This window comes from Hyperoodon ampullatus (genome assembly GCF_949752795.1).
Source record: "Hyperoodon ampullatus genome assembly, chromosome: 8".
In the NCBI taxonomy this organism is placed as follows: Eukaryota; Metazoa; Chordata; class Mammalia; order Artiodactyla; family Ziphiidae; genus Hyperoodon; species Hyperoodon ampullatus.
This window is the reverse complement of record NC_136921.1, coordinates 101,980,207-102,124,385: the sequence shown is the minus strand read 5'-3', so window position 1 is coordinate 102,124,385 and position 144,179 is coordinate 101,980,207. Positions and strand designations below refer to the sequence as shown.

The 144,179-nt window shown below is 43.1% G+C and overlaps 2 protein-coding genes and 1 long non-coding RNA gene across 3 annotated transcripts; 1 reads left to right on the top strand and 2 right to left on the bottom strand.

Annotated features, from left to right (window-relative positions):
- Positions 1–46,459: 46,459 nt before the first annotated feature.
- On the bottom strand, positions 46,460–66,964 carry CYP27C1 (cytochrome P450 family 27 subfamily C member 1; the record flags this gene model as incomplete). The annotated part of the gene is made up of 9 exons (XM_079710043.1): positions 66,689–66,964; positions 60,881–61,071; positions 59,924–60,123; positions 58,355–58,564; positions 57,512–57,675; positions 54,107–54,273; positions 52,109–52,187; positions 51,388–51,591; positions 46,460–46,576 (listed from the first exon to the last, which is right to left on the bottom strand). The coding sequence occupies exons 1-9, from the start codon at positions 66,947–66,949 to the stop codon at positions 46,460–46,462; spliced, it is 1,593 nt and encodes a 530-aa protein (XP_079566169.1). The 5' UTR covers positions 66,950–66,964.
- A 2,845-nt stretch (positions 66,965–69,809) lies between these two features.
- On the top strand, positions 69,810–93,916 carry LOC307057043. The gene is made up of 4 exons (XR_013811044.1): positions 69,810–69,984; positions 71,563–71,724; positions 72,423–72,526; positions 93,798–93,916. It is a non-coding gene; the product is annotated as an uncharacterized lncRNA (long non-coding RNA).
- Positions 93,917–94,304: 388 nt separating this feature from the next.
- Positions 94,305–126,710, bottom strand: ERCC3 (ERCC excision repair 3, TFIIH core complex helicase subunit; the record flags this gene model as incomplete). The annotated part of the gene is made up of 15 exons (XM_079710042.1): positions 94,305–94,790; positions 96,362–96,514; positions 98,683–98,801; positions 103,278–103,395; positions 104,846–104,942; positions 111,551–111,753; positions 114,756–114,940; positions 120,032–120,346; positions 121,622–121,826; positions 122,297–122,461; positions 122,638–122,773; positions 123,233–123,282; positions 125,201–125,437; positions 126,111–126,316; positions 126,683–126,710. The coding sequence occupies 15 exons, from the start codon at positions 126,708–126,710 to the stop codon at positions 94,659–94,661; spliced, it is 2,349 nt and encodes a 782-aa protein (XP_079566168.1). The 3' UTR covers positions 94,305–94,658.
- Between the last annotated feature and the right edge of the window lie 17,469 nt (positions 126,711–144,179).

Sequence of the window (144,179 nt, the reverse complement as noted above, 5' to 3'; positions counted from 1 at the left end):
GTAGCACTGAGTTTCTGGTTCCATCACCCCAGTTACTGCCCAAGTTTGGGCTGGGTTTCTGTCACTTACAATCAAAGAGTTATAACTGGGAATTCCCTGGCAGTCCAGTGATTAGGACTCTGTCCTTTCACTGCCGTGGCCCCGGTGCACTCCGTGGTCGGGGAGCTAAGATCTCAAAAGCTTCGAGGCATGGCCAAAAAAAAAAAAAAGAGTTATAACGAACATTCATGTTATACGTCAATTTGTCCAAAAAGAGGATAAATAGGCCCCAAAGGAGATGCTAGGGCCAGAGTCATCAGCCAAATTCATGTTCAGTCGTTTGAGACATTCAATCAGAGAGGTTTGGTAAATCAAGATATGCTTCCTGGAGGAGGGGAAGTTAAGGCTGAGTTTTGACAGGAGAGACCACAGGGCGTTCTCAAAGCAATACCACAGGCTGAAGATCTCTTATTCAAGGAAGGCCTGTGAATACTCCTGACTCCACGGCCAGATCTTCAGAGGCTCACATACTGTACTCTCGCTATTCTTAGCAGCCTGCCATGGTTCAGAAAGGGCCCAGGATCCCTGCGGCTACATGTCCTGGGGGAAAGATGAGCTGGCCCTCAGCTGTGCTGCCCACTTAGCCTGTGAGCTGAGCAGAGGGAACTTGATTCACATTGCAGGGGGATTACAGCCATGGGGCTCTGGGAGGCCTCTCTTGAGAGTGCCTGCATGGAAAGTGTGTCCAGCTGACAAGCCTCGCAAAGCGCAAGGGATCCTGCGTCCTGACAGCTTGGAGGGACCCCTGCCCCATGGGTCCATGAACACTAGCATCACACTAACCTTGCCTGGGATTCTGGACTCGTCTCTCTTCTGGCATGGGTTACAGGACCCACAAAGATTCTCAGAGGTCTAGGAGATATAGATTGAACCTATATTGAAAATATAGATTGAAATATAGATTGACAGACCATTACACAAGGGCACGGTTTCCTGGAGTCTCAAGTTTTCTCTTAAAGCATTCGTATGCATTTTTAACACCATACAATTTAATACCATACAATTTACCCAATACTTTTTATATAGTCACACGGTTGTGCAACCATCACCACAATCAATTTTAGAATATTTTCATCATCCCCCCCAAAGCAACCCCTCACCTTTTAAGCTATTACCCCCACCAGCTGCCCCATCCCTTGCAGCCCTGATTTATTTTCTGTCTCTATAGATTTGACTATTCTAGACATTTCATACAAATGGAATTAAACAATATGTTCCCTTTTGTGACTGACTTCTTTTACCAAGCATGTTTTCAAGGTTCATCCATGTTATAGCATGAATCAGTACATTTTTATGGCTGATATTGTTCCATTGTATGAATATACCACACTTTCTTTATCCATTCATCCACTGATGGATGTTTGGGTTGTTTCTACTTTTCAGCTATTATGCATCATGCTGTCCTGAACATTCATGTACAAGTCTTATCTGGATATATGTTTTCATTTCTCTTGGACATATGCCTAGGAATGAAATTGCTAGGTAAAATGGTTATCCAGTCAGCTATCCCAGGATTTATTATCACAAGCAGCTTCAGCATCAAAGAAGCCAGTAAGGTCCACAGAACGGACATCGTTTGTTTGTTTTTCTGCTCAGAGCTGCTCCCATTCCTCCAAGAAAGGCACCTTCTTCTTTGAAGGATTTGCCTCTCCCCTGACCCCTCTCAGGCCCAGTAATTAGTTCAGAGGGGAGCCCCTGAACTGCCAGGCTCTTTCACAGAGACTTCACCCTCTTACATTCCCACCAGCAGTGTATAAGGATTCCAACGTCTCCACATCCTCACCAGCACTTGGTATTATCTGTCTTTCTTATTATAACCATCCTAGTAGGTATGAAGTAATATCTCACTGTGGTTTTGATTTGCGTCTCCCTGATCACTGATAATGTGGAGTATCTTTTCATGTGCTTTTTGGCTATTTGAATATCCTCTTTGGAGAAATATTTATTCAGAGTTTTGCCCATTTTTAATTGGGTTATTTGTCTTTTTATTATTGAGTTGTAAGTCTTTATATATTCTAGATACAAGTCCCTTGTTCGATATATGACTTGCAAATATTTTCTCTCATTCTGTGGGTTGGATTTTACCTTCAAAGTGCCCGTTGAAGCACAAAAGGGTTTAATTGTGATGAAGTTCAGTTTATTTACTTTTATTTTGTTTCTTGTGCTTTTGACATCATACTTAATAAACCATTACCAAATCCAAAGTTATAAAAGTCACCCCTATATTTTCTCCTAAAATTTGTGTAACATTAATTCTTACTTTAATCTTTAATCCAGTATGAGTTAAATGTTATATATAGCTTGAGGTAGGGAATCAAACTTTTTTTTTTTTGACCCGTGGACATCCAGTTGTCCCAGCACCATTTATTGAAAGGACTATTTTTTTTTCTTTTAAACAGATTTATTTAGGTATAACTGATATACAAAAACCAAACATATTTAATGTATACAATTTGATGAGTTTGGATATACACATATACACTTGAAGCCATCACCACAATCAAGGTAGTAGACATATCCATCACCTCCAAAAGCATCTCTGTGTTCCTTTTCTTTTGTGGTAAGAACACATAACATGAGATCTACCCTCTTAACAAATTTCTAAGTGCCTAGTACTGTACTGGTAAGTATAAGCACCCTGTTGTACAGCAGATCTTTAGATCTCACTCTTCTTGCATGAAACTTTATACCATTTCAACAACTCCCTATTTCCCTCTCCCCCAGCCAAGGCAACCACCCTTCTATTTCCTGCTTACACAGATTAATGGATAAAGAAAGTGTGGTATATAAATATCCTGGAATATTATTCAGCCTTAAAAAAAGGAAATCCTGTCATTTGTAACAACATGGATGAACCTGGAGGACATTATGCTAAGTGAAATAAGACAGTCACAGAAGGACAAATACTGCAAGATTCCACATATATGAGGTATCTAACACAGTCAAACTCATAGGAAGGCATCAAAATACATCAAAATGGTATTTCAAAATATTACATTTTAAAACAAATATAAATTTTTGAGACGTTCATGTAAAATGATGGTGATAACCAGATGTTTTTCACCTCTGGGAAATGGGTATTAAACCTAAGTTAAGGATATTACAAACATAGTATGAGAAATTCCAACATGTAAATTGATGGTGCTTATTCTAGAATTCATATTATTGATGATCTTCACCACACATTCAAAAGTATCCTTTTGTTTGGGAGAAAAGAGAGCAGTAGCATATGGTATAAGTCTTTCTCCTAAATAATATCATATTGCTGAAACTGCCATCTGTAGAAATTAAACAGACTGGCATTCTGGCTGGTGTTGACGTAACAAGTAGTAGCAGTTCAGACTGGCATGAGCATAGCTGCTAACTAGCCTGGTCCTTCAATAGTCAAATAAATTTTATTTGACTGGATTTTTCACAAATAAAATCTCAAAGATTTTTTTTGAGAAAACTAATCTAGTGGCACAAGATTCTATCATTGGAATCCCTGAAACATTTTACTCTTAAGAAATTAAAATTAGCTTATTACCCCAATTTGGATATGAGGAAATTAAATGCCAGAAAGATCAAGAAGACAGAGGTACACAGGCAGAGGCAGAGTCCAGAATGCACATATGACCTGGTCCAGAATCCATGTTTCTAAATGCAAACTATACCAATAATGAAACCACTATCCATATAATAAGACCAAAGTAGGTGGAAAGGACTATTTTTTTGTCCATTGAATTGGTTTGACACCTTTGTCGATAATCAATTGACTGTAAATGTGAGAGTTTATTTCCAAATTCTCATCTATTCCATTACCTACATGTCTATCCTTATGCCAGTACCACACTGTCTTGATTACCGTAGCTTTGTAGTAAGTTTTGAAATTGGGAAGTGTGAGTACTCCGGCACTGTTTTTTTTTTTTTTCTTTTCTTTTTTTTTGCTTACACTTCATTTATCTGCTCTTCACAGTAACCTCTTTTGCTTTTTTTTTTTAACATCTTTATTGGAGTATAATTGCTTTACATTGTTGTGTTAGTTGGTGCTGTATAACAAAGTAAATCAGCTATACATATACATATATCCCCGTATTCCCTCCCTCTTGCATCTCCCTCCCACCCTCCCTATCCCACCCCTCTAGGTGGTCACAAAGCACAAGCTGATCTCTCTGTACTATGCAGCTGCTTCCCACTACCTATCTATTTTACATTTGGTAGTGTATACACATCAATGCTACTCTCTCACTTCATCCCAGCTTACCCTTCCCCCTCCCCATGTCCTCAAGTCCATTCTCTACATCTGTGTCTTAATTCCTGTCTTGCCCCTAGATTCTTCAGAACCTTTTTTTTTTTTTTTAGATTCCATATATATATGTGTGCATACGGTGTTTCTTTTTCTCTTTCTGACTTACTTCACTCTGTATGACAGACTCTAGGTCCCTCCACCTCACTACAAATAACTCAATTTCGTTTCTTTTTATGGCTGAGTAATATTCCATTGTATATATGTGCCACATCTTCTTTATCCATTCATCTGTTGATGGACACTTAGGGTGCTTCCATGTCTTGGCTATTGTAAATATTGGTTATTCTGGGTCCTGTGGGCTTCCATATGAATTTTAGGATCAGCTTATTAATTTCTACAAGGAAGCCAGCTCAGATTCCAATAGGGATTGTGTTGAATTTGTAGATCTATTTGGGGAGTATTGCCATCTTAACAATACTAAGTCTTCTGATCCACGAACAAGGCATGCCTTTTCATTTATTTAAGTTTTCTTTAATTTTTTCAGTGGTGTTTTGTAGTTTTCCATGTGCAAATCATATACATCTTTTGTTAAATTTATTCTAGAGTGTTTTATTCCCCTTAATGATATTATAAGTGGAATTGTTTTCTTAATTTCATTTTTGTATTTTTCATTCCTAAGGTATAGAAATACAACTGATTTTTGTGTATTGAGCTTGTACTTTGCTGAACTCATTTATTAGTTCTCATAATTTTTTGTGGAATCCCTAGGATTTTCTATCCAAAAGGCCATGTCATCTGTGAACTGAGAAAGTTTTACTTCTTTCTTTCCAGTCTGGGTTCCATTTATTTCCTCTTGCCCAATTGCCCTGGCTAGAACCTCCAGTACAATATTGAATAGAAGTAGTGAAAGCAGACATCCTTTTCTTGTTCCTGATCTTAGGGGAAATGTATCCAGTCTTTCACTATTAAGCATGGTGTTAACTGTAGGTTTGGGGTTTTTGTTTTAGTTTTGTTTTGTTTTTATAGATGCTCTTTATTGGATTGAGGAAGTTCCTTTTTTTTTTTTTTAGACTTTTTTTTTTGATGTGGACCATTTTTAAAGTGTTTATTGAATTTGTTACAATATTGCTTCTGTTTTATGGTTTTTGGTTTTTTGGCCCCAAGGCATATGGGATCTTAGCTCCCCAACCAAGTATCAAACCCACATCCCCTGCCCTGGAAGGCAAAGTCTTAACCACTGGACTGCCAGGGAAGTCCCAAGGAAGTTCCCTTCTATTCCTACTTTGTTGAGTGTCTTATCATGAAAGGGTGCTGGATTTTGTTAATGGTTTTTCTTATTGTCTGTTCTACTGAGATAACCATGTGGTTTTTGTTTTTAATCTATTGATATGGTGTATTACATTAATTATTTCAGGATATTAAACCAATCTTGCATTCTGGGGATAAATTTCACTTGTTTATAGTATATAAATCTATTCATGTGTTGCTTGATTTGGTTTGCTAGTATTTTGTTAAGGATTTTTGTATTCATATTCATAAAAAAAGATTGTCTGGCGTTTTCTTGTGATGTCATTGTCTTGTTTTGTTATTAGAGTAATATTGGCCTTCTAGAAAGATTTGGGAGGTCCTTCCTCTTCTATTTTTGGGGAAAGGTTTGTGAAGAATTGGTACTAATTTTTCTTTAGATGTTTTGTGAAATTTACCAATAAAGCCATCTAGGCCTGGGCTTTTCTTTGTGGGTAGTTTTTTGATGACTAATTCAGTCTCTTTTCTTATTTTAAGTCTATTCAGAGTTTCTATTTCTTTTGAAGTCAATTTTGATGGTTTGTGTCTTTCTAAAAATTTATCAATTTTATCTGCTATCTATTGTCATATATTATTTATAGTACTCCTTTTTAATCCTTTTGGTTTCTATAAAATCAGTAGTAATATCCCCTATTTCATTTATGATTTTAGTTATTGGAGTTTCCTCTCTTCTTTCTTTGTCGAAGTTGTTATAACTGTCCATCTTGAGGATCTTTTTAAAGGACTAACTGTTGGTTTTATTGATTTTTCTCTACTGTGTTTCTGTTCTCTATTTAACTTATATTCATTTTAATATTTATTATTTCCCTTCCTTTTGCTTGCTTTAGGTTTACTTTATTCTTTTTCTAGTGTCTTAAAGTGGAAGTTTAAGCTATTGATATCTTAGATTTTTCTGTTTTTTTAGCATAGGTGTTAACAGCTATCAGTTTCTCCTAAACTCTGCTTTAGCTGTATCCTGTAAGTTTGATATGCTGTATCTTCCATTTCACTTATCTCAAAGTATTTTCTAATTTCCTTTGTGATTTCTTCTTTGATCCATTGGGTATTTAGAAGTATGTTGTTTATTTCCACATATTTGTGAGTTTCTCAAAATTCTATCAGTTATTGATTTGCAATTTTATACCATTATGGTCAGAAGATATGCTTTGTATTATTTCAATCCTTTAAAATTTATTTAGGTTTGTTTTATGGCCTAGCAAATGGTCTATTCTTCAGAACATTGCAGGTACACTTGAGAAGAATGTATAGTCTACTCTTGTTGGGTGGAAAGTTCTATAGATGGCTGTTAGTTCTAGTTGGTTTATAGTGACATTCAAGTCTTCTATTTGTTGATTTTTTTTTGTCTAGTTCTATCCATTATTGAATATGGCATATGAAGTCTCCAGCTACTACTGTTGAATTGTCTATTTCTCCCTCTAAATATGTCATGCTTCATGTATTTTGGGGCTCTGCTGGTAGGTACATATATGTTTATAAGTGTTACATCTTGCTGATGAATTGACACTTCCATCATTATAAAATGTCCCTGTTTACTTAGAGTAACATTTTTAAAGTTTATTTTGTTCCATGTATAACCATTCCATCTTTCTTCTCTTTACTGTTTGCATCACATCTTTTTCCACTCTTTTATTTTAAATCAACTTGTATCTTTGAATCTAAAGCATGTCTCCAGTAGACAGCATATAGTTGGGTCTCGTTTTGTTTTGTTTTGTTTGTTTATTTTTTTAATCCAGTCTGATAATCTCTGCCTTTTGACTGGATTGCTTGATCCATTTACATTTAATGTTATCATTGATATGGTTGGAATTATATCTGCCCTTTTATTTTTTGTTTTCTATATTTCTTATATGTTTTTTGTTTCTCTATTCCTCCGCCTTCTTTTGTATTAAATAGATATTTCCTAATATAACATTTTTATTCTCTTAGTGTTTCTTTTACTATATATTTTCAAAGATTGTTTCTTAATGGTTACTCTGAGATTACAATTAACATCTTAATTTATATCAATCTAGTTCAGATTAATACCAATTTAGTTTCAATCATATACAAAACTTTCTTCCAATAAAACTCCATTCCTTCCTCTCTGAGTTATGATGCTACTTTCATACAAATTACATCTTTATACATTTTGTAACCATTAACACAGATTTCTAATTATTGCTTTATGCAGTTGTCTTTTAGTTCAGATGGGAAAAAAAGAGTTAATAACAATATACATTTATACTGTTTTTTATATTTAACTATGTAGTTACTTTACCAGTGTTTTTCATTCTTCACTGGCTTCAAGTTACTGTGCAGTGTTTCTTTTATTTTAGCCTGAAGGACCCCCCATTGATATTGCCTGTAAGACAGGTCTCCTAGTGATGAATTCTCTCAGTGTTTGCTTGTATGAATAAATTAAATATCTTAATTTATTCTTCATTTATGAAAGAGAGTTTTGCTAGATATAGAATTCTTGTTTGAGGGGTTTTTTTCCACCACTTTGAATTTATCATCCCACTGCTTCCTTCACTGTTTCTAATGGGATATCAGCTTTTAAACTTATTGAGGATCACTTATACCTGATGAATCATCTCTCTTACTGCTTTCAAGATTCTTTGTCTTTGTCTTTTGAGAATTTGATTATGATGTATCTAGGTGTGGATCTCTTTGAATTTACCCTACTTGAAGTTTTTTGAGCACTTGGAAGTTTGTTATGTATATATATATATGGAATATGAAATGATATCTTTCATCAAATTTTGGAAGTTTTCATCCAGTATACCTTAAATATTTTTTCTGACTCTTTCTCTCCTCTCCTTCTCAGACCCCCATTATGCATATGCTGGTATATTTCACAGTGTCCACAGGTCTCTGGGGCTCTGTTAATTTTTCTTCATTCTTTTTTCTTTCTGCTTAATCTGCTTCTCAGACTGGATAATCTCAATTGCTCTATCTTCAAATTCATTGACTTTTTTCTTCTGTCTGCTCAAATATACTGTTGAGCCCTTCTGGTGAAGTTTTCATATTAGTTATTGTACTTTTATTTTATATGTATATATATCCATATTATAGTAAAGGAAAGCATGAGAATGATGTCACAACAAATAGAGAACATCAATAAAGACATATAAATTATATGTCACTTATACATATGTTTTCTTGTAGTATGACATGGTTTTCTTTAGTTCTTTCAACATACTTAAAATAGCTAATTTAAAGTCTTTATCTAGTAAGTCCAACATCTAGGTTTCCTCAGGGACAGTTTTTATTGATTGCTTTTTTCCTGTGAATAGGTTGTACTTTGTATCTTTTCATGTCTCATAAATTTTTTTTTGACCACACCATGTAGCTTGCAGGATCTTAGTTCCCTGACCAGGGATCGAACCCGGACCCCAGCAGTGAAAGCACTGAGTCCTAACCACTGAATCAGCAGGAAATTCCCATGTCTCATAATTTTTTGAGGACATTTTTTGAAAAACTGAACATTTCAAGTAATGCGCTATGGCAATTCTGAAAAACAAGCTCTCCCTCTCCCCAGGGTTTGCTGTTTTTGCTGTTTGTTGTAGTTGAGTTTTTGTTTTGTTTATTTACTGCCTTTTTTGAACTAATTCTACATAGTAGGGTATTCTTTTTTATATGTGGTCTCTGAAGTTTCTTCTCAGTTAGCCTAGTGATCAGTTAATGATTGGATAGAGATTTCCTTAAACACCTGGAACCAGTATGTCTGCCAGTCTGTGCTGAGGGGCTGTGTGTGTGTGTGTGTGTGTGTGTGTGTGTGTGTTGGATGTGCCTTCACACTCAGCCAGGCAGTTTACAACTCCTACAGCCTTCACTTCCTGCTTTCACAGAGCCTCAAGACCAGCCAGAGGTGAGAATTTTGACCTTTCTCAGGTCTTTCTTGAGTCTTCATACAGCTCTGAGCATGCTCACAGCCCTACACATGAAGGTGGCCTTCTAGATCCTCAGGAATATTTTAGAGCTTTTCAACACCACTCTGGTCTGGACATCTCATTCTCCAACTTTTCCTATTAAGCTTTTTGATTAGTCTATTATTTAACCCAACTGTTATCAATTGCCTGTAATTGTTTTCAACAAATGTTTCCTGGGAAAAGGCTTTTCACACTGTGTGTGTTCAGAGTCTGGTCAGACACAGACAACCCTGTAAAAGGGGTCTTCCAGGGAACCACCAGCAGGTCAAACAATGACAGTTCTCTGGTAATGGGGTTTTGAAAGGGCTCCAGGCCAGTTCTGCTCCCTTAGGTGGCTGCCAGACTGCTGATGTTCATTGCAAATGGGGCTGTTATTTTTCAAAACTATCATGGTGGATAGGACTAGGACTGAATAAAATGCCACAAAGCCCACCATTTTTACCAAGATTCTGCCATTTTTCTTGAATAAGTATTTCCCAGATTTCTGCAAGCCTGTGGTTAATTTCCAGAGTTCTAAAAAAGTTGATTCTGACCTTTTTTGCCAACTTTCTCATTGCTCTTTCAGAGAGAAATTTCAGAAGTCCTTACTCCACAATTTTCACCAATATCCACTTCATATTTTACATTCTACTCCACAATATATCCAAGTGGGTTTTGTTCCCAACTGTTGTTATTATAACATTATTTGATTTTAAATTATTTCCTGTAGAATGGAATCAACTCTCCAGAAAGATACCCTGAGTCTATTCTGGGACTTCACAGCCACCAACATACTCTTTTTTTTTTGGCTGCGTTGGGTCTTTGTTGCTGCATGCAGGCTTTCTCTAGTTGTGGCAAGCGGGGGTTACTCTTCATTGCAGTGCACAAGCTTCTCATTGAGGTGACTTCTCTGGTTGTGGAGCATGGGCTATAGGTGCACGGGCTTCACTAGTTGTGGCACGTGGGCTTCAGTAGTTGTGGCTCACTGGCTCAGTAGTCATACTCTTAAGAAGTATAGGTCATTATAACATTCTAATTATGTGTTGTCTCTTCCACCAGACTGTAACCTCTATTTCTGTCAACTGTGCTTGGCACAGACCTTAAAATAGAGTGATTGTAAGTGTGGGGGGCAAAATGAATGGTCTGTGTTCTTATTTATCTGACTGTCCCAATGTTGGACAGGATAGCCCAACCATAACCCCACCAGACTGGGTTCAGTACTTATTCCAAGCTCTGACATAAACCTTGGTCATTCCCAAACTGTATGTTTTCTGCCATGGGCTCTTAGAGGTTTCCTGGTGGGAATCACCATCTTGAAAACCAACGTCAGAAGCCTCTGATGCCACCAGAAGAGACATGTCTTTCAAAATGAATAAAACCAAGTAGATTAGAGAATGACTGTTTCCACGGGCATTTCTACCACAGCTTCTTTCTTCTGAACTCAAATAACAACAGCTCAAAAGAACAATATAAACAGTGAGCTCCAATGGCTTACCACAATCCAGCCAGTGCTTGTATACATGTTTTTGTAAGATTGGAAAAAGAACAAGAATGATCTGTTATGTTCAGCTCTGATGCTTTTGTTGAACAGTATATATATGTTATCTACTATGTTGTATATAATTGTAACCTGTGTATTAAATGTATTCTATATGATATATATAGAATAATCAACAACATATATACATAAACATACAGAATTCTTTTACCAGGCATTTCAAATGCATGGTTAAAATAGCACAGGTTCTTGGCCACTGTGGAGACACCTGATATTTGGTGTTACCAGCCAAGGGAGCTCGCTCCCTATCTGTCTGGTGGGAGCCACGCCTTGCCTCCCATTATGTGGCAGGAGAAAGCTAAGCCCTCTCCCTCCTCACTCCCTGCTGGCCAAGGGAAGTTACACGACTCAGTCTCTGTTCAGGCTTGGCTGACTCCATATTTCTGCCAGTCACCAAGCTGGTGAGATCATTTTTCCCAGCATAGGAACTGAGGACCCAGGGAGGGTGGCAGTGGGTGTCCCCTGACAGAGGTGCCAGGGGCGGTGCCCTCTCCAGATGGGCTCTGGACAGGGCCTGGGTGGAGATCGGGCCACACTTTGTTCCTGCCCATCTCTGCTCGCGGCCTCCCAGTGCGCCCCTGCAGTCTGCGATGCTCTCCAAACACACCCCTGCTGCGTTTCAGCAGCCATGGCCATCTGCACTGCATCCCCCTCTCAGACCTTTGGCTATTCCCCATTTTTATTATAAACAGTCTGGTATATTTTCTTAATGACTGGAATCAAGAACCCACTGGTGTAGGATTTGTGACCTGAAGTTTAAGCAGTAGTTTTTCGAGCCTTTGGCGAACGTGGCCTCCAATGACACATGTATCCTCTAGTTCCAAAAGCTTTTCTCAGGAGCCCCACATGCTGGCATGACCAGTCTGTGCTTGTGCTTATTCCCCACAACCCTCCTCCACAGCTCAGGTCTGGAAGTCCTGCCCTAGAAAGCCCCGCATACATAACCACTTCTGTCCACTTGATAGTCCTGGTGCTGCTAAGGGGCTGGGACCCCGGCAGGGGCGGGGTGTCCTCAGGGAGAGGCCTGGAACAGGGCTGCTTTCCTGGATGCAGGGCGCAGCCACTCCCTGAGGGCTTGAGGGCTGGTCATAGGATTCTCCTAAGAGGAAAGGAGCTGATGGTTGGAAATGTGAGCTCCCTGTGGCCCTGCTCAGCCCTGCCCATCAGGATCCAGTCCAGGGGCAGGTCAGCCAAGCCATGACTGGGCAGGGAGGCCAGGAGCCGCGCGTCCCTAAAGGCCTTTCTGGGAACCTGGAGGACCCACCCCCCCCCCACACACACACACTCCCTGAGAGGCTACACTTGTGGGAGGAGGTCAGAAGACCGTGGTCCCAGAGAGAGGGGTGAGAAGCAGATTCCAGAGGGCCCAGCTGTCACCAAGACCCCAGGTCAAGGGCGCATGTCCCTGCATGGCTAGCATTTGTGTTTTCAAATAACAGGGCTTCTGGTCTTCCCTGGTGGTGCAGTGGTTGAGAGTCTGCCTGCCGATGCAGGGGACACGGGTTTGTGCCCCAGTCCGGGAAGATCCCACGTGCCGTGGAGCGGCTGGGCCCGTGAGCCATGGCCGCTGAGCCTGCGCGTCTGGAGCCTGTGCTCCACAACGGGAGAGGCCACAGGAGTGAGAGGCCCACGTACTGCAAAAAAAAATAAAAAATAACAGGGCTTCTATTTCATTCTCATCTTACTGAATAGTACAAGCCATGGTCCCCCCACCCCACGCCATCATGCCTGATAGTACATCTCCCCAAGGAAGACTGACTGCCAAGAAATTCTGCGACCCCTTCTCCAGCCACTGCTGGAACCAACTCCAAACACACCATAAACGCTGCCAAGAAGACCAAGGTCCGCAATGCAAACCTCCAGGGCTTGTGAGATCTGGATTCACAGAAGCACAGGGAGAGCACGGTCACAATGAAAAACTTTAGAAATCATGTATGAAACCCCAAATAGAAAAACAGAAAGAGAAACAAGACACTCAAATATATTCCATGAGCTTAGTATAACTTACAAGTTCAATTTGTAATATTTTACTTCCCCAGACCCCGGGCCTTTGGTGGCACATCTGGCCCAGGGCTACCAGGGGACCCAGCTCAGCAAGGCCTGGACTCCTGACCACAGAAACTGAAAAATAACGAGGGTGTTGTTTGAAGCTGTGTGTTTTGGCGTAACCTGTAATGCAGCAATAGATAACTAACACAGAGAGATTCTCTATTGTTGAGGCAGGAGATAGGCCCCAGGTGAGCAGCTGCAACCAGTCCCCTGCTGACACTTCGAGATGACTGGCCAGAGACAACCTGGAAGACTTCCCCCCATATGAGCAACCTAAGCCGACGCTACTGCGTGCAAGTCACTCCAAGTTCGCCTGTGTGCTCTTCCACACATACTTTGTTTCTAATAAACGCAGTCTGTATTTCACAATCTTGGTCTCTTTGCTGAATTCTTTCTTCAAAGAAGACAAGGACTGAGGTCCTGCTTCCAGCCATTCCACCGTTGGACTCATTGTGACCTTCAGGCAAAGGATTTCTTTTTAATTTTTTCAATTGTCAAATTAATATACACTCTTTAAGAAAACTTTAGGAGGAAAGACAGATTAAAACCACCAAATGTGTCACCTTGCAGCTGCCAGCATGTTAATCATTTCAGCCATTTCTTTTTTATTTTTTCTTCTATCTTGAGGGTATTTTGCCTAGTTATAATCATTCAGCATACATAACCTTTCACCTGTTTTTTTATATTTTTATTGGAGTATAGTTGATTTACAATGCTCTGTTAGTTTCTGCTGTACAGCAACTTGAATCAGTTATACATATACATATATCCACTCTTTTTTAGCCTCTTTTCCCATATAGGTCATTACAGCATATTGAGTAGAGTTCCCTGTGCTCTACAGTAGGTATAGCACAGGGAACTCTACTAATAACTAATAAGGAAGTAGGTCCTTATTAGTTATCTATTTTATATCTAGTAGTGTGCATGTATGTCAATCCCAATCTCCCAATTTATCCCTCCCTCCCTTTGCCTCTGGTAACCATAAGTTTGTTTCTACATCTGTGACTCTATTTCTGTTTTGTAACTAAGTTCATTTTTATCATTTTTTTAGATTTCACATATAAGCAATATCAAATGATATTTGTCTCTGACTTACTTCACTTAGTATAATAATCTCTAGGTCCATCCATGTTGCTGCAAATGGCATTATTTTATTCTTTTTTATGGCTGAGTAATATTCCATTGTATATAAGCACCTCCTTTTTTTTTTTTTTTTTACTTAACATTTTTGGCTTTTGATGTTCACCTTTATTAATTTTATCCCAAATGCATGTATGAGGTGTTCTGGATCTGAGACAGATTTCTCACTAACGACCTTGTAGTAAATAATAAGCATGTGGCCTTCTTCACTCTGGTCCTTACCTGGGTGATATGACGGGAGTGGATGGAAAATCTCCAGCAAGCAGTGTACTCCTGAGCCAGGGCACAGAGCAGTTCCTGAGAGGAGAGAGGACACACTTGCTCCTTGGATCTTGGATTCTCACACTTACTTTCTGCAGTATCAGTACACCTCTCCAGGGGCCAGACAACCTAGAGATGGCTGCCTCCAAGTTTCTAGGCCTCACACTCCCTGTAATGTATGTAACTACATACTCCAGAGTTAGGTGAACTTCTCTAGAGTTCTCTCACTATGTTTACCGTAAATTAACTTTTAAGGCTTGTTTTTAGCCCAGTTTTATGGACTGAATATTTGTGTCCTCCCAAAACCCATATGTTGAAGTCCTAACCCCACGATGTAATGGTATTTGGAGACGGGGCCTTTGGGAAGTGACTAGGGTTAGATGAGATAATGGGGTGAGGGAGCTCATGATGGGAATAGTGCCCTTATAATAAGAGACACCCAGAGAGCTTGTTCCTTCTCTCTGTCAGGTGAGGACGCAGCAAGAAGGTGGCCAACTACAAACTAGGAAGAGAGCTCTCACCAGAAGCTGAATCAGCCAGCACTTGATCTTGGACTTCCAGACTCCAGAACTGTGAGATATAAATTTCTGTTGTGTAAATCACCCAGCCTATGGTATTTTGCTATGACAGCCTGAGCAGACTAAGACACCCAGGATTCCAAGTTTCAGGAAAATTTGATCGTAAGCCTGTGGAAAGACAAAAATGGTTTCTCTACCCTTCATGTCATTATGAAGTAATGCTACCTTTCTTACAAGCTTGTAACGCTGTTGAGAAACTTGGTCTTCGAGATTTCAAATACCTCTTTGAAATTGATTACAGGAAGATAAACGTAATCAATGAAAGTGTTAACCAAATTTCAAATACAGTTCTGGCTGAATAATCTATATATGTAAGCTACGTAGGAGCATACTGCTATTTTTTTTTAATTGCATAACCTCAGGTGGGGTTACATAGCTCTGCTTTCCACCTAGATCTCAAAAATATCTTCCCTGGTTTCCTGCCGAAGAGTCAATTTTAAGGAATAAATAAACAAACCAAGTTCTCTCCAGGCCATGCAGTAGAATCACTAGGGAAGCTTTTCAGACGAGTAGCCCAGGGGTTGTTCTCTGGAGGGCAGAGGACACTTACAAAAAAGAAATCAAAAATATCTCCCAGAACCAGAAGAGCCTTGTCCTCACCGGCACCAGCCACCTTCTCAAAGCCACAGATACGGCCCAAGGAGGGAGGCTCATGTATGATGATGGAGCCCATGGGGCTCTGGGCCTTGCCTGTGCCTGGACAGAGTGCTCGGGGCCGGGGGCACAGAGGCTGGAGCTGGTCAGCCTGTCTCGGGGTGTGACGTGGGCACAGAATTAAAATCACGGCCACTCTGGGAAACAGTGGTGACTTACTAAGGGTCCCCTGGGGTGAAGCAGGGCCAAAGAGAGGGTCCTGGGGGGTTGCAGATCTTTCTCAGGATGAGAACTGCAGGGAGACCCCTGATGGAGGCCTGGAGGGCAGGGCACTCACAGCTCCCTGGCCTCCTAACCTTGACCAGTGCAGCTCCAAAGCTCTGTGGCCACATCCCTTCCAGAGTCAGGAGCTGTTCCTCTGTGATTCCAATGGCACCGAGTGGTGCCAGTGCCCTCAGCCCCGCCTGGGCCCCTGAGGACACATTCCTCAGGAGGGCCCTGGAAGCCACATAGCAACACAGCCCAGGGCCTGTGGTTGAAGGTCAAGGTACCCCGTCTAGACTGTTCTAAGGAGAAGCCAGGGAAGCAGAGAGAAGACTGTGGCTTTGCCCCTGCAGTTGGGCTGCCTCTCTGCTCTTGGCTTCACAGCCCTGCAGTTAGTTTTCTTGTGGTAGGATTTTAAAATCATTTAAATATTTAGAAAATACCTATGCCTGGGTGCTGCCCCAAACCTATTAGTCTCCAGAGAGCAGTCCCCTGGCTCTGGGCATTAACTTCTCCTTTATCCAGACTCTGTTCCCTAAACTTGCCTCACAGAGATGCCAAGCCTTCAGCCAGCGGGCATTTATGGAGCTTCTGCCCGGAGCCCAGCCCATGGGGCCTTGGGAGCCGTGCTAAGAAAACACTGAGGGAACGAACATATCAGATGCTCCTGCCCACAGGGTTTCAAAGCACAGTCCAGGCAAGCTGGACTCCCAAGAGACCCTTAAGGGAGTGCATGAGGTCAAAATTATTTTCGTGGTCCCACTGAAACGTCACTTGAGTTTTGCTGGTGTTTGCATTGCGGGAGCACAAACAGCAGTGGGTAAAGCTGCGGGCCTTTGCACTGCTCAGGCAGCAGTGGTCATGTGATTCTCCATCACATGTGCCAGTTCCCCTTAAGATTCTACCTGAGGGAACCCTCCTACACTGTCGGTGGGAATGTAAATTGGTGCAGCCACTATGGAGAACAGTATGGAGGTTCTTAAAAAACTAAAAATAGAACTACCATATGACCCAGCAATCCCACTCCTGGGTATATATTCAGACAAAACTATAATTTGAAAAGATACACGCACCCCTATGTTCACAGCAGCACTATTCACAATAGCCAAGACATGGAAACAACCTAAATGTCCATCAACAGATGAACGGATAAAGAAGATGTGGTGCATATACACAGTGGAATATTACTCAGCCATAAGAAAGAATGAAATAATGCCATTTGCAGCAACATGGACAGACTTAGAGATGATCATACTAAGTGAAGTAAGTCAGACAGAGGAAGACAAACATCATATGATATCGCTTATATGTGGAATCTAAAATATGACACAAATGAATTTATGAAACAGAAACAGACCCACAGACATAGAGAACAGACTTGTGGTTGCCAAGGGGGAGGGAGCTGGTGAAGGGATGGATTGGGAGTTTGGGGTTAGCAGATGCAAACTATTATATAGGGAATGGGTAAACAACAAGGTCCTATTGTGTTGCACAGGGAACTATATTCAATATCCTATGATAAACCATAATAGAAAAGAATATGAAAAAGAATTTTTTTTTATTAGTTTCTGCTTTATAACAAAGTGAATCAGTCATACGTATACATCTGTTCCCACATCCCCTCCCTCATGCATCTCCCTCCCTCCCACCCTCCCCATCCCACCCCTCCAGGCGGTCACAAAGCACCGAGCTGATCTCCCTGTGCTCTGCGGCTGCTTCCCACTATCTATCTACCTTACGTTTGGTAGTGTATATATGTCCATGCCTCTCTTTCCCTTTGTCACAGCTTACCCTTCCCCTTCCCCATATCCTCAAGTCCTTTCTCAAGTAGGTCTGTGTCTTTATTCCCGTTTTACCCCTAGGTTCTTCATGACATTTTTTTTTTTAAATTCCATATATATGTGTTAGCATACGGTATTTGTCTTTCTCTTTCTGACTTACTTCACTCTGTATGACAGACTCTAGGTCTATCCACCTCATTACAAATAGCTCAGTTTCGTTTCTTTTTATGGCTGAGTAATATTCCATTGTATATATGTGCCACATCTTCTTTATCCATTCATCCGATGATGGACACTTAGGTTGTTTCCAGCTCCAGGCTATTGTGAATAGAGCTGCAATGAACATTTTGGTACATGTCTCTTTTTGAATTATGGTTTTCTCAGGGTATATGCCTAGCAGTGGGATTGCTGGGTCATATGGTAGTTCTATTTTTAGTTTTTTAAGGAACCTCCATACTGTTCTCCATAGTGGCTGTACCAATTCACATTCCCACCAGCAGTGCAAGAGTGTTCCCTTTTCTCCACACCCTCTCCAGCATTTATTGTTTCTAGATTTCTTGATGATGGCCATTCTGACTGGTGTGAGATGATATCTCATTGTAGTTTTGATTTGCATTTCTCTAATGATTAATGATGTTGAGCATTCTTTCATGTGTTTGTTGGCAGTCTGTATATCTTCTTTGGAGAAATGCCTATTTAAGTCTTCTGCCCATTTTTGGATTGGGTTGTTTGTTTTTTTGCTATTGAGCTGCATGAGCTGTTTATAAATTTTGGAGATTAATCCTTTGTCAGTTGCTTCATTTGCAAATATTTTCTCCCATTCTGAGGGTTGTCTTTTGGTCTTGTTTATGGTTTCCTTTGCTGTGCAAAAGCTTTGAAGTTTCATTAGGTCCCATTTGTTTATCTTTGTTTTTAGTTCCATTTCTCTAGGAGGTGGGTCCAAAAGGATCTTGCTGTGATTTATGTCATAGAGTGTTCTACCTATGTTTTCCTCTAAGAGTTTGATAGTTTCTGGCCTTACATTTAGGTCTTTAATCCATTTTGAGCTTATTTTTGTGTATGGTGTTAGGGAATGATCTAATCTCATACTTTTACATGTCCCTGTCCAGTTTTCCCAGCACCACTTATTGAAGAGGCTGTCCTTTCTCCACTGTACATTCCTGCCTCCTTTATCAAAGATAAGTTGGCCATATGTGCGTGGGTTTATCTCTGGGCTTTCTATCCTGATCCACTGATCTATCTTTCTGTTTTTATGCCAGTACCACACTGTCTTAATTACTGTAGCTTTGTAGTATAGTCTGAAGTCAGGCAGCCTGATTCCTCCAGCTCCGTTTTTCGTTCTCAAGATTGCTTTGGCTATTCGGGGTCTTTTGTTTTTCCAAACAAATTTTGAAATTTTTTGTTCTACTTCTGTGAAAAATGCCAGTGGTAGTTTGATAGGGATTGCATTGAATCTGTAGATTGCTTTGGGTAGTAGAGTCATTTTCACAATATTGATTCTTCCAATCCAGGAGCATGGTATATCTCTCCATCTATTTATATCATCTTTAATTTCTTTCATCAGTGTCTTATAATTTTCTGCATACAGGTCTTTTGTCTCCTTAGGTAGGTTTATTCCTAGATATTTTATTCTTTTTGTTGCAATGGTAAATGGGAGTGTTTTCTTGATTTCATTTTCAGATTTTTCATCATTAGTGTACAGGAATGCCAGAGATTTCTGTGCATTAATTTTGTATCCTGCTACTTTACCAAATTCATTGATTAGCTCTAGTAGTTTTTCGGTAGCATCTTTAGGATTCTCTATGTATAGTATCATGTCATCTGCAAACAGTGACAGCTTTACTTCTTCTTTTCCAATTTGGATTCCTTTTATTTCCTTTTCTTCTCTGATTGCTGTGGCTAAAACTTCCAAAACTAGGTTGAATAAGAGTGGTGAGAGTGGGCAGCCTTGTCTTGTTCCTGATCTTAGTGGAAATGGTTTCAGTTTTTCACCGTTGAGGACAATGTTGGCTGTGGGTTTGTCATATATGGCCTTTATTATGTTGAGGAAAGTTCCCTCTATGCCTACTTTCTGCAGGGTTTTTATCATAAATGGGTGTTGAATTTTGTCGAAAGCTTTCTCTGCATCTATTGAGATGATCATATGGTTTTTCTCCTTCAACTTGTTAATATGGTGTATCACATTGATTGATTTGCGTATATTGAAGAATCCTTGCATTCCTGGAATAAACCCCACTTGATCATGGTGTATGATCCTTTTAATGTGCTGTTGGATTCTGTTTGCTAGTATTTTGTTGAGGATTTTTGCATCTATGTTCATCAGTGATATTGGCCTGTAGTTTTCTTTCTTTGTGACATCCTTGCCTGGTTTTGGTATCAAGGTGATGGTGGCCTCGTAGAATGAGTTTGGGAGTGTTCCTTCCTCTGATATTGTTTGGAAGAGTTTGAGAAGGATGGGTGTTAGCTCTTCTCTAAATGTTTGATAGAATTCGCCTGTGAAGCCATCTGGTCCTGGGCTTTTGTTTGATGGAAGATTTTTAATCACAGTTTCAATTTCAGTGCTTGTGATTGGTCTATTCATATTTTCTATTTCTTCCTGAGTCAGTCTTGGTAGGTTGTGCATTTCTAAGAATTTGTCCATTTCTTCCAGGTTGTCCATTTTATTGGCATAGAGTTGCTTATAGTAATCTCTCATGATCTTTTGTATTTCTGCAGTGTCAGTTGTTACTTCTCCTTTTTCATTTCTAATTCTACTGATTTGAGTCTTCTCCCTTCTTTTCTTGATGAGTCTGGCTAATGGTTTGTCAATTTTGTTTATCTTCTCAAAGAACCAGCTTTTAGTTTGGTTGATCTTTGCTATCGTTTCCTTCATTTCTTTTTCATTTATTTCTGATCTGATCTTTATGATTTCTTTCCTTCTGCTAACTTTGGGGGTTTTTTGTTCTTCTTTCTCTAATTGCTTTAGGTGCAGGGTCAGGTTGTTTACTCGAAATGTTTCCTGTTTCTTAAGGTGGGATTGTATTGCTATAAACTTCCCCCTTAGAACTGCTTTTGCTGCGTCCCATAGGTTTTGGGTCGTCGTGTCTCCATTGTCATTTGTTTCTAAGTATTTCTTAATTTCCTCTTTGATTTCTTCAGTGATCACTTCATTATTGAGTAGTGTATTGTTTAGCCTCCATGTGTTTGTATTTTTTACAGATCTTTTCCTGTAATTGACGTCTAGTCTCATAGCATTGTGGTCGGAAAAGATACTTGATACAATTTCAATTTTCTTAAATTTACCAAGGCTTGATTTGTGACCCAAGATATGATCTATCCTGGAGAATGTTCCATGAGCACTTGAGAAAAATGTGTATTCTGTTGTTTTTGGGTGGAATGTCCTATAAATATCAATTAAGTCCATCTTGTTTAATGTATCATTTAAAGCTTGTGTTTCCTTATTTATTTTCATTTTGGATGATCTGTCCATTGGTGAAAGTGGGGTATTAAAGTCCCCTACTATGATTGTGTTAATGTCGATTTCCCCTTTTATGGCTGTTAGTATTTGCCTTATGTATTGAGGTGCTCCTATGTTGGGTGCATAAATATTTACAATTGTTATATCTTCTTCTTGGATCGATCCCTTTATCGTTATGTAGTGTCCTTCTTTGTCTCTTCTAATAGTCTTTATTTTAAAGTCTATTTTGTCTGATATAAGAATTGCTACTCCAGCTTTCTTTTGATTTCCATTTGCATGGAATATCTTTTTCCATCCCCTTACTTTCAATCTGTATGTGTCTCTAGGTCTGAAGTGGGTCTCTTGTAGACAGCATATATATGGGTCTTGTTTTTGTATCCATTCAGCCACTCTGTGTCTTTTGGTGGGAGCATTTAATCCATTTACATTTAAGGTAATTATTGATATGTATGTTCCTATTCCCATTTCCTTAATGGCTTTGGGTTCGTTATTGTAGGTATAGTCCTTCTGTTGTGTTTCTTGCCTAGAGAAGTTCCTTTAGCATTTGTTGTAAAGCTGGTTTGGTGGTGCTGAACTCTCTCAGCTTTTGCTTGTCTGTAAACGTTTTAATTTCTCCATCAAATCTGAATGAGATCCTTGCTGGGTAGAGTAATCTTGGTTGCAGGTTTCTCTCCTTCATCACTTTAATTATGTCCTGCCACTCCCTTCTGGCTTGTAGAGTTTCTGCTGAGAGATCAGCTGTTAACCTGATGGGGATTCCCTTGTGTGTTATTTGTTGTTTTTCCCTTGCTGCTTTTAATATGATTTCTTTGTGTTTAATTTTTGACAGTTTGATTAATATGTGTCTTGGCGTATTTCTCCTTGGATTTATTCTGTATGGGACTCTCTGTGCCTCCTGGACTTGATTAACTATTTCCTTTCCCATATTAGGGACGTTTTCAACTATAATCTCTTCAAATATTTTCTCAGTCCCTTTCTTTTTCTCTTCTTCTTCTGGAACCCCTATAATTCGAATGTTGGTGCGTTTAATGTTGTCCCAGAGGTCTCTGAGACTGTCCTCTGTTCTTTTCATTCTTTTTTCTTTATTTTTCTCTGCATCAGTTATTTCCACTATTTTATCTTCCACCTCACTTATCCGTTCTTCTGCCTCAGTTATTCTGCTATTGATCCCATCTAGAGTATTTTTCATTTCATTTATTGTGTTTTTAATCGATGCTTGATTCATCTTTAGTTCTTCTAGGTCCTTGTTAACTGTTTCTTGCATATTGTCTATTCTATTTCCAAGATTTTGGATCTGGGAAACAGAATCTTGGATCAGCTTTACTATCATTATTCTGAATTCTTTTTCAGGTAGACTGCCTATTACCTCTTCATTTGTTAGGTCTGGTAGGTTTTTATCTTGCTCCTTCACCTGCTGTGTGTTTTTCTGCTTTCTCATTTTGCTTATGTTACTGTGTTTGGGGTCTCCTTTTTGCAGGCTGCAGATTCGTAGTTCCCGTTGTTTTTGGTGTCTGTCCCCCGTGGCTAAGGTTGTTTCAGTAGGTTGTGTAGGCTTCCTGGTGGGGGGGACTAATGCCTGTGTTCTGGTGGTTGAAGCTCGATCTTGTCTTTCTGGTGGACAGGTCCACGTCTGGTGGTGTGTTTTGGGGTGCCTGTGGCCTTATTATGTTTTTAGGTATCCTCTCTGCTAATGGGTGGGGTTGTGTTCCTGCCTTGCTAGTTGCTTGGCATAGGGTGACCAGCACTGTAGCTTGCTGGTCGTTGACTGAAGCTGGGTGCTGGTGTTGAGATGGAGATCCCTGGGAGATTTTCACTGCTTGATATTATGTGGAGCTGGGAGGTCTCTTCTGGACCCGTGTCCTGAAGTTGGCTCTCCCACTTCAGAGGCACAGCACTAACTCCTGGCTGCAGCACCAAGAGCCTTTCATCCACCCGGCTCAGAATAACAGTGAGAGAAAGTAGAAAGAAATAATTAGTAGAAGAAAGAAAGAGAGATTGAAAGAAAGGAAGAAGGGAAGTAAGGAAGGAAGGAAGGAAGAAAGAAAGAAAGGAGGGAGGGAGGAAGGATGGAAAGAAAGGAAAGAAAGGAGAGAGGGAGGGAGGAATGAAAGCAAAAGGAAGAGTGAATGGAAGAAGAGAGGGAGGGAGGGAGGAAGGAAAGAAAGAAAGAAAGACAGGAGGGAGGCAGGGAGGGAGGAAGGAAAGAAAAAGAAAGTGGAAAGAAGAAGGGTGGGAGGGAGGGAGGGATGGAGGAAAGAAAAAGAAAGAAGGAAAGGAGGAGCGGAGGGAGGGAGGGAGGAAGGGAAGGGAGGAAAAAAAGAAAGAGCAGGTAAAGTAAAATAGAATAAAGTATGAAATATAGTAGCGTTATTAAAATTAAAAAGTAATTATTGAAAAAAAACACGGACCGAAAGAACCCTGGGACATATGGTGGAAGCAAAGCTATACAGAGAGAATCTTACACAGAAGATTACACATACACATTCACAAAAAGAGAGCAGGGGGAAAAATCAAAAATCTTGCTCTCCAAGTCCACCTCCTCGATTTGGGATAATTCGTTGTAAAAAGAGGAAAAGGGCGAAAAGTCTGAAATCTTGCTAAGTCCACCTCCTTAATTTGAGATAATTCGTTGTAAAAAGAGGGAAAAAAGGGGGGGAAAGTCTTAAATCTTGTCCTCAAGGTCCACTTCCTCAATTTGGGATGATTCGCTGTCCATTCATGCACTCCACAGACGCAGGGCACATCAAATGGACCGTGGAGCTTTAATCCGCTGCCTCGGAGGCTGCACAGAGAGATTTCCCTGTCTCTGCTCTCACAGCTCCCGGGTCTCAGCCTTGGACCGGGCCCCGCCTCTGCGCGTAGGTCGCCGGAGGGCGTCCGTTCTTCGCTCAGACAGGACGGGTTTAAAGGAGCCGCTGATTCGGGGGCTCTGGCTCACTCAGGCAGAGGGGAGGGAGGGGAATGCCCGCTCCTCGCGCACCAGGCAACAAAAGGGAAAAAAGTCTCTTGCCTCTCCGGTAGCTCCAGACCCTTTCCCCGGACTCCCTCCGGGCTAGCACTAACCCCTTCAGGGTCTCTTCCTGCCGCCAGCCCCAGACCTCTCCCTGCGCTCCGACTGAAAGCCGATACCCGAGCCTCAGCTCCCAGCCCCGCCCGCCCTGGCGGCTGAGCAGACAAGTCTCTCGGGCTGGTGTGTGCCTGAGGGCACCGATCCTCTGTGCCAAAATCTCTCTGCTTTGCCCTCCACACCCCTGTTGCTGTGCTCTCCTCCGCTACTCCGCTACTCCGAAGCTTTCCCCCTCCGCCACCTGCAGTCTCCGCCCTCGAAGGGGCTTGTAGTGTGTAGAAACCTTCCCTCCTTCACGGCTCCCTCCCACTGGTGCAGGTCCCGTCCATATCCTATTGTCTCTGTTTATTCTTTTTTTCTTTTGACCTACCCAGGTATGTGGGGAGTTTCTTGCCTTTTGGGGGGTCTGAGGTCTTCTGTCAGCGTTCAGTAGGTGTTCTGTTGGAGTTGTTCCACGTGTAGATGAATTTCTGATGTATCTGTGGGGAGGAAGGTGATCTCCGCGTCTTACTCTTCCGCCATTTTCCTCCGGCTCCCGAAAAAGAATTTTTTAAAAGAAGATTCTCCCTGATGATGCAGTAAAAAATATTAAGTGTATGGAATTCAAGGTGGCCTAGAGCTCTTCTACGGGGCACCCCAAGACCACCATCATTTGGAGAGAAGCACCTACAGGGCTGTTTGTGGTGTGAGCCGATCTGGATACTTTTTTTCATGCAATAACATTTTTTGAAAGTAACATTTTGAAAATAACATTTTCAATAACTTGAAAGAATGAAATCTCATTTGAATTAAAAGAATGACAAACACACAATGGTTATTCAGGCTTGGGTATTTGACAGACATTTCTTCAAAAAGGAACAAAGTGACCTTGTCATTTCAAGGGAAACAATGACAGTATTTGCCACCAATGAAAAAATCCGAGCATTCAAGTAAAAATTAGAAATTTGCAAAACTCGTATCTGCCATCCTGAGCTTGACAGCCTCCAAATATTTGAGGATGTTTCTTTTGAGACAGGTGGCAGTGTTCTCGAATGTGATTTTTTTTTTTTATATTGTCTGATGAAGAGCATCAACCTTGGGGAAAGCTGCGTAACTCAGTGAATCTGAGTGACATTACATGCATGAGTCAAAGAGCCATTCAAAGTACAGTTTAGAGCAGTGGTTTAAAGGTAAGCTGAGGATGAAAGGTTTCAGATTCCACAGACAGGAAACAGTGGTACTAAAATTTGAGGTTCTGGAGACAGCACTCAAGCCCCACTTCTGGGACCTCCCACCACACTAGTGGGGCTGGGAGAGTCTTTTTAAAGGCCTAGAAGTGGAAGAGGAGAAGCAGATCTGAAGGGCAGAAAGAGTCCAGGAAATTGGAGTCAAAAACTCCACAGTAACTCCCACAGGTGGGTAGAATGTTCTTTCTATTGTCACATGGCTAGAAAAGCCAGAGAGGGAGAGAAGTATTTGTCTGAGCGTGCCTCCTCTTCCAGTCAGGTTTTTCCTGGCAGTTCTGGGGCTGGCAGTCATTCACGCTTTAGCGAGAAACACTTAGGTGACCTCATCATAGCTTTTTCTCACTAAGACAGCTGCACCATAGGAGCGAGCCTTTTGCTGCATGTGCGTGTGTATTGGAGGGGTGGAGGGTCTTAAAGCCTGCAGCTTTTGGGAGGAGAACAAAAGTGACCAACGGCAGTGGACTCACTTAAAAGCAGCTGAGGATTCTGAGGGTCAGAGAATAAAAGCACTCGGTGAAAGGTCTGAAGTGGGTCTCTTGTAGACAGCATAAATGTGGGTCTTGTTTTTGTATCCATTTAGTCAGTCTATGTCTTTTGGTTAGAGTATTTAAGCCGTTTATATTTAAGATAATTATTGATATGTACAGTATGTTCTTATCGCCATTTTTGTTAATTGTTTTGGATTTGTTTTTGTAGGTCTTTTTTTCCCTTTCCTCTTTTGTTCTCCTCTCTTGTGATTTGATGACTCTTTAGTGCTGTGTTTGGATTCCTTCTTCTTTTTTGTGTGTATATCTACTATAGATTTTTGCTTTGTCATTACCATGAGGTTTTGGTATAGTGGCCCATATATATACATGATTGTTTTAGGTTTCTGAGCACTCAGTGAAATGAATGAATGGTTTTTAAATTTCTGTTTTCATTTTTAAGATGCTAAATATCTATAGATATAATTCACATCCTCTAAAGCTCTTCCAGGTCTCATATAATTTTAAGAGTTTAATGAGCTCCTGAGACACAAAAGTTAGAGAATCAGTCCTCTGTGGCAGTAGCCAGGCACCCTTAGGTGTCACTTTGGCACCGATTACTCATCAGCTTCACCTCGAGCGTGTAAGGGAGGGCTGACATTCCCAGGGTCCAGCAGTGAGTCATCTGTCTACCCCGGGAGTCCATCCTGGCCAGGTCCACCAAGACATGGACCCAAGGAAAGGGTGTTGCTGAATTGCCTCCTGGTCTGGCCTCACATGTGGTGGGCAAAAGTGGATGGCGGTGTGTTTGCTGAGAAATTAGGACTGGGCTGCAAAGGAAGGGAAGGCAACCAGCTTCTCCATGTCCCTGACTGTTTATTTCCCCAGAAATAACCCTGCCTCAGAGCACAGAGCTGAAAAAGGGCACACCAGGGGGCACGGGCTTGCATCCTAACAGCATTGTCCAGGAGGACACAAAGGTGGCCCCTTCTCCCCTCACTCTGGAGAGGAGACCACCAAAGAAAGGTCCGTCGGGACACCCGAAAGGCTGTGGGGTAGAGCACGTGGACCAGAAGCCTCTCCAGCCCCTGTACCCAGGGTGGGACCAGACGCCAGCAAGACCCCGTCCCAATCAGTGCCAGATCAATGCCCAGTTCATGTGAATGAATTCCTGGAAGTTTTGTAATGCCTGGGTGCATTCCTGGATGTAGCTGTGCGTTCATTTTTTTTTTTTTTAGAACTGTGTGTTTGTGTGTGTGTGTGTGTGTGTCACTCAGACATCATAAGGTCAGGAAACCAGGCTTGGCCTTGTGTGTGATTGAGACGGATTGACCAGGACAGATTGGAGGGACAGAAACTCAGAGACTCCTTTCGGAGGTCACTGAACGTGTAAGCAGCCACACAGAGGGGGTCCCTGGCTTCCCAAGGGCCTGCCTGTCCTCCATCAAGGCCCCAGATGTTGTAACAGACAGCCCCATGGCCAGGGAAATGCTTAGGGTAGTTGCGCCTAGAAGATTCTGCTCAAGCTGGGGTCCACATGTGCTAGAGGGAACTTTTTGCTCCCAGCAAACAGCAGCTCCTCAGCCCCGCCCACCCCCACTGCCATGTGCAGCCAGCTGGAGCCTGGGGTCCGGAACAGTAGGCCTCAGCCCAGCTCTGTGCCCTGCCCTCTCCCCATCTTCTCCACAAAGAAAATCTGGCTCCAAACCCCCCTGTCCAGAGTTCCTGCTCCCTGCTCTCTTTAAGCAGGGGCAGAATTTAACCCCCAGCCCAGCTCTCGGATACAGAAAAGGACACTTAGCCACCATTCATTCTGAGAATCACCCTCCCAGGCCCTTTGCTGGAATCCTGGGGGCAGCTGAGCCCCTTCCTGCTCCTGGAAGCTGCCGTGGGCAGGGCCTGCATTAAGAATGTCCTGGGGGGGGGGCTTCCCTGGTGGCGCAGTGGTTGAGAGTCCGCCTGCCAATGCAAGGGACATGGGTTCGTGCCCCGGTCCGGGAAGATCCCACATGCCGCGGAGCCGCTAGGCCCGTGAGCCATGGCCGCTGAGCCTGCGCGTCCGGAGCCTGTGCTCCGCAACAGGAGAGGCCACAACGGTGAGAGGCCCGCGTACCGCAAAAAAAAAAAGAATGTCCTGGGCCCTGGTCTGGCGCTGAGCCAGCACAAAGCTCCCACCCAGCCAGGGCCCCAGGGGCTATCTTCTGTGAATTCACCCTCTGCTGGTGGGTCAGACACAGACCTGTCCTCAGGAACACCAAGCCTAGTCCACCGTCAAGCTGAAAACTTCTCTCAAAGCAAGTGAAAGAGGGATGAATCTTTTTTTTTATTGAAATATAGTTGATTTACAATGTTGTGTTCATTTCTGCTGTACAGCATGTACACAATGGGATACTACTCAGCCATAAAAAGGAATAAAATAATGCCATTGGCAGCAACATGGATGGACCTAGAGATTATCATACTAAGTGAAGTAAGTCAGACAGAGAAAGACAAATATCATGTGATATCACTTATATGTGGAATCTAAACTATGACACAAATGAACCTATCTATGAAACAGAAACAGACTCACAGACATAGAGAACAGACTTGTGGTTTAAGATGGATAAACAGCAAGGTCCTACTGTATAGCACAGGGAACTATATTCAATACCCTGGGATAAACCATAATGAAAAAAATATTAAAAAGAATGTATATATATGTATAACTGAGTCACTTTGCTGTACAGCAGAAATGAACACAACATTGTAAATCAACTATACTTCAATTTAAAAGAAATATTTTTTTAAATTTCTGCTGTACAACAAAGTGATTTAACCCGGGGCACAGAGTGAACATGCAGAATCCTAACCACTAGACCACCAGGGAACTCCCAGGGATGAATTTTTTAAACATTAGGCGTCTTAATATTTTCACTCTTGGCAACAATATCTCACTGGAGATTTTTCAAGTTCTTAAGCCAGATACATTTTCCCTTCCTTTCTTTTCTTAAAAAGTAAAACCACAAAGAACAGCATCATGGTTAAGTGAGGGAATAGCCTTGCTTTTAGGAAAGGCAAGCTGAGGTGAAGTGATGAGGGGAGGGTGAGGAGTGTCCTGTCTACAACTGACCTTCACGTGGTTCACACACATGCACTAGTGAGAAAGAGACCAATCTGGTGTGTCCACATGTTAAGCAGTGATCTAGGTGAGGTAGAAACGGGTGTTCATTGTACCTTTTTTTTTTTTTTTTTGGCCCTGCCATGAAGCATGCTGGATCTTAGTGCCCACACCAGGGATCAAACCCATGCCCCCTGCAGTGGAAACACAGAGTCCTAACCACTGGACCACCAGGGAAGTCCCCATTGTACTATTTTTTCAACTCTTCTGTAGGCTTGAAACATTTTTAAATTAAGTTTACGTGGGGTGGGGGGAAGCCCCCCAAATTAACCCCAGGCTTCCAGGACTATCCCCATCGACTTCCTGCCAGAAGCTGGGCTTAGGGTCTATCCTCCAGCACCTTCTTGGGCCTTCTGAACCTTCCACAGCTGGAACTTCTGAGAAACCAAAATGCAGGAAGGAGCGGGGGAGTCTCAGAGTCCCCTCAGGCTCCAGCTTTCCACGAACGAGAACTTCTCGGGGGTGGCTTGCTGGCCTCTTTAAAGTGCTCTCCCAGCATGGCCAGGGCTGTCCTGCTTTCATGAACAACTGGGTCGATAGCAGCTGTCGGGCTGGACGCTGCTCCCCCAGCAGAGGCTGGGCGGCCGGGCCAGCAGCGCCATCTAGTGGTGACACAGGGCACAAGCACCTCCCCTCGGGCCTGGCACCCACCTCCCCCCATCCCCACCCCAAGCCTCCTGCTCTGACCCGCTCCTGGGCAGCACTTTGAGAGGCAGCAGGCAGTGTAGGAAGAGCGTAGGCTTTGGATGCAGACAGCACACAGTAGGTGCTCAATAAATCCCTGTGGACTGCATGGACAAGGTGGATTCAAACCCAGACCTGGGACTCGCCATCATTATGACTTTTGAACGAGCACTGCCGTATCTCTGAGCCTCGGTTTTCCCCTACGAGGAGTGGGGTAACGAGCATCCGGGGGCTGTGGTGAGGACTGAGACAGCCAAGGACTGCGAAGGTCCTGGGAAATCCCAAGTGCTTGTCCTCAAGGAGATGCAGCCAGAGACGCCGCAGGCATTTAAGGAGACAGCTGTCAGGGTCGCTGGGGGCCGAGGCAGGAGAAACAGGAAGGCGGGAGGCCCCTATTTTCAGAGGCTCAAGGTGAGCCGCCAGATTGGGCTCAGAGTGGGGGAGGGGCCTTCTCCCCATTTCTAAACCAAACCTGGGCGAGCTCCACGCGGCGAGGCAGTTGGCGAGCGGGCCCCCAAGTTCAGCAGCCCCCAGAGAGGCGGAGTCCAGGGCAGGGATGCGGCAGCAACAGCCCCGCCTTGTGAGCAGCCAGCGACCCAGACAGTTCAGGAGAGCGGCAACCCTGACAACCGTCTACAGGCGCGAGTGAGGCCGCCTGGGAGCCTGGGAGGAGGGGCCGAAGCCCAGTCAGGGGCTCTGAGCAGTTCAGGGGGGACCCCACGTGGAAGGACCTGTTCCCACCGGGGCGCGGAGCCTGCAGCAGTCCACGTATGTTTTTGCCAGTGCATCGCACACACCTAAGGTCTGTGGTTGCCAAAGTTGTGAAGCACACAATGCCAGCAGAGCCACTCCACACTGGCGATAGCAATCACTAAAAAGCCCACATATAGGCACTGCCCTGGCGGTCCAGTGGTTAAGACTCCATGCTTCCATTGCAGGGGGCACGAGTTCAATCCCTGGCCAGGGAACTAAGATCCCGCAAGCCACGTGGTGCAGCCAAAAAAAAAAAAAATGTCCACAAATAACAAATGCTGGAGAGATGTGGAGAAAAGGGAACCCTCCTACATCGTTGGTGGGAATGTAAATTGGTGCAGCCACTATGGAGAACAGTATGGAGGTTCCTTAAGAAACTAAAACTAGAGTTGCCGTACGATCCAGCAATCCCACTCCTGGGCGTATATCCAGAGAAGACTAAAACTCTAATTCAAAAAGATACATGCACCCCAACGTTCACAGAAGCACGATGGGACAGAGGCGGTCAAGCCATGTGCTTGGAGGGGGCCGGGAGAGGCAGCGGTGGGAGGACGCAGCCTTGAGTCTTCCAGCTGTAACACTGCATCACTCAGTGAATCTTGGATGCTCCATCTAACCTGTCTGAAAAGCCCATACTCTTAGGCAACCCTTCCATGCCAGCATAAATTGCTCTGAATGTGTTAAACCCAAACCAGTGCAGTCAAGGGAATAAAGTGAGTTTAAGGCATGCTCCATGTGGTTGATTCTTATAATTGATAAAAATTGCAGGGAGCTCACCAAGGTGTTCCCTGTCTCTCCTTGAGAGGTTCTATAGAAAAAGCTACATGGTCCAAGGAATCTGGACACATCCCACTTTCAGAGATTCACAATACATCCTGTCAATACATTAAGGCTCTGTGAAGTCCTGACGTGCTTGACCATGGATAATTTTGATACATTGATAGGGCCTCACTGACAGCCCACAGAACTAGCATTCTACCTGCTACACAACAAACCTGATCTTTGTTGGCTGGATACATAACATAACTTGGGATTTCTTCATTAGAATTCTGGTCAAGGTGGGTCAGAAGCCAACTTAATATCTGGATCTGTGTCATGACTTGAAGTCCTTGAGAACAGAGAACAAGCTATGTATTAACCAGTCACCTGTTCTGTACCGTATTCCACAGAGTAGCTCGTTTAACCGTCCCAACAATTCTGTGCCGGTGTTATTAGCTCCATTCCACAGATGAGGAAACAGTGGCTCAGGAGGGCTGGTAACTTGCCAGCAAACAGTGGAGCTAGGAAATAAGCACCAGGCCTCCTGAAGACGGTTTTCCCCAGCATCTTTCCTCCAGAGAAAAAAATATATCATATTTATACATATATATAATACCAAAGAGGTAAATATGTAATCTATATAATTTTATTTTTTATTGAAGTATAGTTGATTTACAATGTTCTGTTAATTTTAGGTACACAGTAAAATGATTCAGTTATATATAGGTGTGTATATATATATATATATATATATATATATATATATATATATATTCTTTTTCAGATTCTTTTCCCTTATAGTCATTACGAAATACTGAGTATAAGAAAAGAAATAAATATGTAATATATATAATTTTAAAATATATAAACTATACATATAATAAACTTGTAGCTGTGCTGTCCAATACGCAGTCACAGGCTACAGCAGGTTACTGAGCCCTTGAATTGGGGCTGGTCCTCGTTGACACATGCTATAAGCATAAAATAGTCACTAGATTTTGAACATTTTGAAAAAATGTGAAATATCTCATTAATAATTTTCACATTGGTTACATGTCAAAATGGTAAAAGTTTGGGTATATTGAGTTAAATAAAATACATTATTTAAATTCATTTGGCCTGTTTCTTTTCACTTTTTTAGTGTGGCGGTTAGAAACATTTAAATTGCCTACGTGGTTCACGGTTTCTTTCTACCCAACAGCGCTATCCTGAAGCTTTCTACACCTCTCCCTACTCATGAGCTAGCACGTAGTAGGTACTTCATCATAGTTATCACTTTTGAGACAAATGTTGATCGATGTCTTGATTTCTGAAAATACACAGATCCAGGCTCTTGGGTCTCAGGGAGTCACAGGAGGGGAGGAGACCTCATGGGCCAGGCTATGCTGCTGTGTGCGAGCCTGAGAACATCGGGAAGCAATTTACAAAAGGAAAGACAAGAACAGCCTCCCTGGGAGGAAAGTGTCGTGTTAAGGGCTTAATGGAGCCACAAGGAAAACCTCCCCACCTGGTCCCTTAGCTGACATCCCTTCCCTGTCGCAGCAGACCCTCCAATCCGGGTGCCCACGCTTCCGGGAGCCCCAGTGAAGGCCTGTACGTAGCTGCAGCTAAAGACGAAGATTAGGGGCTCATGGTTCACGTCCTATGACCCATCCCACCCTGCCCCGCTGGTTGGACCGGTGACCCCTGACCAGAGGCTTGCTACCAACATTTGACCTTGACTGGAGGCAGAAGGTGAGTCTGGCCTTCCCAGTGCTCGTGCTAGGAAACAGGAGTGGGGCGCCAAGAAGTATGCCATGGGGAGTGGGCACTGATTTGGAGCTGAGTAATAGAGAATTTGACTGGCCTTTTTCCCTAGTTTCTGGGGGCAGCCAGGGTTTAGAAACCCTTGGAATTTCCCAAGCATTACCCGATCCCGGTGATGGAGCCCTTGGACCACACCTGCTGGTTTATGTTAACAAGGTGACTCAGAAAAACCAACAAAGTGATTACAGGGTTGGGACCTCGAGTGATGATGGGGGATGGGGAGTGTGCGTAGGGGAGGGGGGATGGAGATGGAATCACATGGGCAACGATTCAATCATTCTTGCTGACTTCATGAAACCCCAATAAAACGTCCGACACCAAAGCTCAGGTGAGCTTCCCTGGTTGGCAGTACTCTGCGTATCGTCACACAGGGACGTGCCAGGAAGATAGCGTGTCCCTGGGGATGACACCTTAATACATCTCTCCCTTTGTTCTGATTTGGGTCCCTGTGTCATAAAAACACTGTAACCCTAAGTATAGCACTTTCCTGAGTTCTATGAATAGTTCTAGCAAATGACCGGATCTGAGGGGGTGGTGAGAACCTCCACATTTGTAGCCAGCTGATTAGAAGGGAGCCTGGCCTGGGGACTCGAGAACTTGCATCTGGGACTGAAGTGAGAGCCGTCTTGTGGAGACGGTACCTTCAACCTGTGAAGTTTGGCCCAACTTCAGGGAGTTGGCATTGGAAGCCATTGCCGTAGAATTTGCTAGTTTCCTTGTGTAAATACTCCTGCGGTGGTTCTAAAGTTAGCTTAGAACATACGATCAGGGCTTCCCTGGTGGCGTGGTGGTTAAGAAACCACCTGCCAATGCAGGGGACACGGGTTCGAGCCCTGGTCCGGGAAGATCCCACACGTCACAGAGCAGCTAAGCCCATGCACCACAACTACTGAACTTGTGCTCCAGAGCCCATGAGCCATAACTACTGAGCCCGTGAGCCACAACTACTGAAGCCTGCGCACCTAGAGCCCGTGCTCCGCAACAAGAGAAGCCACCACAATGAGAAGCCCACGCACCACAATGAAGAGTAGCTCCCACTTGCCACAACTAGAGAAAGCCCACACGCAGCAACAAAGACCCAACGCAGCCAAAAATAAATTAATTAAAATAAATTAATTTAAAAAAAGAACATACGATGCCACCTGCTCCCTAAGATGGGTCACCCTCACGGTGCTCCGCATGGCCTCCCTCCCTGAGGCAAGATTCTATGCTCAGGCACCCCCATGCTGGTCCTTGGGAATCATCTATTTATGGAAATTGCTTCCACACCCTGGAGGAGGGTGCTACTTCTCTCCATCTCTACCAAAAGCCGAAACACTGTTTTGTTTCCTTTTTAAAAATAGAATTTTTAATGAAAAATCTTCTGGCCCTACCTTCTTTCACACAGAAGGCAATTTTGAACCCCTGGAGATCCCTGGGGGCTGTCTTGACATCACATCCCAACAGGGGTCCCCTTGACATTTCCTTTCTGGTCCCACTCAGGCCCTGGGGAACCGGGCAGGGGGGCAGTTCTGCAAGGATTGCTGTAATCCTAGGTTCTCACTGAGGCTGTAATTTAGAATCCATGTGTGGTAATATTAACAGAACCACCTACCACATGCCTGACATTTTAAAACCCACGCTGGGTACCAAGAACACTCGTGGTTTTACTACACTCACAACACGACCTGCCCTGAGGACCAGCGCTCACTCCCTCTCTCTGCAGAGGCCTCTGCTCTCGCTTTCCACCCACCCGATGGCCAAAGCAGAACCGGCTCCTTTGCAGAGTCCAAGGATGAAACAAACCAGAGAGTTCTAGAGAAGGTTTTTATTATCCAAGAGCTAAATTAGAGCCTTGATATAACACAAAGCATCCGGTAGTGACTACAATCTTCTTCCCCTCTACAGTCATCCCTTTACCAGGGAAGAGGCCTTTAACCAGAGCAGTCATGTGTGACACTGACCTTGGGACCCGTCAAGATCATTCTAGTTCACAGCCTCTCTGCCCATATCTGTGTCTGTTCCTAAAGGCGTCCCATGCAGAAGTGTGGACTAATCCTCCTCCTCGGCCTTATGCTCCCATGACAGGATACATTTGTGGATTGAGAATACAATGCAGGGACCCAAACAAAACAGGCCTGGGAATAAAGATATAATGAATCTTTCCATAGTGAAGGCAGGGGCTTCTGCTTCCAACAATGTGATAGACTGCAGAGCAAAAATACCCTGCTATGAAATACCCAGAAATGCTGCAAGAAATATAATAAATGTCCTTTTAAAATACATGGATGTGTCCACAGAAAAGTAAAAAGACCTAGAGCCAAACATTTTGGAGAGTGTGTTCATTTTCTGTCACTGCCATAACAAATGACAACAAACTTAGTGGCAGAAGACAACATAAGATTTATGTACTTATAGTTTTGAGGGTGAGAAATCCAACACTGGTCTCACTGGGCTGCATTCTATGGGAGAATCCACTTCTGTAGCTTTTGCAGCTTCTGGAGGCCACCTGCATTCCTTGGCTCATGGCTCGACCTCACCTTCACAGCCAGCGTTGCCTTCCTCTGACCATTTTTCTGTAGTCACTCCACCCTCTGACCCTCTTCTGCCTCCTTCCCCCACTTATATGGATCCTGTGATTCCTTCTATTAGACCCACCCAGATAATCAGCACCGTCAATTCCCTCTTTGCCATGTCCTCTAGCGTATTCCCAGGTTCTGGAGATTAAGGTGCAGAAATCTTTGGGGTGAGGGACATTATTCTACCCAGCAAGAAAACCAAAGTCCAAAAAAAAAGGGTTGGGGGGGTGCTAACACTTCGGCTGCCTTGGATGGGGGAGGTTAGCAGTTTTCAAAGGGCTTGCATTTCAATGACCATGAAGGCAAGAGAAGCCGGAGCACAGCAGAGGGGGATTAGAACTGAGCATCTGCCCTCATAAAAAGGTAGGAGCCTTAAAGTTTTTCACTTTCAAAGAATACATAAAAATCTGTCCAGTGGCAAATAAAAGGGGGGGGGCTACCAAAGAATTTGTCTCAAATTGTCTTAAAATGTGCCCATGGGGATACACAGCCACAGGCCTGCCCTCATGCATTGACCTTCCAGGAACACACTGCTGAGAAACAAGTAAACAGCAGCTCTGTGCTGTGAACATCACTGGGGTATCTGGCAAAAGCAACTGTAGAGCTCCTTTAGGGAACCCACCCTCAGTATGGGCTGCATGTGCTCTACAGTTAAGGCCCCACCCATGGGGATGTGCAGTCTAGACCCACAGAGCAAGCAAGGAACAAGACATTGTGAGCAAAAGCCAACAGAGATGAGGAGCCACTGAACCAGATTCCCAAGAACTGGAGACAACAGAACAGGTAGATACAGATTGTAAAGTAATTACATTGAAGATCATCAAAGAATAAAGGAAGGAGTCAGAGCATGATATAGGAGCAAGATGCTATTAAAATATACTACAAATAGAACTACCATATGACCCAGCAATCCCACTACTAGGCATATACCCTGAGAAAACCATAATTCAAAAAGAGACATGTACCAAAACGTTCATTGCAGCTTTATTCACAATAGCCCAGAGATGGAAACAACCTAAGTGTCCATCATCGGATGAATGGATAAAGAAGATGTGGCACATATATACAATGGAATATTACTCAGCCATAAAAAGAAACGAAATTGAGCTATTTGTAATGAGGTGGATAGACCTAGAGTCTGTCATACAGAGTGAAGTAAGTCAGAAAGAGAAAGACAAATACTGTATGCTAACACATATATATGGAATTTAAGAGAAAAAAAATGTCATGAAGAACCTAGGGGTAAAACAGGAATCTTTATTCCTAGAGAATGGACTTGAGGATATGGGGAGGGGGAAGGGTAAGCTGTGCCAAAGCAAGAGAGAGGCATGGACATATATACACTACCAAACGTAAGGTAGATAGATAGTGGGAAGCAGCTGCATAGCACAGGGAGATCAGCTCGGTGCTTTGTGACCGCCTGGAGGGGTGGGATAGGGAGGGTGGGAGGGAGGGAGACGCAAGAGGGAAAGGAAATGGGAACAGATGTATATGTATGACTGATTCACTTTGTTATAAAGCAGAAACTAATAATAAAAGTATATATATATATATTACTAGGCTTGCTTAAAAATAACCAAATAGTGTTTATAGGATGGAAAATAATGGTTATTGAAATGGAAAACTCAATGGACAAGTCAGCTGAAGAGGGCAATAGTGAACTGGAAAATAAGTCTGAAGAAATTCCTGAGAGTGCCACTCAGGAGAGATAGAGCTGGAAATTTTGCAAGAAAAGATAAGAGACATGGAAGACAGAATGAGAGGTCCAACTTCTGCTTAATAGAAGTTCCTGAAGGAATGTATGGAAAGAAGAGGAGAAAGAACAGTTTTTCAAAAAGATAATGGCTGAGAATTTTCCATAATTGATGAAGGACATGAATCTTCTAATTTAGGGAGTAAAATGAGCTGTAAGTAAGAGAAATAAAAATAATGAAATTGGAGAACTTTAAGGACAAGGACAGCAAGAGAGAAAAGATAAATTGCTACAAAGTACAGATAGACTGACCTCAGACCTCTCAATAGCAATAAGCAAAGCCTAAAGACAGCAGAATAATATCTTCAAAATGCTGAGAAAAAATAACAATTAATAGAGAGTTTTATACTCAAATAAATGACTCAAGAAGGAGGTGACCTCTAGCTCTAGCTACAAATGTACAGGACAAACAGAGGATAGAAGAACATGCTAAGTGAGACTGCAGGATGAGATCAACAATGCTCAGATTGTGGGGAATTACACAGGACAAACACCTTGGTTTCCTCAACAAATAAATTGCAAGGAAATCTTGAAAAAGAAAGAAAAAAGAGGAAGAAAAAGAGAACCCTAAAAGACACTTAAGAGACATATCAGTCAGTCTCAGTGATTGGGTCTCATTTGAATTGATTCAAACTATTTTTTTAAATTATAGTCATGAAACAACTACAAGTTTGAACACAGACTGGATATTTAATAATAATAATGAATCATTAAATTTTTATGTGTTATTATGGTATTATGAGGTTTTTCTTTTAATAATCCTTATGGTTTATTAACAGATGTAATGATACTATGTGTAGGTTTGCTTCAAAATAATCTAGTGAGTGGAAATACGCATAAAGCCAGATTGATTATGAGTTGACTTTTGTTGAGGTTGGATACATCAGGGTTCATTATTCTATTTATGATTGTTGTTTGAAATTTTTCACAATAAAGATACAATAATAACAGTTATCATAAAATAAATTATAAAATAAATAGAGGGACTTCCCTGGCAGTCCGGTGGTTAAAACTCCATGCTTCCAATGCAGGGGGCATGGGTTCAATCCCTGGTTAGGGAACTAAGACCCCACATGCTGCATGGTGTGGCCAAAAAATAGAACAAATAGAATTATTTTCTACTATAAAATAAATATTTTCTATTATAAAATAAATATAATTATAATTTATATAATTATAAAATAAATTCTCTTGAAAGTCTTCTTCCAAGTTGAAAACAGTATGTTTCTTAATTGTGTTTGTATTTCTGTAGGCATGTTCTTTCATGGTATGTACTTTAACTTTCCAAGTAGTTAAATTATTATAATTAGATATACCATATTAAGTAGAAATTGTAAGAGCATAACCAAAAAGAAACATCTAAATGAACCAGTTGGAACTGCTAATAGTTCATGATCCAACCAGTTATAATAGAATAATTCTGCATTCTTCTGTTGATAGGAGTCCAAGTAACAGGAAATTTCTGGATCAGATGCAGCTGTTGTTTATAATGTTGTATTTGGCTGACAAAAGTAAACTAGTTTCTAAATTGCTATTACACATTTTGTTCCTGAGATTTTAAAAATTTATGATCCTCTCTGTTAATTACTTCTACTGAGTGTTGGTCCCCATTTAGTTTCACAAATCTGGAAATTTTTTTTCTATTGCATTTATAAAATGTTTTTAATTGATGAAGGATAAATCAATTTTAGATGCAATTTAAAGTGGATGCAACTCATTGGATTGTGGATGATTGTACTTCATTTGTTTGTGATGAATGATTATGCATGAATTTAATTTCAAGCTATGATGATTGATAGTTATAAAACTGGGAATAAATACATACTTGCTGCGATTGTAAACTTCTGCACTGTACCAGAAGAAAAAGGTGAAATTCTAAAGATATAAAAAAAAAGTCTTCTTCCAAGAGAACAGATAGATAAATTGTGCTGTATTAATATAATGAAATATTATAAAGAGTTAAAATGAAAGAAACAGAGCTACATGTAACAACATGAATAACTCACTTAAAACAACGCTGAGAGGAGAAAAAAAGCAGGTTGCAGAGTGATACAGTATGCATTATTTATATAAAATTTGAAAACATGACAAAAATGAGCACAAAATAAAGAGACTTCCAGGAAAAAATTGAGTTTACTACTAACAGATTTTTATTGCTAGAACTTCTAAGTGATGTACTTCAGGAAGAAAGAAATTAAACCAGAAGGGAGATCCGAGATGCAGGAAATAAATGAGTATTTACTATATAAAACCATAATTACAATAATGAGTACTATAGAGGATAGGAAAGGTGAAACTCAAATACTGGACGACAAAAACATAAGACAGAAGGGGGTGACCTTCAAGAAGAAGCAGAGATACAGAGTCATTTTAGACTTTGTTAAGAACGTGTGTTAAAATTTTAGGCGTAATCATTAAAGAGTAGAAATAGAATGCATAATTTCCAAGTCAGTAGGGAGGGGAAAAGGAAAGACAATTCAATCAGTCAAAAAGAAGTCAGGGCTTCCCTCGTGGTGCAGTGGTCAAGCATCCGTCTGCCAATGCAGGGGACATGGGTTCGAGCCCTGGTCCGGGAAGATCCCACATGCCACGGAGCAACTAAGCCTGTGTGCCACAACTACTGAGCCCGCATGCCACAACTACTGAAGCCCGCATGCCTAGAGCCTGTGCTCTGCAACAAGAGAAGCCACTGCAATAAGAAGCCCATGCACCGCAACAAAGAGTAGCCCCTGCTCGCCACAACTAGAGAAAGCACGCGTGCAGCAACAAAGACCCAATGCAGCCAGAAATAAATAAATAAATTTATTAAAAGAAACAAAAAGTCAGGAAAAGAGAGTCAACGAGGAGGAGGAGATAAAGAGAAAGCACAAAATAAAAAGTTAAAAATAATTTCAAATGTATCAGTGACCACAACAAAGGTTAAGAGTTAAATGACAGGGGGTGGGGAAAGGATGGAGTGGGAGTTTGGGGTTAGCAGATGCAAGCTATTACACAGAGAATGGATAAACAACAAGGTCCTACTGTAGAGCACAGGGAACTATATTTGATATCCTGCGATAAACCATAATGGAAAAGAATATGAAAAAGAGTGTATACATGTGTATAACTGAATCACTTTGCTGTACAGTAGAAATTAACACAACATTGTAAATCAACTATACTTGAATAAAATAAATTTTTTTAAAAAAGAGTTAAATGACAGAGATCACCAAGTGGGATTTTTAAAAAATCCAGCTACACTCTGTTTACAAGAGACACATCTAAAACAAAAGAAAACTATATGATTGAAAGTAAAAGGCTGTGGAGATGGGAAATAATAGGAATAGAAATGTCACGTAAATATTATAAAATAAGGTTGGAATGGCTAAATCACTGTCAGATAAAAATAGACTTTAAGGCCAAAGTACCTGGAGGGACCAAGAGCATTACCACATAACGATAAATGGAACTGTTCACCAGGAAGATAAAACAACACTCGGACTCGGACGCATCTAATAACATGAAATCAAGCTATATTAAGCAAAAACGGACAACTCCACAATTAGAGTGGGAATTTTTTTTTTTTTTTTTTTTTTTTGGCGGTACGCGGGCCTCTCACTGTTGTGGCCTCTCCCGTTGCGGAGCACAGGCTCCGGACGCGCAGCCTCCGCGGCATGTGGGATCTTCCCGGACCGGGGCACGAACCCGTGTCCCCTGCATCGGCAGGTGGACTCTCAACCACTGCGCCACCAGGGAAGCCCCTAGAGTGGGAATTTTTAATACACCATTTTCAGTGATGGATAGGCAAACATTAAGAAGTATACAGATGTTTTCAACAGCACAACAGCAAGCCTGGCATAATAAGACAGATGTGGAGCCTGCACCCAGCAAGCATCATGGAACATTTTCATAAATTCACCCTGTATGAGGCCACAGAGCAAGTGTCCACATCATGCAGATCCCAGTACAATTAAATTAGCACTTTAAATGAAAAGCTTGCAGAACTAGAAGACACGGGGCTCTAAGCAGCTGTCAGGAACTGCAGCCCACCCCAACCCTACCCCACTCCAGGCAGGGTTCAGTGTCCATTCTACACCGGCGCTGCCCCTGGTCTGCAAGAGCCAGAAAGCCCAGGTGCATACCTCCGTGTTGGCGGCTGGCATCCAGTGGGGGCCGGTCCTATCCCCGGCGTCAGCTCAAAGCCAGGCCCCAGCTCTGTGGACAGGAGCAGTGACCAAGGGACCAGGACCTTCCCCACCCCCCCAGGTAAGCTGCAACAGCTGCAAATAGAGCAGTGGGTGGCAGGGACCCCACATTCCCCTCCCCCAGCTGAGTGAGGGGTGCTTCCAGAGCCACTCAGAGGGATCCTGATCCCCCTTGCCTGGAGTCTGTGGGCTCCCGAGACCTGAGGCCAGTTCCCACCACCTGAAAGTGAGCCCACGCAGCACTGGACACACGGGGAGGAAATGACACCCACTAGGGTGGGGACAACAGGGAGTCAGACAGGCGGTTAGATTCTGGCCAGGAGGAGAGTTGGGAGGAGCCACAGGACCCAGGCTGGATGCCCAGGGCTGAGGGAACAGTCACGAAGCCGCCTGGAGGAGAGGCCCTGCAGCTGCAGGTTTTCATTTAAGAAGCCCCAGAGGAGCGGAGGGACACCTGCTCAGGCTGGAGAGCCTGATGCCAGGTCTCCTGCATCAGACGGGGGCAAGCTTCCCGCCCTCCTTCCTCCAACTGCCCAAGATTTCATCTGAGGCTAGAAGTGACCACAGCACTGGTTCGAAGGGACGGCCATGAGAGAGGGGCTGTTGTTTTCAGTCTCACCCTGAGAATTCTGCCCAGCCAGGAGCTGGGGATGCCAGTCTGCTGGCAGCTCTGGTTTTGCCAGCTGGGCATTCCCACTGCCCCCCTCCTCCTTTGGTCAGGGCACCTATGGATCACAAGGCACGCCAGTCAAATGCCTTGGGGAAGGGGACCCTCCAGCTGGAATGCCGGTCACTCAGAGATCCTGCAGCCAAGGCCCTTGGACAGTGCTTCCTGGTTCCTGACTGATCAGCTCTTCCTTCAGTTTGGTGACTGGCCCCAGCTCCTCCCCACCCCTGGTCTACCTGTCACTTGTGCCCACCACAGTCCCCATGGGCACGGCTCCTGGGCCTCCGGGGGAACCCCTTGCCTTGGCCATCTCTCAGCCTGGCCAGTTGCTGACCCCTTTAGTTTGACCAGCACATTTTTAGAAATGGAGTTTGAAAACCTTCCTGCGGGGAGCGTACTCCACAGGCCTCACCACCCCCTACTGTCCCACAACCAGTGGTTTTATTACTGGCAGACAGGCGATTCCTAGGTTCTTGTCCTCTCAAGGGAAAGAATTCAGTCAAGAGACAGAGAGCCGGTTTAGGCAGCAAGTTTTATTAAGCAAAGCATAAGTACGCTCTCCAGAAGCAGCGCTGCAGTCAGGGAGGGGCTGGGTTTATTACAGTGGTGGCAGTCCCTCCCCAGGCCCTACGTCATTTGACTGACAAGTTGATTGACAGTTTTAGATTATATGACCTTTCTCTTACTGCACAGGTGCTTACCACTGAGAAGCACCCAAGCGAAAAGCACGGAGGGGGGAAGAGGAGAGGCAAAAAACGCAATGCTAATTTATTATAAATACGGCATAATGGGCCCTGGGTTACTTTGAGTCACTTTTTAGGTCTTGGTGCCCCTGCAGCAACCTGTGTTGGCGATTTTATCCTGTTTAGTCCTGATAAGCCTGGAAATTCAGCGGTGGTCCTTGACTGGAAGAGGGAGGATCTCTGGGCGTGCTCTGATTACCAGTGGGGGGCCGGGAGAGATGACCCCCTCCAGGATGGGGCAGCACCTGCTCATGTCTGACTAGCTACCTAACAGTTTTTACCAACTTCACCCCTCCTTGGGGGCAGCACCTAGCCCTGCCCTCCTTTCCTTACTAATACCCCTGGAATTGTGCCCTGCCTTGGCTTCTCAGCTACGAGGGCTAGCTGACCCCTGTCTGGCGGGTCACTCAAATCTGAGCACAACAATTGTACTTTAGGCAGTTAAATCGATGGTTTCTAACAATTATTGAAAGAGAAGCTATAGCTCCCTGAAGAACCTAATTTACAGGCAGTTTTGCTGGTTTGTAAACAGTTTGAAAAAGAAATGAACTATGAGATTATTAGTCAATCAAATCTTTGGTTTTTTTGTTTTGTTTTGGTTTGGTTTTTTTGCGTTACGCGGGCCTCTCACTGTTGTGGCCTCTCCCGTTGAAGAGCACAGGCTCTGGACGCGCAGGCCCAGCGGCCATGGCTCACAGGCACAGTCGCTCCACAGCAAGTGGGATCTTCCCGGACCGGGGCACGAACCCGTGTCCCCTGCATCGGCAGGCGGACTCTCAACCACTGCGCCACCAGGGAAGTCCAAGTCTTTGGTTTTTGAAGACACTTTTTATTATGGAAACATTCACATGGACACAAAAGCAGAGAATGGAGGCATGAGTCCTCCAGGTACCCATCACCAGCTTCTACACTTATCAACATCAGGCCAATCTTGGTTCATCTTTTCCTCCCCCAGTCCACCACCCCCCAACACACACCCATATTACCCACCCTCCACAGCAAGCTGGGTTATTTTAAAGCAAATCCAAGATATCATAACATTCCATCCATAAACATTACATATTTATATCTTTAAGGAATACCTCCAAGAGATAAGATCTCTCTTGTTAATGTAACAACAATATGTAACAATAATTCCTTAATATCATCAAATACACATTGTTCAAATTTCCCTAATTATCCTTTAAATCTCTTAATCTATAACAGTTCCCCCTTCTTCTTTTTCTTTTTTCTTGTCACTTATTTGTTAGGGAAAAAAAAAAGTTATTTGTCCTGTAGACTTTGCTATGGGCTGGATTTTGCCCATTCCATCAGCATGGAATTTTAACATGCCTCTCTATACCCTGTATTTCCTATAAACTGGTGGATCTAGAGACTTAACTGATTCGCTTTCACTTTCTTTGGCAAGAATGCTTCACAGTTGGTGCCATGCACATCCCGCTGGTCACACCAGGAGGCTCCTAAGGTCTGGCTGCCTCTCTCTCTGTCTGTGGAGACCAAGAATTGGGCTCAGGTGCAACCCACCTGGCTGTGCCCATCCCTGGGCAGGGCCACACATCACTAGAGGGTCACCTTGTAGAATAAAAGTTCACCTCAAGTTTCCTGGTGTCTCAATATTTTTAAATTTCAGTCTCAAACAGAATAAAATTGTATCTAGTTTATAAAATTTAATATATATACTGCTAACTCAAAGGAATCTAACATTTTTTCAGTTCATGACATAATTTCATATTTAACTCTACATATTTTTTCAGCACTCACACTAAAGTTTTTCCATCATCACGCCTTATATACTCAAACAAAAATGGTATGTGAGGGCCTCCCTGGTGGCGCAGTGGTTGAGAGTCCGCCTGCCGATGCAGGGGATACGGGTTCGTGCCCCGGTCTGGGAGGATCCCATATGCCGTGGAGCGGCTGGGCCCGTGAGCCATGGCTGCTGAGCCTGCGCATCCGGAGCCTGTGCTCCGCAACGGGAGAGGCCACAACAGTGAGAGGCCCGCGTACCACAAAAAAAAAAAAAAAAAAAAAAAAAAAATGGTATGTGAAATCGATACTATTTCTATTTTATGTAATGATTACTTTGCAGAATGACCAGCTAAAGAGGGGAAGAAAGATTTATGGTATATATTCGTAGGAAAGTGATTTGAGGGTAAGGATTATGTAAAGAGACTTATGGAATTGAGACTAAGAGGTCGCAAGCATGAAGGCACAGAGAGAATGTTATAAAATTATGGTTTTTACTAGCGACCAACAGGTGGCATGAGCAGCAACAGAACATTCGAAGGCTCCTAGGCACCTGAGGCATTCAGTCAGAGCCTTATGTCAGCACCAACAGCTGGATCACATTTCCAGTTTGGATATTTAAAATAAGACTAAGAAGATAAAAATATGATTTTGTCTATAGAATGTCCATTTACATATTTATTTTTCCTTGAAATAAAAATGTTCTAAAGTTACACTGTTTTCCACAGTGTTTGTTTAATTCCTTTTTCTCAATGTAGGCAATAAAATTTCACATGCTCATATTTTCAGTTCTTATACATCTGCTGAGTACTTAGATTAGGTTAGAAAACCTGATTATTCTTGACTTCCCCAGGAGTTTTATTTCTTATTGATTATTTCTTTCAAACCAAAAAACTAATATTCAACTTCTTTAGAAGCTATGACTAGAAAAAGAAATATTAGTTTGGAGAAAAAAATAAGAATATGGTCCTTTTAATTCGGAGCCCTGCTGCAGGATCTAAATCTGGGGCTTGGTGTCGCCTGGGTGTTTTCTTCCCATAATTATGGTATTAGAGAGGCATTCCTTTTTTTTTTCTAATTTATTTTATTGTAGTTCATTTACAGTGTTGTGATAATTTCTGCTATGTAACAAAGTGATTCAGTTATACATATATACATTCTTTTTCATATTCTTTTCCATTATGGTTTATCACAGGATATTGAATATAGTTCCCTGTGCTATAGAGCTAATTCCGAACTCCCAATCCTTCCCTCCCTCACCTCCCCTCCCCCCTGGCAACCACAGGTCTGTTCTACAGAGGTCTCTTAATGTTTCCTCTTCAAATTAAAAACAAGAAGCTGGAATTGTATCCTAAAAGGCAGTCCCGGATGCAGTATTAGAGAAGGTATATTCAAGCACTGAATCTATATGTACGCCAACATTTCCTGGCCCAAATGCAGAGGAGACTATGGGTAAGTGAATAGTGAGTCCAAGGGTAAGACACCATATGAGGCATGAGAATTCAGTGCCAATGGCTTTGCAACAGCTGTTTCTCAAAAAAAAAAAAAAAAAAGGCAACTCTGGTATGCAAAAGTAAAGCAATCTTCTCACATTACTTTGCATAAAGATTTCAAAGTCTCCCAGAAACCAGGAGGCCAATTTATAACCAAGACAGCCCCCAGAAGGGATCCTTTTCTCCCCCACCATCATCCGTGGCCCACGAACACCTGGTGTGTGTCAGTCTGGCAGCTGGGTGAAAACGCCAGGCTCACTTTCTGTTAACAAAACGCACGTGGATGGGCTCCCCTGGCATCAGAAGCCCATGGGTTTTTGCATGAACAGTTTTAGTCCAAGGAGATATTTTGATCTCAAAACGTTGAAGCAACTAAGAAGAGAAAGAGAGAGAAGGACTTCAAAATTGGGAAGCAGAAAATTCACAGTACTGCTGGAATGCCCATACTCCTGTGACAGCCGCAACTGCAGGGAGCCGAGGGAACCAGAGATGTGGGAAAGGGTGTCAGGTCCTATACAGGAGCCCAGCATGTCCACTGAGCAACAAGGCCCATGGGACAAAGATACGCAATCGGAATTTAAACTGAGCAGGACCCTGTGGGGCTCCTGGGCACAAAAACCTTTCCATGTCCCCCATTTCTTGCTGGGAGGAAATAGGCTTCATACAACTTCCTTGACCTTCCCTGAGTTCCAAAGAGGGGACTCGAGCAGTTACTAATTAGGGAAGGGAGGGGATGCAGAAACAAGGGAGGAGCAGTCAAGAAACAATAGTGCAGGCTTGGGGCTGGGTTCTGGTTCCTTCTCAAGAAATATACGTCACAGTATCTTTGAGCACTTCTGCAGAACTAAGGTCCCCCCTCAGGTGGAGGATGGTAACTTCAGGATGAGCACAAGATTCCTGGAGCCCCGCCCTGTTACCTCACCACCAACCAATCAGCCCTGCAGCCCTTACCCCAATTTTTGCCTATAAAAGCTTCTCCCCACAAACCATCAAGGAGTTCAGGGTTTGGGGGGTATAAGCCACCCATGTCCTTGCTTGGCCCTGCAATAAACCTTTCTCTGCTTGAAACTCTGACATTTTGGTTTGTTTGGCCTCACTGAGCATCGGGCACATGAGCTTTGTTCAGTAACAGAATGTTCAAATGACTTACACTTTATTAGCTAGTTCAAAGTTCTAAATGTATTGCTTCCGCTGTAGGTCTAGAAAAGGAAGGAATCAAAGGAGCAAGGAGGAAAGAGGAACAAAGTGAAATTCCAGGGTTCCTGCCGGTTTGAAATCTGCAGCCACTTCAGTGGTGGTACGGACACAGCAGGGGCACAGCTGTCAGACTTTATCCATTACTGTCTTTAATTTAAATATTCTTCCTTTGCACCTTTGATTCCATTTCTCACTTCTGCAGTTCAAAAGGAGAAGCAGCCCCTACCTCTCAGGTCACCCTGGGACGTTTTAAAGAACACTTAAGTATCTGTCAGCCTCAAGCACTAATCTCCCCACCAAATGGCCAAGGCTTGATTTTCAAAGTCACCTCTAGGCTTAGAGAACAAAAGGCAACCTGCTCTAAGGACCTCTGTCAAAACTACATTGGTTCCTGGAGGGGAGGCAGGGCCTTGCTCAAGAGCCGGTGGGGACAGTGCAGGGTAGCAGACCAGCCATTCATCCCTCCCATGTCCAACCTCCTAAGAGAGCATCAGTGCTGGAGAACCTATATTGTCCCATGGGATGCAAACGCCCCAGCCCACCCTGACTCTCCAGCCTGGTCTCCCAGGTAAAGCAGCAAGACCCACTGATGTGTCCTCTGGGTGAGCTGGGGCTCTGGGGGTGGAGGTCAGGCAGGGAGCAGGACTGCACTGAAGACACAGGCTAAAATCGTTACTTTGTCATTGTTAGAGAGCCAAGCTGAACGACCTGTACTTAGGCAGCTCTAGAACATTCTGGCATCGAGATGCCTTCACCTCAACATCTAATCTCTGACCCTTTGTTCTGACCTCACAGGACTGCTCGCACATTCCCATGTGGCAGAGGAAGGAATCACACACAGGTCTCCTCACTCCATGGCCAACATCTCACAGGGCCTTTTTCCTTTCTGAGTGGCAGTACGTGCTCATTGAAAAACGAAAACTACACAGGAGATGTAAAAGCCAAAAAACAAGGCCCCCGTTCCACCTCAAGTCTCCAGTTCCCAAGGAGCAAGGGTGTATCTTCTAACCATTCTCCGTGCAATATGAACGTCTTGTTCCTGATTTCAAGGAAATAGATTAATATTGCAGCATTAAAGCCAAACCTTCCCTTCCCAGAGGCCACAGGCATAAGTCGCTGTTTTGTTGGGATAGACACTCTTTATTTGCTTAAGGAAAGCCCTTCCATTACAGGTGTGCTAAGAGAGTTTCTTCATGAATGGGTGTTGAATTTTATCAATTATTTTGGGAGAGGGTCTAAAGTTTTTCTCCCTTAATTTGTCATTGTAGTGAATTCTGTCTTGAGGTGGGCCATCCTTGCATTCCTGAACAAACCTGATTTGGTGACGGTGCATTTCTGGTCCATACATTGCTGATTTGGCTTGCCAATTTTTCATTTAAGGTATTTTTCATCTTTGTTCATAAATCAGATTGGCCTGTAGTTTTTCTTTCCTATTTTACCCACTCCAGGTTGTGACTCTCAAGGTTATACAAGTCTCATAAAAACAAGACTTCCTTTTTCTATTTTCTATTTGTTTTCTATTTTCTATTTGTTTAAGATGATGATCACCCATTCATTGGAGGTTTGATGAAACTTGCCAATAAAACTGTCTAGGTCTGGAACATTTGGTGGTAGATATTTTTACTACTGACTCAGTGTATTCAAGGTCTGTCCTCTTTCTTTTGAGTCAATTTGGGTAATTTACACCTTTTCTAGTAAATCGTACATTTTATCTAAGTCTTCAGATGTATTGGTAAAAAAGCTGTTTGCAGTATTTTCTTGATTTAAAAAAAGAAAATCAACTGCATTTGTAGCTATGTCTCCTTTCTCATTCCTAGTACTGTTTATTTGTGCCTTCTGTTTTTTTTTTTCCTCTTGGCAATTACAAATAATGATGTTCCCTCTCTATACTTGCGCAAGTAGAAATGAGGGCTCTTGAAGCAAGAACTGTAGCAGGTACCCGTGTATGTTATAGTAGCAAACAAATAAAACCCCCATCACCACCACCAAACACCCAGTTTCTGACCCTTTTCCCACTCCACCATCTGTGCCCTCAGCTGGCCCTCTTGTCCTCAGCATCCGCTATGGTTGTCCAGGCCATCAGAAGAGGGAAGCAGCCAGGAAGTAGTCAGCTCCCCCGAAAGGCTGCCTGGAAGTGGCCTCTGCCCATCGGAGACATGGCTGTGGAACACACAGGAGCACTGATGGAGCCAGGACCTTCCCAAACACAGTCCCCATGAGCAGACACTGAGAGCAGGTGTGCAGACAGCACAGACTCTGCTTAGACTAGTTTTATTCCTCACACACCCAAAAGGCAGATATTTGGCCCATTTTGTGGATGAGGAAACATGCTCAGAGTGGCTAGGAGGCCTGCCCATGGTGTCGGAACCACAAACTGGCAGAGCTGGCGTTGGAGTCCATCCTCCACACGGAGATGCCGCTCACCTTGGGCATGACTGGGCCTGGCCAGTGTTCATGGGGCCCACCGCTGCCCGGGACAGCTGCCCTGGAAGGGACACCTCTCGCCTTGGAGGACTGCAGCCACCCGTGTGCCCACAGAGGTGGGACGACCGAGGGACAGGCCGGCGCCCACTTCTGCTGGTCTCACCAGGTCCCCGGAGCTTTCCCACCAGAGCCAGGTGGGCCCAGCTGGTCTCCTCCCCACCCCCTTCCACGCCCACCTCCCTGGCCGTGGCCCTTCACCTCCTCCTGCTCTCCGAGCCTGCCTCCCTTGCCCACCATCCCCCATAGGCCGGCCAGGCTTCCCCATCCCTTACGCCCTCTGATACCATCCTCCGTAAAGGTCCCAACCCCTGAATGCTCTGCCCTGGGTTCTGCCGGCCTGCAGGCAACACCTCGGTGACATGAGGGGAAATGCAGGCAGGAGACAGGACACGTGCCTCGTGCCCTGCACCTGACACGCGGCAACCGTGGCAAGTGGCTCCAGCTCCCTGAGCCTCAGTGTCCTCATCAGTGATATGGGGAGATGGGTCCCCAGGTCATCCCCTCGTGCTTCCAAAGCCTGGAGTCAGTGACAGTAGCCCCCGAACCTTGGGCCTAGGTTTTCCATGGCAGGCTCCCCAAATCTGCAGGAAAGGCTAATGGATAGAATTTTCTCTACTGCAGGCTTTTCTTGCATAAAATTTCCTTCAGGCATTATTTAGGTCCTGCTGCAGCCTGAACTCAGATACTGGACAAGCGCAAAAGTAAACACTTGAGCATTTAGAGATTTGCATGTAATGTATTCTCTCACCAACACCAAGCCTTCCTGATGTTTCGAAACCCAAACAAGCTTGAAAGCCACCTCCCTGTTTAAAAGGCTGATTCACAGAAAATGAGGTGCTGAGGAGGTGTCAGGGGGTGAGCCTGACTTCCTCCATGGTGATGGTGACAGTGACAAGCTCTGAAGGGAGGAGGCCTGGGAGGCCGGGGCTTGAACAGCAGACGCAGCCACCAGCAGGAGTAGAGATGCCCCCGTGCCCCACCATGTGCACTTCCTTAGACCGAGTGCAGCCCACGGACCACTGACATCAGAATCGCCCGGAGCCCCATCCCAGACCCACCAAGTGACTCTCTCTGTGGCCAGGGCCCAGGAACCTGATTTCGAGGGGTTCCTGTTGACGGGATGGTCCGTAATGTTTGAGGGCCGCTTGCTGGAAACCTTCCACTGGCCTCTCTGCAGAACCCCCGTGGGAGTGCTTGGGCTCCTGTAACCACCTGCCCCTGCTACACACACACACACACACACACACACACACACAGACACACACACACATCCCAGTTCTGCCCATGTGACTCCAAGGAAGAAAGGAACAAGGCAGGTGGCCATGGGGCTAGAGGTGGCTACTCCAGGGGGAGGGGAGGCATTTTAACACAAAAAAGACATTTAACAGGAAGCTCTGAAAGTTTTCAAAATCCTGATTCCTTGTTTTCACCTAAGTCTTGATCCAACAAGGGAGCCCAGTCACCTGGATGAAGCCCACCTGGATGAAGCCCACAGGCCCTACCTGAATCACAAGGAGGTGGATCTCCAGTTCTGCAATCCTCCGCCCGATGCAGCTTCGAGCCCCGTAGCCGAAGGGGATGGACCCGAAATTGTCAACCCTGCGCAGGTTTCCTGGCCGCAGCCAGCGCTCAGGCCGGAACTCCTTGGCCCGAGGGAAGTTCTCATCCTCGTAGGAGGTGGCATAGTGGCAGAGGGCCAGCTGGGTCTGAGCAAACCGTTTTCACCAGAAAAGTAATAAAGAACTTAATCAAGGGAAAGCAGAGAAGAGGCCACAGCCCCAGCTGGACCGACCCTCCAGAGATGCTTCGGGCCAGGAGGAGTCATGTAAGGGCCCAAGAGGCCATGCAGACCCAGAATGGCAGGTCCCCCTTCAATTCACACCCTACCCGGAATGAACATCAATGCAGCCACAGAGAAGGCAATTCAAGTCCTTCAGAAACTCTCCCTGGAGGGAACTGCTGCTTCCGTGGGGCCTCCAGGGGGAGGGAGGGTTGAATAGACTTGTGAGCTACAGAGATATCTGCCTTTGTTTTTGCCAGAGCAGTATCACACAATCCACATCTCCTTGCTCCTAAAGCCCCATCTTCATCATAAAAATATATGCAGAAGAAAAGGACATCTACAGATATTTGCTTAGGTACAGGGACATCCAAAACATGGAAGCAAATTTCCAATCCAACCGCCCCTGCTCAGCCCAGCCCCACCATGTCCGCCAAACTCACGCCTCTGGGAATCAGATACCCGCCAACAACCAGGTCTTCCTGGGTGACCCGGCCATTCCCCGGCAGCACTGGAAACAGCCTAGAAAGAGCCAACGGGGACAGGAAGGGAGTGGTGACTTTCAAAATATGTTACTAAACATTTAAAGGTCTGGATATATTGCCATTTTCATTTTCTAAAAAGTAACACATGGGGCTTCCCAGGTGGCGCAGTGGTTGAGAGTCTGCCTGCTGATGCAGGGGACATGGGTTTGTGCCCCGGCCCGGGAGGATCCCACATGCCACGGAGCAGCTGGGCCGGTGAGCCATGGCCGCTGGGCCTGCACGTCCGGAGCCTGTGCTCCGCAACGGAAGAGGCCACAGCAGTGAGAGACCCGCATACTGAAAAAAAAAAAAAAAAAAAGTAACACATGGTACAGTTTCAACCAGGAAATCTTGCAAGGATCTTCGTGGGCTCCCTAGCTTTGCCCAGCAAGTATTCTGGGGCCTCACAGTCAAAAAAATTTATAGAACACAAAGCCTTTAAAATGGTACTGTGCTCCCAAGAGGAATAATTCTTTTTTTTTTAAATAAATTTATTTACTTATTTATTGGCTGTGTTGGGTCTTTGTTGCAGTGAGAGGGCTTCTCATTGTGGTGGCTTCTCTTGTTGCGGAGCACGGGCTCTAGGCATGCGGGCTTCAGTAGTTGTGGCGCACAGGCTCAGTTGCTCCGCGGCATGTGGGATCTTCCCCGACCAGGGATCGAACCCGTGTCCCCTGCATTGGCAGACGGATTCTTAACCACTGCATCACCGGGGAAGTCCCAAGAGGAATAATGCTGAATTTCTGAAATCTATGCAAGCATGGGATCCCTTTATCAAGAAATAGTTCATAGGGGCCTCCCTGGTGGCGCAGTGGTTGAGAGTCCGCCTGCCGATGCAGGGGATACGGGTTCGTGCCCCGGTCTGGGAGGATCCCATATGCCGTGGAGCGGCTGGGCCCGTGAGCCATGGCTGCTGAGCCTGCGCATCCGGAGCCTGTGCTCCGCAACGGGAGAGGCCACAACAGTGAGAGGCCCGCGTACCACAAAAAAAAAAAAAAAAAAAAAAAGAAATAGTTCATAGGACTCAGGGCTCCAAGAAATAGATTCTGAGAAACGCTACATCAGTTTTTGAATTCTCTGGGAAGTGATCTTACGAAAACTCTGAATAAACTTTAATTGACAAATACCAGTTAACATACAGCTGGCTTTTTCTTTCTCTCTCTCTTCTTTTTTTTTTTTTTTTTTTGAGATTAAACAGCATGCTGAAGATGGAAGATGCAATCCAACTTGAAATATCATTATCAAGTCAGGTTTAAAAGCATTATTTTAGTGTGTACTCTGTGAATAACCTTTGCTCCTTGTCACAGCATTTCCTCCACAGAGGAATGCTGTGGTCACGATCCTGAGCCTCACAGGAGGAAGAACCTTCACTAGTCACCTAATCCCACCTCCCACCCAAGCCTGCCCAAGACCACCCGTATCCCTCACGCTCCAGCGTTTCCCAGAGTCAGTAAAGTCCTGTCCAGAAGTAAACAAGCCTCACTACTTGGTGTCTCCACCTTGACTAGATATTCACACAAGGAGCACAGTAAGCACGTCTAGTAACTGGCCACTCAGCCCAGAACATTCTCCTGACAGTCAGTCCTGTTCTGCTTTATCCTCAGAGGAGCACACTGGGAAACAGTTGATGAAACAAATGTCTAGAGTGAGTACAAAGTTCGAGGATGGCTCTAAAAATCTTTATGAAGAAATGACTATTTCCAACTGTAAAATAGAATAGCCTTTCTGCTGCTCTGTCGAGGGCAGAGAGGAAATAAAATGGTCATGAGTCTCTCCTTCCTAAACATTTCTGCCACCGCGGGTCGCTGGAGTATTGGTTTAGGACCCAGTTTTTAAGTCAAAAGCACATTCATTGTGATAAAGAATCAGAGACTTAACGGACACGGTTTTTGACATGAATTTTGGTGAGCCTTTTACCTCAAGGTTTCCTTAAGCAGAGCTCGGACCAGTGGGACTTTGGGGACGTCTGCAGCCGTGGGAACATGCCTTTCCCCCAGATTCCTCACTATCTCCCGGTACACGGTCTGCTGCACTTCCGGGTGCCTCGCGAGGAGATACACCGCCCAGGACAACGTGAACGATGTCTAATAAAGAAACCGGCAGACACAGGCACATGGGTGAGTAAAATCGAGGATTTCAGGTGCAGGCAACATCGGACGTGAAGTCATGGGAGAATAAGCACGGGTGCAAAGCCATGCCCATATAAGTCCATCGGAGCATTTTATGTCTTACTGAAACAAAAGATGATCTACCTTAGCTCCTCCTGGAAAAAAAACTAACAGAGATTTTTGGAAAGTAACATCAACGATGGGATTCAAGTGCTCTTTCAATGAAGAGCCGCAGGAAAAAATACTTTGGAACTTTTTAAAATCATTGAAGAGCAATCTGCCTCTTCTTACATGGAGTTTGAGAGCACGTAGGAATGCTGGTCAAGCCTGGAAGTTGTGCCTAGAACTTTCTTCGACCTTCTCTACAAGGGTCACCTGAGTTTTGCTGGAAAGGACCTGAGGCTGCCCATCAGCCTGAGAACTGCATCCTGCAGGCCCATGGCTGGGCAAGGGCTGCTCTGTTTGCCCTAATCTAGAAGAGATGGGGGAGTCGGGGACGGGAGGTGGTGGCCACAGGACTATTACTGGTCCATCATTGTTCCCGTGCACTTACCAAGCAAAGCAGCATACAAGGATTGAATGGCATTTGCACAAAGCAGTATCATTGTTTATACCACTTCCTAAACTGAAGAATTACATTTCTGGTTATTGAGAATAAATAATTCTCTTTTATACCCTATATTTCAAGATTTTCACTAAAATCAATACTATTACCTATGTGACTATAGTTCACTCTCTTGTAAACAAGGAAATTCCACAGTATAAGTGCCCTTTCTTTCATCTAAAAAAATCTAACTTAAGTAGGCCATATTGATGTTATTTCCCTCTAACAGATATTATGTATTTTTAGAGGGCAAGCTCTCCTGTAATATACAATGTAATGTGCAAGTTCTTCCTTATAAATGATAAGGAAATAATTTAGATGCTTCCTATGAAGAGAACAGAAAATTTCTATTAAAATCACATATTCATGGAAAAAGCAAATGTGGTATAGCCATACAATGGAATACTATCCAGTAATAAAAAAGAATAAACTACTTTTACAGGCAACAACATCCATGAATTTCAAAATGATTTTGCTGAGTGAAGGAATCCAGACACAAAATACATACCGTACAATTCCATTTATATAAATTTCTAGAAAAATGCAAACTGTTATAACACAGTGTCAGAAGGCGGTTGCCGGGGGGCGGGCAGGGGTTATGGGAGGGATGGACTGAAATGGGGGTGAGGAACTTGCAGAGGTGGTAGCAAAGTCCACGATCTTAACTGCAGTGCTGGTTTCAAAAATGATGCATCTGTGCTTATCCTGTATCAGTCAACAATCTGTATCGAATTGTACCGTTTAAATGGATGCAGTTTATTGTGCATAAATTATGCTGCAATGAAGCTGGCTTTTTAAAATAACATTTTAAAAAATGAGCATGAAGTTTCTAGAGTTTTTCTCCTGATGTTCCCTTCACGTAGGAACGAGTCCTCTCTGCCGTCTATCTCACGGTGATGCTCTTAGTTACCACCAGGGGGCAGGAGTAGCACGCATCTGAATCAGCTTAGATACAAGGCTGTTCATTCCATCACTGCTTCTCCACTCAAGGAAACCCACACTGTCACATTCACACGGTTAATCAGAACTTTCATCACTTGCGTTGACCGCATTGATTAGTTTGTATTTAATTTATATACTTTTTGCTTTATTGTTGAAGATGATCCATAAGAATAATGAATTTATGTGAAGTTTTTTTGCTTTTACAGGTTTAAGTGACTTCATAATAAAAATGTCAGCCGTGGGGTTTTTGTCTACCTCTAAAAAGGAGATTTTTGCTTTCCTCAAGTCTGGGAAGCACTCCTGTGAAGGAAAAACCTCGAGGCAAGCTTAGCTGTTTCATTTTCCCACCTGTTAAATGAAGACAATAACACCCACCTCAGAGGATTCCGTGTGAACAGAAGGGTGCTTACAGATGTGCGTTGGAGACACAGTAAATCACCAAGTTTACTGTCTTAATCTTCATTATTTCACTCAACTTACTTTTCTTCCACCAATTACCAAAAGCCTGGCCCTCCTTTTTCTTATTTCACCACTTTCTTTTAGCAAATTTTAAACTTTTTCTGTACATAGACCCACAAGTATATCCTTTTTTATACTTGAGTAAATGTATCAGATTACACGTAAGTTTTTGGAAGGAACTTGGCTTCCACACCCCTGTACCAGCCCCGCCCCAGCCCAGGAACCCATGTTAACCATCCAGTGTGCAGGCTCCATACTTCCTCCACGTCCAGCAATCACTTAGCGATACACATGTGTACACGGACAGATGGGACGGGGGCCACTGTTTTACTAACGGGAACACAGGATATACACGCTTTTCTGCATCTTCATTTCTCACTTAGTAATAGGGTATGGAATTCCCTCCAAATCAATGGGCAATGCTTTGTTTCATTCTGCTATTGAGCCCTCGTTGGTCATAGTGTATTATTCATCTGCTACACTAACTGAATCTATTCACTAGGATTTAAAATTGATATATGTACATATTCATAAGTCAAACTGCTTATTAAACTTTTCTTTCTTTATGCTTTCTTTAGCAGGTTTTGAAGTTATGCTGACTTTATCAAATGAACTGGGAAGTTCTCCATAGCCCAGAATATTTTAAATGATAAGTAAGAGGGTTTTTAATGTCTGTGCCCTCTTCACTTCTTTTTTGTTTTTTAAGATGTTTTTGATGTGGACTATTTTTAAAGTCTTTATTGAATTTGTTACACTCCTGCTTCTGTTTTATGTTTTGGATTTTTGGCCGCAAGGCATGGGGGATCTTAGCTCCCCGACCAGGGATCGAGCCCGCACCCGCTGCACTGAAAGGCGAAGTCTTAACCACTGGACCGCCAGGGAAGTCCCTTCATTTCTGATATTATGAAACAATGGAGAAATGTTTGCAAATCAGGAATGATTTTAAACTTTAAAACATATTGCTACTTTGTGTGTGTGGTAATAGAATTGGGTTATGCTATTTACAGAATTCATCGTGCACCTTAGTTTATATTAAAGAAAAGAAAAAAGGTCGAGTTTTCTCCTGGAGACCCTCAGCAGTGAAGCAGACGTTCAGCTAGTATAAACAAGCATGGTCCTCTTAAAGTATCTGCCATCTGTCGGATTCCTCGGAAAGGCCCCCAGCTTTAACTGTGCTCTGCTGAGAAGAAAGGAAAGCTGAGAGCTCACCGTGTCCACGCCGGCCAGCAGCATCTCAGTCATGTTGGCGTAGATTTCCTCCCGTGTCAGCTCCTGGCTGAGGAAGAGGTACGTGAGCAGGCCCCCTCTCGCTCTCTCCCCTCGGTCCATTTGGCACTGTATTTCCCTCAACTTGTTGTCAACGTGAATTTGGCCTGTTTGAAAACAGTGTTTCTTTTAAAAGAAGTTTTGGTTAAGAATCGCCTCTTCAGGGCTTCCCTGGTGGTGCAGTGGTTAAGAATCCACCCGACAATGCAGAGGACACGGGTTCAAGCCCTGGTCAGGGAAGATCCCACATGCCGCAAAGCAACTAAGCCTGCGCGCCACAATTACTGAGCCTGCACTCTAGAGCCCGTGAGCCACAACTATTGAGCCTATGTGCCACAACTACTGAGCCTGCGTGCCACAACTACTGAGCCCACGTGCCACAACTACTGAGCCCACACGCCTAGAGCCCATGCTCTGCAACAAGAGAAGCCACCGCAAGGAGAAGCCTGTGCACCACAACAAAGAGTAGCCCCCGTTCGCCACAACTAGAGAAAGCCCACGCACAACAACAAAGACCCAATGCAGCCAAAAATAATAAATAAATTAAATAAATAAATTTATTATTTTAAAAAGTGAGAAATCTGTCACATTACTTGTGGTCACAACCCACGTGCTTTTTATTCATTCGAGAAACCAATCTAAAAGTTCTTGAGTCCAAATAGCACGTAACTCCATTGGGGTATCCCCTGCAGTAATACCCACTGTCTGCGTGAGTGTTAGATACACAACTAGGAGGAAAGTCAGGTCCATCTGCTTCTACAAAAGGTGCCCTGACTCTTCTCTTACTGAATTTGAAGAGTCCATCCCAGGACCTGCAGAATTCCCGCCAGGGTTTGGGGATGAGTGGGCGGAGCCACCTAGGGATGGCACCGGCGTACATGGACGTCTTGAATGTGCAGAACATGAGCCCTAGGGCCTCGATGTAGTCCATCGTCGCCTGCGGGACACTGTTCTCCAGGCAGCCCAGACGACTCTCGTAAAGAATGGTGGCCACTCCTGCGTGGGAGAGAGGTTACAACCCTTCTTCTTCTTCTTCTTCTAGATTATTCACAGCATCAACATACAACACCTGGCCATAAATGTAACTTTCAAAAATGGTCCAGGGACTTCCCTGGAGGTCCAGTGGTTAGGACTCCTCGCTTCCACTGCAGGGGGCCTGGGTTCCATCCCTGGTCAGGGAAATAAGATCCCACAAGCCTCGCAGTGCAGCCAAAAAAAATAAATTTTTTTTTTAAAAAGTGATCCAGGTGCCTACCCCTGAGGTTTTCTCTACCAGATCCTGACCCCCAGGGCGCTGTGGGTTCAATGCTGATGAACCCTCTGCCTCAGTGCGCCCTCAGCTCAACGGTCTGTTCAAGACCCACAAGGCAAAACTCCCAACCTTTCAGCCAGTTGCCCAACTTTGGGGAGTTGAAAGGTGGTTCCTCCTGGCCGCACATCAGGCAGCCCCAAGACGAGCTAAGGGGACAGAGGAAAGGGCCTCTGTGAACCAGGGAAGGGCAGGATTTTTCAGTGTGTTTACAACTCACTTCTCTGTTGATTTTGTTACTATTTTTAGAGAGCATTAATACCAGAACTTTGAAAAGTTAACTTAAAACTTAAACTTGAAGAAACTTTTTTTTTAAAATGGGAAATCTGGACTTCCCTGGTGGTCCAGTGGTTAAGACTCCGCACTTCCACTGCAGGGGGCGCGGGTTCCATCCCTGGTCAGGGAAGTTCCGCATGCCACGCGCAATGTAGCCATAAATAAATAAATAAAAATAAAAATGGGAAAGCTAATAGAATTCTCCAAAAACCCAGGTACAGAAGAAATGTTTGTTATGCTACCGATATTTTTTTTAAGTAAAAAGAATACTCACACTCATACTCATATTTCTTTGTATGTACATAAAATATCCCTTGAAGAAGCTGGTGACCTAGCTGGGTCAAGAGAGAGGGAGACTTTTCCATGAGTACTTTTTGGGTTTGATTTTTAAACCATGGGAATGTGCTACCCATCTAACATGGATTTTAAAAGCTGGAATGATTGTAGTACATGCCCTCTAGACTTCTGTTGCTTTTTAAACTATGCTAAAACAAAATGTGTAGTAATTAGGAGCATGGTTCTTGAGTTAGAGAGACCTCAATTTGAAACTCAAGTTTCTGCCACTAAAAATGGGTGTTAGTTTTTCAGTTCCCCCATGTGTAAAACAGTGTCAGTCAACCTGGTTCCATTAGCACTGTGACAATTACATGTACGTATGTATGGGGCTTAGCACATTGTCTGGGACACAGGAGATGCTCAATGAGTGATAACAACCATATTTTGGTAAAATGTCCATTCTTCCATCTTCCCCACTTCCTGAGTTCACCTACCTTCCATTGAATATTTGAAGAAAAGGTCATTGATGTTGGTCACAGTCTCCCCATCTTCTGCCTGGCTCTTGAGGAAGTAGATTCTTTTAATTAAATCAGCAATAACTTGGTTGATTTCTCCTGCAAAAATGGCCACATCTTTCGGTTTCAGAATTCTTTGTCTCAACACACTTCTCATCTTGAGCCACTGTTCACCCTCCCTAGAATAAAGTGAATTCCAAATAATCTTACTTATAGTGATATTCTAGGAAGGAATTCAGAGTATCTCTGCAAAAATTTCCCAGCAATAAAGAGTCAACAAGATCTGCCAGTCCAAATGCGATGAAGAGAGGACAGGCACTGCAAAGAGAGGGGAGTGATGGTATTACTCCCAAGTTCATGTGTAAGGACATGTATATCAAAAGAGCCAAAAAGAGAATTTCTAAACCAAAGGGATTTGGACCAGGGGATCTGCAGATGCTCTGTTTTCTCCTCCCTACCTGAGGCTGTACCGATTCACTCTTGGAAAACACAAAGGTGTATAATAACCATAGTCTGTTATAAGGCAGGAACGTCATCACATGGCGATCAATGCTGAAGTTCGTAGCCCCTCCTGGAGGTCTCCTAAAACAGCTCACCACCCTCACCCCTGTCCACAGATGGGCTCTGTGAGCTTCAGCCCCCGTCAGTGGGCACCGAATGGACACCGAAAGCCACAAAGCGTTCCTTGAAAAATGGCTCCTCTCCATCACTCGGCTAGTGGGGTCCCCACCTTGTCCCTGCCACCAAATCTCTTCCCAGAGGGTTTTAGGAGATTTGGGAGATCACACCTGAGGCTCTTTTGATACTATTCCACTGGGAGTTCTGTGCTTTATTAATAGCTGGTTTTAGGAGCCCAGCGTTCGGGGGGTGGGGGGAAGGGGGCGTCCCTGGGCTCCCCGCTCCTGCTCGTGTCTCAGCCTGGCCTCACATACTCACGCGGAGATGAGCCCGGTGGATCTGCCCCGTAAGTCTCGGTACTCCTGCCAGGACCCCATGTTGGCTCTCTGGGGCGCGGCCCCCTCTGCCCGGAGCACCTGAGCCACCAGGTCTCGGTCTGCAACAGATACTACAAACTGAGGACCAAAGTGAGACTTGAAGATTTTTCCATATTCCCGTGTGTGTTTCTGCTGCAAAACCGTGGAGAAATCAAAAAAGGAAAAAAAATACATAGATATGATATACCTTTGACACGGACATTCCTGGATGTTAGGGGAGCAGAAAACTGGGGCAGAGGGAATCTCTACATTATGCAGAACTGAATCAGAGTGGCCACTTTACTTACGGTTACCAAGGGGGAAAGGTGGGGGCAGGGATAAACTGAGAGATTGGGATTGACATATACACACTAGGTAACTAATAAGGACCTACTGTCTAGCACAGGGAACTCTACTCAGTACTCTGTAATGCCTTACATGGGAATAGAATCTAAAAAAGAGTGGATGTGTATATATGTATAACTGATTCACTTCGCTGTTCAGCAGAAACTAACCCAACATTGTAAATCAACTATACTCCAATAAATATTAATTAAAACAAAAAAAGAGTGGCTGCTTTAAGTATTCCTGAGGTAAACATATTTTCACATCATTAATCTTATTCATAGAAGTTTTCTTAGTTCTTTAAAGATGTGTGTTTAAAAAAACCTTAGCTGTGTGAAGCAATGGAGAGGAATGTGGCTGTAGATGAACTGCAGGGTCTTAACTGTCCTGAGTCAAACAGGGTCTGCCTGCTCCTTACATTCAGACACTCAGCAGCCACCCAGCCTGCCCTGTGAAGAAAGCTCCCTGCGGGAAATCTGTAATAAACCTGTAAAAATGCCCCCAGCAAAAAAATGACAGAAAAGGCGCCCAGATTGGAAAGGGAGAAGTAAAGCTCTCTCTATTCACATATGACGTGATCTGGCGTGTAGAAAATTCTAAGATATCTGCTAAAAAACATGTTCAGTAAGCTTGCCGGATATAAGATCAATATACAAAATTCAATTGTATTTCCACACACTAGCAATGAATAATCCAAAAATAAAATTAAGAAAGCAATTCCATTTACAATAGCATCATAAAGAATAAAATACTTGGGAATACATTTACTAAAAGAAGTGTAAAACTTACACTCTGAAAACTTCAAAAGATCATTGAAAGAAATTAAAGACCTACATAAATGGAATTTATTTATTCCATGTCGATGGAATGGAAGACCTAATATTATTAAGATGGCAATACTTCTCAAACTGATCCATAAATTCAACATAATCCCTATCAGAATTCCAGTGATTTAGAACCGCAAAAACAATCCTAAAAAAAAGAAGAACAAAGTTAAAGGACTCACAGTTCCCTATTTCAAAGGTTACTATAAAAGTAATGAAGACAGTGTGCTACTGGCATAAGGATGGATATCTAAATCATTGGAATAGAATTGAGAACCCAGAAATAAACCCATACTTCTAAGGTCAATGAATTTTCGAAAAGGGTGCCAAGACAATTAAATGGGAAAGAATAGCCTCTTTAACAAAAGATGCTGGGAAATTGGATAGCCACAAACAAAAAATAATTTGTACCCTTATTTCACACCACATACAAAAACTACCTCAAAGTGGACCAAAGACTAAATGCAAGAGCTAAAACCACAAAACACTTGGACGAAAACATAGGGATAAATATCCATGACCTTGGATTTGGCAATGGTGTCTTAAGATATGATACCGAAAGAACAAGCAACAAAAGAAAAAACAGATGATTGGCCATCATCAAAATTTTAAAATGTGCGTAATGTCAAAGGACATTACAAAGAAAGTGAAAGACAATCCCTAGAATAGAGAAAATATTTGCAAAGTACATATTGGATAAGAGATTTATGTCTAGAATATATTAAAAAAAACTATTACAACCCAACAGTAAAAAACAACAACAACAAATAACCCAATTAAAAACTGGGCAATTATTTGAATGGACATTTCTCCAAAGAAGATATCAAAATATCTAATAAGCACATGAAAAGAAGCTCAATGTCATTAGTCATTAGGGAAATGCAAATCAAAACCACAATGAGATATCACTTCCCACATACTAGGGTGCTTATAATCAAAAGGACAGGTAATAACAAGTATTGGCAAGGATGTGGAGAAATCAAAACCCTCTTGCACTGTTGAGGGAATATAAAATAATGCAGCCACTTTAGAACAGTCTAGCAATTCCTCAAAAAGTTAAATACAGAGTTACTATTTGACATAGCAATTTCACGCCTAGCTATATACCCAAAAGAAATGAAAACATAACAGCCAAAAGGTCGAAACAATCTAAATGTCTATCAACTGATGAATAAGTAAACAAAATGTGGTCTATCCACACACTGGAATATTATTTGTCCATAAACAGGAATGAGGTACTAATACATGTTACAACATGGGTGAACTTGAAAACATTATGCTCAGTGAAAGAAGCCAGACAAAAAAGACCACATGTTATATGATTCCATTTATAGGAAATGTCCAGAATAGGCCAATCTATAAAGACAGAAAGTAAATTATTAGTGGTTGCTTAAGGCTGGGGGAATGAGAGGGTTGGGGAGTGATAGCTAAAGAATACAATACGGGGTTTCTTTTTAAGGTTATGAAAATGTTCTATAATTGATTGTGGTGACGGTTGTGTACTTTAAGTGAGAGAATTGTATGATATGTGAATTATATCTCAATGAAGTTGTTACCAAAAAAAGAAATCACAATAAATGTACATGAGTTAAACAGTCCAGTTAAATAATTAAAGAAGGAAGGAGAGAAAGTACCCTCCAGCATGGCTCAGCATGACATAGGTATAGGGACTTCCCTGGCGGTCCAGTGGTTAAGAATCCATGCTTCCAATGCAGGGGGCATGGGTTAGATCCCTGGTCAGGGAACTAATATCCCGCATGTTGTGTGGTGTGGCCAAAAAAAAAAAAAAAAAAAAAAAAGCATGACATAGGCAGGGCTAAGCATGGGGAAAATGACTATGTCCCTCTTTGGCATCTGCCAACACTTCTTATCACCCCAACTCTCAACCACGGAAATGGCGGCCAGAGGTTCTGTCATCTCTCCACTCTTCTGCTCTCAGGTAGAAGCTGTTTGCTTCTTTGTGGACCTGGTTGAAGTCCCGCTGCCTGGAGATGAAGACACTCAGACTCAACTGGGATGTGTCAGGTGCCAAGGGATCACTCTGCCTAACAAACAGGTGACCCCAAAAGGGTATTTCTCCAGGTCTCTGACAGGATGAATGTTACCGGAACCACTGGGAGATGGGCCACTCCTCGGGCACATCCAGCTACTGAATGGGCACAATCAGACAAGGGAGCCACTGACCAAGGGGCAAAAAGAACGAGATGAAGGACACAGGTACTTTACAGCCCTTTTTGGTGGAGGGCCAAGGAATGATAGAGTCAGCCACAGACTCAGTTTGTGTAGCCAGCTGGAGCACAGACTCTGGAGTTGGAATCTTGGCTCACAGTTTACTAGCAGGGTGACCTTGGGAAGTTAGGTTCCACTGTGTCTCAGTTTCCTCACCTGCAAAATGGAGAAATAATAGAGATTACCTCACATGGAGGACTTAAAACTGTGCCTGGCACATGAAAAGAGTTCCAGAACTGTTCATTCTTCTTATGTATTGGTTATTAATACAGTTTACAAAGCCCTTCCACAGCCCTGACCACACGACCTCACAATAACCCGTGAGATGGATGAGGATTGTTAGACTCCTGCACCGAGGAGGAAACTGTGGTCCAGAGAGAAGAACTGATTGGCCAAGATTCCACAGGTGCTTGTAAAGGGCTGCTATGTAACGCAGGACCCTCCTGCTCTGTCATACCTGGCGACCTTGATCACTGTGTCTGCTCTGCCACTAACCAGCTATGTGACTGTGGGCAAGTCACTCCACTGACACTTTGGGCCTTTTCCACATGTAAAGTGAAAGACCTGGACCCTATAGATGAATCCCTTGTGAGACGGCATTCTGTGATTACAAGTTGAGTGAAAGGAAACTGGACTTGAGGTAACAGAATAATTCTCTTCCTCCTTAGAAATGCCTTAGGGGTGACCTGGAGAGCACGGGGAGAGGGTTTTACTAGAACAACCAGCTCTAGTAAACAACCAGTGCTCCAGTCTAGAGCAACCTGTATTGAACTTGTCAGTAAATAAATAACAATTTTTTTTTTTACCGTATTTGAAAACTATCATCTTGATACCTTATGTTCAGATTCCACATGGAACAGAAAAAAAATCATTTTTGACCCCTAGAAACATGTTTGGGAAGAAATCGTGTAGAGTTCATGTGGGGCACGGAGAGGAGGGGCCAACTGGAATTTCAGTCAAATTAAGATTGTTCCTCTTGCCCCACTGTGTTTGGTTTTGTTTTTCTATCAGTGAAGTAAGTTTCTGCTTCTCCAGCTGTAGCTGTGGCTTCTGCACAATCATGTAGGTTAAGGGTTGAGGGAATGAATGTATGAACGAATGACCAGAACCCACGTGGGTGGTTACAAAAAGCTTCCTCTGAGAAGTTTCTGAAGGTTGAAGGGTAAGCTCTGAACAAAAAGAAGTGAGTAGTGGGGAAGGAGGAGGTCAAAAGGCCCAGGTCCCAGAAATCACAGCGGGTGCTGGGGTGGGAGCCCTGAGAAAATGACGGAGGCAAGCAGCGAGCAGCTGCCACAGGAAATGGGAGCGAATGAATTTGACGACGCTGAAAGGTGGGGCTCACCTTGCAATGAAAGACGCGATTTGAGGTGAGCACAGGAAGGGCAAAACTCAGGGTCAAGATGAGCCACCGTACAACGAGCGGGCTCCCAACACTCCGACGGGGTTGCTGGACCGGTTGGGTTCTTCCTAAGTCCCTGCCCAGACCTGGCTTGACGCCGAGGTTCACGAACTTTCGTTTGTCTTCCCATCACTTAGAGATTACATAACTCGGAGCCTCCGAACCCCTCGCTGTTATTTTTAGGTTGGTTTTTTTTTTCAATTATAAAACACAAAAAGGACTAGGAACATACGCAACCTGTCCTCGGCCGTGTAAAGACCCGCAGGGCTCGTCACCCACCGCGGGAGAGGCGCTCCTCACGGGCCTCCCTCGGGACGGTCCCGGGAGGAGCCGCCCCCCGACTCCGCAGGCCTGCCGCCGGAGCCTACGGCGCGTGGGGGCGCAGCGGCTCCAGGGCGGCCCCTGCCCGTGACCCCCTCCTCCAGCGCCCCTCCCCGGTGCCCTCCCCGGGTCCCCGCCCCGGCGCTCCCCCCCGGGATTCTCTCCCCGGATCCCCTCCCCGGCGCTGCCTCCCCAGGATCCTCTCCCAAGTCCCCTCTCTGACTCTCCCTCCCCGGGATCCTCTCCCGGGTCCCCTCTCTGGCTCTCCCTCCCCGGGATCCTCTCCCGGGTCCCCTCCCCGGCGCTCCCTCCCCGGGATCCTCTCCCCGGATCCCCTCCCCGGCGCCCCCTCCCTGGTTTCCTCTCCCGGGTCCCCTCCCCAGCGCTCCCTCCCCAGGATCCTGTCCCGGGTCCCCTCCCCGGAGCTCCCTCCCCAGGATCCTGTCCCGGATCCCCTCCCCGGCGCTCCCTCCCCGGTTTCCTCTCCCCGTATCCCCTCCCCGGCGCTCCCTCCCGGGGTTCCCTCGCTGGCGTCTTTCCCGGGATCCTCTCCCCGGGTCCCCTTGCCGGCGCTCCCTCCCCAGGCCTCGTCCCCGGCGCCTTCCCGCCGGAGCGAGCCCCCTCGCGCTCCCGGTCTCCCGCGCACAGCTACCTGGATCTCGTGGATGCGGCTGAAGCCGTCCTTCCAGAAGAGCTCCACCAGGTTGGCGAGGGTCCGGGGCCCCGGCATGGCGGCGAGGCTCCGTGGTCCCTCTGTCCGGCCCCCGGCCCGCGGCGCCCCCGGCCGCCCGGCTCCTTTGTCCTCGGCCCGCGCCCTCGCCGGGAGCCTGGCGTCCCTGGGCCGAGGCTGCCAAGGGCCCCGCTCGGGCGCCGGGCTCAGACGGGCTTTGAGGATCCGCGCCAGCAGAGCCATTGCGATCCTCTGCGTTGGCTGGTTTGAGCAGTTTTTTGTTTCGAGGGCCGCCCTTTGCTCTTTGCTTGGTTTTAACTTGTTCGAGCAGAGCTCCTGCGAACTCTTACGGCCTGGGCATCAGTTTACACAGACCGTTATTAAACGCTCCCTCCCCTAAGGCTGGGGAAAAGGGGGTGGTCTGTGATTAGACTGCCAGAGAAATAAAGCGATTATTATTTTTTCTTCACATCAGATTAATTAAGCGTTCTTTGAGACCAAAAAGTTTTAAGGTCAACCCCACTTCCAAGCATGCCCCCCCCAAAAAGAAAAGCCTACTGGGATTTTTAAAATTATTTCCCTCCTTAAAAATTACTATAGAGAGCTTACGGAAGAACGCTAATTTGCCCTTTTTGTATTTTAAAAACAGTTCTTTGTGATTTCAAGTTATACAATTATAATTCAATCACAAAATGAGAACAAAAATGTTAGATGACCTTGCAGTAGTTCACAGTATTGTAAAATGACCACATTATTATTTTAGCCCAAGTTTCCATAATGAAAAATATGCTGTCTCTATTGATGGTTTTTATGGGTCTCAATTGTATCCGAGCACACAGTACACATTGGAAGTGCTAGTGGGGAGTACGGTGAGGGGTGAGGGACTTTTCTATGAACACTTGGCTTTTTTTTTCTGGTCTCCCACAAGGACTGGTCCTGTTGCACAATGCTTAGAGAAATGAACACACCTCCACGTGAAGGTGAGAAGAAAGAGGACTTTGCCAATATAGGTTTAGATCTCAGTGCCAAGCTGCAGAAGGGAAGCCCCCCACACACAAAGAGGGAGGGGCCCTTGGCATGGGAGGGGCCCTTGGCATGGGAGGGGCAAGAAGTGTGTCATCTGGTTTCAGGAAGGGAGCCCAGATTCTGAGCTAGCAATTCAATAACTTACTCTGAAAACTGAGAACAATTATTTAAAGGTTTCATAACAGTTTGTACTTCTGCATCTAAGCGTTAAAAAAAAAAAGTCTACGAAGTATTGTTACTTTTTGATTAGTAGTTTATACCTTTACAACTCTGTTAAATGTACATTTCATTTAAATATTTGTAAGTACGTAAGTGAAACAAAGAAGACCAGAGTTATTCCGTTTCTAGAATTTGATTAATGAATACTTAGCAACTCTTATTTATAAGGCACTATAGCTGCAAGGGACTCAAAGAATAAGATATTAAACCTGCCTTTAAGGAGTTCATAACCCACAAGAAGGATAAAACAGTACACAAATACACACCAGATTAGCATAAGTGCCATAAAACGGGTACAGAATATGATTGGAATTTGTGGGCAGGGCGATCACATCCACTTATAGGGTAGGAAGGGGTGATGCAGGAGAGAGACCTCCTGAAAGAAGGAGACTTTTAGGCAAGGTTTGAAGAGAGGGCTCAGATTCAAGAGGCGGAGTATGAAGAATGGCACAATCACTTTGTTCCTAGAGATTTTTTGAAGTATTTCTGAGGGTTACTGCTCCTCGGGAACAAAGAAATCATTAAAGAACCATATATTTAAAAGGTAATTCAGTCCATTCTAGACAAGGAACTGTTCAAGATAGATTTACGTATATAATGGTTTAAAACACAGCTAGTTCTCTATTAGGGAAAAGGATATAAAGAAAGATAAGGAGGAAGAACGATCTCACGGTACACAGACACAGGTTTTCACGGAGCACCCATGCTCTCACACCTCCTGAAGCTAGTTTCAAAATTGTGGATACAAATAAAGTTATCCGTTCTTGATATTTGCCTCAAGCTCAGTGAAAGTAAGCAAGAGGCTGTTTTAGAGTCTCAGTACATTTGTATAAATTATCAATCAGAAATTCTGCAATAGAACAAGATACTGTTTTGTGGCTAACTATTATTAGTGGAAAACATACATGAATCCAGACATAGACTAAATCATTCAGATTGGGAGAATTTTTTGTGTGCTAATCAAAAATGATTGTAAAAGTAACTGTTACTTTGGTCTATCCAGCTTTCTTCTAATGAATATTGCTTTATATATATATATATATTTTTAAAGGTTATTTAAAACAAATGAGCCTCATAGCTGTGGGGAACTCCAGTGGGGTGGATATAAAGGATGGAATGTTATGACAATCTTAAACATAAGTAAAAAAATAACTGAAAATTTTTTTTTCCAGAATAGGAAAATACCATCCATGTGTTTGTTCCTCCCCCCACCCTTGCCCCAGTGAGCAAGAGAAACAGAAATGAGACTCCAACTTCAAGTACACAGAACAGCACCATCTGTCCAAGTCTGACCTGAAACCAGACTTTGTACAGATGTTTTCCCTCAAGAAAACCAGTCTGTTGGCAGTACGTAGGGAAACAATGAGCCTTTACCCAACAAAAAAGGAAAATAAGATTGCCCTCTGAAAGTTAGACAAATAAACACACAAATTATTAGTCATCTGTGGAAGTAAAACCAAGAGATAGTATTTAACATCTCTCAAAACTCTAATCAAGGCGACCTCAGATACATCTCAGGATGCAGAACTGGAATATGGGTGCTGTTAGGTAAGCAAAGTTCAATGAAGTATTCTTGGAATAGAACAGGGATGATCAAACTGGATCTCCGAAAAGATAACCACCGTGCAAGACATTCTAGAAAACAAGGTTCTGAATTCCAAAACCCAAACTTGCTGGTCATTGTGGGGTAGGAATAACTTACCAAGCTTGCTCCCATCTGGGTGAAATATGTCTCACCCATGCTCGCTTCCTGTGCTCCGATTCCTTGCCCACTGTCTGGTTTCATTTTTCATTTGAAGAATCAACGATGTTTTTTAAAAAAGAACTAATGGTGTGATCTTGTTTCTTCCCCAGACCCATCAGTAAAAAGACACAACAGCAAGAAAATAAGACAAAGTTATTCCTGAACTGAGAGAGTTCTCAAATCCTCCTTCCTGTGAATAAGAAGGTGCTATTTAAGCCACTGCTGACACCCGGCCACAACAATCCCTGTTAGTTCAGGCAAAGAGGAAAAACTACCTCTTCCTACAAAGGTATGTGGGATGACTTCCCTGGTGGTCCAGTGGTTAGGACTTGGGGCTTTCATAGCCATGGCCCGGGTTCAATCCCTGGTCGGGGAACTGAGATCCCGCAAGCCGTGCGCTTCGGCAAAAAAAAAAAAAAACAGAGAAAGCTATGTGGGAATTCTCCAGTGGGGTTCATCAACCAGCAAAGCCTTAGAAGCAGTTGTTAAGCTGCCGAACATGTGGGCAATATGTGTAGTAGTATTATTGAATACATGTGTTTACATGTAAATACATGCATTAAATACAAGTGTTTAATACAGGCCAAATACATATTTAGTGGACATGTATTGAGCATCAGACGCTATCCTAGGCACTTCTGCACCCCTTCATCCACCTCATTCTCACAACGACCCTGTGACATGGGCACATTAGCCTCATTTCATATGAGGAAACAGGCTTCAGAGACTTGCTCAAAAGCGTTGACTTAGTAGGACCAGAGTTACCACTGGAATCCAAATCGGCTTTGGAGTTTCCTTCCACTGCACCTGTTTTGTGTGTAAGTGAAGAGACATGGGAGTAGCCCAGCGTTAGTAGGGCACATGTTTCATGGCTTTCCCCATTTCTCACATACTAACGCTGTAGATAGATAACACAGAATGAGACTTTGTAGTACATCCTGAAAGGAAGGCAGGAGGCTCCTTGCTTGTCTCCAGAAGGCCTCAGGAGGAGGTGAGTGGTGTTCACTCGCTCTCCTTTCCTTTGAAGAGCCACCCCTCCCCGTGTCAAAGCTGCCCTGCTTGAAAGTGCTTGGTTCAAGTGGTTTTATTCTTGGAGAGACAGCAGGGAGCAGTCTTGAAGCAGGATCTTATCTCCCTACCCAGAGACTGAACCTGAGTAGCCCGGATGAAAAGCAGGAATCCTGTTTCAAGGAAGCAATAACTGCAAAAATGGGCACAAAGTTTATTATTAGAGACACAGCACAACATGTGGGAAATGGTTTGTTTATTTAAGACAAAAGCAAGGCAGAAATACACACCCAGAGAAGAGGGTGTGTGTCCTGAATGAGAAGCCTGCCAGAGAGGTGATTTAAATCACTAATATGGGGCAGTTCTTCCTGGTCTTTCTTCTCCTCTGGCCAATTAACCCACTTCTTTTCCCACATCTGAGCTGTCTTTAGGGCCCTCCCCACAATATGCATGCACATCTTTTTGCCAAGATGGATTCCAGCGTGGAGGCTTACAGGGAGGTTGACAACACCTACTGTGGGATGGCACTCCCTCCCCTTTTGACCCCAGAGGAGCCTCCCTGCACATGTGCAGTCGGGGAGGTCTCCTTGACCTCAGGAGTGATAGATGTGGTCCCCCTAGCTCTTTACTCCAGCAGAGCTCAGCTCCTGCTATTAACTTTGTCCTTGGCGTGTTTAGGGAAAACAGAGCTCCAATTTACTCTGTTTGACAAGCTCCCCAGCTGCTCAGCCCAGGGGCCCATCTATCTCCTACCTCAGTTTGGATGGGGCTGACCGCAGGGGGAGTCCCTGACTCCAGGGTGGCCAGAGCCCTCCAGGGACTTTGCTAGAGCAATCGGTGCAGACACTGTCTTCTTTAGGGACTGCAATCTGTCACCCCCTGTGAGCCAGCTGTCACACACAGAGGCACCCAACTGGGGCTTTGCAGACAAAGGCGGGAGAGCCCTGACACCCTCATTTGAGACACTGGAGCCCAGCTTCCCAGAAGGGACCTATCATCCCCTCCCTAACTTCTCAGGTAGGTGAGTAGGCACTTTTTTCCCCTTTACAAAGTGGCATTTACCTGGTGAATTAATCATGGCTCAGGGTGAGGTCCTCAGTCTCACAGATTCAGAGGTTCCGTTCCATCAGAGCCTCATGAAGGAGAATACCTGATTGATAGGGATGGGAACTTTCAATATGATTAAACTCTGAGTAACTTAAATGATGAATTTACAATAAGAGAGCAAACTCTCAATGTATCAAACATTTAAATTGACGTTACCAGCCTGTTTTCTCCCTGTAGACATCGGAAATGAAATTATCAGCAGGTTGCCTGGTGTCCCTCATGGATCTGTAACCCTCTACCCCTCGACAGGGCTTGCTTGTTTACATAACAGCTCCCTAGCCTGAGTCTAGGACTATAAACCTCTTGAGGGCTGGGATTGTGTCTCACTCGTGGTTGGATTCCCCCAAGCCTAAGGCAGAGCTCATCCATATGGTGACACTCAAAAATGTCCAAACAAATTTCTGTTTCAGTCAGCAAAATAAAGAAATCCCATCACCACTTCTACACCACCTACTTATCAAATGGAAACATTTCCTGCAATGGTAAAACATGACTTTGACATTAGCCAGACTACTTCCCAGCAGTTAGATGAATCCGTGACCCCGCTGTCCACTGAACAAGACTGTGGTAGAGACCACCAAGGCCTCGGGGCTTCCTTCTGTCATCCTCTAGGATGGCCGTGCCATTGCCTCAGTCCTGAAGTCTCTGCAGACTTGTTCCTCTCTGCTCTGCATGGGTCCTGATGCCTCACACGAGCCATGGCACACAGGACGCAGGTACTTTGTATATTAACATTTTGTTGTCCAACAAATGGATTCCCTACGACAAATAGGGGACAGAGGCTCACATAAGTTAAGTAGCTTGCAAGCTTCATATTATTGGCTTCTAAATTGCCTAGAATAGCTCGTTCAAGGCTTGCTTTCTACTGTGTTTTAAGAGCATCAACGTTTCCCTTAACTTCAGAAGGGCAGAGAATGTGGCCAAGGATGGGGTTTCACTTTAGGATTCTTTTCTTGGACGGGTCACTTAAATCCTGACACTCATGTTCCCTGTTTGAAAGTACAATAGCAATAACAATACGAATATCTGATGTGTGTACAATACTTTATAGTTTGCAACATATGTTATTTCCAGTGGACCCGTTCAACAACCCTTTGGCTAGACAGATCAGTGATTGATTCCTAGAGATTACTAGAGGGATTTGCCCAAAGTCATCTGGCAGGCAAGGGCCCAGGATATTTCTGGTTTTGACTCCCAGCCCCATGCTCTCTCCACCTTCTTGCCCTGCGTCTTTCCTTACATGCACTGATAGCAATTATAGTTAGGTCTGGAAATATCATACGAAGTATTCCATCCACCACAGAATTTGAGGAGGCTACAATGAATTTGTTGTGATCTGTGATTGTTGAGCGCCTCCTGTGTGAAGATCACTAGGCTAGGAGCTGTGGGAAATACCAGGAAAAGTTGACTAAAATGTGCGCTCATCCACCTGGACACCAGTTCCCACGTGCTTTATCCATTGAGCTATAATTTCAAATTGACTCTTTTTTTTGCGGTACGCGGGCCTCTCACTGCTGTGGCCTCTCCCGTTGCGGAGCACAGGCTCCGGACGCACAGGCTCAGCAGCCATGGCTCACGGGCCCAGCCGCTCCGCGGCATGTGGGATCCTCCCGGACCGGGGCACGAACCCGTGTCCCCTGCATCGGCAGGTGGACTCTCAACCACTGTGCCACCAGGGAAGCCCCACAATAAGATATTATAATGGAACAAGTTGGTGCTAGATTTCATATGGAAAAATAAACATGCAATCCAAGAATAGCAAGGAAAACTCTAAAAGGAAAAGATATAAGGTGACTAGCCCTACAAGACGTCAAAACATACTATAAAACATCTATAATTAGAGCAGTATGGTGCTAGCACTTGAACAAACAAGGCCATTATCACAGTTTGTCAAGTCTATCATAGAAAAATCAGAAATTAAGTCAAGTACATACGGAACTTTAGTATATGATAAAGGGAGCAACTCAAATCACTAGGGCAAAAAATGGACTTTTTCATAAATGATGCTGGAACAATTGGTTAGCCATTTGGGGAAAGGATAAGATTCAGCTCTACCACACACCATATTCAAGAATAAATTCCAAATGATCTAAATGTAAACTGAATCCATATAAGTATTAGGAGAAAACTAGGTGAATTTCTCTTTAATCTGCATATAGAGGAAGGCTTGCTAACTATGACTCAAATCCAGATTCACTAAGTGCACTAAAAGAAAAAAGATTGCTAATTGTAAAAAAATATTTACTTATTTGGTTGTGCTGGGTCTTATTTGCAGCAGGCAGGCTCCTTAGTTGTGGCTTGCTGGCTCTTTAGTCATGGCATGGGAACTCTTAGTTGTGGCATGCATGTGGGATCTAGTTCCCTGACCAGGGATCGAACCTGGGCCCCCTGCATTGGGAGCGCAGAGTCTTAACCACTGCACCACCAGGGAAGTCCCCTGATAAATTTGATTAAAATAAAAAATAATGATTTTTCATGGCAAATATCACCATAAACAAAGTCATAAGACAATCGACAGACTGGAAGAAAATATTTGCAACATACATTACAGATAAAAGACCAATATGCCAGTATATAAGTAACTTAAAAATTGAGGGGGAGGGCTTCCCTGGTGGCACAGTGGTTGAGAGTCCGCCTGCCGATGCAGGGGACATGGATTCGTGGCCCGGTCCGGGAAGATCCCACATGCCACAGAGCAGCTGGGGCCATAAGCCATGGCCGCTGAGTCTGAGCGTCCGGAGCCTGTGCTCCACAATGGGAGAGGCAACAACAGTGAGAGGTCCACAAACCGAAAAAAAAAAAAAAAATTGAGAGGGAAAGAGGGAAAAAACAAACATAAAAACAAAGAAAAACTGGCAAAAGATAAAAGGTAATTCAAAAAATTATATATGAAAATGAACTTTTTCAACCTCACTCATAAGAGAAAAGCAAATTAAAATGACACTAAAATGCCATTTCTCACCTATCACATTATCAAGTTTTAAAATGACAACCCACTCTGATGGTGAGGAAGTGGATAAACAAGCATCTCATAAGTTGTTGGAGGAAATGTAAATTAGTACAACCTTTGTAAAGGGTAATTTGGCAGTATCTAACAAAACTACCCATGCACTTACTTTTTGAATTAGCAATCCCATTTCTAGGAATTTACCCTGAAGATATACCGGACAATAAGAAAATACGTTGCGTGATGTTTATTATCAAAGCATTGTTTGCAGTTGCAGAATATTTTCAACAATCCAAATGCCACACTTTGTTTTAGTCTGCTCTGGCTACCATAACAAAATACCATAAACTGGGTGGGTTAAACAACAGAAATTTATTTCTCACAGTTCTGAAGGTTGGGAGGTCCATGATCACAGTGCCAGCAGATTTGATGTCTAGTGAAGGTCCACTTCCTGGCTTGCAGATAGCTGCCTTCTCTCTGGCTCACCTGTCTTTTCTCCTGTACAAACTCATGGAGAGAGAGCTCTTGTGTCTCTTCCTCTTCTTATAAGAGCACTAATCCCATGAAAGGGGTTCTACCTTCATCCAAATCTAATCATATCCCAAGGCACATCCCCTAACCCCAACCCCCTAACCCTAATGGGGGTTAGGACTTCAACACAGGAATTTTGAGAGGACACAAACATTCAGTTCATAATAACAGCAGCTACATAAACAATGGTACATTCCCACAATGGAAGTTGTTTAAAAAAAAAAAAACAGGACAGAGGATTTGGTTCATTCTTTTGTTTCTGTTTGTTTGTTTTTTATATTCCACATATGAGTGAAATGATTTGGTATTTTTCTTTCTGGTGGTGGTTACCTGAGGAAAAGGGGTGTGGAGGAAGGTGAAATGGGTAAAGGGGATCAACTGTGTGGTGACAGATGGGAACTAAATTTCTGGTGGTGAGCAGAGAAGTAGAAATATGTTGCATACCTGAAACTTAGCATTATAAACCAATGTTACCTCAATAAAAAATAAATTTTTTTGAAAGAGGAAAATCTCTATGAATTGATATGATTTCCAGAATTTACTGTTAAGTTTAACAAAAACAAAAAAAGCAAAGTGCAAAAAGTTATCTAGAGGGACTTCCCTGGTGGTCCAGTGGTTAAGAATCTGTCTTGCAATGCAGGGGACACCGGTTCGATCCCTGGTCAGGGAACTAAGATTCCACATGCCATGGGGTAACTGAGCCTGCACACTACAACTAGATAGCCTGCATGCTGCAACTACAGAGCCCATGCACTGTGGAGTCCACACACCACCACTACAGAGCCCATGCGCTCTGGAGCCCATGTGCCACAACTACAGAGAAGCCCACGCACCACAACGAAAGATCCCACGTGCCACAACTAAGCCAATAAATAAATAAATAAACTTTTAAAAAAAGGTTATCTACAGTATACTACCTATTGTGTAAGAAAGGAGAAATAAAAATAAAGAAGGAAAAAATAAGAAAATATACATGTGTCTACTCACTTGAGCATAAAGAAACACAGACAAGATAAACTATAAGCTAAGACTGGACACCTTTGGGGCATGTCAGGAAATGGATGGAAAAGACAGGAAATATGGGTGGGAGAAAGACACTTATCTGAATATAATTTTTGGTACAATCCAGACTTTTGGAGCCATGTTAATGTTTCACATACTCAAAAAAGGAAAATAAGTAAAATCATCAAGTAAGGGGAAAATTTAATAAAACTAAAGTTTAACCCAATCCCTCCCCCCAAATGAACCAAACTGCATATCAAATGAATAACATAACCACACTTAAGGGAGACTGGGAAAAGAACCCAGGTAACATTTGAACACAGTATTAGGACTACATGTCCTTAGGCTAAAACCCCAAAACATCCCTAAACAAGCACTGAACTCTAATTAGTAGGCTTATTTTTCACAGAGGCAAAAATTAACACCTCTAAAACTACTTTATGTACATTCTAGGACTGAGTAAATAAAAAATATATTGTGTAAATGGGAGCCAGTTTTCTGTCAGAGAAGGGAGTTGTAAATATGAAAGAAAAGATCAAATAAACACTGTGCCTTGAACTGGAATTATAGCTATCAATGTGAACTCATGGGGAGATAGATGACAGATAGATAGATAGATAGATTAGATAGGTAGGTAGGTAGATAGATAGATAGATAGATAGATAAGAGAGAAGGGAGGGAGGGAGGAATGGGGGGAGATATTAGATGAATATTAAAATTGATATAGCTGTATGAAGGTGTATATATATACTCATATAATGCTACTTCTAGCACAGATCAAGTTCTCAATAATGTCCTTTTCCAGGCTCTCTATTTCATTCTAACTGGTGTATTTTTCTGTTCCTGTGCCTACAGCACTCTTCTTGTAAATTATCACATTAATATTTTTGTTTATTTTTTTAATTGAAGTATATTTGATTTACAATGTTGTTAGTTTCTGGTGTACAGCAAAGTGACTCAGTTATATATATATATATATATATATATATATATATGCACACACACACACAAACATACATATTTTTTTTCAGCTTCTTTTCCATTATAGGTTATTATAAGATATTGAATATAGTTCCCTGTGCTACACAGTGGGGAACCTTGTTGTTTATCTATTTTTTTTTTTAGATTTTTTTTATGTGGACCATTTTTAAAGCCTTTATTGAATTTGTTACAATATTGCTTCTTTTTTATGTTTTGGTTTTGTGGCCACAAGACATGTGGGATCTTAGCTCCCCAACCAGGGATCAAACCCACAACCCCTGCATTGGAAGGCGTAGTCTTAACCACTGGACAACCAGGGAAGTCCCTGTTTATCTATTTTATACATAGTAGTGTGTATCTGTTAATTCCAAGCTCCTAATTTATTCCTTCCCCGCCTTTCCCCTTTGGTAACCATAAATTTGTTTTCAATGTCTGTGAATCCGTTTCTGTTTTGTAAATAAGTTCATTTGTATCATTTTTTAAAGATCCCACATATAAGTAATGTATATATTTATCCTTCTCTTACTTACTTCACTTAGTATGATAATCTCTAGTTGCATCCATGTTGCTGCCAATGGCATTATTTCATTCTTTTTTATGGCTGATTCCAGTATTCCAGTGTGTATATATGCCACATCTTCTTTATCCATTAATCTGTCAATGGACATTTAGGTTGTTTCCATGTCTTGGCTACTGTAAAGAGTGCTGCTAAGAACATAGGGGTGCATGTATCTTTTCAAATTATAGTTTGTTCAGGTATATGCCTAGGAGTGGAATTCCTGGGTCATATGGCAACTCTATTTTTAGTTTTTTGAGGAATCTCCATACTGTTTTCCATAGTGGGTGTATCAATCTACATTCCTACCAACAGGGTAGGAGGGTTCCCTTTTCTCCACACCCTCTCCAGCATTTACTATTTGTAGACCTTTTGATGACAGCCATTCTGACGGGTGTATGGTCATACCTCATTGTAGTTTTGATTTGCATTTCTCTAATAATCAGCAATATCGAGCATCCTTTCATATGTTTGTTGGCAATCTGTATATCTTCTTTGGAGAAATGTCTATTTAGGTCTTCTGCCCATTTTTTGATTCGGTCTTTTTTTTCATATTGAGCTGTATAAGCTGTTTTGTGTTGTTTATTTTTTTATAGTTATTTTACAACTAGTTTGTAAATTCCCTTGAAAAACCTGGTAAAGAATTTGATTTAAAATAGACTTAATTTACAAATTAATATAGGCAGAATTGATATCTTTCAGCAGACTAACCCTAAGCATTTCTAATTTCTTATGCTATTATAAACAGTACTTTTGCTTCAATTTCCAACTGATTGTTGCTAGTTCATAAAAATGTAATTCAGTTTTATATGTTGATATATACTGCAACCATGCTAAACTCACTCATTTGTACTACAGAAAAATTTTCTGTAGATTCCATGAGATTTTTACACAGATAATCAAGTCACATGCAAATAAAGATAGGTTTACCCCTTCCTTTCTAGCCTGTATGACTTTTTGTTTTTTCTTACCTTATTATACTGGCTAGTCTCCAGTAGAGTGTCAAATAAAAGTAGTGAGAGTGGACATACTTGCTTTGTCCCTGACCGTAGTGGGAAAGCATTGTCTTTCAACATTAAGTATGCTATTAACTGTAGGTTTTTTGTAGATGTTCTGTATCAGTTTGAGAAAGTTTTCATCTATTCTTGGTTTCCTGCGTTTTATCATGAAAGGAGATTGGATTTTGTCAAATGTTTTCTTTTTATTTATTGAGATGATCAGATGGTTTTTCAACATGAGGAATGATATTGATTGATTTTCAAATGTTAAAACAACCTGTAACCTTCGGGTAAAATCCACTTAGCCATCATGTATTATTCTTATTACAGATTTTCAGATTCAATTTGTTAAAATTTTAAGAAAATTTTACATCTATATTTATGAGGGATAAATAGTTTTCTTTTTCTGAACTGTCTTTGTCTGCTTTCATTATCAGAGTAATGCTCTCTTCATAGAAGTATTTTTAGGGGGAAGGAATATGTACAGTTGTTCATAATATTCACTTGCTATCCTTTTAATATCTGTAGGATTTGTAGTAATGTCATCTCTTTCATTCCCAATATTGGTATTTTGTGTCATTTTTTTTCTGATCAGTCTGGCTAAAAGTTTATCAATTTTACTTTTCAAAGAACCAGTTTTCAGTTTTTGTTGGTCTTCTATATTGTTTTGTTTCTATCCATTGACTTTCTGTTTTGATTTTATCTCCTTTTGCTTGCTTTGTATTTTATTTGCTCTTCTTTTTGTAGTTTCTTAAATTGGAAGCTGAGGTCAATGATGTCAGATCTTCCTTCTTTTTAAAAATATTTATTATTACTTTTTTTTTTTTTTTTGGCTGAATTGGGTCTTACTTGCGGCACACAGAATCTTCATTGCAGCATGTGGCATCTTGTGTTGCGGCACCCAGGCTCTTCACTGTGTCATGTGTGCTTCTTTCTAGTTGTGGCACACAGGCTTCTCTCTAGTTGCGGCTCATGGACTTCTCTCTAGTTGTGGTGTGCGGGATTTCTCACTCTATTTGTGACATGCAGGCTCCAGGATGCATGGGCTCTGTAGTTGTGGTGCATGGGCTTCATGGTGTGTGGGCTCTGTAGTTTGTGGCACACCAACTCTCTAGTTGTGTCACGTAGGCTTAGTTGCCCCACGGCATGTGGGATCTTAGTTCCCTGACCAGGGATCAAACCCACGTGCCCTATGTTGAAAGGTGGACTTTTTACCACTGGACCACCAGGGAAGTCCCAGACCTTTCTTATTTACTAGTATAGTTTAATGCTATATATTTCTTTCTAAGTACCACTGCTTGCATTCCCCAAATTTGGTATGTTGGTTTTTCCTTTTTTAACATCTTTATTGGAGTATAGTTGCTTTACAGTGTTGTGTTAGTTTCTGCTGTATAACAAAATGAATCAGCTATATGTATACATATATTCCCATATCCCCTCCCTCTTGCATCTCCCTCCCACCCTCCTTATCCCACCCCTCTAGGTGGTCACAAAGCACCAAACTGATCTCCCTGTGCTATGCAGCTGCTTCCCACTAGCTATCTATTTTACATTTGGTAGAGTATACATGTTAATGACACTCCTTCACTTTGTCCCAGCTTACCCTCCCACCCCCGTCTCCTCAAGTCCATTCTCTACATCTGCATCTTTATTCCTGTCCTGCCCCTAGGTTCATCAGAACCGTTTTTTATTTTTAGGTTCCATATATATGTGTTAGCATATGGTATTTGTTCTTCTTCTTCTGACATACTTCACTCTGGATGACAGACTCTAGGTCCATCCACCTCACTACAGATAACAATTTCATTTCTTTTTATGGCTGAGTAATATTCCATCGTACATATGTGTCACATCCTCTTTATCCATTCATCTGTCGATGGACACTTAGGTTGCTTCCATATCCTGTATATTGTAAATAGTGCTGCAGTGAACATTGGGGTACATGACTCTTCTTGAATTATGGTATTCTCAGGGTATATGCCCAATAGTGGGATTGCTGGGCCATATGGTAGCTCTATTTTTAGTTTTTTAAGGAACCTCCATACTGTTCTCCACAGTGACTGTATCAATTTACATTCCCACCAACAGTGCAAGAGAGTTCCCTTTCTCCACACTCCCTCCAGCATCTATTGTTTGTAGATTTTTTGATGATGGCCATCCTGACTGGTGTGAGGTAGTACCTCATTGTAGTTGTGATTTGCATTTCTCTAATGATTAGTGATGTTGAGCATCCTTTCATGTGTTTGTTGCCAATCTGTGTATCTTCTTTGAAGAAATGTCTATTTAGGTCTTCTGCCCATTTTTGGATTGAGTTGTTTTTTTGAATATTAAGCTGCATGAGCTGCTTATATATTTTGGAGATTAATCCTTTGTGAATTGCTTCATTTGAGAATATTTTCTCCCATTCTGAGGGTTGTCTTTTCATTTATTTATGGCTTCCTTTGTTGTGCAAAATCTTTTAAGTTTAATTAGATCCTATTTGTTTATTTTCGTTTTTATTTCCATTTCTCTAGGAGATGGGTCAATAAGGATCTTGCTGTGATTTATGTCATAGTGTTCTGCCTATGTTTTCCTCTAAGAGTTTTATAGTCTCTGACCTTACATTGAGGTCTCCAATCCATTTTATTTTTGTATATGGTGTTAGGAAGTGTTCTAATTTCATTCTTTTACATGTAGCTGTCCAGTTTTCCCAGCACCATTTATTGAAGAGGCTGTCTTCACTCCATTGTATACTCTTGCCGCCTTTATCAAAGATAAGGTGACCATATGTGCCTGGGTTTATCTCTGGGCTTTCTATCCTGTTCCATTTATCTATATTTCAGTTTTTGTGCCAGTACCATACTGTCTAGATTACTGTAGCTTTGTAGTATAGTCTGAAGTCAGGGAGCCTGATTCTTACAGCTCCGTTTTTCTTTCTCAAGATTGCTTTGGCTATTCAGGGTCTTTTGTGTTTCCATACAAATTGTGCAATTTTTTGTTCTAGTTCTGTGAAAAAATGCCATTGGTAGTTTGATAGGGATTGTATTGAATCTTTAGATTGCTTTGGGTAGTAGAGTCATTTTCACAATGTTGATTCTTCCAATCCTAGAACATGGTATATCTCTCCATCTGTTTGTATCATCTTTAATTTCTTTCATCATTGTCTTATAGTTTTCTGCATACAGGTCTTTTGTCTCCTTAGGTAGGCTTATTCCTAGGTACTTTATTCTTTTTGTTACAGTGGTAAATGGGAGTGTTTCCTTAATTTCTCTTTCAGATTTTTCATCATTAGTGTATAGGAATGAAAGATTTCTGTGCATTAATTTTGTATCCTGCTACTTTACCAAATTCATTGATTAGCTCTAGTAGTTTTCTGGTAGCATCTTTAGGATTCTCTATGTATAGTATCATGTCATCTGCAAACAGTGACAGTTTTACTTCTTCTTTTCCAATTTGGATTCTTTTCATTTCTTTTTCTTCTCTGATGGTTGTGGCTAAAACTTCCAAAACTATGTTGAATAATAGTGGTGAGAGTGGGAAACCTTGTCTTGTTCCTGATCTTAGAGGAAATGGTTTCAGTTTTTCACCATTGAGAACGATATTGGCTGTGGGTTTGTCATATATGGCCTTTATTATGTTGAGGGAGGTTCCCTCTATGCTTACTTTCTGGAGAGTTTTTATCATAAATGGGTGTTGAATTTTGTCAAAATATTTCTCTGCATCTATTGAGATTATCATAAAGTTTTAATCCTTCAGTTTGTTAATACAGTGTATCACATTGATTGATTTGAGTATACTGAAGAATCCTTGCATTCCTGGGATAAATCCCACTTGATCATGGTGTATGATCCTTTTATTGTTCTGTTGGATTCTGTTTTCTAGTGTTTTGTTGAGGATTTTTTGCATCTATGTTCATCAGTTATATTGGCCTGTAGTTTTCTTTTTTTGTGACATCTTTGCCTGGTTTTGGTATTAGGGTGATGGTAGCCTTGTCGAATGCATCTTGGAGTGTTACTCCCTCTGCTATATTTTGGAAGAGTTTGAGAAGGATAGGTGTTAACTCTTCTCTAAATGTTTGATAGAATTCGCCTGTGAAGTCATCTGGTCCTGGCTTTTGTTTGTTGGAAGATTTCAGTTTCAATTTCAGTGCTTGTGATTGGTCTGTTCATATTTTCTAGTTCTTCCTGATTCAGTCTTGGCAGATTGTGCTTTTCTAAGAATTTGTCAATTTCTTCCAGGTCGTCCATCTTACTGGCATATAGTTGTTTGTCGTAGTCTCTCATGATCCTTTGTATTTCTTCAGTGTCAGTTGTTACTTCTCCTTTTTCATTTCTAATTCTGTTGATTTGAGTCTTCTCCCTTTTTTTCTTGATAAGTCTGGCTAATGGTTTATCAATTTTGTTTATCTTCTTAAAGAACCAGCTTTTACTTTTACTGATCTTTGCTATTGTTTCCTTCATTTGTTTTTCATTTATTTCTGATCTGATCTTTATTTCTTTCCTTCTGCTAACTGTGGGGGGTTTTCTTGTTCTTTTTTCTCTAATTGCTTTAGGTGTAAGGTTAGGTTGTTTGAGATTTTTCTTGTTTCTTGAGGTAGGATAGTATTGATACAAACTTCCCTCTTAGAACTGCTTTTGCTGCATCCCATAGCTTTTGGGTCATCACGTTTTCATTGTCATTTGTTTCTAGGTATTTTTTGCTTTCCTCTTTGATTTCTTCAGTGATCTCTTGGTTATTTAGTAGCGTATTGTTTAGTCTCCATGTGTTTGTATTTTTTAGTTTTTTTTTTCCTGTAATTGATATCTAGTCTCATAGCATTGTGGTCAGAAAAGATAATTGATATGATTTCAAATTTTTTTAATTTACCAAGGCTTGATTTTTGACCCAAGATATGATCTATTCTGAAGAATGTTCCACGAGCACTTGAGAAGAAAGTGTATTCTGTTGTTTTTGGATGGAATGTCCTATAAATATCAATTAAGTTCATCTTGTTTAATTGTCATTTAAAGCTTGTGTTTCCTTATTTATTTTCATTTTGGATGATCTGTCCATTGGTGAAAGTGGGGTGTTAAAGTCCCCTACTATGATTGTGTTACTGTTGATTTCCCCTTTTATGGCTGTTACCATTTGCCTTATGTATTGAGGTGCTTTATGTTGGGTGCATAAATATTTACAATTGTTGTATCTTCTTCTTGGATTGATCCTTTAGTCATTATGTAGTGTCCTCCTTTGTCCCTTGTAATAGTCTTTATTTTAAAGTTTATTTTGTCTGATATGAGAATTGCTACTCCAGCTTTCTTTTGATTTCCACTTGAATGGAATATCTTTTTCCACCCCCTCACTTTCAATCTGTATGTGTCCCTAGGTCTGAAGTGGGTCTCTTGTAAACAGCATATATATATGGGTGGGTCTTGTTTTTGTATCCATTCAGCCAGTCTATATCTTTTTGGTGGGAGCATTTAATCCATTTACATTTAAGGTAATTATTGATATGTATGTTAGTATTACCATTTTCTTAAATGTTTTGGGGTTGTTTATGTAGGTCTTTTCCTTCTCTTGTGTTTCCTGCCTAAAGAAGTTCCTTTAGCATTTGTTGTAAAGCTGGTTTGGTGGTGCTGAATTCTGTTAACTTTTGCTTGTCTGTAAGGGTTTTAATTTCTCCTTCAAATCTGAATGAGATCCTTGCTGGGTAGAGTAATCTTAGTTGTAGGTTTTTCCCTTTCATCACTTTAAATATGTCCTGCCACTCCCTTCTGGCTTGCAGAGTTTCTGCTGAAAGATCAGCTGTAAACCTTATGGGGATTCCCTTCTATGTTATTTTTTGTTTTTCCCTTGCTGCTTTTAATATTTTTTCTTTGTATTTAATTTTTGATAGTTTGATTAATATGTGTCTTGGTGTGCTTCTCCTTGGATTTATCCTGAGTGGGACTCTCTGCACTTCCTGGACTTGACTATTTCCTTTCCCAGGTTAGGGAAGTTTTCAACTATAATCTCTTCAAATATTTTCTCAGTCCCTTTCTTTATCTCTTCTTCTTCTGGGACCCCTATAATTAGAATGTTGGTGCATTTAATGTTGTCCCAGAGACTGGCTTAAATTCTTTTCATTCTTTTTTCTTTATTCTGCTCTGTGATAGTTATTTCCACTATTTTATCTTCCAGGTCACTTCTCTGTTCTTCTGCCTCAGTTATTCTACTATTGATTCCTTCTAGAGAATTTTTTTTTTTCTGGTACGTGGGCTTCTCACTGTTGTGGCCTCTCCTGTTGTGGAGCACAGGCTCTGGACGTGCAGGCTCAGTGGCCATGGCTCACGGGCCCAGCCATTCCGCGGCATGTGGGATCTTCCCGGACCGGGGCACGAACCCGTGTCCCCTGCATCGGCAGGTGGACTCTCTACCACTGCGCCACCAGGGAAGCCCTAGAGACTTTTTAATTTATTTTGTTGTTCATCATTGTTTGTTTGCTCTTTAGTTCTTCTAGGTCCTTGTTAAATGTTTCTTTTATTTTCTCCATTCTATTATTTCCAAGGTTTTGGATCATCTTTACTATCATTACTCTGAATTCTTTTTCAGGCATACTGCCTATTTCCTCTTCATTTGTTTGGTCTGGTAGGTTTTTACCTTGCTCCTTCGTCTGCAGCATATTTTTCTGTCTTCTCATTTTCTTTAACTTACTGTTTTGGGGGTCTCCTTTTTGCAGGCTGCAGGTTCGTAGTTCCCATTGTTTTGGGTGTCTGCCCCCAGTGGGTGATGTTGGTTCAGTGGCTTGTGTAGGCTTCCTAGTGGAGGGGACTGGTGCCTCTGTTCTGGTGGGTGGGGCAGGATGTTGTCTTTCTGGTGGGCAGGGTCATGTCCTGTCGTGTGTTTTGGGGTGTCTGTGAACTTAGTATGATTTTAGGCAACCTCTGCTAATGGGTGGGGCTGTCTTCCAGTCTCACTAGTTTTTTTGGCATGGGGCATCCAGCACTGGAGCTTGCTGGCCATTGGGTGGAGCTGGGTCTTAGCATTGAGACAGAGATCTCTGGGAGAGCTCTCACCAATTGATATTATGTGGGGCTGGGAGGTCTCTGGTGGTCCAATGTCCTGAACTCGGCTTTCCCACCTAAGAGGCTCAGGCCTGACACCTGGCAGGAACACCAAGACCCTGTCAGCCACATGGCTCAGAAGAAAAGGGAGGAAAAAAAGAAAGAAAAAAAATAATTAAAAAATTATTAACATAAAATAATATGTTTTTTAAAAATGAAGAGAGTAACCAAATAAACAAATCCACCAAGGATAACAAGTGCTAAAAACTAAACTAAGGTAAACATATATATTAGAAACAAATCAGTTACAGACAGCAAACCCCAAGTCCACAGTTGCTCCTAAAGTCCACCGCCCCAATTTTGGTATGATTTGTTGTCTATTCAGGTATTCCTCAGATGCAGGGTACATCAAGTTGATTGTGGGGATTTAATCCGCTGCTCCTGTGGCTGCATGGAGAAATTTCCTTTTCTTCTTTGTTCGCACAGCTCCCAGGGTTCAGCTTTGGATTTGGACCCGCCTCTGTGTGTAGGTCACCCTCAGGCATCTGTTCCCACCCAGATAGGAGGGAGTGAAAGCAGTGGCTGATTAGGGGGCTCTCACTCACTCAGGCTGGGGGAAGGGAGGGGTACGGTAGTCATAATTAGAATGTGGGGCAAGCTTGCAATGGCAGAAGCCAGCATGATGTTGCAACAGTCTGAGGAGCGCCATGTGTTCTCCCGGGGAAGTTGTCCCTGGATCGTGGGACCCTGGCAGTGGCGGTCTGCACAGGCTCCCAGGAGGGGAGGTGTGGATGTGACCTGTGCTTGTTCACAGGCTTCTTGGTGGCTGCAGCAGCAGCCTTAGCGTTTCATGCCCGTCTTGGGTCCAAGCTGATAGCCGTGGCTCGTGCCCATCTGTGGAGCTCATTTAGGTGGTGCTCTGAATCCCCTCTCCTCGCGCACCGTGTAACGATGGTCTCTTATCTCTTCGGCAGGTCCAGACTTTTCCCCAGACTCCCTCCCGGCTAGCTGTGGCGCACTAGCCCCTTCAGGTTGTGTTCACACAGCCAACCCCAGTCCTCTCCCTGGGTTCTGAACTCTGAAGCCAGAGCCTCAGCTCCCAGCACCCACTCGCCCTGGTGGGTGAGCAGACAAACCTCGGGCTGGTGAATGCTGGTTGGCACCAATCCTCTGTGCCGGGAGCCTCTCCGCTTTGCCCTCCACACCCCTGTTGCTGTGCTCTCCTCCATGGCTCCAAAGCTCCCCCCCTCCGCCACCCGCAGTCTCCACCCACGAAGGGGCTTCCTAGTGTGTGGAAACCTTTCCTCCTTCACAGCTCCCTCCCAGAGTTGCAGGTCCCGTCCCTATTCTTTTGTCTCTTTTTTCTTTTTTTCTTTTGCCCTACCCAGGTATGTGGGGAGTTTCTTGCCTTTTGGGAAGTCTGAGGTCTTCTGCCAGCGTTCGGTAGGTGTTCTGTAGGGGTTGTCCCACGTGTAGATGCATTTCTGATGTATTTGTGGGGAGGAAGGTGATCTCCACGTCTTACTCCTCCGCCATCTTGAAGGTCCCCCTCCAGTATATTGGTTTTTGTTCTGTGTTCTTTTATGTGATTGACAGGTTTAGCCACAAGAGGCGACACACGAGAGGCTCAGGAAAACAAATTTATTATGCTCCCAGGTCCTAAAATTGGATGCGCAGCATACTGTTCCATGTAGGGCCACATGGGAAAGCCTCAGAGTGGTCAGCACGCAGAAAGCAGGAGCAAGGGGAAAGCCGAAGCTAGAATCTTTATTGGAGTTTCTGTGGGACAGGCAAGGCAGGGCAGAATGAACAGTTTAGAACTCCCTAGTTTGAATAATTTCAGCTGGCTCTACACTGTTAAGGGTGGTCCCTAGTTGCCTGGTACCTGGCCCTGGGATGATTAAGACGGAGTGTATTGCCTCCTGGGGTGTATGGGCCAGATAGAGGAGATATGGCTCTGGACTGTTTAGTCTGTAAGTCAAAGACATGCTCCTGGCTGTGCCCTTTGCTGTCTCAAGAATTGCCTAGGCTCACTATTTACAATAGCCAAGACATGGAAGCAACCTAAACGTCCATCAACAGATGAATGGATAAGGAAGATGTGGTACACACACACACACACACACACACACACAGTGGAATACTACTCAGCCACAAAAAAGAATGAAATAATGCCACATGGATGGACCTAGAGATTATCATACTAAGTGAAGTATGTCAGAAAGAGAAAGACAAATACCATATGACATCAGTTATATGTGGAATCTAAACTATGACACAAATGAACTTGCCTATGAAACAGAAACACTCACAGACATAGAAAACAGACTTGTGGTTACCAACAGGGAAAGGGGAGGGATGGATTGGGAGTTTGGGGTTAGCAGATGCAAACTATTATATACAGAATGGATAAACACAGGTCCTATTATATAGCACAGGGAACTATATTCAACATCCTGTAATAAACCATAATGGAAAAGAATATGGAAAAATGTGTATGTAACTGAATCACTTTGTTGTATACCAGAAACAGAGCATTGTAAATTAGCTATACTTCAATTTAAAAAAAACAAAAAACAAAAAAAAGAATAGGCTAGTCTCAGCAAGGTGTATCTCTCCCCAACCAGAACAGTTTTTAAGATGTCAAAACATACAGAAAATTATAAACAAAATTAATAGTTTTCAGACTTCCCTGGTGGCACAGAGGTTAAGAATCCACCTGCCAATGCAGGGGTCACGGGTTTGATCCCTGGTCCGGGAAGATCCCACATGCCATAGAGCAACTAAGCCCATGTGCCACAACTACTGAGTTTGCACTCTAGAGCCCACAAGCCACAACTATGGAGCCCGTGTGCTACAACTACTGAAGCCTGTGTGCCTAGAGCCTGTGCTCCACAACAAGAGAAGCCACCGCAATGAGAAGCACACACACCACAACGAAGAGTAGCCCCTGCTCACAGCAACTAGAGAAGGCCCATGTGCAGCAACGAAGACCCAACACAGCCAGAAATAATTTATATATATATATATTTTTTAAAATGTAGTTTTCATTTTCACTCAATTCAAAAATAGTAATTTCTCTTTTTTTTTTACATTTAGAATTGTGTTACTTAGTTTTCAAATATTTGGGGGTTTCCCACAGATCTTTTACCGATTTTTAATTTACTTCCACTGTGGTCAAGGAACATTGCTTGTGTGACTTGAATCCTTTTAAATTTATTGGGACTGGTTGTATGGTCCAGAATTAAATCTTAGTAAATGATCTGTATGAACTTGAAAGGAATGTGTATTCTGCGGTTACTGGGTGGTGTTTTATAAATGTTAGTCAGGTGAAGTTGGTTAATAGTGTTGTTTAAGTCTTCTGTATCTTTACTGATATTTGGTCTATTTATTCTATCAATTATTGAGAAAAAGGTATTAAAATCTCTGAAATGTGTATTTTTCTATTTCTTCTTTCAGGTGTATCAGTTTTTGCTTCAAGTATTTTAAAGCTGTAATTAGGAACATAAATCTTTAGAATTATTAGCTCCTCTTTATAAAATATTCTTTGCTCTGAAATCTACTTGGCCCAACATTAATATAGCTACTCCAGCTTTCGTTTGCTTCATGTTAGCATAGTATATATTGTTCCATTCTCTAAACCTATTTGCATCCTAATATTAAATCTTGTAGGCAGCATAATTTTGTTCTTCTTTTAAAAATCTGACAATCTCTGATTTTTAATTGAGGGCGTTTAGACCATTTCCTATTTATTCTCTACTTATCCCATCTGCTCCTTATTTCCTTCCTCCTCTTTTTCTGACTTCTTTAGAATTGAGTATTTTTCATGACTTCATTTTATCTCCTATATTGGTTTATTAACCATAATTCTTTGTTATTTTAGTGGTTGCTTCAGTACCACAGGCGACTTTCAAGTAATGTTATACCACTTTATGTATAACACAAGAACCTTACAACAGTACACATCCACTTCTACCCTCTTGGCTTTTGTACTATTGTTGTTATACATTTTACTTTTACATGTTATAAACTCCACAATACATTTCCTTTGTTCTAAACAGTTATCTTTATTTTTTATTGTGGTAAAATATACATAAAATTTACAATTTTAACCACTTTTAAGTGCACAGTTTAGTGGCATTAAGTTCATTCAGTGTTGTGCAACTATGACCACTATCCATCTCCAGAAGTTAGCAATCAGTTCTCCTTTAAAAAAAATGTAAATAACAGAAAATCTTTTATATTTATCAAGGTAGTTTGTAGTAGTCTTCAATCCTTTGTGTAGATACAAATTTCTAACTAGCATTATATTCCTTTCCTCAAAGGACTTCCTTTAACATGACCTTTAGTGCTGATCTGCTAGTAATGAATTCTTTCAGCACTCCTATATCTGAAGAAGAATTTCACTTTTATTTTTGAAAGATCTTTTCGCTGGGTATAGAATTCTAAGTTGTTGGTTTTTTTCTTTCAATACTTAAAGATATTTCTTGATAGTCTTTTTTTTTTAAATAAATTTATTTATTTATTTTTTTGGCTGTGTTGGGTCTTCATTTCTGTGTGAGGGCTTTCTCTAGTTGCAGCGAGCGGGGGCCACTCTTCATCGTGGTGCGCGGGCCTCTCACTGTCGCGGCCTCTCTTGTTGCAGAGCACAGGCTCCAGATGTGCAGGCTCAGTAGCTGTGGCTCACGGGCCCAGTTGCTCCGCGGCATGTGGGATCTTCCCAGACCAGGGCTCGAACCTGTGTCCCCTGCATTGGCAGGCAGATTCTCAACCCTGTGCCACCAGGGAAGCCCTCGATAGTCTTCTTGATTCCATAGTTTTTAATAAGAAATCTCATCAAATATTTGGGGGTTTCCAACAGATCTTTTACTGATTTTAAATTTAATTCCACTGTGGTCACAGAACATAGTCTGCCGTCTTTATCTGTGTTTCCCTGCACAAAGTGTCCTCTCTGGCTCCTTTTTAAAAACAGTTCTGCCCTCACTTTTTCCCTCTCCTTTCACATTTTACTATTTAAGCAGCAAGAAGAAATCAGGTGGCTACTTGAACATTTTGCTTGCAAATCTTAGCAAATCTTGCAAATCTAGACCACAAAGTTCATTGGACACATTCTGCTTTCCATATAACTGCAGATGACAGTGCCACTAAATTTTTGGCCACTGTGTAATAGAGATCCCCCTTCCTCCAGTTTCCAATAGCAGCTTCTTCACTTCCTTTTAAGCACTCACTGACAGTGTTCTCAATAATAGTCTGTTGAAGGTAATTTGGGCATTCTCTAACATGTTCCTCAAAATCCAGCCTCTCCCCACTTCTTAGTTCCAAAGCCACTCCCACGTTTTTGAGTATTTGTTACAACAGCATCCCACGCTTGGTACCAAAATCTATATTAGTTATCTATTGCTTTGTAATCATGGGCAACCGTGACCACAATCCATCTCCAGTACTTAGCAATCAATTCTCTTTCTTAAAAAAGAGATGTAAATAATAAGACATTTTTTAATTTAAAATTTTTTACAATTTAAAATTTTGTGGCTTAAAATGACAACATTTATGATCTCACAGTTTCTGTGCATCAGGAATCCAGGACCTTAGCTGTGTCCTCTGGTTCACGTCTCTCACAGGATACAATCAAGGGGTAGGTTAGGGCTGTAGTCATCTAACCAATGTAGTCATTGGTTGTAGGCTCAACCAAGAGAGGAAGTTTCCAAGCTCACTCCTGTGAGCTTGGCAGGATTCAGTCCACTGTGGGCCATTGGACTGAGGCTCCCTCCATTCCTTGCCATGTGGGCCTCTCCATTGGGCAGCTTACTTTGTCAGAGCAAGCAAATAAGAAATGTCAGAGAGAGTATGGAAACAAGTTTTCATTATGAGTTGTATTTTCCTGGCTCTTTGCTTGCCTGGTAATTTCTGATTGGATGTCAGACAGTGCAAATTTTACCTTATTGGTTGCTAGATATTTTTGTGCTGTAATAATTAGCTTTGTCCTGGATTGTAGTAAGTTACTTGGAAATAATTGGATCCTTTTGGGTCTTGCCTTCAAACTTTTGTTAGGACTCATGCAGCATTAGTTTAGGTCTAACTTTCCACAATACTGAAGCAAAACCTTGCTGAACACTCTACCAGATGCCCAGTGAGTTGAGGATTTTCAGTCTGGCTGGTGGGAACAGGAATAGTTCAGGCCCTGGATAAGCTCCCCCTGACCCTTTCATGTGGTTCCTTCCCCAGCCTTGGGTAGCTTCTTTACATGCATGTGCAGAACAGTGCTCAGTGGAAGACTCTGGGCCCCTCAGCAAATCTCTTTGTGCAGCTCTCCTATTTGGTACTTTGTCCTATAAATTCCTTCTGCTATGGGGTGTAAGGACTGGTTCAGGGAAAAGGCAGCAGGAAGGGATAACAGGATAGATGGTTACCAGTGAGAGGTTCCCTCACAACTTCCCTCAAGGTGTAAGCAGGCAGGGTTATTGTGTTCCTTTTAAGTCCATAAACTTTGAAAAGAGACCCATTCAATAGTCACTGGATACCTACTATATGCCAGATATTGGGGTACAGATAGAACTCAAACCAACAGGATACAAAAATGTAAACACCAAAAATGAAAAAAAAGAAAAAAAAAGGACAGCATAAAGGACATAGCACAGTACAGGAAACACTTTTGGGGTAGGCGCAGGAGTTAGGTTTCCTGGAGATGATACATCTCAACTTACTTTTAGAGAATAAATAGGAATTTGTTACATGGTTTCAAATAAACTAATCCCGACTTGGCAAGGAGAGACTTCACTTCGAAGGATTGCTGCAAAGGGGAGGGCAGCTATTACAACAGGGAGAACACACTGACCATATGATCAGCAAGCATCTCAAGAGTTAAGCAAAAAAGTTTTTCTTTTATAGGGAGGAGGAAACACAGGAGGGGCTGAGGAAGTGGGATGAATGGGAGTGGCAATGGCAGATGGCAGATCAGACAGTGTTTTACCCTGAGTCCCACTGGACTCAGGAGGGGCTGTAGGCTGAGCGTGGGCCAAAAGTCAGGGGCCTGCAGAGAGAATCTTAACCAAGGTTTGGTTAACAAGCATTTTGTTCCAATTGATCAGTGGGGACAAGCGCTTCAGCTAATCATTCGAAGCAAAGAATGGGAATCTGGAAGGTCTGTGTCTGGCCTTGTCACTGTTAGACAAGGAGGGCACCCATGAGCCTTATCTCAGACATATGGGGAAAGGTGGTTCTTTGCGGTAAGCTGTTTTCCAGAACACAAAAGATGGCGGGGTGGGGGGTGGGGGGGCGGGTGTGTGGTTCTTTGAAAGTCCCAGTTTTCCAGGATCACAGGGCTTGGGTAAAATTCAACGTTATCTGTAGACAGGTTAGAGGACAAGAAAACAATGAGCAACAAGGAGATACACGAAGTGCTTGGCATTGCTTGAGTATCTCAAGCATGACAGGATATGAGAATCTGGAAATAATACTGGTTATAATCCAGTCTGACATCTGGGTGCCACCCACTGGGGTGAGTGGCCTTAGCACGGATGTGCCTGAGCACAGCCCTCAGGTCTGGCTGCTGGGGGCCATTTCCAGGGTTTGCACAGACACAGCGGCTCTCCATGGGTCAGCACCAACTGCTGGGCAGACTGTGAGAGTGCGTTTGTCCCCAAAAGGTCAGCTCAGTGAAGTGCAATTCAAGGAAGGTGGCTCTTGCTCCGAAGCACTCTTGACAGAATGAATGTGGTCTTCTCCCTGAGTGGGCGATGACGGCTGGGATCACTGCTGCCGGGCGGCAGGGGTGGGCAGGACTCCAAGTCGAGCGGCCTTAGTTAGCACAGGCTTCCAACACTCCCCAGGTGCAGGGCTGCCGCCTCCTAGAACAAGCCTCCTCAAAATAACACGTTCTTCTTCATGACCTATGCCTGTGCGTGCCTGCCTGTCTTCTATGGACCAATCCTGATTTGTGTCTTTTCCTGAACACCTTTTCTTTCATACCAGGAACAGAGAAGAAAAGCGCAGAGACATCTTTCAGAATACGGGAACCAGCCGTTAGATCCAAGGGTACTAAACTGCTACTAGAAGAGGAATCCAGCCTCCCAGCCATATCAACAGTGTATCTGGGGGGAGGTAGAAATAAAAGTTGATCCTCTCAGGGAAGACCAACCATCAGAAGCTGTGTGCACTGTGGCTCCCCACGAAGGTGATGGCCTTCAGGTTACCTAGAGGACCTACAGCTGTGGTGCCTCCCATGGAACCCACCTGAGCTGAACAGGGAGGGGCCAGGCAGCACTGCAAACTGCTCAAGCTCCTCCATCACTCTGGACCACCATCCCCTGTCAACACTGTGCACTAACGGGCAAGTCTTCTTGTCTCTCCGGTGCTCCCTGTGGATGGGCCCCGTCTAATTCCTCTGGGCCTGCCACCAAGTGGAGCCCTGATGGAAGTTTGTCATCTAGACATAGCCCATGTCTGTGACAAGGTGTAAGAACAAGGCATACGATGAAGAGTGGTTAAACACCCCAGTGCTGTTTATTCAGGAGAACAGTAAGATAAATACACCTAAATGTTACAAATTTTTATGTACAGGAATGACCACTCCCCAGCAAGTTTAAAAAGCGGTCTGAAAAAAACAAAAAATATACTCCCCCCACTCCCACTTTCAAATCCTGGAATGCCCAGGAAGACAGAATCAAGCTCTTGATGCATTTTCTTCAACACAGTCAACAGATATTGAATCTAGACTGGTTTGGCCGACACTATTGGAAAGAATGCAGATGTGGAAAGAAAATGCTCTGTTTAAAGTCCCTTTCCAATGCTGGCGCTAGGCACCCAAGTTTCACCTACGTGACCCTATGGGCGTCATTTCCTGAAGCGCTTGAAAAGCGGGTGCACGTGCTTACTGGAAGCCTTGCTCCGGGACGAGTGGTACTCCATGTACACTGTGTCATCGGCCCCAGACATGGAGCTCATCGTGCCGAAGCGCCGAGACACCTGCAGGGCGACCCGGCCCACCATTAGTTTACAAAGCAAAACACCCTCCTCCTATAACATTTATAATCAGAATAAGATAAATTTATAAAACTTATAAAAGTTTCATAGATTTTATTATTTTTAAAATAACATTTACTGACCACTTAGTATGTCTCAGGCATAGTTCTAAGCAGCTTATACTTATTTACGTGTCTTACCTCATCTAATGCTCACAACCATTATAATCCCCACCTTACAGAAGAGGAAACAGGCACAGAGAAATGAAGTATTTGTCCAAGATCACACAACTCTTAAACAGATGGGACTTGAACCCAGGCAGTCAGCTTCAGATTCCATGTACCTAGCCATATACCACCCTGCCTCTCTTAATGACAATTTCTAAACAGAATTTTAACAGTGAGGGCAGGAGTCCCTCAAAATCTCCTGAGACCCTACCATAAGGCTTTGAATCAACTGGAAATCCTTTCTAGCCCTGGGCCTGAATCTTGGCTCTGTGTCTCACTGGGTGGCCTTGGGCAAATACTGAATGTCTGCACCTCAATGAACTCATCTGTAAAATGTGGATAACCACATCTGCTTGACATGTGTGGTGTGAACAGAAATCACACAAGTCAAGGGTCTGCCCCCGAGCCTGGGACACCACTTGCACCAGATTCCAAGCAAAGTACGCAGACAGGCACTGAAGCCACGCCTTGCACAGCCTCACCTTGGGTGACCCACTGTGAGGTGGAATTGACTAGACACCACCTTCAGACACAGAAACAGGAATTTTCCCTGGGCTCCCGTGGAGAGTGCCCAGGAGGAGGCCCAGCCCCCAACCCCCAGGTCTGGGGACAGAAAGGTCTCAGGCTGCGGGGAGGGCAGCACCTCCCTGGTGACACTGCTTCCTTCTTCCCCTGTTCCAGCCATCGCTCGCTTTCCAGCTCTAACACCAACTTAGTTTCAAAAGCACCTGATGAAATGGTACTTCTCTCCTTGGAAGGGCCTGATAATAAGAATTCCTCATAATGATACTTTCATTAGTTATACCGTATTATATTTGCCTGGCACATAGCAGGCATTCAATAAGCATGTGCAGAATAACTGAAAAGTTGTGCATTTTCAGAGAACTCTAAATTTTTCGAAGAATGTATGGAAACTACAATATGAGTTGATTCTCAGATGCATTTTACAGCCCGGAAGGCTCAGTTTCATTACTGAGGAGGAAGCCAGGGATAAGGTGAGGCGCCCAAGGCCAAAAAGGCAGCCCCAGGTCCGTCACGCTCCTTCCAGCAGCCACCCTAGGCGGAGCCTGGGCTCCCACATCCAAATACTAACAAATACTTACGCCAGACTGCTATGTGAACAGAGCAGGAGACCCACCACACCTGCCGTGGGCTCAGACACACAGAACAAGACAGACGCACAGCAAGGTTAGTAGGGGCGTTTTCGATTATTCTCTTCTCTACAGTCTCCAAGTTCTTACAAAAATCACACAGGCACAAACACACAAAGGACTGTGCAGGCGTATGTGTGTCTAAGACGCTGTCCTTCGGGAGAACTGACATCTGGAGCCTCACCCACTCACTCACCTGGCTGGATTTGGAGCCAAATTCTCCCGCCACCACCTCCTCCTCAGCATCCAGGTCAGAGGCTGCCAGGACCTTCTGTAAGAGTTGCTGTTGCTCCTCTTTTGTTGAAAATGCCAACTCCTCCTCCTCCATGTTGGCAAGCTTTGTGATCACCTGCACAGCAGAACCCTCTTGTTTTCTCTCCCTGGACCCGATCCCGCCTTCTCCTGGGCTCACCTGGTCTGGTCACTTGCCCCCTCAGGCCCAGCAGAGCAGGTGGCTAATAACGGAGAGCTCCTCTTAGGCAGTGCAGAGACCAGCCTCAGAGCCACTGTCAACAAGGAGCTTAACTAATGACTGCAAGGCAGGAGAGGTTCAGGAAATTCTAGAAAACTCTGCTCCCAACACATGGCAGCTAAATGATCACTTACCGAAGATCAACAGGGATCTCAGCAATCTTAAAACAACCATTCTGGTAGTTTTCCCACCTTGCACCAGGTAAACGAAGGACCAAAAACCGAAAGGCACAGCCGGCTGCCCCTCAAGAAGGCCTTCAACCTCCGGGCTTGGCACCCAGGGCTTCCAGCAGGAGGGACACTTACAAATGATAGGATATTAAGAATGGATTTATAAGATTTTTTTTTCCAAAAGAGAAAGATAAAAGCATGGTGGAGATTTGGTTTTCATTTCTTTGGAGATACCTTACTACAAGGCCTACCTATCCCTGCAGAAAGCTTGGATTGATTACGTACAGCAGGGTCCCCAACCCCCGGGCTGAGGACCAGCACTGGTCCGCGGCCTGTTAGGAACCGGGCCGCACAGCAGGAGGCAAGCGGCAGGAGAGCGAGTGAAGCTTCATCTGCCGCTCCCCACGGCTCGCTTTACCGCCTGGACCACCCCCCATCGCTCGCATTACCCCCTCTCCCCACCGGTCGGTGGAAAAACTGTCTTCCATGAAACCAGTTCCTGGCGCCAAAAAGGTTGGGGACCACTGAGTCAGAAAGGGAACTTCTTTTCCTCTCTCTCTCATTCTTCTCATAATTTTAATTAGAAAATTCCTAGAAGTATCTGGCTGCACCCTTCAGGTGGCCACAGATCTGGAGTACAGATACGGGACACTTCTGCCCTGGCCTGATCACCAGGGTCCAGATTCTGGGAACCCTAACCTGGCTGCTCTCAGCAGGCAGCCCTGGAGGTGAGGAAGGCAAAGGCAGCTCCAACCAATGCAGACAACCATGTGCTCAGGTACCATGCTGTCGAGCTCACCCGTCAAAGAACCCAGAGCACTTCCTGATTCACTGCTTCTCTTACCCTTACGATTCTCCCAGGAATCAGGAGGTATGGATGCTATTATCATCTCAAACGTTACACAGACAGATAAAAAGGTCGAAATGAAAATCCTTCAAAAAACTGTCCCAAATGTCCTGAACTAGAGTTCAGCGTGAGAAGTCTGAAAAGTGTCACTGCCTCTGACTAAAAGGGGAGGGAACAGACAACCCTGTCCTCTTTTCTAAAGCTAATAAAAGGGAACTCTATTAGTTCCCTAATTAGTTCTGCCCTAAACCAATTTGAAAAAGATACAATCTAAAGTATCTGAAAAGGCAGCCTACAGTCTCACAAATCAAGAACCTGGGAACTTACATGTTCTAAGATATCCTTTTAATCCCCTGCTTCCAGCACCCTCCACCCACTACCACAAGTCAAAACCCTTTGGGACACTAAATCCTAACAAAAACTTAGTATTTGTGTCAATAGGAAAGAAAGCAAATGCCTTAGCCAATGGAAGTTCACCAAAGCTTTAGAATTTCCCAAACTATTAAAATACCAGATTTATAGTACATGGATGGCTCTGATGTCTGTGAGGCCCACTGAGACCCAGGCTTACCAGATGACTAAGGGCAGACTCTCCCAGCTCCCTGGAGGGGGCACCCCCTGAGAAAGTAACCCCGAGGGGCTCAGACTAACACAGTGATGGCCACAGTTCCTTCATCTCAAGTCCTACTAGGCTAGCACATTTTCCCACCAACATCTAATGTTTTCTCTTCAAGACAACTGTAAAAAGTTAACAAGCTGAGACTCCACAGGCCTCTTGCTTCAGAGGCCCCATTCTTTGACCATTCACTGTGAGAAGTTGGAGACAGGAGGGATCCTGCACAATATTTTTCCTTCAAAGCTCCCCACAATTCATGCAAGGACAAAGGTACCCTAATGTCCCCTAATGTCCTGTGCCTGCCTGAGATCTGTCCCATGCTCATGCTGACAGCAGCCCCCCACTTCTCATGGAGGGCTGGGTACAAAAAAGCCTTGGTCCTACTCTGACCAGAGACCAAATGCTTACATACCTTAAAGCTATAACCTTGATCTACCAAGAACCTCTGCCGCTTGGTTGAGTAAGCCATTTCCTGTGTGTCCTGGGACACCAGCGAGTAGAAGAAGGCATTGTACTCCTCTGCAACCATCCCTGGGGGAGGGCACATAAAAGGACAATATTAGCTGTTAGAAAGGCAGGAACTAAGGGTCCAGGGTTCAAAAGCAAGTACTGCAATGGGAGAGCTCTGCAGTCAGAGGGGCCATTGCCCTGATTCTGCACGAAGACTTCATCAAAATTAAAAACTTTTGTGCTTCAAAGGACACCATCAAGAAAGTGAAAAGACAACCCACAGAATTGGGGAAAACATTTACAAAGCATATATCTGATAAGAGATTTGAATCTAGGGAATATAAAAAACTATTACAACTCAACAATGAAAAGACAAATAAACCAATTATAAAAAGGACAAAGGATCTGAATGGACAGTTCCCCGAAGAAGATATAAAAAGAAGATTCATGTGTCAATGAGCACATGAAAAAAGCTCAATACCATTAGTCATCAGGGAAATGCAAGTCAAAACCATGACAAAATACTACCTGGTGCTAGGATGACTAGAATAAAAAAAGATGATTACAGTTGTTGTCAAGGATGTGGAGAAACTGAAATGCTCATACACTGTTGGTGAGAATGGAAAATGGTACAACCACTTTGGAAACTGTCTGGCAGTTTATTAAAATGCTAAACATAAAGTTATTACACGACCCAAGCATTATTCTAAGAGCCAAAAAGTGGAAACAATCCAAATGTCCATAAATGAATTTTAAAAAGTGGTATGTCCAGGGACCTCCCTGGTGGCGCAATGGTTAAGAATCCGCCTGCCAATGCAGGGGACACAGGTTCGAGCCCTGATCTGGGAAGATTCCACATGCCGTGGAGCAACTAAGCCCATGCACCACAACTACTGAAGCCTACGCGCCCTAGAGCCCATGCTCCACAACAACAGAAACCACCGCAATGAGAAGCCCGTGCACCGCAATGAAGAGTAGCCCCTGCTCAACGCAACTAGAGAAAGCCCACGTGCAGCAAAAAAGACCCAACGCAGCCAAAAAATAAATAAAATTTAAAAAATAATACTCAAAAAACAGTGGTATGTCTATACAGTGGACTATTATTCAGCAATAAAAAAGAATGAAGTACTGATACATGCTACAATATGGATAACCCTTTTGAAAACATGATGCTAAAACTACTAAAAAAAAAAAGGCTCAGAGAGAAAACCCAGTAATAGGAGAATTATCATAGTAACTAGGACAGAAAATATTGTAGCCTATAAAATCTGATCCTGCAGGAAAATCTTAATATTTTTGCTTCACAGTTCAAATGTCAGTAAGTTAAGTATCTGTGTACTGCCTCTGAATTCAATTGTTTCCTTGTCTTACAAGAGTTCAAAGATGCAAAGAAAAGGGCTAAGTGTATTATATCAAATATTTTCCTTTTTCTCCCTTTGTTTTATTGAGATAAAACTGACATATAGCGCTATATAAGTTTAAGGTACACAGCATAATGATTTGACTTACATATAATGTGAAATGATTACCTCAATAAGTTTAGTTCACATCCATCATTGTAGTTTCGATTTGCATTTCCCTAATAATTAGTGATGGTAAGCACCTTTTCATGTACCTGTTGGCTATTTATACATCTTCTTTGGAAAACATGTCTATTCAGGTCCTTTGCCCAGTTTTTGATTGGATTATTTGGTTTTTTTGCTATTGAGTTGTATGAGGTCTTCATTTATTTTGAATATTAACCCCTTATCAGATATACGATTTGCAAATATTTTTTACCATTCCATACGTTGCCTTTTCATTTTGTCGATCATTCCTTTTGCTGCGAAGAAACTTTCTAGTTTGATGTAGTCCACTTATTTTATATTTTGTTGCTTAAGCTTTAGGTGTAATATCCAAAAACAACACTGTCAAGACCCATGTCAAGGAGCATTTTTCCTTTGTTTTCCTTTAGAAGTTGTATGATTTCCAGCCTTACATTTAAGTCTTTAATCCATTTTGAGTCAATTTTTGCTAGTGGTGTAAGACGGGTAATTTCATTCTTTCACATGTGGATATCCAATTTTCCCAGCACCGTTTATTAAAGAGACTATCTTTTCTCCACTGGGTATTCTTGGCTCTCTTGTCAAATATTAGTTGACCATATATGCATGGGTTTAATTTCTGGGCTCTGGATTGTGTTCCACTGGTCTATATGTCTGTTTTTATGCCAGTAACATACTCTTTTGATGACCACAACTTTATTATATAACTTAAAATCAGAAGTGTGATGCCTCCTGCTTTGTTCTTCTTTCTCAGAACTTGCTTTGGCTATTTGGGGTCTTTTGTGGTTCCACAAAAATTTTAGGATTGTTATTTTTACTTCTGTTAAAAATGCCACTGGAGTCTTGATAGGGATTGCATTGAATCTATAGATGGCTTTGGGTAGTATAGATATTTTAACAATATTAATTCTTCCATTCCATGAACAAAGGATACTTTCCATTTATCTTGTTACATTTCTCTCATCAATGTCTTGTAGTTTTCGGTGTAGAGCTCTTTCACCTCCTTGGTTAAATTTATTCCTAAATATTTTATTGTGGTTTTTTTTGTTGTTGTCTTTTTGGCTCCATGGCATGTGGGACCTTAGTTACCTGACCAGGGATTGACCCCATGCCCCCTGCAGCTCGGAGTCCTAACCACTAGACAGCCAGGGAAGTCCTCAATATTTTATTGTTTTGGATGCTATTGGAAATGGAATCATTTCATTTCTTTTTTAGATAATTTGTCATTAGTGTATAGAAACACTACTGATTTTTGTATGTTAATTTTGAATCCTGCAACTTTACCAAATTCATTGAATAGATCTAAAAGTTTTTTGGTAAAGTCTTCAGGATTTTCTATGTATAAAATCATGTCACCTGCAAATAGAGAAAATTTTACTTCTTCTTTTCCAATTCTGATGCTTTCTATATCTTTTTCTTACCTAATTGCTTTGGTTAGGACTTCCAGTACAATGTTGAATAGGACTGGTGAAGAGTGGGCACCCTTGTCTTGTTCCTGATCTTAGAGGAAAAGCTTTCAAATCTTTCACTATTAAGTATGAGGTTAGCTGTGGGCTTGTCATATATGGCCTTTATTACGTTGAGGTACTTTCCTCCTATACCTAATTTGTTAAGAGTTTTTATCATGAACAGATGTTGAATTTTGTCAAATGCTTTTTCTGCATCCATTGAAATGATCATATGATCTTGTCTTTAATTCTATTAATGTGATATATCACATTTATTGATTTGCATATGGTGACCCTCCTTTGCATCCCAGGTATAAATCCCACTTGATCATGGTGAATGATCCTTCTAATATGATGCTGAATTTGGTTTGCTAGTATTTTATTGAGGATTTTTACAACTGTATTCATTGGATATTGGCCTGTCATTTTGTTTTCTGTAGTGAACTTTTCTGGCTTTCGTATCAGGGTAATACTGGCCTTGTAAAATGAGTCAAACAGTATTTAAAAAACAAAATTCCAATCAAATTCAAAGGGATTTTCAAATTAGCTTTGTTTGTATGTGATGAGTAAGGAATAAGTAATGAATCACTTTCATAGATGCTAGTCAGATTTATCCAGCAGTCTATTATATTCTGTTATGTACTCTCATTCCTCATTATTAACAGTCCTGCAAGGTAAGGATTGTCACTCGGACTTTGGATGAGAAACCAAAGCTCAGAGGGTCAAATTACTTGCCCAAGGTCACACAGTTGGTCTTGTGCTCAAGTCCATGTTTGCTATTTCCACTAACTTGCCCTGTCTCCATTTCAAACACAATTAGCTGTTTCCTAAACATACTCAAATGCAATACAATTACAACACCTGCCCACTAATCCTGTCATTTTCAAACATCCTAGCAGTCCAAATTCTTCCTAAGATTAGTGAATTCCTTGAGGACAGGGCCTGCGTCCTTGTTTTAGGACCTGCCTGGTCTGCTAAGAGGATGCCATCTCTTAGCAGAAACGTCAGTCTCTACTCTGCCCATGATTGGGTTCTGGGCTCCTTTACTGCAGTTAACAAGCAGAGGAAGCATGACTCTTGCTTCCTCATTCACTGAGCTTGTGACGTCCCTGCTGTAAGCTGTCACTCAAGAGACCACTCTTCACAGGTTATGAGCAAGGTATCCACCTTGTGGCTGCCCAAGCTGCTCCTACCAAGCCCTCCCCTTACTCTTAACTCAAGGTTCAGGGGACAGCTGCCAGCCCCTACACTTGCACTGGTGGTCTATGCTCTGCTTTCTCCCTTCTACATCTACACCATTACGCACTGCTTTCCTGGCTCCTCTATCTACCAACACAAACACTCAGCTCAGACTGTGACCTCCAGACAGCTGCCATGGAAAATGTCCACATGCTCAACCCCAGCACATGAGAAAGAACAATGGCCAAGGAGACCTTGGTCCTTGCTTTGGGACCCCCGTCCAACCCCTTCAGGGTCTACCTAGCCCAGGAGCACAGGCTCACCCTCACAAACAGACACCTGATGGAAGTGGTTTGAAAAGAGAGACCGCCTGGAGCAGAAGGTACCTTTTTTTGCTCGGAGCACTCGCCCCAGCCTCTGGGCCTCCTGCCGCCGGGAGCCACCATGAGATGAGATCTGAATGAGAACATTTGCTTCTGGCAGATCAAATGATGTGTCACCCACCTATAGAAATGAACCAGCTGTGAGTTTGGGAAGGTTTTTATATATGAGTCAAAAAGGGGAAAAAAAGTCAACTGGCCTCAAATTTAAATAAGCTCTGTAGGTAATTCAGAAAAACAATCACTATCCTCTTCAGTCTGTACTAGGGTCCTTCAGATGCACACAGGCCTCTAAGGACCTAGTATGTTCTCCTGAGAGCTGTCCTATAGAAGCTGTCAAGACCTGACTCCTGGGGCTTCCCTGGTGGCGCAGTGGTTGAGAGTCTGCCTGCTAATGCAGGGGACACGGGTTCGTGCCCCGGTCCGGGAGGATCCCACATGCCGTGGAGCGACTAGGCCCCTGAGCCACAACTACTGAGCTTGCGCGTCTGGAGCCTGTGCTCTGCAACGGGAGAGGCCGTGATAGTGAGAGGCCTGCGCACTGCGATGAAGAGGGGCCCCCGCTTGCCACAACTGGAGAAAGCCCTCGCGCAGAAACGAAGACCCAACACAGCAAAAATAAATTAATTAATAAACTCCTACCCCCAACATCTTCTTAAAAAAAAAAAAACCTGACTCCTAACCATCTGTCTCAGCAACAGTCCCAGTGTGGCTGCTAGGGACTCAGAGACAAGAAGGCCCTATCAACAGACTCTCTGTGAGTGATTTTTCTTACTTTTTGCTACAGAAATAGGTCTGCACAAAACCATCCACAATCTTAACTGGAGGCTATTGAGGCCAACAGCAAATGTCGGACACGTGACCTGGGAGGGGCCACTGCTTGCACTGGGCTGGATTCTGACTCTGGGTAGCTGCCTTAGCTTGGGGAGGAGGTGGGGGAGGAGATCCAACCATCAGGGTTCCCAGACACAGAAATAAAAGCTTGATCCATCCATGATCACTTTGTAGGTAAATCTCGTTTCTTTTGGGCTTTGGGTCTGTTCTAACCTGAATGACTATTCTAAACTGTTGGGCCACCACTTCTAACTGCAAATTAAAACCGTCACCAAGCTGGGCCTACATGATTTTACATTGTGTTTATATTCACCACCCACCCCCAAGGCATAGCAGGAGCCAAGACAAAAGCTGCCCATGACCCACAGGAATCTCCAATGCCACAAAGAGAACCTTATGCAAATGCCCACCTTTGCCATAGTAGGTAATCAACTTTTCCCCCTTGTATAAAGAAAATACAACTCAAAGTTCCTGTATCCCAAAAAGAGGTGGGAAAAACTTAAGTCAAGCCAAAGGACTTGCTAGATTATATACTCCTTGAGTTAGGAATATAGATTATATACACTAAAACCCTACATCTGCTTCTTCCACTACCTGACAGGCAACGTTCCTCTGCCCCCAGACACTGGACACGTGGGAATGAAAACTGACACGTGACGTTCCTTCAACAAACACCAATTCACTGCCCAGAAATCATCCAGTGTCCCCCAGGCCCGGGGGCTGCTGCATGCCACACTGACCTTGGATATGAAGATGGTGTTGATTTTGGGGTTATGCTTGAAATTCTGGAGAATCTGCATCCTTTCTCCCTGGGATGTAGGACCATAGATATAGGGTCTAGAGAAGAACAAAGCTGTGTTAAGAAGACTACAGAATCACTCCTCAATTGTCCTGAAAGCATGTCAGAGGGAAAGGGAGATCTTGCAAGGTTTCTCTCTTCCAGGAAGCCCTCTGTCATGCAAAAACATCAGGAAGAGAGCCACAAAAGTGAGAGGCTACAGACCCTCCCCAGCCTTTCCCCTCTGAGCCAAGATGCAGGTCACTACTCTCTTCAAGATTCCCTCCTTTACTTTTTTGTTTTTGGCCTGTGCTCCTTCCTGCCTCAGTATCTCTCACTCTAAGCTTAGTGACTACAAGGAGAATCCCCTAGATTTCACGAAGCTCAATGGGAGCGGCAAAGAAAACATTGCTATTTGCAAACAAAAGTTTGGAAGGAACTGCTTCCTAATCAAACAAGCGTTCTCCAAGAAAGGAGAAAAGAGCCCCTTCCAGACTTTTCCCTATGGACCCCCTATAACACTAAGTTCAAACATTTCTCTTGAGTTTCCAGCTCTGTGCCAAAGGGTACAACCCTATCTGACAACCTCATCGGTTATCACCGCTTGGCACCTGGCAAAGCCATTCCTCTGCTTTTCTTGTAATGATGTGGTTTTGTAGCTTCCAAAGGGTCAGCAACAACAGTGATGGTGGCGATGACAACAAGGGCGATGAGGATGGCCACCAGGTATGCAGGGCCCACCCACACCTAACATGCAGCTGGGCTCTACCCTGGAGAAAAAACATCCATGCCTGCCGATAGTCCTCGGAACTGTGAAAGGGAGGTTTCGTGTTCCCAATTTACACACGAGGCACTGAGGGTCAGGAGCCTGAGAAGGTTGACCCAAGTGGCTGTTCCACCACCGAGGCCCACAAGCTATCCCCGGGCAGTGCCCATGGGAGGCTCAGGAAGCACGACTTCTGATACTCCCCACGTGCTTCCCAACACTGTGCTACAAACTGGATACAGGTGTACCCAAGAGAGCAGCCCCCCTGCCTGTGGGGAAGCTGGGCAGGGCCTGGGACAGCTGGAGGCTTCCCTAACCACGGCAAGCCTGGCCTGTGAGGGTGTTCGGGGCACCACACAAATCTTCTGATTTTCTGTATGTGTCATGCTGTGAAAAAGGTCGGGAAACTGCACTCTTCAGAAAAGCCTGTCTCTTGATACCCAGGTTTTCAGGTGGTTCTTTTTCTCCTCGCTCGTCATCAGGAAAAACAACTCAAATAGTGGTGAGCCCTCAATTTCTGAAGGTTCTCTCATAGAGGAAATGAAACAGAAGGGTAACCATCCTTCGGAAAGAGGACCTAACATTTGTTGAACACCTACTAGATGCAGGAACCCTCTGAAGTAGGTGGTGGTAACTCCATGTGACAGTGGAACAAAAGGAGGTTCAGAGAGGTAAAGAACTTCCCCTAGGTCACACAGCTAATAAGAGGAGGAGCTGGGAGTCAAATCCAGTGTGTCTGACTCCAAAGTTCATGTTCTACCCACTACCTCACACTATCAAACAACCCAAAGAGTCTCTCCTGCAAAGTACTTTAGTGACACCTATTCCTTTCTCAGTAAGGTCGAAACAAACCAGAAACTCAGAGACTCCCTGTCACACACCAGTCCCAAGTTACAGAATGGAGGATAGCCCAGGATCCAAAGGACCATTGTATAGCAAGAAAATGAGACAGACAACAACACTTCGTACACTTAAAGGCCAGAAATACCAAATAAAAGGGGAAAAAAAGATAATAAGTAAAAGTTGTAATTACGACTCTAGTGCCCATGAGAGAGCCACACCTGCTGCCCCTCACCATGCCAGACTGGTTCGGATTCGACAGTGCCAGGCAAATGAATGTCCCTCTTGAGGGAGGCTCCAGGAGGAGTCAGGATGGAGGACTGGAATGGGGGCGGGGATAGGAGGGAGGATGGCTCTGAAATCAGACACAGTAAATATATGCACTGTCTTGATGTCCCTCTCAAATAGACGCTGATGAGACAGTAGTAAAGGATTGGAAAGATACAAACCCACAAGGGCAAAGAGAACAGAAGTAACAGCAGAATAGTGGAAGCAGAATTGTGGAAGTTGAAAAGCAGGTGGATACAGGCATGGAAACGAAACTAGCAGACCAGAGAAAGCAGAAGCCCAGGCCAGCAGGAGGGAAAAACCAATACAAAACAAGACAATGTTCTACACAGAACACAGAAGTGTTCAGGATCTAATCACCAGTTGCCTGGGAAGGTGGGTGGTAGGGTAGGATTACAGACAGAAGGACCGACAGAGTACATGCATAAAGAAGGGTCAGACCCCAACCCTGACAGCCAGGCATGCCTCCTCCCACCTGGCAGAGAACTGGAAGTTTACTTTCTATATTCTGAACAGGAAGGTCTACACTTAGGGACCTCAGGCAGAGCTGAAGGCAAAGCAAGACTGAAAGTGAAGAACGACCCCAATGTTAGCAGAAGGAAAAAAAATCATAAAGATCAGACCATAAATAAATGAAAAAGAAATGAAGGAAACAATAGCAAAGATCAGTAAAACTAAAGCTGGTTCTTTGAGAAGATAAACAAAATTGATAAACCATTAGCCAGACTCATCCAGAAGAAAAGGGAGAAGACTCAAATCAATAGAATTAGAAATGAAAAAGCAGAAGTAACAACTGACACTGCAGAAATCCAAAGGATCATGAGAGATTACTACAAGCAACTATATGCCAATAAAATGGACAACCTGGAAGAAATGGACAAATTCTTAGAAAAGCACTATCTTCCGAGACTGAACTAGGAAAAAATAGAATATATAAACAGACCAATCACAAGCACTGAAACAGAAACTGTGATTAAAAATCTTCCAACAGGGCTTCCCTGGTGGCGCAGTGGTTGAAAGTCCGCATACTGATGCAGGGGACACGGGTTCGTGCACCAGTCCGGAAAGATCCCACATGCTGCGGAGCGGCAGGGCCTGTGAGCCATGGCCACTGAGCCTGTGCGTCTGGAGCCTGTGCTCCACAATGGGAGAGGCCACAACAGTGAGAGGCCCGCGTACCACAAAAAAACACACAAAAAACAAAAAAAACCCAATCTTCCAACAAACAAAAGCCCAGGACCAGATGGCTTCACAGGCGAATTCTATCAAACATTTAGAGAACAGCTAACGCCTATCCTTCTCAAACTCTTCCAAAATAGAGCAGAGGGAGGAACACTCCCAAACTCATTCGACAAGGCCACCATCACCCTGATACCAAAACCAGACAAAGATGTCACAAAGAAAGAAAACTACAGGCCAATATCACTGATGAACATAGATGCAAAAATCCTCAACAGAATACTAGCAAACAGAATCCAACAGCACATTAAAAGGATCGTACACCATGATCAAGTGGGGTTTATCCCAGGAATGCAAGGATTCTTCAATATCCGCAAATCAATCAATGTAATACACCATATCAACAAACTGAAGGATAAAAACCATTTGATCATCTCAATAGATGCCGAAAAAGCTTTTGACAAAATTCAACACCCATTTATGATAAAAACTCTCCAGGAAGCAGGCATATAGGGAACTTACCTCAACATAATAACAGCCATATATGAGAAACCCACAGCCAACATCGTTCTCAGTGGTGAAAAACTGAAACCATTTCCTCTAAGATCAGGAGGAAGACAAGGTTGCCCACTCTCACCTCTATTATTCAACATAGTTGTGGAAGTTTTAGCCACAGCAATCAGAGAAGAAAAAGAAATAAAAGGAATACAAGATGGAAAAGAAGTAAAGCTGTCACTGTTTGCAGATGACATGATACTATACATAGAGAATCCTAAAGATGCTACCAGAAAACTACTAGAGCTAATCAATGAATCTGGTAAAGTAGCAGGATACAAAATTAATGCACAGAAATCTCTGGCATTCCTATACACTAATGATGAAAAATCTGAAAGAGAAATTAAGGAAACACTCCCATTTACCATTGCAACAAAAAGAATAAAATACCTAAGAATAAACCTACCTAAGGAGACAAAAGACCTGCATGCAGAAGACTGTAAGACAATGATGAAAGAAATTAAAGATGATACAAACAGACGGAGAGATATACCATGTTCGTGGTTTGGAAGAATCAACATTGTGATAATGACTATACTACCCAAAGCAATCTACAGATTCAATTCAATCCCTATCAAACTACCAATGGCATTTTTCACAGAACCAGAACAAAAAATTTCACAATTTGTATAGAAACACAAAAGACCCCAAATAGCCAAAGCAATCTTGAGAAAGAAAAACGGAGCTGGAGAAATCAGACTCCCTGACTTCAGACTATACTACAAAACTACAGTAATCTAGACAGTATGGTACTGGCACAAAAACAGAAATTTAGATCAATGGAACAGGATAGAAAGCCCAGAGATAAACCCAGGCACATATGGTCACCTTATCTTTGATAAAGGAGGCAAGAATATACAATGGAGAAAGGACAAGCTCTTCAATAAGTGGTGCTGGGAAAACTGGACAGCTACATTTAAAAAAATAAAATTAGAACACTCCCTAACACCATATACAAAAATAAACTCACATTTAGGATTAAAGAGCTAAATGTAAGGTGAGACACTATCAAACTCTTAGAGGAAAACGTAGGCAGAACACTCTATGACATAAATCACAGCAAGATCCTTTTTGACCCACCTCCTAGAGAAATGGAAATAAAAACAAAAATAAACAAATGGGACCTAATGAAACTTCAAAGCTTTTGCACAGCAAAGGAAAATATAAACAAGATGAAAAGACAACCCTCAGAATGAGGGAAAATATTTGCAAATGAAGCAACTGACAAAGGATTAAGCTCCAAAATTTACAAGCAGATCATGCAGCTCAATATCAAAAAATCAAACAACCCAATCCAAAAATGGGCAGAAGACCTAAACAGACATTTCTCCAAAGAAGATATACAGATTGCCAAAGAACACATGAAAGGATGCTCAACATCACTAATCATTAGAGAAATGAACATCAAAAGTACAATGAGGTATCACCTCACACCAGTCAGAATGGCCATCATCAAAAAATCTACAAACAATAAATGCTGGAGAAGATGTGGAGAAAAGGGAACCCTCTTGCACTATTAATGGGAATGTAAATTGATACAGCCAGTATGGAGAACACTATGGAGGTTCCTTAAAAAACTACAAATAGAACTACCATACGACCCAGCAATCCCACTACTGGGTATATACCCTGAGAAAACCATAAGTCAAAAAGAGTCATGTACCACGATGTTCACTGCAGCTCTACATACGATAGCCAGGACATGGAAGCAACCTAAGTGTCCATTGACAGATGAATGGGTAAAGAAGATGTAGCACATATATACAATGGAATATTACTCAGCCATAAAAAGAAACGAAATTGAGTTATTTGTAGTGAGGTGAATGGACCTAGAATCTGTCATACAGAGTGAAGTAAGTCAGAAAGAGAAAAATACCGTATGCTAACACATATATATGGAATCTAAAAAAAATGGTTCTGAAGAACCTAGGGGGAGGACAGGAATAAAGGTGCAGAAATAGAGAATGGACTGAGGACACGGGCAGGGGAAGGGTAAGCTGGGACGAAGTGAGAGCACATCATAGACATATATACACTACCAAATGTAAAATAGATAGCTAGTGGGAAGCAGCAGCATAGCACAGGGAGATCAGCTCGGTGCTTCGTGACCACCTAGAGGGGTGGGATAGGGAGGGTGGGAGGGAGACGCAAGAGGGAGGAGATACGGGGATATATGTATACATATAGCTGATTCACTTTGTTATACAGCAGAAACTAACACACCATTGTAAAGCAATTATACTCCAATAAAGATGCTTAAAAAAAAAGGTATGATTTTAGAAATTTCAGCAACTTAATCCTTCTGTGTCTCAGTTTTCTCATCTGTAAAATGAGAATAGTACAATGACCTCATATGGCTGAGGTGGTGATTAAATCACAGTTTGTGAAGAGAAACTGTTCTGTATCCACCCTTCCCTCTGCATCCCTACCCACCACATAACGAATGCAGGCTTATCTTCTCAGAGGACCCTGCCTTCTGCTCCACTCACAGCACCTGAAGCCCTGCATCACTGTGCACAGAAGCACAGGCCTCTTCCTCCTTTCTTGGCAGGAAATTTTCAACAGCCAGGTTTTAAACACAATATCTGGGTGGGGCTGTAGCCTAAGGAAGACCCTGGTCGGTGTTTCCTAAGAAGCTCTTTCTAGATGCTGGGCCAAACCTGGGATGCTGTCCCCGTCTGCCTTGCCTTCCTGGCCCCTGACCAAATACAGTGTGATCTCATCTCTGGCCAGAGTACCCACTGAGCCTGAAACTGCAGATGCCAAGCCGTGCCCACCTTTGGAGCCGAGCTCCACATCAACACAACTCTAGCCCCCGCTCCCTCAGCTCAGAGTGACCAGGCCCCCATTCCCATACACTCTAACCAATGTCTCTGACCACCTGCCCCTCTGTCTCACCTGGTCCCTGGGACCACAGAACTAGACCTTTAGATACTAAGAAGTTCCTGAGAGCTTCGAGAAAAAAACAGGCACCTTCTATACTCTCACATGGGGAAGTTAAACTGGCTTTGGAGGCTACTCTAACTTTCCAATTCTTACTTGTTCAGTCGAATGGCATATTCCTTCAGAGCAAACACGTTGTCAGCAAAAACAATAATCTTGTCATTCCTCCTTTCATGAAACTTGATCAGAAACTGGCAAGCTCTGAATTTGTTGGGGTTCATGGTGTACAGCAAGATTCGTTTCTTGGTTTTGATTGCCACATACTCCCGGTAAAACTCAGGAGACATCGGGCACCAAACCTGTGATACAATAAGAATCAGGGGTCAGTATGCAAGTTTAAGCATCATACAACTGGGAACTTTCGCAAATTAGCTTTAAAACAAATCAAGACGAAACCAATGGTATGTGAATTATATCTCAATAATACTGTAAACACACACACACACCCCACACACAAAACAAAACCTAAGACCCAGTGTTGAACCAGGATACTCTCACATGTTAATAACAGAGATTTTAAAATGCATCAGTATCCAGGGAATTATTCTCACACGAGCTCCAAGTGAAGAAAACCAGATTCCCAACCAGTGGTGTAAACAATCCCTCCCATTTAGATCACACCTCCACACACAGCCCCCACACAGCACTGCGACAGAGAACTGCACACACACTTGCCAGCTCTGTCTGTTGGGTTAGCCTAGCAATGACATCCCAGGAGTAATGAACACACCAGCACCCAGATTTTGGCTTTTAAATTACATTCTCTGCTAAAAGCGCTCCACGGAGAAATGGCTGATTCCAGGCCAGGGCAGGGAAAGTACCAGATGAGCCGGAAATATCTTACTGTGCCAGAAAGCAAGGAAGTGCTCAAAGTCTGATGGGAACATGTCAAATGGTCATAGAAACGAGCCTGAATGTAGTCCCACTGGTCACATCTGAGACAATCTGAGTATCCAAATAAGAAGGGCCTCCTCCCTGCTAAGCCCCGTGCTTGGCTGTTGACAAACTAAAGGAAGCTCAGGCAAGTACACTGAAGCGCCGTGACTAAAGGTCTCAAGGTTGTGTACAGACAAAAACGACCCTCCAGGAGCTTTGCACTGGAACAAGCCATAGTCTACACTGGCAGACTGAGCTTTTGGTTGCAACCAGCGCCACTTCTGTGTGATCGCCACAGACCACTTCTTCATGCTGCCACCACTGCAGAATTAGCTGACATGGTTATGTGTCAAACTCTGTGCTGAGCTCAAATGTAAGTTTTGCTGTCGTTACCTTTTCTGATTCTCTCTGAGACATATCCTATTATGACCCTTTTAGAATTTCTAGTTCTTCATAAACAAAGCAATTTTTTTACAGTAAAATCTTTAAAATCATGCATTTCCCAGAATATGAAACACAAGTGGCCAATGAACGTATGAATAGATACTCAACGTTATCAGTAAACAGCAAAACACAAATTAAGACCATAAAAAGATACCATTTCACACTTATCAGGTCTGCAAAAATTAAAAGACATTTCCATATTAGGTGCTGGAGATGTGGAGCTAGCTCACTCACCCTGGACGAGAGTGTTAGCTGGTGCAACCACTTTGGGCAACAGAGTTTTCCACATGACTAGTGAAGTGAGCATCCGGAAAGCCTTTGACCCAGCAATGCTACTTCTAGGTGCACCTGCCAGAGCAGTGGCCTTCAAACTTGGACCAGTTTATGTCATAAACTAAACATTCCCACACACAAACACAGTCTTAGGAAACAATATATACCTTTAATACATATTATGCCTTCTGGGAGATTCTATTCTATCCTGATCATGACGCGCCGAAGTGATGTCACCATCTACTACGTGGTCACAGTCCACAGTGTGAACACTGCTTTAGAAAACGTCTGACACAGGAAACAGGTACAAAAAATACACACAGCAATACTGTCATAACAACAGAAAACTAAGCTCCAAATTCAGAGACAGTGTCCGCCTAGGGCTGGGACTAGAAGCAGGGCATCGCTAATGGGCACAAGGGAACTTTTGGGGATGGGGGAGATGCTCTAAAACTGGATCGGGGGCATGGCTGCACACTCTTTACATTTACTAAAATCACAAAAGTTATAAATCACACTATTTACTTAAAACAGATGAATGTTATGGAACATAAACTAGACCTCGACAAGGCTGTGAAAAAAAACAACTGAGCAACCCAAACATCTGTCGACGTTAGAAAAGATTTTATTTTTACCTCTGTGTAATATTCCATTAGCTATCAAATTGTGGTATATCTGTCCAATGGAATACTACAGAGGAATTAAAAGGAATAAACTACAGCTACATGTGTCATTAAAAAAATAATGCATTATGCAAAGAAAAAAATACTAAGCAAAAGACAGAAGTCATACAAGAACACATATAACCTGATTCTATTTGCATATACATAAAGACTTTTTAAAAGGCAAAGCTAAACAATGAATGTTTAGGGAATTATACATAGGAAGTAAAATAATAAAGAAAAGCAAGAAGATGACAAACCTAAGCTCCAAGACAGCGGTTACCCTGGCAGGGGGTGGGGAGATGCAACTAGAGAGGAACAGGCGCCTCAGAAGTTCTGGCAATGCTGTGTGTAAGGTGGGTGTTGATTACGAAGATGTAACCAAAGGGTAAGGAAGCTTCTCGACAGAGCAAGTCCACCTGCACAGCTTCCTCACACTCACCTTCACCCAAGAGGCCCATGTCTGCCCTCTGAGGACACAGCCCACCCTACTCTAGCCACAGAGTGACAGTCATTTTAAGGTGCCAGAAAGGATTTCTGTTGCTGTTCCTTCTGAGAAGACTTACCTTTCTTTGAACATGTATTTTAAACACATACCTGTGCAGGTATTCATCACAGAATATGGGGGAAATGGGTTCTTAGAAATAAAATAATCAAGGCCATATGCGCCTTCTGGGGGCATCAAAACCAACAGGCTTTGGTACTGGGGGTGGCCTGTCGGTTGCCCACAAAGGACCAGCAAGAATCCCTCCAGGGTGAGGGTGGGCAGGAGTACCCTGAGGTGCTCACCCCCAGAAAGGAGGACGAAACGCCGAGCCAGTCTGGATTAGCCTCCTGACCTGACCACTTCCTGTGTGCCCGTGGACAAGTGATTCTGCTTCACCCATCTGTGAAATCGCGGGAGACTGCCCACCCCACGGGGGGCTGAGGGCACTGAACGAGGCAGCAGCACTTTTGCTCAGGTCCTGACCTGTGTATCTGCCCACGAGGAATCGACCTGATCCATTTCCCTCCCCCAGGGACCGTGCCAGGAAGGGGACAGCTACCTCAGCGCACTGGACTTTGGCGATGTAGCCGTTGTTCTGCAGCTCCATCCAGTTGGCTTCATAGAGCTTGGGCCCAATCAGAAAATTTAAGTCGACAATTTTGTCATCTTCCCGGACGAGGGTTGCGGTCAAGCCCAGTTTGCAGTGGGCCTGCACAATGGTGAGCACCCGCCGGAACATCTTGGCTGGGGAAACAATCGGCGCATTCACGCTGTCACTTCTTTAAACGCTCAAAGTACCAAAAACAGCCTCGACCTAGTACTGGCCCGGGACACTGCACGGCTGACCCCCGGGCTTCTGGATCACAGGAACCTGGCTCTAGACAAGAATGATTAGGTGCAAATGCTTAATCTCCACTCTTAGACCTGTCCAAAAGAAGGGTGAAAAGGAGAACAAGAGGGGGAGATGACCTGGAGGAAGCCCCAAGCTAGGGAACCCCAGCACTCCCCTCACAACAGCTCAGCTATCGGGAGCACAAACGGCAATCTGAAACATGACCTACACTTAAAATGCCACTGAGTTCTGAATCACGCAAGGAATTTGTTCACCCTGAGGCCTGTACCTCGGTTACCGGGAAGATGGTGGGGTATCTGCAGGACCAGAGGAGTGAAAGGAGCTCCACTTCCCACCACCCTCCCAGAAACCAGGAAGAAACGAGGGAGAGATGAAACCCCAGGCACCTCTCCCACCTTAGGAAACGTCCCTCTCTACACTCTTCCAATTACATTCATTCTGGTCAACCAGCAACGTCCTTTGCCTTCCTTTCGCTTGAATGTTATCATTCTTTCTGAGATATCAAATTAAATCAAATAAACACTAAAAGGGTACAAGATATTCATTTTTAAAAACTCAATTTATGGGTTTCCACAGGCTCACCTTTTAAAAACTCTAACACTATGAAGGAAGATAAAAATGCTGAAGTCATGCTTATCTCATATCCAATTAAAGGAAGGTTAGTGATACTTCAAAAACAGACCTGGGAATTCCCTGGCTGTCCAGTGGTTAGGACTCCATGCTTTCACGGCCAAGGGCCGGGGCTCAATCCCTGGTCAGGGAACTGAGATCCACAAGCCGCCGTGGCACGGCTGGATTAAAAAAAACAAAAAAGAAATAGACCTAACAATCCGAGGGAGCCAAAATGCAAACCAAAAACATAAGAACAGTAAAATAGCAAAGGGCTGTCTAACCCCAGCAAGTGCCCAGGTCTCACGGTTTCACACACTGAAGCCTAACACAGCTTGCGCACACCCCTGGAAAACAAACAAACAAAAAACCAGGGTCAGGCTTATGTCCAAGGACTGTGCCGGCTCCAAAAAAGGGCAGCCAAGGACCCCAGACCAGGTTCCCCACATCAGAAGGACATGGCAGCCAAGGCAGTGGAGACCCCAAGCTACTATGGGCTCCAGGGAGGCAGCACTGGGGCGGCCCGGGGACTGCATCAACCCGAGGGGAGCACAACGCGGGGACCCTGCCTGAACACTCTGCAGCCAGAAACAAGCCTTCCCCGAGGCGTCGGCCCTGCAAACGAGTCACGTCCCACTGCTACGTTCTCTCACAGCCGTAACAGCTGGCACGGGGGAAGAACTCACATACAATGATGTGCATGGCTCCATGAATTTTTACACAGGTACATACCTGTGGAACCACCCAGATGATGGGAGTGTTCTCAGCACCCAGAAGTCTCGCCTCTGACCCCTCTGGTCAACACCAGCACTCTCCCTCAAGGGAACCCTGATCCAACTTCAGTCATCAGAGAGGAGGTCTGCCTCCGGTCTGAAGTTCATGTAAATGGAATCACAGTACGTACTTTGCGTGTGCAGCTTGTTTCACCAGACGTTATGTCGCGGTTGTCATTTGACATTTATTTGTGTGATTCTCTGACTGTCTCTCCCACTTTGTCTCCGGTGCCAAGCAGAGTGCCTGGAACTTAATGGGTTCTCAATAAATACTTGTTAAAATAATGAAAGTGGCACAGTGCCTTGCATGCAGGAAACACCTAATATATGCAAGTACTGTAATAAGAATTTCTTATTAATATAATGACTTCATAGGGCTCCTTTTGGAAGATCTATAAAAGAACACAACAATCTTTATCTTCTGGGATAAATCTCAAAGATTTACCATTCTACCTAGTCCAAGTGGTAAATGTTTATGGCAGAATCTTACTCTGATTTGCTAGAATTCCCTATTTAACATCTGCTCTCTGGCCCAGTGAGCATGGCCATAGGGCTTATAAGGCCTGCATGCAAAATCCTTTAGAGCAGTTTGGTTTCACTCTTCTACCTAAACAGAGACAAACTGCTCCAATGAACCAGAGGAGAGACAGACACACCTAGTGAACCGTGTGGGGTACACCTCTATATCTTCATCACCAGATAACCAACCCCAAGCCTGGCTGCCACCCTCTGAGACCTGGGGCCCAAGTTAAAGAGGAACATCAACGTATGCTAAATATATCCTCCGGCACAAGGCCTCAAACATCCCCACGCTTCAAACACAGCCTTCAACTGAACTGCTACAAAGCAATTCCAAAGTCGTTTATAAAAGATGTTTCTCTAGATCACCAATTCCCAATCCAATCAGACCCAACACCCACCCTCTCCTTAAAGTTTCTTTTTTTCTCCTGGTTTAGTTTTTAAATATCACACAGTAAACTGAACTTCTTCTGAGGGTGGGTGGGTGGGAGTGGTTCTACACATGTTCACACGTGTGCAGACTCGCGTAATCACCACCACCATCATAACCGGGAGACGAACCAACCCATGACCCCAAAAGCTGCCCCGTGCTCTCCCTGTCCAGTCATGCCCTCCCCACCCCACCCCGGCACCCACCCATCTGTTCTCCGTCACTATAGTTTTGTCTTTTCAAGAATGTCCTACCAAAGGCATCACACACTCCGTAACCTCTTGGGACTGGCTGATTTCACTCAGCACGAAGCCTCTGAGACTCCTTTCCACGGAGCGTCCCAGTGGTTGAGGTGCTAGCTTGTCCATCCAGCCACTCACTGACAGGCATTTCCGCTGTTTTCTAGGTTTCGGAGATTACAACCAGAGCTGCTTCTATAAACATTCATGCACAGGTTTCTGTGTGAACCTAAGTTTTCATTTCTCTAGGATAGATGCCCAGAGTGGGACTGCTGGGTCTGTAGGGTAATTTTCTAATAAACTGCCAAACCTCCCTAGAGTGACTGTACGTTTTGCAATTCCTCTGGCCATGTATGACAGTTCCAGTTGATCTGCACTCTTGTCAGTACTTGGTACTGTCAATATTTTTTATTTCAGCCACTCTAATAGGTCTGTAGTGGCGTCTCATCGTGGCTTTAACCTGCATTTCCCTGGGGACTAACGCTGCAGAACACCTTTCAAATGCTTACTGGCGTCTGTATACTCTCTTGAGTGAAAATCTATTCATGTCTTTTGTCCGTTTTCTAACATTTCTGCCTTTGCCTGACTGCAACAGCAATCAAATTAACATGTCTAAAGCCTAACTCCTGATCTTGTCTCTCCAAACCTGCTCCTTCTGGAGTCTTCCCCATCTCAGCATCCACTCCACCCGTCTGATGGCTCAAACCCAAAGCGGATAGTCACCCTTGATTCCTCTTTCTTTCAGAACCACCTCTAACCAGCCCACTTAACCTTCACAGCATAACCAGAATCAGTTTACCTTTATTCTTACTGGTCCAAGCCTCATGTTGGGATTCCACCAACTAACCTACCTAGCTGCTCTCCACCCTTGCTTCCTGCAGTCTCTTCTCAGCACAGCAGCCAGGGTGATATTTTTATAACATTAAGTCAGATAATGTCACCCTCGGCTCAAATCCCTCAAATGGCTTCTCACCCAGAGTGCAAGCCCAAGACCTCCTTCAGGTCCTACGGGATTGGCTCTGACACGTCTCCGACCTCAGCTTGGACTGCTCTCCTCCACGCTCCCCTCCAGCCGCAGGGCTACAGTATTGTCAGGCCATGCAAGTACTCCTTCCCCACCTCAGGACTGCTTCCTTCAACCCGAGAGACCCCTCTCATCCCTACCTGGCTTGCTGTGAACATCTCTCGGTGTTTTCAGACATCCAGAGGTGTTGGAGGAGCTCTCATTACACAGAAAAAAAACAGACAGAAAGGCCACTTTGACAATGTTTTGAATACTCTATGTGAAAATGCCTCTGATTTCATTTACTTCAGAGTAATCTCTAATTTACACTTCGTAATTGATCAGGGCTACCATTAACTTGTTTTATCAAGAAAGGTTTGCCTGGGCTTCCCTGATGGCGCAGTGGTTCAGAATCTGCCTGCTAATGCAGGGGACACGGGTTCGAGCCCTGGTCTCGGAGGATCCCACATGCTGCAGAGCAACGAGGCCCGTGAGTCACAACTACTGAGCCTGCGCGTCTGGAACCTGTGCTCCGCAACAAGAGAGGCCGCGACAGTGAGAGGCCCATGCACCATGATGAAGAGTGGTCCCCTCTTGCCACAACTAGAGAAAGCCCTCGCAAAGAAACGAAGACCCAACACAGCAAAAATAAATAAATTAATTAATAAATTCCTACCCCCAACACCTTCTTTAAAAAAAAAAAAAAGAAAGAAAGGTTTGCCTGGAATGCTATTCAGTAATAAAAGGAACACAGCATTGGTACATATTACAAAGTTGGTAAACCACTGTGTGAAGTGAAAGAAGTCAGAAAAAAGAAAATACATATTATGTGATTCTGTGAATATATTTCCAGAAAAGGCATGTCTCTAGAAACAGAAAACAGTTCAGTGACTGTCTACAGCTAAGGATGAAAACACTGGTGGTAAGTGAGTATGAGGACGATGTTCTAAAACTGGGTCATGGTGATGGTCACACCAACTCCATTTTACTAGAAATCCTGAATTGCATACTTATGATGGGTAGATTTTACGGTTTATAAATTATGTCAATATGGCTGTTTAAAAGGACTGCCGGCAATACTTGGACTTCTATAACATATTAAGGAACAATACTTTAGTCCTCAAATAAAACAAATATTGCAAGGACTTTTTTGTGCTCCCAGTCTAGTTTTTGCAGGACCGAAAAGAAAAAAAATGGGTTAAGGGTAAGCTGAGGTGCAACAGTTGAGAGGGAGGACGGAAGAAAATATCACTTTCTAGATGACTACTCTGGGCCAGAGATTAAGGAAGCTGCCAGTGTGTACACCCACCTACCACTAAGCCCCACGCCACCCCACCCCACCCACCCATGCTCATGGAAATCAATCTGTCTCTATGATGAGTAGGCATCCCAGCTCTCAGCCTGCTTACCTGGTATGGTGTGTACTTCGTCCAGGATCATGAGGCCCCACTCCTGGGTTTTGAGCCACTCCATCACCCGCTCGGCCTCCCAGGACCTCTTGGTGGTGTGGCCCAGCATGGAGTAGGTGCTGATGGCAATGGAGCAGCCTATGGGCTTGTCCTTGGCGTCGGAGGTAAAGCGGCAGATCTGGCTGTCGTCGATGGTGGACCACATCTTGAACTGGGCTTTCCACTGCTCCACAGACACAGCTGAGTTACCCAGCACCAGGCAGCGTTTTCTGACTGTGCATGCAGCTGTCACGCCAACCAAGGACTTCCCAGCACCTACGGGAAACCAAAGGGCAATCCTACCCAAGGCCGGGTTGAAATGAGGGACAGGGACAGACAGAAGGACTTGTCCGCCCACCAATCTGGCCAAAATTATTTGTAATAATCCTCACGGCTGACACTGCTGAGGTGCTGATTGCTCCAAACCTGTTTCCTTCTTTAGAAAAAGGAGGCACACACACTTCACACACAAACGTGACAATTAAAAGACACAAGCGCCAGGCCCTATTAAAGCACTGTACACGCATCTCATTTAAATGTTGAAAAACAGCATTTGTCAAAATAAACCATAGGTAAGAGACACTCCTATTATTGCCATTTTAAACACGGGAAAACTAAAGCTGAGGGGTAAGTCGCCCAAGGCCCTGGGACAGCGGTGCTGCTGGGGTACAGTGTGCCCAACACCCAGACGACCCCAGGAGGGACTCAGTAAAAGACGGCTACTATGATGACACAACAGACGGGTTGAGCACTTGGGAATGCGGTACGTACGCTGCTACTGGCAAAGACAGAGGAAGGTGAAACTCCAGGGGCTTCTGAGTTTACTACCACCTACCGTGTGAAGATCAAGATTAAAAATCAAGCTATTGCTTGAAACAGCAATTCTTCCTTTACCAGGGGTGTGCATCAAAATAACCCATGAGGCTTTAAAAAAAAAAAAAATCTGAAGATGCCTGCCCCTCCCCTAGAGAGTCTGCCTTCTTGAGTATTGGGTAGGCCACCAGCTGAGCCTACTGTGACCTCTGGCCAAGAACCTAGGCCAGACCTGACACGACTTAGGACAAATAATATTAGACGGGCGCCAAGGGGGCTGCCACAGCCCCTTCATGGATGTGCACACTGTAATAAGTAGTCCAGGACCAAATAAAGTTTCTGTGCCAGGGAGCCTCCAAATACACACAACTTACAAGACTGAGTGTGAGGAACGCTAAGCCCAGGATGTAAACCAGCCCTTTCCCACGACACCATCCTTCCTCACTGCCCAAGACTTTATACGCCGCTTAGCTGATTGGTTCACTGTCTGAGCTACCCCACCAGAATGAGCTCCATGAGGTCAGGAGTGTTGTTCTATCCACCATTACACGCCCAGTGTGGAGGTCAGGGCCCTGCACAGAGCAAGCATGCAAGTATTTGTCAAGTCATGAATCAGGGAGCCATGTGACGCTGGCTGTTCCCTGACCAGGTGGGATTTAGAGAAAGGCCCTCAGGGAGAGCGTAAGGCAGGTCCGGACAGAGCAGCCTAGCCATCTTCTTCACCCAGGCGTCACTCACCACAAGGAAGGACGATGACCCCGGAACGTGCACGCCCATTCCCAAACATCTTCCGCAAGCTCTTCTCCTGATAAGGTCTAAGGACAGCTGTGGGTTTCAGGTCAATGTTGATGTCGGGGTTGACAGAATCATTCCGGAAGTCGTATTCTGCTAACAGAGGGTACTCCAGGTGGATGCAACGTTTCTGGAGTTCCTCAATCATTTCCTGGAAAGTGAGCATGAAGGTTTTATAATCTTGTTAACTCCAAAGTGTGCTCACAAACAGCACACATTCTAAGGAGCCTAATGATTTAAAGAAAAAAAAAAAAAAAAAAAAGGTTAGCTAGACTTTTAAATTTCAGATCTTGCTTGATGACAGCCAGCTTAAAGCACAGACTAAGGGCCCCAAACTAAGGACATGGACAAAATTAAATCCAATCAGCCACTAAAAATGCCCCCCAGGCACCGTTTCTCCCATCTACCCAGGAACTTGTGAACACTGACCCACCAGCCTGAAGAACAGGACACTCAGATCGAACTCCATCAGGAAGAATGGTGCTGCAGTGCACAGACACCAAAATCTGGGGACAGATGGGGATTCCTTCCTCTCACACAGGCTACAAACAGTCCATGAAGGGCTGAACCAGCTTCTGACACCGGCTTAGAGAAGCAACCAGGACGGATATGTTCACTAACCTGCTTGACTTCGAAAGATACTGTCTGTGTCTCTTCTTCTTCCTCCTCATCCTTGTCCATTTGCTCATAAAAGTCAAACAGGTCCGTGGGGATGTCAGATTTACCCTGTGGATCTGTCACCCGGGAAGTGGATGGCCCACCGCTGCCTTCAGCACTCTTAGCGATCTGAAAGAGAAAGGCAGGATCCGGACTTGCACAAAACATTTAACCCTACTGTTACCAAGCAACAAAGCTGCAAGAAAACAAGGACTACTAGACTGCAAATGCTGGCCTAAAAGCACCCGAGAGAATTAAAATCCTAAATGCATCCACCCCCAAGGGTGACCCAGGAGGCCACATACAGCAGATTTGCTTGTGAAAGTCTCTGTGATGAGCTCGGTGGCCTCCCCCTCAGAGTTCCTCAGGCGGCATTCCCGGATCATGGGATCTTGGAGAAGATGCTGGATGACATCAGGGTGAGAACTTTCAACGAAGTACCTGTGAGAATGGAGGAGGGAGGTGCGTACTGACCAGTACACCATTTTCAGGAGGAAGGAGGTGCGCACTGAGCAGTACACCATTTTCAGAAGGTTCCACTGCTCACTCATGAGACGGTCTGGAGATAAGGCCTCTCTCCACGCTCACCCTCCACCGATCCTTTGCCACATCTGAGATATGAGCTACTAGCCATGACATAACACACGAGGGCAGCAGGCAAAGCCCCACTGTGAAGACAAACTAGCAGGGATCTGAACCCCAGCTCCACTGTTCAGGGGAATACAGTGGTCAGTGAATGAATTTCCGGTTTTGGCCACATCACTTCACTTTTTCCTTTTAACCCCTCACTCAGGGGAGTAGGTGTCAGTGCGGAGCAGACGGTCCACAGGTGTTAGCTCCTGGCACCTGACATGCAGAGCGTGAATGTGCCTTGTATGGACCTGTCACAGAACCCCTTACCTGTTGTGCTTCAGGACCAGCTTGACTTTCCCATAGCTGACAGTACATAACTGCAAGAAGTGACAACACCACACGGGCAAAATTAGCAAATATGCAGCTCACTCAGAACTCATTCATTACTGGGCACATCTTACTACCTATCAAACAAGTGAAGAGTTCATTTTACTTTAGGAAAATCCAATGTGCAACACTAAAGGGGGTACATCTGCCTAAATTGAGCTTTTCTATTATCTCCTACTTTTTTTTTTTTTTGCGGTACGCGGGCCTCTCACTGCTGTGGCCTCTCCCATTGCGGAGCACAGGCTCCGGACGCGCAGGCTCAGCGGCCACGGCTCACGGGCCCAGCCGCTCCGCGGCATGTGGGATCCTCCCGGACCGGGACACGAACCCGTGTCCCCTGCATCGGCAGGCGGACTCTCAACCACTGCGCCACCAGGGAAGCCCAGCTCCTACTTTTTGAGGGCAAAACCTTCCTCTTGCCTGGCTAATTCTGATGCACATCCCTTAATCTAAAAAATGCTGCTTAGAATCTTTCTTTTATTTTCCCTTTCCCTTTCTTCTCCATTCCCAGAGCCCCATCCTAATCCAGGAGTTCATCTCACTGTACCAGTACTACCACAGCCCCCAGCACAAAGCTGGTAGAGTTATGTGTCCCCTAATCGTGAGCTGCGTAAATTAAATGTGAAGCCTCTGGCCTCCTCACCAATGTTCCCATCTCCCCAACTAGATGTAAGCCTCCTGATGGTAGAAAATCCTTCCAGGTTCCCAAAAATCTTTAGGATGGAATGCAGCAGAGATCATACAGTAGCCACGAAAATTCACAATTCAGATCTCAGTCTGCTGCCGCCTCCACCGCTGCCCTTCTGCATCCACCACTGCACTAACCAACACCCACGTTCCCACAGGCGGGTCCCAACCAAAACTGAGAACAGCCAGGATACTGAAACAGGCTCATTCTACAAGGTGCAAGCCCTTCTCCCGGGGCACCCTTTCACATCAGAAGAAAGGAGAACTCTCTCCAGGGCTCCTGCCGGCTTCTCTGAGATTGGCTTCATTACTGTACTGGACGCCTGTGGCACGCATCTTCTGCCACTTCAGATCTGGGGGTCTGAATCTAATTCCCTGTAGATCAGCCGAGGACAACGAGAGCCACTGTCCGTCTCTTTTGAATGGTATCCACTATGTCTCAGAACAAACCCGAGCAGGTTCAGGTGCTCGTCACATACAGCCCTATTCACCTCAAAAACTCTGAAGTCTTTTTTGACTTTTCCTAATGGAAGTTGTCGGCTAGTGGTCTCGTGCAGGTATTCAAACTTAGATGGAGTTTATCATCTGTACTAACTTGCCCAGGTTACCATAAGCTGCACTGTTTAATAACAGAAACTTATTTCTAGAAGTCCAGGATCATGATGCCAGCCATTTCGTTTCCAGTGAAGGTTCTCTTCCTGGCTTCTAGGGGGCTACCTTCTTGCTCTGTGCTCACATTACGTCTTCCTTGTACAAATGAAGAGAAAAAGAGAACACACACGCCTTCTGCTGTCTTTTCTTGTAAGGACACTCACCCTATTGGCCCCACTCTTATAACCACGTTTAACTCTAATTATATCCTTACTCCAAATACAGTCACATTACGGGTTAGGTCCTCAACACATGAAATCTGGAGGGGGCACAATTCAGTCCGTAACACCATTCACTTCGGGCTAGACTCCCTAATAACCCGGGCCTGAATTAGTAACGCCGCTGTGTTAGCACCCACTGGCTAAGAGCAGCTCATGGGAAGTCTGCCCTCAGCGAAACACAATGCTGGATCCAGAGGAGTAGCAGCTGGGGTAATCGGTTACTATGCTCCCCACACTGGATCTGAATGGCATTTTCATGACTGCTACAAGTGAACAATGTACAGCACCTGTCCCCACTATCACTACGTTAAGAAGGAGGGCAAAAGAGCCAGCCTTAGCCCCCACTTGCCTTAATAAACTGAATAATTCCATCAGGGACTCCCGTCTTGCTGAGCTTCCTGAGGTACTCAGTGATGTCACTAGTTTGCAGCCCAACGCTGACAGCCGCGTACAGGGAGTAGGCAGTTAGTTTGTACTCATGCACGTGGGTTGGGCGGCACACCGGCTCTGCAATAGCCACCAGGAAGTCTTGAGCATATTTGTAAACTGGAGAGAAGGCTTCTAAGAAGATGTGACCATCAGGAGCCTGAGAAACACCAAATGGACACAACAGACAAGGAAACTAATGAGTTGCAGAGACGATGAGACTCTTTCCCACATCACTATCTAGAAAGGATAAGCTGCCCAGAAAGTGATCTAAAGCTAGCCAACACCAGGAATATTTTTGTAAGCACATCTTCAGCCAACTGTGGGTCCTGCTACTTTAATCGGATACAAGGAGTAGAGAGACTAGAAGAAAAGGTTTCCAAAGTCAGTAGCTGCCTCTCACGAGTCTTCACAGGAAAAGCCCACCTTACTGGCTATCCTTCTGGCTAGATTTCAAATGAATGGAGAACATTAATTACTTCAAGTTGAGTAAAAAAGCTGCCTAGCAAATATATGTCTCATTAGGTTTTTTTAAATGGGGAATTAAAATGTTACATAATAAATGCCATTTATTCTTTAGATAAAAGTTGTTTCCAAACATGTGGCAGAACTGGAGAGGGAAAGGAGAGCAAAAGGAGGGGTTAGAGAGGAAGGAAGCCCAAGTCTAGCCAGCACATGTGTGCGCGCATGCTCAGTGCTAGCTCGGCTGTTTCAAACTGCCTATGAAAATGAAAGCTCGCTGCCAGTGGGCTCGGAAGCAAAGCTCACGCTCCCGCGTTCCTATTTGGGCCGCACCCACTCTTGGGCCCGGCCCCGGCTGAGGGTGTGCTTACCACCCAGAGGGGCCTGGAGGTGTGGTCGTCCTTCAGCGGCATCTGCAGCCTGTAGTCCTTGGCTCCATACTCATCCACTTTGGTGCCGGACTCATCCACCTGCTTCCCGGCCGCCGAGGGAACCGCTTCCTGAGAGTCGTTCCCAGGGGCGTCGTCTTCCTCGTCTTCCTCATCCTCGTAGTGCCGCTTCTTGGACTTCTTCTTCTCTGCAGATACGGACACGGACACAGAAGTGAGCCCCGCAGGAGCCTTGCGTTTCCCCCGCACCGACTAGCCGCAGGTCGGGGGAACCTGGCTGCAGCCGGACTTCCCCAGCGCCAAGCACCCCTAGCCCAGAGCCACTGCGCGCCGCAGGCGTCCTCTCCCTCAAACGCTGCCCACCCAGCCCGGGAGGAAGGGCTGCCCGGAGGTCAGGGGTCGCACCCCCGCCCAGCGGCCTGTCGGGACAGTATGTGACGACGGCGAGCGACTCTGGGGTCGACCGCCGCCAAGAAACCCTGAGCAGCTACCACACAGGATGATAGGGACGGCAGGTGCAGGCAGCCCCGAAACGCGCCCACGCCACGTCTCACCGCGGTCCGCCCGGTCCCTTTTGCCCATGTCGGCGCCCGCAGCAGTTAGCCACTGCCTCCGACGAACCCCGGCGACGGCTCTCTGTGGAACTTCCGGTTCACACCGGAAGTTCTTCCGGCCGCCGCACAGGAAGTCCCGCCTCTGGGCGCCCGGGTGAGGCGTCGGTGGCTGAGCCCGTAGTTGAGCGGTCCGCTGACTGTTCCCGGGTGCGGGTGCTTTCTCCCCATTTTTTTCTCCTTGTCAGTGAAGTATTTTTTCAGTACCTGTTAACGATCGTCCAGGCACTGTTGTTTTAGCCCTGGGGCAGGATAGTGAACAGAGCGAAGGCGTTGGCCTCTTGGAACAGAGAGACGTGGGCCGTAAACAAATGTGTTAAGCGCTCTAAGGAAGAAATAAAACAGAGCCCAGAATGACAGGCAGTGCTGTCCCAGAATATCTCGCTGAAGGGGTGTTATTTGACAAAAAGGTCATGAAAGTGAGATAATGTCCTATGTAAATACCAGGAAGGAGCAGTGTGGGTCTAGGGGCCGGCCGACACAGGTTTGGCGTTTAAGGGGAGCTGAGAGGGGGAGCAGTATGGCTGTAAGAGGTGGGAGACGGTACAGGACATAGACAGCAGTGATTCTCAAAATGGGGTCCCCTGGCTGCATCGACATCATATGGAAACTAGTTAAAACTGATCGGAAAGGCACAAACGCAAGATATCTAAATCATAAAATTTTGCAGGCAGGCGCAACCATCCTGCCCTCCAGAAAACTGTGATGCTCAACTCTGGGAACAACTAATGTAGAGCTGTACTAGGTCATTGCAAAAACTTTGGATTTTATTATGAAATGAGAAGCTACTGGAGAGGTTTGAGCAGAGAAATGACAATCTGATTTCGTATTAAAGGATCACTCTGCACTAGCTGCTGTGTTGAAGATGGACTTTGCAAGGTCAAGGGCAGCTATTGCAGCGCTCCAGTTGAGAAATAACTGGCTTTATTAGGGTGTTGGGGTAAAGGTGATGAACAGTGGTTCCATTCTGAATATATTTTGAAGATAGCACAGGATTTGCTGACTGACTAGATATGGGAGGTGAGAGAGAGGAATAAAGGAAAACTGCAATGTTTTTTATCTGAACAATTGCAAAAATGATGTACCTCAGGGAAGGTACAGGTTTTTTTTTTTTTTTTAATAAGGGGGACTGAGCAGCACCCAGCCTGCTGCTGGTGAGGGCCAGGACCCCCACTCAAAGTCTCTGTTAAGGGGTGCTACTGCGAGGTTGGGTAATGGTCCTCACGCGGGGTTCGTCATCCTGCACGATTTCACCGTTGGCCAAGATCTGCACTGTCCTTCCAGGAAGTATGGGTCCCTGCTGCACTGCACCTTTCCCCAGGCCTCGAAACACCTGAAGGAAACAATCTGTGTGGGCGGCTCCCGGAACTCGGCAGCGTCCTCTCCTCAGAAAGTACAGATTTGAACACTGGTTTTGGATGTATTGAATACGAGTGGCTATATTAGCCTGTCTGAGTGCCATAACAAAACACCACAGACTATGTGAGTTGAACAATGAAACTTATTTTCTCACAATTCTGGAGGCTGGAAGTCCAAGTTGAAGGTCCTGCTCTCTTCCTGGCTCACAGGCGGCCACCTTCTTGCTATGTCCTCACATGGGGACTGAGGGAAGGGAAAGCTCTGTGGTGTCTTTTTTTCACATAAGGGCACCAGCTTTGTCAAATTAGGGCCCCACCCTTATGACCTCATTTAACTTTTATCACCCCCTCACAAGCTCTGTCTTCAAATACAGTCACATTGGGGGTTAAGACGTCAATGCATGAATTTGGGGAAGGATGCAATTCACAGAAGTAGCCTATTACATGATCAAAGGAAGTGTCAAGCAGGCAGTTGGATGGAAGTCTGAAGTTCAGGGACCTAGAAATATAAGCTTGGGAATTGCCATTATATCTATGGTATTGAATCTATAGAACTGATTGAGGTTACCTAGGGAATGAATGTAGGTAAAGAGAATGTCTGGGAACACTTCACAGTGAAGAGGCTGGAAGATGGAGAATTGGGCAACACCAGTTGAAGAACAGTCAGTGAGATAGGAAAATCAGGAATCCTGGAAGTCCTTTCATTCATTTCATTTCAAGGTGGAGGGAGTGATCTACTGTGTTAGATGCTGCTGATCAGCTGAGCAAATTGAAGACCAAGACTTAGCCACAAAATTTGCAATGTAGAGATCAGTTCTCAGCTAAATGGCGTTCAGTAAATTGAAGCTTTGTTCCCTGCTCTAAATGAATTTCACTTCCTCAGGTAATGGAGGAACCACACCGTTAAAACTGACTTTTGCATTTTTATATTTTCCCTCTGATTAAAGTAATGCATGCTGTGTGAAAATCTCGGAAAACAGAGAAAAGCATGGTGAAGCTTATTTAAATCATACATAACACTACCCCTAGCTATCTATATTTTGGTTTATTTTCTTCCAGGCTTTTTTCCTGCGAGTAGGTATTTTTAATACCAAGAAGATGTTACCTGGACATATAATTTTATATCCTCCTAACATAAGCTTTGTTCACCTCTCACTAAAATGAATGTTTAGGACTACTTAATTTTCTGTTGTATGGTAATATCATTATTTAGTCAAACCCTAATTTGGGGGCATTGGAATAGTTCCAGTTTATCCCATTGTAAATAGTTCTGCAATGAGTATCATTGGCAATTAATCTCTAACTGCATCTTGAATTTTTTTAAGGCAAATTCTGAGAAATAAAAATAATGGCCTTGGGAATTCCCTGGCTTTCTGGTGGTTAGGACTCCGCGCTTCCACGGAGCACAGAGTCGATCCCTGGTTGGGGAATTAAGATTCTGCAAGCCGCATGGCACAGCCAAAAAAAAAGGAGAGAGAGAAAAGAAATAATGGCCTTAAACATATGGCTTTTGATTAAGCTCTAACTGCCAAACCTGGTTAATTTTACTGAAGGATTTGATGAAGAAGAATGACTAATCTGACCTTTTCATAATTAAGAAGATATTTTGTGAACTGATACTTGACAAGAATACTCAATCGGGAAAGGTTAGTCTCGTTAATAAATTTTGTTGGGAAAACTGGATAACCACATGCTGAAGAATGAAATTGAACCCCTATCTTATACCACTCCCCAAAATTAACTCAAAATGGATTAAAGACTTAAATAAAAGACATGAAACCATATAACTCTTAGAAAAAAAACAAGGAAAAGCTCCTTGACATTGGTCTTGGCAACAACATTTTGGATATGACACCAAAAGCACAAGAAACAAAGGCAAAAATAAATAAGTGGGACTATAACAAAGTAAAAATCTGTGCAGCAAAAGGACAACAACAAAATGAAAAGGCAACCTACAGAATGGGAGAAAATATTTGTAAACCATATATCTGATGAGGGGTTAATATCCAAAATATATAAAGAACTCATACAACCCAATACAAAAAAAATTTCCATTTAAAAATGGGCAGAGGAACTGTAAAGGCCTTTTTTTTCAAAGAAGACCTAAAAATGGCCAACAGATACATGAAGAGATGTTCAACATCACTAATCATCAAGGAAATGCAAATCAAAACCTCAGTGAGATAACACCTCACACAGGTCAGAATGGCTTAACAAGAAGACAAAGCGTAAAAAATGCTGGCAAGGATGTGGAGGAAAGGGATTCCTTGTGTCCCTCAACAAAAAAAACAACCCAATCAGAAAATGGGCAGAAGACCTAAATAGACACTTCTCTAAAGAAGACATACAGATGGCCAATAGGCACATGAATAATGCTCAACATCGCTAATTATTAGAGAAATACAAATCAAAACTACAATGAGGTACCACCTCACACCACGCAGAATGGCCATCACTAAAAAGTCTACAAATAACATACCCGTTGATCATGCCAGTAGCACATGCTTGTCTCAAAGATTAAACCATGCCTGTCTAAGTATGCATGGCCGGTACAGTGAAACTGTGAATTGCTCATTAAGTCAGTTACGGTTCCTTTGGTCACTCGTTCCTCTCCAACAGTAGTTTACTGGCACAAAACCAGAAATATAGATCAATGGAACAGGATAGAAAGTCTAGAGAAAAACCCACGCACCTGTGGTCACCCAATATATGACAAAGGAGGCAAGAAAATACAATGGAGAAAAGACAGTCTCTTCAATAAGTGGTGCTGGGCAAACAGGACAGCTACATGTAAAGGAATGAAATTAGAACAATACCTAACCACATACACAAAAATAAACTCAAAATGGATTAAAGATCTAAATGTAAGACCGGATACTATAAAACTCTTAGAGGAAAACATAGGCAGAACACTTTCTGACATAAATTGCAGCAAGATCTTTTTGGATCCACCTCCTAGAGTAATGAAAATAGAAAACAAAAATAAACAAATGGGACCTAATTAAACTTAAAAGCCTTTGCACAGCAAGGGAAACCAGAAGCAAAATGAAAAGACAACCCATAGAATGGGAGAAAATATTTGCAAATGAAATCAGCCAACAAGGGATTAATCTCCATAATATACAAACAGCTCATGCAGCTCAACATCAAAAAAAAAACAAATAACCCAATCAAAAAATGGGCAAAAGATCTAAATAGACATTTCTTCAAAGAAGATCTACAGATGGCTGAGAGGCACATGAAAAGATGCTCAACACCACTAATTACTAGAGAAATGCAAATCAAAACTACAATGGGATATCACCTCACACCAGTCAGAATGGCCATCATCAAAAAATCTACAAACAATAAATGCTGGAGAGGGTGTGGAGAAAAGGGAACCCTCTTGCACTGTTGGTGGGAATGTATATTTGTACAACCACTATGGAGGATAGTATGGAGGTTCCTTAAAAACTGAAAATAGAGCTACCATATCATCCAGCAATCCCACTCCTGAGCATATATTTGGAGAAAACCATAATTCAAAAAGATACATGCACCCCAACGTTCATTGCAGCACTATTTACAATAACCAAGACATGAAAGCAACCTAAATGTCCATCAAGAGAGGAATGGATAAAGAAGATGTGGTACATATATACAATGGAATATTACTCAGCCATAAAACGAATGAAATAATGCCATTTGCAACAGCATGGATGGACCCAGAGATTGTCATACTGAGTGAAATGTCAGACAGAGAAAAACAAATGTCATATGATATTGCTTATATTTGGAATCTAAAAAAGGGTACAAATGAACTTATTTACAAAAAAGATATAGAGTTGCAAATGTAAAAAAACAAACTTACAGTTACCTGAGGGGAAAGGGGTGGGGGGGGAGGGATAAATGGGAGATTGGGATTGACACATACACACTACTGTATGTAAAACAGATAACTAACAAGGACCTACCGTCTAGCACAGGGAACTCTACTCAGTACTCTGTAATGACCTATATGGGAAAAGAATCTTAAAAAGTGGGTATATGTATAACTGATTCACTTTGTTGTACAGCGGGAACAAACACAACGTCATAAATCAACTATACTCCAATAAAATATTTTTTAGAAGTCTACAAATAACAAATGCTGGAGAGGGTGTGGAGAAAAGGGAACCCTCCTACACTGTTGGTGGGAATGTAAATTGATATGGTCACTATGGAGAACAGTATGGAGGTTCCTCAAAAAATTAAAAGTAGAACAACCATATGATCCAGCAATCCCACTTCTGGGTATAGATCCAAAGGAAATAAAAACAGGGTCTCAAGGAGATGTCTGCACTCTCATGTTTACCGCAGCATTATTCACTATAGCCAAGGTATGGAAACAACCTCAGTGTCTGTCAATGGATGAATGGATAAAGAATATTTGGTTTAAATATACAATGGAATATTATGCGGCAATGAGAAAGAAGGAAATCCTGCCACTTGTGACAAATACTGTATGATATTACTCACATGCAGAATCTAAAAAACTCTGAACTCATAGAAACAGAGAGTAGAGTGGTGGTTACCAGGGGTTGGGGGTGGGAAGAAATGGGGAGATGTTGATCAAAGAGTAAAACTTCCAGTTAGAAGATGAATAAGTTCTGGGGATCTAGTGTACAGGATGGTGATTATACTTAATAACACTGTATTAAATACTTGAAAGACGGGGACTTCCCTGGTGGTCCAGTGGTTAAGACTTTGCTTTCCAATGCAGGGGGTGAGGTGGGTTGGATCCCTGGTCAGGGAGCTAAGATCCCACATGCCTCAGGGCCAAAAAAACCAAAAACATAAAACAGAAGCAATATTGTAACAAATTCAATAAAGACTTTAAAAATGGTCCACATGAAAAAAAACAATAACCTGTAATAAATAAATACTTGAAAGTTGCTAAGACTAGATCTTAATCTTCTCATCACAAAAAAAGGAAATGGTAATTATGTGATGGATAATGCTACAGTGCTTATCATATTGCAATATGTAAGTGTATCAAATCAACACTTTGTACATCTGAAACTTACATGCAATGTTTTATGTCAATTATATCTCAATAAAGCTGGGAGGGTGGAAAGTATTTTGTACAAAACAAAAACACCCACATTTATCATAAAAGTTTTTAAATTACAGATAAGTAAAAGTAATAACCATCACTTGAGTGACATATATATTCTCTCAATATTTTTTCTAGCTATTTTTAAACAAAAAGTGGGATCAAACTATACATCTTATGTAACTTGCTTTTTTTCAGTTGATAATACGTGATGAAGAGTTCCATTGTACAGATATATTACAATTTATTTGCTCAATCCCTGCTATGGTTCATTTTATGTGTCAATTGTCTAGGCTATGGTATCCAGTTGTTTGGTCAAACACAGTCTAGATGTTGCTATTAAGGTCTTTTTTTTTTTAGATGTAGTGAACATTTGCAATTAGTAGACTTAACTAAAGCAGAATTCCCTCAATAATGTGGGCAGGTCCCATCCAACCAGTTGAAGGCCTTAAGAACAAAGAAAAGTTTCTGAAGGAAAAAGGAATTGTGCCTCCAGACTGTGACCCGGAAGTTTTGCCTCTCTGAGAACCTAGGCTAGTACAGATTTTGGTAAAGGGAAGTGCTGTAATAAATACCCCAAAATGTGGACGTGTCTTTGAAATCAGGTAATGGGTAGAGGCTAGAATTTTGCAATGCACGATAGAGGAAGCCTATAGTGCCTTGAAGAGATGGGTGGTAGAAACATGGACATTAAAGGTGATTGTGCTGAGTGCTCAGACAGAAATGAGCATTATTTTATTGGAAACTAGAGGAAAGATGATTCTTGTTATAAAGTGGCAGAGAATTTGGCTGAACTGCTTCTGTTGGGTGGAAAGGAGAACTTGTAAGTGATGAACTTGGATAAGCTTTGGATAGGCTGAGAAGATTTGTAAGCAAAGGTTGAAGGTGTGGCCTGGTTTCTCCTTGCTGCTAAGTTTAAATGTGAGACGAAAATGATAAATTGAAGAAGGAATTGTTAAGCAAAAAGGAGCCAAAATTTGAAGATTTGGAAAGTTCTCGGCCTATCCATTTGGCAAATAACTAGAAAGGATGCTCTGAAGAAAACACCAAGGGTGTGGCTGGACAACCATTTGCTAAAGAGATTAGGCTTGTGACTTGTGGATCCAATCAACTATCAGCAGAAACCCTGACCACTTGGAAGGGGACAGAGATGGGACAAAATGAAGAAAGGCTGGTAGACATCAGGTATTCTACAGGCAGGAAAAGGATAGATAGAGCTTTTCGGCTGCAAATGCGTTATCCTTAATTGAAGGCAGTTCAGATGCCAACAGGGCTGCTGTTGCCACCACAGGCTCAGAAGAGACAGGCCAGGGTGCAGGTCCACTGACTCTGGACCACCTTCTTGGTTCTGAGGGGGCAGTGCAACTACCCCAGTAGGTTCCTTAAGACAGGGCATGGAGCCAGTGAGGATTCTTCTCAAGTCTTAAAATCTAATGAAACGTGCCCTGCTAGGTCTCAGACCTGATTGGGACTTGTGTCCCTTTTTTCCTGCTGACATCTCCCTTCTGGAATGAAAGTGTCTATCCTCTCTCTGCCTGTTCCACCACTGTGCTTTGGAAGCAGATAACCAGTCTGGTTTCACAGGTTCACAGATGGAAAGGAATTTTGCTCCAGCATGAATCATACCTCTTATCCATAATTGATTTGGAGAATTTAGATGATGACATCTGAGTTGATGTGGTTTAGATGAAATACTGGACTTAGAGTTGACACTGGAACGATTAAGACTTTGGGGGAGGGCTTCCCTAGTGGCGCAGTGCTTGAGAGTCCGCCTGCCGATGTAGGGGACATGGGTTCGTGCCCCGGTCCGGGAAGATCCCCCATGCCGCGGAGCGTCTAGGCCCGTGAGCCATGGCAGCTGAGCCTGTGTGTCCAGAGCCTATACTCCACAACAGGAGAGGCCATAACAGTGAGAGGCCCGCGTACCGGAAAAAAAAAAAAAAAAAAAAAAAGACTTTGGGGGAAGTTGGACTGGGGTGGAAGTATTCGGTACCTGGGAAAAATATGAATTTTCAGAGGCCACAGGGCAGACTGTAATGGGTTTGTGTTCCCCACAAAAAGGTATTTTGAAGTCCTAATCTCCAGTAGCTCAGAATGTGGCCTTATTGGGAAATATAGTTTTTTTTTTACATCTTTATTGGAATATAATTGCTTTACAATGGTGTTATAGTTTCTGCTTTATAACAAAGTGAATCAGTTATACATATACATATGTTCCCATATCTCTTCCCTCTTGCGTCTCCCTCCCTCCCACCCTCCCTATCCCACCCCTCCAGGTGGTCACAAAGCACCGAGCTGATCTCCCTGTGCTATGCGGCTGCTTCCCACTAGCTATCTATTTTACGTTTGGTAGTGTATATATGTCCATGCCACTCTCTCGCTTGGAAATATAGTCTTTACAGAGGTAATCAAGTTACAATGAGGTCAGTAGGGTGGGCCCTGATCCAATATGACTGGTGTCCTTATTTAAAAAAGGGAAACACACAGAGGGAGACCACCACACGAACACAGGAGGTAGAGACAGGAGTTACAGCCACACGCAAGTAATGTCTGGGGCTACCAGAAGCTAGGAAGAGGCAAGGAAGGACTCCCCTACAGGTTTCAGAGGGAGCACGGACGGCCCTGCTGGCACCTTAATTTTGGTCTTACAGCTTCTAGAGCTGAGGCAATAAATTTCTGTTACAAGCCACCCAGTTGTAGTACTTTGTTGGACATGTAGAACCTCAATTTTGGGCTTTTATGGATATATTTTAGCACATCTGCAATCATATTCCTACATACAAAACTGTTGTGTCAGAGGATATACCAGATTGAGACTGTTGACTTGCATTGCTAAGTTGCCCTCTGCAGCGCTCCTCAACCTTTTTGGCACCAGGGACGGGTTTCATGGAAGACAATTTTTCCACCGATGGGGGAGTGGGGTGGGGGGAATGGTTCAGGCGGTAATGCAAGCGATGGGGAGCGATGGGGAGTGATGGGGCGATGAAGCTTCACTCGCTCACCCGCTGCTCACCTCCTGCTGTGCGGCCCAGTTTCTAACAGGCCGTGGACCGGTACCGGTCTGTGGCCCAGGGGTTGGGGACCCCTGCTCTATATGCGGCATTAACTTAAATGACCTCCAATACTGTGGGAGCATCCATTCCTTACCCTCTGACTATAACAGACTTTATGTTTTTAATCACCGTTGACCTCTGATTTGGGTAATCAAAGTGTCCAGAGAAATATGCCAGAGTATGTTGGGTAGAACATTATAAACTTGTATCCTGGGAAGACTTAGTTGCAGTGTTTCTAGGTTGGTCTGTTACTGGTCTCCTAGAAAGTGATCAGCTCAGGCAAAGGAAAGACAACCGTGAGCGCAATGTGTCCAAGAACAGATCTGGACAAAGCAGTCACAGTGGAAATAAATATCAGCTTTATTAACACTCAAAGTGCCATTCATTTATATTCATTCCATAGTCCAGAAGGTTACTTAGAGTAAGCCTTTGCACCACAATCTTTCAAAAAATGAACTAACATGTAAGAAAAAGCAATTTTCATTGTGCTAATTATTGCAGGCCTTCATGCACAATAAATCTAAACAAAGATGGGTGCCAACAATATACAAATTTCCGTATAAACAAAGTCATTGATCACTAACAAAATATAAACATGGTTTCTTTCACATTAGATTAAAAAAAAAAAAAGGCTATTTACCAGCAAGAAAAAACAAGTACATAAAATCTGTAAAACTCAGAAATTTTATACATTTTTACAAGCACAATTTTGAATGAACACAAAGTCAAAATGTGCATGAAATGTGGCACACACCACACTGTATCTGGCTTCTGGTAGGTTTTTCTAATCATATCGGCTCCTTGTAACATAATAAGCTTAGTGACATTCAACTTCAACAGTGGACTTTATTCCTAACATAAGTAATTTTACACGGTACCGCATATTAAAAACAAGGTTTTCCTTAAGCACAACAACATTGTCAGATTGGAACTTTAATTCCCAATTCTTTTTCTGCCAGTTACTTAAAATGCACAGTACGGTATAAAGACACAATGTATGTTTGGACATTTCTAAACCAATTTATAGTCAATTACAGAGAATCAGAATTTGTCAATATATTGTTTTATGAATGAGGTCTGACCTTGCCCAGTAAGAAAAAAACTGAAAGTTGAAATCTTTGGGGTAGAATAAAGGAAATATTCAAAAACAACAGTAGGCCAGGCCAACAGCAACTGGAGATATAAAAACCTTTGACATCTCTTCAAAATAATTCAGTTTCTCACATTTTTTCATAGCTCTGAGAATTCAAAGACTGTTTTAGTGGACAGTGTTTTTGCTACTGCTTAAAACCTATTTTTTTCTCTTAATTTGCATTTCATAGAATTCTCAGAGAGAATTCAATGTTGTTCTTTGCAAGAGTATTTTAATTGATATATATCTAAGTAAATCTGCATCCAATTGTGGAAATACAAATACATTTTGAATGGTTAAAAACAAAATTAAAAAAATATTTTTGATCAGCCAGCTGAAAATATATTCATATAGTAAATAATCTCTCAGAAAGCTTTATATATATTTAATTATTCTAACTAAACAGTACCCTTATAAAACAAGTTCATAAAAATGTAGAAATGAAAATAAGAAATTACTGGGATATATACATGTACCTACAGACAGAAAAAGACATCTCCACACACACATCCCCTGATACACAGAGTTACAAGCATACTTTCCACTTAGTCATGGATTTTAGAATACATATAAAATCAGAAAGTGATGTTGAACTCCTGAGTTCTTCAACAAAGATAGAACCATAGATATGTATACTTTGTAAAAGCAAGAAAGTCCATTTAAGTCAGTAATAGCAGTGCAGTTACTGACGGCTACATCTTGAAAGAAGTTTAAACGTAGAGACACAGACAGTAGTTCAATGCACGCATTCATGATGCTCATACACCCATCAACAATTATTGGTCAGAGTAGTAAATCAGTGTACAAATTAAACATTTCCAAAAATGTGCAAAAAAGTCAACCTTGATAGGAAAAGAACACCTTTGTACATAATTATAAACTGCCCAGCATTCAACTGAGATTAAAAACGTTTACAGAGAGAAACGAATGGATTAAATATAGAGAATTTAATGGCTACATTTAAAAATGTACATTAGGTCAAAGGGTAAATTTACAAATTGATAATCATAGTTTGCAACAATTAAAAGTTTATTCTCAGATTTATCCAAGTTTACTTTTATTTACAATGATATTTGAATAAAAAGAACCATGTGAAATGTAAGAGATGTCAGACATTAAAAGTATTTTTGGTATTAACTCTTTTATAATGTTTCAGAATGCAGGGTAGCAAATTTTAAAACCAACAGCAATAGAAAAAATGTAAACCTTTTACTTACTAATTAAGATTGTATTAAAAACAATTGTTTGTTTTTAAAGAAGTATTCTTATCCTTAGACACTGTACTTTCACTTGAACAGGGTATATTGCAAGGGTTTGGCCTACTTTTTTTTTTTTTTGCCCATAAACCTTTCCAGCTCAAATGTTTCCACTAGTTCTCTCTTCTTATTCCAGGTGGAAAAAAGTCTTTGGAAAAAATGAGAACATGACAAATCCATTTTGGAGCCTAAGTATCTAATAGAGTTAGGATGTAATTTTGTTACTTATCTCTCCCCTCCAAGTAATGCTAATGCTAAAGTCACCAATTGTTAGTTACATAAATAAGTGAACACAAAAGTGCTTTTCAGTATAGTCACAAACTTTACTATTCTCAACTGGCATTAAGGGACTCAGAAATCCTACATGGGGACAAATTCTGCATGTATGCTGGAGAGCAGACTCGTCCTTACGTTCCAAAGTGTCTATGGCACAAAAAGTCCATAACCTACTTTTCTTCACAGCTTTCCTGAAATGCCCCTCAAGTCAAACACAAGTTCATAAATGTTAAGACATTAGGAAGAAAGTACGCCACCAACCTGAGGCATCATATGTCAATGTATATGTATATGCGTTTATGGTCAAGTGACATTAATAAGATTGGCACGTGTACAAACTCAAGCTCATAATGTCTATATAGTTCCATAATAGTTGAAGTAAATTCCTGCATATCTAAATGCAAACACTGAGCACCTGTCTTTAACTTGAAGGATAGATTGAGATACAAATTCTACTAGTACCTGTTTTATCATTTTCATACTATTAGCTTACAGGTGGGCAGAAGTAACAGTGCTAATCATTTTGGCTGTATGTGCAGAGAATATAAAAGCTTTGGTTTAAAGTGATTCTGATAATACAGATTGTAAATACAAACAAGAAGTCATCAGGCATAGGGAATAATAGTACTCACTGATTTAATGCCTTTGCTGTTATTAACAAAAATATCATTACTGTCAATTAAAATGCACAATTATGAAAAATATGAAAAATTACATAAGAGACTGTATACAGGCAACAGGTAAAATTTATTCTTTTCTTTACGATAGCTGCGACTCCTCCCTCGACCTTCTGAAACGAAACCATGTCTGCTCTCACTATAACCTAGAGAAGGTTCTCTAGACTCCCCTGAGAGCTCACTACCATCTACAGCTTTGAAAGGTGAGTACAGAGAGATGGTTGGCCCTGATACTTTCACACCTATTATGGCATCCTGTCCAGACTGTGGCAGAAGTTAAAGCAAAGCTAAAGACGACTATGAAGTAGGAACAGTGGCTTCACAGCACGCCTTCCCTAGCCAACCAAAAAAGAGGTAAAATTTCCTTTTGAACACTTGGTAAGCTAAGGAAGCTTGTTTTGATAATGTCTGGCAGAATTTCTATTCCAAAGAGCTCATGAAGAACTATGCAAAACCAATTACTTTCTACTTTAAAATTATATATAAGCTATTATACACACATACAAATTCAATTTTAATCTACTTTTAGCAACCAAGAGCTTGGCAATTTACAATAAATACCTTTATTAAACAACCGTTTGTACTAGCTACTTGTGGGAAATGTGCTGGCATTCCATCATCAGTAGGTCACACACATTTGAGCTGTTCTTCCAAGAACAGAGACTAATCTAACTGGACATTCACACCTTTCCTTCCTTCCCACCCCTGCACCAACTCCAAACACACACACACACACACACACTCACACACACACACACACACACACTTCACAGAAAAGTAAGGTGGAGTTTTAGTCAAAATGTTAGTTAGAAAGTAAGGATTAGAATTTGCTATCCCTGGATTTCTTGCTCATTGCCCTAAGTCTCATTGCCTTAACATCTGTAAACCACTTAAATGAACTCTTTAGGACAAAAACCACCTTTCCAGTTCTGCTTTGAAAATCATAACTGAACCACAACATACAAAGAATTTGGACAGTGCCAGTGATTGAAAATCAAGTAATCAACCTGGAAAACAATTCACTATGTCTCTTTAGAATTAGAATACCTCTTTCTATCCTTATCTTAGGAACTTGTGTCTAGTAAAACTGCAATGTGTCTATCACAGAACAATGCTAATGTTTCTCTTCTAACATACTAAAAAAAAAAAGAGGTAGAAAAGGGTAGGAGGAAGAAGCAGGCATTAAGAAACGTTTAAGGGCCAATACACAGTCTAAGGCCAAATCAACTCTTGAAGCCTAGTGATTTTGGAAAAACCTTCATTCCGGTGGGTAACTTGAATTATTATTGATATAAAACAAAATTAAGGCATACAGAGAAAAAGGCACTACGAAAAATTAACAATTAAATTACTTTCCGTTGACATTTTAACCAATGTTAAAATTCAAATAAATATGAACAGTGCATTTGTAACTAAGGCCAAACTTCATATAAAACAATAAGATCTCAAGAAATTTTCCTGATCTTAGTATAAATAACACTGTTGACAGAATTCAATTTCTATCAAATGTTTTGGGTATTTTAACAATTTAGACCAAAAGAAAATATTTTTTTCTTTAAAGGAAAAAGCAGGAAAAGATACTATGTAATGGAATAAATGCCCCCGTCGCTGGAACTGTTTGAGCAGAGGCTGGGTCTTGTAAGAGGGAGTCTTGAGAGAGAGGCTGCTTGATCTACGCGGATCCCTCCAATTTGGGGATACTTTTAATTGCTGTTGTAATGACATTTTAGTTTATAATAGCCAATGGTTACCCAAAATTGCTTTCCCTCACTTCATAAGAAATAACATTTTAAAACATCATTGCTGAACTTTCAGATTCAGGATATGCCATAAAAATAAGTAACTGGGGGCTTCCCTGGTGGCGCAGTGGTTGGGAGTCCGCCTGCCGAGGCAGGGGACACGGGTTTGTGCCCCGGTCCGGGAGGATCGCGCATGCCGTGGAGCGGCTGGGCCCATGAGCCACGGCCGCTGAGCCTGTGCGTCCGGAGCCTGTGTTCGCAACGGGAGAGGCCACAGCAGTGAGAGGCCCGCGTACCGCAAAAAAAAAAAAAAAAAAAGTAACTGTTTGCCCATTTTTCCTCCTAGACTATGACCTCCTTAAGTTAATTTAGTACCCGACATAATAAGCCACAATACTGAATAAGCAAATGAAAAGGATTCACCGTATTTTTTAAAAAAATCAATAGATTCCTATACTTGGTTGACACCAGGTGATTTTATATCATGCTATTGGTCCCAAATGAAATCAGTGACAAAGAATTCTGCTGTGGGCCAAGGAGTTTGCATCTGGCGAACATCTTGGCTTTTGCACCCAAGCTTAGTTGTCCTATAAACTATTCAGATTTGATTTTCTCAATGATTTCATGTATCTTATAATAACTCCATCTCAGAAATACGACACACCAGACCTGACATATATAAGAGCTGAAGTAGCAAAGAAAGCTACTCTAAAGAAATAGTTTCCTCTTTTTAATGTAGCTTCTACTGGGAATAAGATAAAGACTCCTTCAAGTGAAAGCCAATTCAATTTACTATGAAATAAGTTTTAATTTTTCTTTTATAGTTCAGCCTGTGCATTAACATTTCAATCTCTTATATAAATCTCTTATATAAATTATGTAGGTTGACTGTGCCTTTGAAAACTTTCTAAGGCAGTAGTCTTTAACCATTTTTCAGGTTAGAAACATGTTTTGTAAATGAGGAAAATTAAAGATAGTCATACTGAAAATTTCAAAGTCTGTATATTTTTAAATACATTTTAAAGAATTATCATCAAAACTTCCATTAGTCATTATGATATTTTTCAACCCTTTTATTCAATACACTTTGTTTGCAATGTAAAAGATCTTATATTTGGTCCAAGCCTAAATCATGCCATTTTGAATCTCTCAAGGCCTAAGTAGAAAGATATTTCCTGAAAAGCACATATAAGACTGCTAGTGAATCTTCTCCAGCACCAAAAAGTCTGCCACTATCAAAGCAGAATGCATTTTAAAGGCACAAAGTTAGCAGTCTGGTCATTTTCCAGCCTCAGCAAAGAAACATTACAGTATAGAAGAATCAGTTGTGCATTTAAAAAACAAAATACATTTAGAGTCATCTTAAAAAGTTCAAATTTCATTTGCTGATCCATACCATTATTAGAAAGAAAAAATTGGAGTGTTATTTTAACTGCCCCTGATAGAGGTGGTTACTTTGAAAATTTTCTTTTTTAAATTTAATTTTGGTCTTTCATACCTCACCCCACTTTAACCTTTTTTGTTCTAGTAGTTTTTATATATATTAACTTTTACTGTGGTTTTTGGTACCTTTACAACTTGTCTGAAATAAATTCACATCACATTTTTATATAACTCTGTAAACTATGTCTATTCTTAAGTCTTTACATAAAGAACAATACTTTTCCATAGCTAGTAATATTTTTCTTATAAAACAAAGGTCTTGTGCAGCAGTGTTAAAGTAGTAGTTTCTTTTCAGGTGATTTTATTTTCTATAGCATTTCAAAAAGAAAAAGAGACTGAAAAAAAAGCAAACAATTTTGCTTTGGGTTTCACAGTCTCCCAAGATTTCTCTTTAAAGAGCATCTGTCTCATATTTTGCACTGCTGATTACCCTGACAGACCAAAAATGAGCCAAAAGGAAATCACAACCACACAATACAAAGAAACAAAGGAAAAGCCCACTGGTCCAGATACCATGATCTTGCTCAAGTAGAAGAGATGCCTTCACTCATAAAAGATAAAGAAATTATAATAGATCCACATCCTTGGGGACTACGTTTATAGCACAAGATTTGGCAGTTGATTTCCCAGGGGGAGGAGGCCAGTAATTCAAGTTCTTCCTTGCAAGCTGCTTCCTTTCATTATAAGGGTATGAGAGAAGCTTTAACAACTATATTTGTGCTTTGACTTCTTCTCAGACTAGCTAATGGAATTTCAAATATTCCTACAGGGAATGCCAGATAGGACCCTGATACAGTAAAGCAAGATCTACTTAACTTCTGAAACAAAGTATTTTAAAAGAGTTCCTAAAGGAGCATACCTTTTAGCAGAAAACAAAATACCTGAGTCCCTTATGAATCCCATGAAAGGCATCACAGTTAGGGCCTCCAAGAAGAATACTATTTTCTAGACCTTTAAAAATAACGTACTTAGCATTTGCTTTAATACGTTGAAAAAAATTGCAAGTGGCCAAATTACCGATATCATTCATGTTTTTCAGTAGCACAAGTCCATTAGAGATAGTGGGAGTTTCCCAGCTGTCTCATTGCGCTTCATGTCGTTGCTCTTATACTAGAAATACCTGGCAGTTTTTAACCTTCCTATAAAGTAGCTAATACTTTGTTTTAATATGCCTTTCTTTTCCCACAATTATGAATTGACTTTTGAGGAAAGAAGACACACAGATGACTGAGTTCAACAGGCTCCATGTTTAAGTTCATTTTGTGTCTAAAATGGAAGTTACTGATTTGGGTGCAATATGCGGCTGAAGGGAAAGGATTGTTGCTGGCTGTTTGTTGAGACCTTTCACCCTCGACTTGAAGTAGTGGTATCTTCTCTTGTAAAACCTTCATTATGCATTACATCACTCTCTGAAGCTTACTTTTTGCAAGGA